We start from the raw sequence: 133,760 nt of genomic DNA, 5'->3' as shown, positions 1-133,760 counted from the left end.
ATATGTTATGTATGGTATATGTAGAATACGGTATACTCATGTTGCCACACACTGGTATTAGTTTATTTCCTTTACTGAGAGGTGTCTCACCCCTAAATTTCATAAACTTTTCAAGAGCCCCAGATAGGAGAGCAGGAAAAGCCCCGCTGACATAGTGTGTGTAAAAACCCCTAAAACAGAGATATAAAAAAAAATTAGTGGATTGATTTCCAAAAAATTAAAAAATAATAAAATAAATAAATAAATAAATAAATAATTATTTATTTATTTATTTATTTAATTAACTAATTAATTAATTGGATTTAAAAGAAAAAAAATTAATTAATTAAAATTTATTTTTATTTTTATTAATAAAATATATTATTATTATTATTATTATTATTATTATTATTATTATTATTATTATATTTACCCTCCTGAAGCTTGTTGAAGCTTCAAGAGATTCAAGTTAAGTATATATATATATTATTATTATTATTCTTCTTCATCTTCTTCTTCTTTCTTTTCTTTCTATGTAACTCTCTGAACACTCTCTCTCTCTCCTCACGTTCTCTCTCCCTCTCTCCTCGATTTCATGACGGATTTTCGCCCGATCGAAAATCCGAAGATACCACTGGTCTCCATTCGCTGCTGCCGTCATTTCTACCGAAGCAGATCGGTGATAGGAGCGGCATAAGCATATTCCCTGGGGTAAGCCATTTTCCCCTTTTTTCTTTAATTTATTGCAAAATATAAGTCCAAATGACGAACGGACACCACCACGAGAATCTAGGGATGATTCTCTACCAGTCTAGTGGGACGAAATTTTCGTGGGGGTGTCGGGCCAAAACCCCAAATTTGGGGTGCGGCGATTATTAAAGGGCTTATTTTTAATTAATTAGCATTAATTTAGAAATGCTAGAATATTAAGCATTTGGGATTGAAGTAGGATTTTTGGAATTTAGGGCCCGGGTGAGAGCCGCGGGTGTAATTTTGGGACCCACAGGCAAAATTTGGAAAATTAAGTGGGGATGTTAAATAATAGTTTAAATATTAATTTGAGGTATATGGAGCCTAAGGAATGCTAGATGAGCATTATTTTGGAGAAATAGATTAATTAATCAGGGAAAAATGTAAATTGCAGGAATTAAATTTCGGGCGCCAAGGGCGTGAAATTTTGGGTCCTAAGGAATTTCTCAATAGCCAGGTAAGGGAATAAACTAAAGCAGTAATTTTCCATACAAAGTATTATTGATTATGAGTAAATTTATTTTTAGAAAAGCATATGTTATATTGTGTATTACGAATGAAATGTATGATTGGGAAAATACTGCTATGATGATTAAAATGTATATGTATGTATGAGATGTAAGGAATTCACGATTTTAGATTATGAAATATGACTTTTAACAGCATATGTGTGGCATGAATATTATTTTATGTGAAATGTATTATAATGTGAAAGATTTTACGAACCAAGCATGATTTCAGGTATTATGAAAATATGAGTTATGTTGTGATGGTTTTGACGATTATGTAATAAATGATGTATTTTTAGTATATATATACCTGAAACAATTTTGGCGCGAGGCCATATATTTATGTTATCGGCACGAGGCCGTATTTATGTTATTGGCGCGAGGCCATGTATTTATGTTATTGGCACGAAGCCGTATTGTATGATTTTGGCGCGAGGCCATATGTATGATTTCGGCGCGAGGCCGTATCTATGTTTTCGGCACGAGGCCGTAATGATGTTACGTATGATCATGTATTATATGTTTTCACAACCAGGATGTTAGTTTAGTTCAGACCAGGAGCTCGGTACCGTAGCTATGGGTTCATTTTGGCACGAGACCTTATTAGTGCTACCGTCCCACGAGGGGATGGGAGATGGATAGTCGATGTGGCTTTCAGTAGAGTGTGGACGTCCACCTGGCAGTCCGGACCAGGGTGTGGCGGGCTCATCGTACTTACAGACATATTTGATTCGGCAGTGGTGTGCCAGCCATTGTCGGGTCCCGCCTTCGGGCTGCACAACCCGTCATGGGGGGTAATACATGACACCAGCTAGCTATTCATCCTGTGTTTGTTTTCAGTACTACAGTTATAACAAATGATTTTATGTATGATATGAATTATTAACAGATGTGAAAATATATGTTTACCTAGTACGATATGATGATATTTATGGAATTATGAAAGGTACTATATACGTATAAATGCATTAAATATTCATGTTGCCACACAGCTGTATTTAGTTTATTTTCCCTTACTGAGAAGTGTCTCACCCCCAAACTTAATTAATTTTTCAGGAGCTCCTGAGAGACTGGCGGGTCAGGGCTGCCGTTGAGCTAGTGAGATTACCCTTTGAGAAGGGTAAGATTTTGTAATAGCGTTAGAGTTATTTAGTGTTTGACCCTAGAGATATTTTGATGTATGTGAGGATGTATAGAATGCTCTGGTATTATGTTTTATGATTGGATGTTTGAGATTTTATGTTTACTGCTGCTAGGTTTTCCGCTGTATTTGACAGGTGTCCCCGCTACCCACGGGTTCGAGTTGACCATTTTATTTATTAGATGATATTTTATGTTAAGAAATTAAGGGACGTTACAATGTGGATTATCAGCCCTTTTTGGAAGGGTAAGTTTTTGGTTTGGACAGTTAGGTTTTTGTGGGAAAATTCCCTAGATTCCATTTTTGGGATGTATATACGGAGAGATAGTGATTGTAGTACTCTGGTATGTTGTAATGCATGTTATGATGAGATGTATATGATTATGTGCTTTCTGCTGCTTAAGCTTTTGCTATATATATATATATATATATATATATATATATATATATATTCTGATATATCCCTAATACCACGGGTTCAGGTGGATTGTGACCTGCTGAGCTGGAATGCAAGGTATATGATATTGATTTTATGATGATATTATTATAAATAAATAAAAAAAGTGGGAAAATGAGCGGGTCGTGACATATGCTATTACTAGTGTGTGGCAATTAACTTAAGAATACTTTTTAAATAGCAACTGAACTGTAATGCAATAAATAATCTGTAAAGCACATCTTTCTTTTCACAATTTAAAATATACCTGTATCATCTGTGTTTTCTACCTTTCATACTGCTAATATCATACTATACTCATCATATACTATAAAGATGTATACATATACATAACTGTGTTTTATTCCTGGAATTCTGTATGTCATGATTTGACCCCTCATGACAGGGTTGTGCGGCCCGTAGATGGGATTTAATCTGGTCGGTCCTCCAAATAAGTCAATATACTCTACACTACCTCAGCCCGGCCAAACTACATCCACTCCTAGGCTCGGGACTGGCTGCTACCTCATCAAACCGGCCCCCTCTACCCAGTGAACTGGGGAGCTGCATACTCTCCGAGCACGGTCGATGGTACCCACATACTATCTGAGATATGTGGTTGCACTCTATCTGTATATAACAATGGTACCGTATTCTGTATTCTCTATCTGTATATGTCTGTATTCTTTTCTCAGGGATCTAATACTATATATATACATATATACTCTTTTACTGTTTTCACCATATTTCCAAAATTACCATAACGCTATCTTTCTGTACTGTAAATACTATAATCTCTGTATACTGTATCTGTAGCATCTTGATGTTATCTCTGTACATTTGTTTGTATACTCTATCTATATACTCTGTCTGTATACTTTGTATTTTATGGTAATAGGAAAGATGGCATACTATAAACATTATATATACTGTTATGTATAAAGCTATAATATATACTAATCTGAGTAAAGTTGTAATATACTAATTTGGATAAATATTTGTGATATACTAATCTGTATAAAATTATAACATACTGATCTGAGTAAAACTGTAATATACTAATTTGGATAAATATTTGTAATATACTGTCTATATCTGTGTATTTTGTATAGTATGATATACTGTAGAAACGGTATATGTTCTTCAACAAATAATTATCTACTCAAGCCACACAAGCATTTAAAACACATATTCTGTAAAACTGGGTAATAAGCTGGTATATACACGTATAAAAATCTCTGATAACATTATAAATCTCCTAGCATGACATATTTCCCTTACCTTAATTTTGAAAAGCCCCTACTAAATTATGGCCCTATACCCGCAGAGTTCTCCACTCAACATCCTGAAAATCAAATCCTCTAGAACAAAATATCAGTATTTTTTCATGTATTGTATTTCTTATAACTGAGGGAAAGGAAAATACAAAATAAAATGTCTTACCCTGAGATTGGGATGAAATCCAAACCAATTCCACCAACGATCAGCTCCAGCAGACTTGTAGAGAACTTCGTTAGGAGCGTCGTGGTGGCTTCAGATCGTCGATCCGGCGTAAAACGGGTCTGGAATCGAAGAAAGAAAGGGAGAGAGTCATAGGAGAGAGAGAGAGAAGGGTTCTGCGTTGATTTTTCATCAAAAATCCGAGTTTTCACTATTTATAGAGCCGGATTCGTCGACGAGACATGTCACCTCGTCGACTAGTTCTTCAATAATTTCGTCAACGAACTTCCTCTCTCATCGACGAATTTCATTTTATCCCAAAAACCCTTCTCGGTATTTTCTCGTCGACAAAGCTCGCCCTCATCGATGAAGTCCTGTTGTACCCTCGTCGACGAATACATCGTCAACGAATCCCCTGTATTCGTCGACGAGACCCTGATAAATTATTGGGGTATTTTCTCAAAGTACAATGTCGTCGACGAAGTCGACTGCCTTTTTCTGTTACTATTTCCATTTCTCTCCCTCTTTATTATTTAAATATCATTATTTTTCAGGTCTTTACAGTAAGTGTGGGCAGGATACTTGAAAAGGAAGGTGTACTCCCAAGAGGGGGTGAATTGGGATTTTAAAATTTTCTTTATAACCTCTTTTATTAAATCTTTCTCAATTCTTTTTAATTTCAGCAATCACACATGTATAGTTGATTTGAATTTCAATCACAAGTTCAACTAAGAATTAATTCAGTTATAAGTCTTTATGAATGAGAATAGTAAATTGAATATTGTGTAGATTTTCCAAGACTTATTCCAACACTTTAAATCAACACCCAATAAACCAATTCAATCAACCAAGATTAGCTTTACAATATGAAACGATGTATCAATTTCAGCAATACTTCCAAGATTCAACTTTTGAATATGATAACCCACTCAACAAGATAAGCTAGATTTCAATATGAAAAGAAATAAAGAATTCAACCAAGCTTCCAAATCTCAAAATTTAAATAAACCGTTTTCAATATTAATGAGTCTTGAGTGTTAATCAATCAACGTACTCCCTTACGGTTTCCAGAATTCCCAAAAGCAAATTAATTTTCAGAAATTTGATATCTAATCCGTGCAAATGATATATGTGCAAAAAATTAAATAGAGTAGGGAAGAGAGTGACACCGAGAGTTTACAAGATTTAGCTATCCCCGCCTACGTCCTCGCCTTAGGCAACACACCTAAGGATTCCACTATACCACTCCTTTACGGGCGGAGCAAACCTTTACAATGCTCCTTCAATAGGATAGAGCCCTCCTCTCCAAGTGATATCCCATGCTCGGTACAATGATTCAACAATCCTAAATCGTTAACAAAAACAACAAGAGAATTTAGTGTACAAAGACACTCTCAACAAGAGCTTGATTAGTAACACTTTAAAGAACAGCTATATATACTTCAAATCAAAATATCAAATATAGAGAATTTAAAGCTTTAGATATATATCAACATAATCTTCTTCCTTTGATTGAAAGAATCAGAATTTGTGCACAAAGATTGGTGAAAAAATCTAAGCAAGACTCGGTAGAATAATGTTTTTGGGGCATTACAAAACCTATAACGACCCTAAGAATAATGATATTTAAATAGTAGAGAGGGAGGGAAATGGAAATAGAAACAGAAGGAGGCAGCAGGCTTTGTCGACGAACGTGAATTGGACATAATAACCCAAAAGTTTTACATAAGGCCTCGTCAACGAACGCAGGGAGTTCGTCAACAAGCTCATAAATAGGCCTCGTCAACGAGAAGATCCCAAAAAGGGTTTTTAGGCAGTCTGAATTTCGTCGATGAGAAGGTAGGGTTCGTCAACGAAATTAATTAAGAACTCATCGACGAGATGACATGTCTCGTTGACGAATCTGACCCTATAAATAATTGAAACCCGGATTTTTGGCGAAATTTCAACGCAAACTCTCTCTCTCTCTCTCTCTCTCTCTAAAATGCCTCTCCCTCCTTCTCTGTTCGATCCTGGTCTCATTTATCGTCGGATTAAAGATCTGAGTCCACCACGACGCTACTGGCGAAGTTCTCTGCAAGTCTGCTGGAGCTAATTGTGGGAGAAGTTGGTTTGCAATTCATCTCAAATCCAAGGTAAGGCAATTTATTTAGATCATGCCTTCCTTGTAGTTATAAGAAATGTTGTGGGTAAGAAAATACTGATGTTTTGTTCTGGGGGATGTTATTTTCAGGGTGTTAAGTGGAGAACCCTGCGGGTGTAGGGCTAGAGTTCAGTGACAGGCCTTTCAAATTTAAAATAAGGGAAATATGCTATGCTAGGAGATTTATTTACGTTATAAGAAATTTTATATATATATATATATGCATGTATACCAGATGTTATACGGAATATGAATTTTTAAAGTATGTGTGGTTTGAGTACATGATATTGATATGGAATTTTATGCAGTTTTTCAGTCTTTCAAGTTATACAGATATAGTTAGATATTTGCAGAATTTCTACCGATAGAATATGTGTACATATACAGTTTTATTTAGATGATTATACAAACAGATGTATATAATAGTATACAGATATTTATTCAAAACAATATATATAGTGTGTATAGAAAGCTATGTTTTCCTAAATGCCATAACACTCAAAGTATACAGATAGATTATACAAATAGAAGATATAGATAGATTATACAGTTATAGCATCAAGATGCTACAGATATTACAGTATTTACAGTACATAAATATAATGTTATGGTTATTTTGGAAACATAATGAAAATAGTATAAAGAGTATAGTATGTGTATATATATAGTATCAAATCCTTGTGGAAAGGTTACAGACAAATATAGTACAGATACAGAATATATAGCACGGTACCGATGCTAATACAGATAGAGTGCAACCACATATCTCAGATAGTGTGTGGGTATCGTCAACTATGCTCAGAGAGTATGCAACTCCCCAGTTCACTGGATTGAGGGGGCAAGTTTGACGAGGTAGCAGCTAGTCCTGAGCTTAGGAGTGTATATAGTTTGGTCAGACTAGAGTAGTGTAGAGTATAGTGACTTACCTGGAGGGCCGACCAAGTTAAGTCCCGCCTACGGGCCACACAACCTTGTCATGAGGGATTAAATCATGACATACAAAATCCCAGGGAAAGAACACGGTTATGTATGTGTATATAGTTTTATAGCATTTGTTAAATATAATATGATATTAGCAGTATGAAAGATAGAAAGTTTAGATGATACAAATGTTTTAAATTACTGTAAATGAGTTTTACTGATTTTCCAGATCTTATGATTTTAAATATGGTTATTATAGTTTTACGACTCGGTCGCCACACACTAGTAATAACATATTTCCACTTACTGAGCGTTGACTCTGGGCGAGCAGATTAGGCTCGCAGATAGAGAGTCTTCTTGATTACCTTAGTTGTAGGGTGAGTTTGTGACAGAGTTTTTATATTTTTGGGATAGTTCACACTGTAGAGAGAGAGAGAGAGAGAGATGTATTATGTAGCTATGATTTGAAAATATTGAATTTTGATATTGTATATATATGTATATGTGGTTAAATGATTTATGTTTCCGCTGCTTAAGGGTGCCCATCACATACAGATATGGGAGTAAATTTTTATTATAAAAAAAAATGATATAAATTTTAAGGACGTTACAAAACCTCTCCCGAACATCCTTGAATTCTTTAATGGAATGTGGTCCCCCTCCTTGAAATCGAACTCTCCTTCTTTTATTCTCTCTTCTCACAAGAATGTTCTCTCCTTATCCTCTCCTTTCCTTGTCCTAAACTCTATCCCAAAGGGTACTTTTACAGACCTTTAAAGAATAAAGGGAAATGCAGTTTCAAATTTGAATTCCAAAATTCAAATTTGAAAATAACCACCAATAAATGTCACCTCTCAATTGCCAATGTCAAAGTCTGAAACTTAACATTGAAAGCACACATGGTTGGCCTGAGATTTCTAGCCAATTGCATGAAGACATGACAAAAAATCCAATTTAGGCATAAGGTGGTTGATTGCCTTAAGGGGCCAGTTGACCACCTCAAGGTTCTGCCAACAACTATTTTCGAAGAAGGACGGTCAACTGCCCCTAACTTATTTCTCCTATTTTTTTTTTCATTTACTTCTCACTTTTCATATATCCAAAAGACCTTATTTTTATGAGGTAAAAAAACCATTGACAAAAAATAACCAAATTAAATAAAAGCATGATAAATAATAAATAAGAAAAATTAAGAAAATAGATTTAAAATATTTTAAAAAAAATTATGGATGCATATTTTTTATTTAATTTTTTTTTTGCAATTCAGAAACATTCTTATTTATTTTTTAAACTTAAAACATATTTATTGAATTAAATAAATAATAAAAAGTAGGGTTGAATCAGTCGACCTAAATTGATCAACCGATCTAATGAATCAGTTTTAGTAACTGCATGTGGGTGCGACACGTGCAAAGGGAGCACTGAAATTATTATTCTCGTCATCTTGTCCAACAACTCACCAAAGAAGCGTAGGAACCCAAAAATGCATTTTTCTTTGTTTTGGCCTCCTCCAATAGAAAAATTTGACATTGCCACAGCTGTTCGATCCCTTATGCTTCGGTAGTCCTACCAAGAAAAAGCTACTAAACCTAAAAAATCACGGTTGTCATCAATATGGTCGGTCATCGTCGGCGATAATTGCAACAACACAGTTCTGGGTCTTTTAGGACCTGTTCGATCTATTTCGTCATTCATTTTGAACCTTTAGGTGTAACGACTTGCTATTTAACTGGGTTTCTTTTTTTTTTACTATAACATTTATAATACTCTGATACCAAACTGGATTAAACCCAACCATCAACCTAAGCAGCGTGAAGCAGAAATCAAATAAACATATCCATATATAACTATATACAATACCAGAGTGCTAACATGTTTCCTAAAATATACATATATGACTATTCCCCAAATATCCTCAACTGGTGAAAGCTATACAAAAATACTTCCAAAAATATACCCACTCTCTACTAATAGGGCAGTGCTGTGGCCTCTCTATCTGCGAGCCTGGTCTGCTCGCCTACCTGCATCACCTAAAAAATGTTAAAGTAACGGGATGAGCCAACGCTCAGTAAGACGAAATATGCTATTGCTAGTGTGTGGCAAATGAGTTACAATACTGTGAAAATTTGTTGCTATATAATCATGTATAGTTGGATCTGTGAATACAGTACAAGTAATAGAAACCACCACCATTTCCATGTTGCTTAACATATAAGTATTTTAGGTTACTATTCAAAATACTTCTAATGTACATAAGTATATTCTCTATCTCTGTAAATCCGTATATACATAATAATAACTAAAAACTTCCTTGTGGATAACTGTGTGTCATGATTTAACCCCTCATGATAGGGTTGTGCGGCCCATAGGTGTGATCTACCCTGGCTGGCCAACTAGGATAAATCATTATACTCCCTCAGTCAGATCGGCCACTCCTCAACCCATATCTGATAGGGAGCGTATCCACGTCTGGGCACGATCGACCTACTACCACGTATTATCTAAATAGGTGGTTGCACTCTGAACTGAATATCTGTAGCTACAGTACTGTGCTCTGTAACTGTATAGTCCAATAGGGTCTGGTACTATATAATACATCTCTATATACAACTATCTGATTTACCATGATTCTGAAATAATTGTATTAACCATGACACTAAAATACACTGTAATTGTGTCAACTGTATTTCTGAACTGAATTGTAATTTGTAAGTCATGCTACCGAGACTGTATAATCATGGTACTGAAAACTATATAATCATGGTATTCTGTAATTACTATAAAACATATCCACTAGCTGTATATTTTGTAAAACATACCCTAAAAATACTATAAAACATGCTTCTATACTATATTTATATTTTCAAGCCACACAGTAATTTAATACATAATTTTTATAATTAATAACCTGTATAAAGTCCCGCTATGAATAATATTCTGGTAAAAATATACATTTCATTCTGGAAATCATTTTAAAACTCCCTAGCATAGCATATTTCCTTTACCTTGATTATTAAAAAGTCCTTAGCGTATACCGGTCCTACCCCTACAGGGCTTCCTACTTGACACCCTGAAAACAACATTTGCCAGAACAGAATATCATTATTTCTTTGCCTACATCATTTCCTACTACTCTCAGGAGACTAAAAATTGACTAAAAGGTCTTATCCTGAATTTGGGATAAATTCCAACTTCGTCCCACCGACGATCCGCTCCAGTACACTTGGAGAGAACTTCCCCAAGAGCGTCATGGTTGCCTCAGATCATCGATCCAGCAAGCGACAAGGCCGAAATCGAAGAGAGATGGAGGAAGAACCATCCAAGAGAGAGAGAGGAGAGATTTTCGTCGATTTTCTGTGATTAAAATCAGTTTAGGGCTATTTATACTGCGGGATTCCTTGACGAGCCATGTCACCTCGTCGACGAGTCCTGTAGAAAGTTCGTTGATGAACCTCCATCCTCATCGATGAATTTCAGACTTCCCAAAATCCTCTCTCGGTATCTTCTCGTTGATGAGGTCCTGAAGAACCCTCGTTGACGAATCCCTTGTGTTCGTCGACGAGGCCTAGGAAATTTTCTTGGAATTATCATCTCCAAAATGCAATGTCATCGACGGACGTGAAGCGTTCGTCAACGAAGTCGGCTGCCTCCTTCTGTTACTGTTTCTATTTTCCTTCCTCTTTATTATTTAAATATCATTATTCTTCGGGTCACTACATTATGCCTCATGTTTCCTATTTTAAACCTTTTTAACACTACATGCACCTAAAAAATCATTTTTTAGAACTTTCTCTTCTCCTTTATCTCTTTGACCGACCACCTCTCTCGTCCCTCTTTCTCTCTTTAAATCATCCAAAATTCTATTTTTCTACCTAACCACAACCTTATAGCAAAGAAACACTAAGTTCATGCCATAAAAAAAATCCTTTTTTCAAATAACAAATGCAGATCCCTAGTTTTTGAAGTACGCTACTCTTATGTGTATCAACAACAAATCTAGCCATTATACTATTATCAAGCATACAATACATATGATTTCAATGGAAAACAAGGATAGTAGACATAACTTGTTTCTTTGGCAGTTTTATTCTTTGAGAAAATGGGTTGTTTGAATGTGAGACCTTTGCTTTTGTCAGAGTAGCCTCCTTTTTGTATTTCTCTCACTCTCTTTTTTTTTTCTCCCACTAGCTTGAGCATGTCCCCCTTCTTTTTTTGTGCCACCCTTCCTTTGTGCTCTTAAGGCCTTTAAATAAAGCAAGGGTTAGGGTTTTTTGACCTTCTTTCCTTTATCCCCAAAAAAATACATCTAAAGTAATAAAAGGCTTCCTTGTATGTCCGATAGGGGTGTTTGGCCTTCTTTCTACCCTATTTTGCCAGGTTAACCCCCTATTTTCAATTAAATGGATCCCAAAACATGAAATTGTGACTCTATAATTCTTTGAATGCAAGATTTGAACACTAAAATGCAGGGAGAGAAAGCCAGACTTTTATTAGCAGCTTTTGAACTCAATTTGACCCCTTTATTGCTCCTATAATTCCCAATTAGCCTAGATATTGGTTAAATTGACCTCGGACAAAATTGGGCGTCAACATCTAATTTTGACAAGTATAATGATATGATTTGTCCAAAAATTCACCTTTAGATTTATGCAAGGAAAGTGACGCCATATGCAAAGAATCAAAAGTTACTTATGAATGTGTTCCATGAAAATTTGACTGGACTAACATTAAAGTGGTATGCTTTATTGGATAAACACAAAGTAAAAAAATGGAGAGATTTGACTATCTTATTCCTAAAGAAGTATTAATTCAATGCTAACATTGTCATAGATCATACGAGATAGCAAAACATAGAAAGGGAAGGTTCAAAAACCTTCAAGGATTGTGCACAAAGGAGGAGGAAGGTTGTTGCTTAAGTGAATCCACTTTTACTTGATACGAAGATGGTAAGAACTTTTGTGGGCACATTGAAAGGGATGAACTATGACAAATTAATCTCATAAAGCTTCTTTGCAACAATGGTAGCAATTGAAGAAAGAATCAAAAGTGGGCCAAAGTCAAGGAAACTTACTGATTACACTACTTAAAAGATAACAAGTCACTGCAAATAAGACTTTTATTAAGAAAGAATAACAAGAGGGAAAAACCAGCATGGTATCTCAAGGCAAGGCATAGATTCAAACAACCTAAGTTGTTTGCACCTATACTACTCAGTCCATCATTAGTTAGCAAGCTAACACTCCAAATTCATCAAACCTTATACCTAGCCAAACTAATTCCAATCCCAGGCCCAAAAGAGAATTCACAACATTGTCGATGCCTTTTATTGATCTATGCCATTAATTGGTATCTAAGGGAAATATTGCCCCTATATCTCTAAAATTATAGCAGAATATGAGATTTCATAATTGCAATGTCTCATGCAAACATTATATGAATGCTCCTAGTGATGCCATTAATGCTTGCTTAGCTTTCAAACATCAAGTTCAAGATTTGACTGGTGCAAATATTCTAAAATTTCAACCAGTTGGAGATGTCACAGATCCAAACATCAAAACCAACTCATTGATAGATTACGGAAACACTTCAATTAATACTTTTGAAGTTTGTGAAGTTCAGAACATAAATCACCCCATATCATCCATCATTATCACTTATATACTCGTATACATCTGATACCCTATACCATCACCAACCAATGTTGGATCCATAACCATTAAACCACCTGCACCATTACCATATTCTTCTAATCAAGTTTTTCCTTGGAAGTATAAAGCAAAAGTAATGAATTCAAATGATGAGGCTAATGTAGCCTATTTTTATAGAGTTGGAGGAATGACAAGGAGTGGAAATGCTATACTTGAGAAGATTTGGAAAGAAGAAGAAGAAGACGTAAAGATAAAGTTGGTGAAGAAAAAGAGAAAGAACTTAACAAATAAAATAGTAAGAGGTCAGTGATAAGGAGGTGGTAAATTCTTACAACAACTTAACATTAGTGATTACAACATAGTGGAGCAATTAAATAAGACTCTAGCCAAAATATCCATACTTAAATTTGCTTACAACTTTAGACGGCCACATAAATGCATTGTTGAAAGTTTTGAATGAGGATCATATACGACAAAATGTGTCAATTGAACAATTTGAAGACTTAATTAACTCCATATTGACAATCAACAATATAGCATACACTAATAATGAAATTCCAGCTAAAGGAAAAAGTTTATGTGAGCCCTCTGCATATCATAGTGAAACATGGTCAGATGATTATACTGAAGGTATTAGTTGACAATGGATCAAAACTAAACGTGTTTCTATATTCAACACTTTTAAAATTAGGAATTATCGAGTCAAAAATGAGGAAAAATAGTCATATTGTTAGAAAGTTTGATGGAACTACTAGAAAAATAGTGGGGGAGATTAATATTAACATTGAAATTGGTCCCTATAACTTTAAAGTAGCATTTCAAGTGTTAGAAATTGCATCCTCATTCAAAATGATATTGGAGAGGCCATGGATCTATACAACCAAAGTGATTCTTTCATCCTTGCATCATAAATTGAAATTTGTTTCTATAGACCACCTAATTACTGCGCATAGGGAAGAAAGCACTGGAACAGTTAAATTTGGAATGGTGCTTTATATTGGATTTGAAGCAAATTGTCCTCTTAATACAACAAAAATAATGTCTCCTATGTTTGGAGGGGAGAATGTGTTGGCACCTAAGCCTAAGTTTATAGAAGTTAGTATGATGACTGTAACGCAAATGCTAAAGTAAGAATATGAATTTGAGAAAGGATTGGAGAAACATTTACAAGACATAGCAAAACCAATCATGTTGAAAAGTCACAAAAATACTTTTAGATTGGGCTTCTAACCAACTAAAAAAGACAAAACAAAAGCGTTCATTCAATGTAAAGAAAGAAGACTACCCAAAATTGAAGGAAGGAATCCAAACAAGTCTAGACTAGTTATTCCTCATATTCACTACACATTTTCAAAGTCATCATGTGTGTTGTGTCATGCATCGGAGATGATTCCTATGGAAGATATCGAGCTAGCAAACTTGTTTCAAGACCAGATATCCATTAACATGGTTGACTAGGGGAAGCATCAACTGTATGTTTTTTAATTTGCACCCACTTGATAATTAGACTACCAAGATCTTGCCCATGTATGTATAATTTAACAAGAAAATCTATCTCTAGTTTGACCCTAGGCTAAAGATAGATAATTCATTACCATACATATCTGTTCTTTTATTTGTTACTTTTTTGCCTCATCTCTTTAGAGTTAGTTCATTTTATCCTTCCAAAATACCTATCTTAATCCTTTAGAGCATTATTGATTACAATGAAAAGCCTTTGCTAAGGCTTTGCCAAATCTTAGTAGAGGAGATTAGGAGTTAAATCATTAGAGGAGCTTTTGAGAGTGTTGGAACATGAGGAGAAGCAAATTAAACAACATGTAGTTGGTATGAAAGTTGTGAATTTGGGAACAGAAGATGCTCCATAAGAAGTAAAGATTGGTACCCTGATCAAAGGAGAAGTCAAAAAGCAGTTGGATATGGGTTTCTTAGAAGTTTGCAACTATCCTGAATGAGTAGTTAACATTGTTCTAGTTCCCAAGAATGACGGTGAAGTAAGAATGTGTGTTGATTATCAGGATCTGAAAATGCTTTAATTTTTCTTACCTTTTCAAAAACTAAAATCAAGTGGCAACTCCGTTTTCTAAATAGAAAAGTTAAGCAAGGGAATGAATGGTTTGATTTTTCTTTACTTGATTTTTATTTAATCATCAACATGTTGGTAACCAAAATGGGCCACTCGAACCCAATTTGAAAAGCACCAATCAAAACTACCGATAACTTATAGTTTGCAAGCAAGAAATCATGAACACCTAGAATTAAAATAGCTTCATCATGTCAACACCATTCAAAATAGCAAACCAACACCAGCACTATGCTCAAAACAGAGCATGAGTGCTTCATATTTGTAAACCACCACAAACACATAACATCCTACCAAAGATGCCACATCAGTAAATCATGATGCAAAAGGGTCCCTAAATGAGACTCAAACCAACTAAAAAAATAATATTTGAAAACTAATTAAGGAAAGACAAGGAAAACACAAAAACAAAAAAGGTGTGTCCAAAGAAATAACTCTTTTATATCATATTTATAGTAGATTAATGCTCTGACACAATGTTGTAAAGCTAGAAATATAGTAGAATGGAAAGAAAAAAAAAAGTAGAAAAGAAGAGAAGAAAAGAAGAATAAAGCAAAAAAATAAAAGGCGATAGTTTTCTTAGAGCCTAATGTATAGCTTCAGTTCTGCCCTCTTATATAATGTCTTCACAAAAATATCCCAACTCACACAACCTAATTTCTTAAATAACAGACTCTTTTTTAACAAATTGCCTGGTCATTATAAGTTTGTTAAAAAATTATCATGTTCCCAATATGGGTGTTATTCACTAGTTGTTTCTCTTCACTAAAATTTGGTAGCATGTGTAAGTGAGTGTTAAGGCTTGGTATGTATTGTTGGCCCAAAAAACCTAACAACCTAAGCTTATAGGTGAAGTGGTAAGCCAACATAACATACATGTAAACTCTATTAAAAGGTCATCCACGCAAAAGCCTTGACCCTCAAAGGTTTTCTTAGCCTTCCAAAAATGATTAGCAAGAAGAAAAGAATGAGAATAGGTCAGGTAAGAATAAAAGCATTTACATGAGGAAAAACCAAAGCATCCAAACATAAACTGTGACACCCTCGTAGTTGGAATATCAATAGGAATCCAACAAACTAAGAATGAAAGATAGCTCCTTAATATTCCTATCATTATGATTTTGACAAAAATGAAAATCCCAATAAAAAAAACTTCGAAGAGATGGAAAAGCAACAAGTAAAAGTCTCCAAATCAAAGACCCTCCCAGAAACAAACCTAAATGCTCCCATTTCATAACTAGTACGAGGTTAGAAAATGGTAGATACCTAAAAAATAAATTTCTATGGCCTTTCATGACAAAACCTAGCTCTAAATTAACATCTCAACCATAGTTTTGAAAATCAAATTGGGGCGACCACTCTGACCCAGTCGGACAAGTACTAGTCAACTCACTGGCCCAAGTGAGGGCCATAAATCGAAAATTTGGTGAACCAGTGTCAACCTGGTTAGACTCGGTCCAACTTAGGCAGACCCAACAAGTTAATTGGGTTAACCCTATTTTCATTAAAATAAATAAATAATTATGTTGTAGTTAGAAACCGCATGAGATTCAACCTAGGAGGTTTCTTTTGTGAAAGCCTCCTTGTTGGGCTTTTTGTGAAGCCTAGTTGTGTTAAAATTGGATGATGACTCGACCTTTATTGAATGAGAGATTTCTATCCTAAGGCTTAGTCCATGAGCGTTGCGGCTTAGGCTGTATGGCACAAGGCGTACTTGTGGGGGTCCGAGGGCAATGTCCCCAGGAAAATTTTTGGGGCCCATTTGGAACGGAATCCTATGCGCAACATATAAAAGGATTGCTTTTGGGTGATTAGGGTTTTGTGAAAAAACTTCGCGAGAGAGCGAGAGGGAGAGTATTGTACCACTGCACTCTCTGTAATATTTCTCCCTGATAATAGTGAAATCCCTGCAACTCCGTGGACGTAGGCAAAATTGCTGAACCACGTAAATACTGTCTTGTGCGTGTGATTCATTTTTCTTTGGTGTACATTCTTTCTCTATTTTATTTCTCACAGGTTTCGGAATTTGTTTTAATTCCCAACACTCCTACCACAACAACCAAACCAGATTTGTTTACAAAGAATCACAATGTGTGTGTGTGTGTGTGTGTTAAAAAGGATCATTGTGTGTGTGTGTGTTAAAAAGGATCATTGTGCCTTCAAATGCCTCCAAATCCCAATTCTAATTTTCTCATATTTTTGAAAAAAATTAATTTCTAACTAACATCTCATTGATTAAAAGTTTAGAATTCTCAATCTAATTGGTTGGTGTATTTTTAAAATGTGTTTAAAAAACAATTAAAAAATCAACTTATCCTCTCCTATATATTCAACATTTATTATACAACTTTTACAACCTCTTTAATTGAAAAACACTCTTATTACTTTTTCCAACTTAGTAACACCAATTTTGCATAACTTATGGCCTTTTCACCTTTTAAAACCCTCACCACCTTTCCTAGTTATTCCCCAATCTCTATACTCTCAATTCCATCACCTTCTGCTTTCTATTCCCAATTTTTATTTTTTATTTTTTTTTTCAATCTTGGATTTGTGTGTTTGTTTAGTATCACATCAATGTAGTGTGTATAAGTAATTTTCTTTTTTATATTCTCAAATGAACTAATTAATGGCTCGTAGTTGCACAAGAAATTTTTGAAAGCCTTACAAGGATCCTTTGCAACATGGATGGTATAAGTCTATTCACAACTAATTAATGGCTCGTAATGTTTTTTTTATGTTGGAACAATAGATTCCCTCATTATGTTTAGTTGAGATGCAACCATTGTAATTGGTTTTTGTTTGTGAAATTATTGTAATTGCTTTCACAAAAGTAATTTTTGTAAAATTTGATCTCTGCGTTAGGATACTTTTAAAATTGTTATTTTTCTATTGAGATTTTGGCGCATAACCATAAAAGTACACTTGTTGGTAAGAAGAAAAAGAAAGTAAAATTGCAATGTATAATTCATAGCATGAAAAAAAAAACTATAATAAATTGAACAACTTATAAAAAATTCTCGCCCTAACACATTATTTATATCGTATTTATTGTAAGTTCATCTAAAGAGCAATTAGTTCATTTTTAGGTTATTCTTACATTATTTTTTAGTAAGATATATTTGTTGGACTAAATGTTGTAAGAGAAATCTATTTGTCGCATTTCGTATAAAACTTATTTATTTCATTTTCTATTTGTGAACTCAAGTTCATTAGTTTCTTATCTATTGTTTAATTTTTCTTTCTAGAAGCTACTTTTGACTTGGCAATGTATTACTTTTGTTAAATTAATAATTAGTATTGCTACATATTTTAAGATGCCATTGTAATTATAAACAAATTTTAATTATATATATATATATATATATATATATATATATATATAACTTTCACATATTAAAGATGTATCATTGCAAGCATTGTGAGTAATAGTAGTAACTTATTTTTATTTTATTTTATTTTTTGATTTCATTGTTATTTCATCAATATATTTAGTAGTTAAATAAATTTAATTCAATTATTATTAGATTTAAGACAAATAAAATTATAAATTCATAAGGTATTTTTGAAATAAATCCATTCTATTTATGGCCCATGGTGGTTTCAAGATAAAAGTTATGAATAGACTTATACTCCCACTAGTTAATAGAATAAAAAATATAAAAGAGATAGTAAAAATCAATTTGTATTAGCAGTTACAAAAATTTTTAATTCAATTTTGATTAATAGTTATAGAAAATTTCAATTTGATTATTAATGGTTATTGCATTAGTTAAATTATAAAACTATGTTGTAATTTGAAAATATTAATAATTTTATTTATGAATTAATTTAAAAATATTTATCAATTTATTAAATTAAAATTTATTTGAAGGTTTCAAATTTTAAAATCATATTTTCAATCTACATACCTAATTTGCAAACTCATCTTGTGGTTAATTAAGTTTTTAAATTTGTATGGATTTAAATTTAATTATGATTTGATTATAGAAAATTTTAATAATTTTCTATGAAAAATAAATTAGAAATTTACCATACAATTTCAAGAATTAAATTATAAATTCATGAGACTGTTTTGAAATAAATTCATTTAATTTAAGAGGCCCAAGGCTGTTTCAAGATAATAATAATGAAAAAAACTTGTACTTCTACTAATTAATTGAATAAAAAATATAATAAGGAAGGTAGAGATCAATTTATGTTGCCAATTACAAAAATTTAAAATTCAATTATGAATAGAAGTTATAGAAAATCCTAATTTTATTATCATTAATTGTTACAAATATTAAATTACAAATTATGTTGCAGTTTCAAAATATTAAAATTTTTATTTATGGGTTAGTTTCAAATTACTAATCATCTTATTAATTACAATTTATTGGAAAAATTCAATTCAAAAATCACAATTTGAATAAATATTTTAGTGGATGAAGCTAATTAGCTTTTATGATTAATTAAGTCTTAAAATTTGCATGTATTTTAATCCAATTATGATCCAAATGTAGAAAAATTTAATTGATTTATTATTAGTTGCTAAAAAACTAAATTATAAATTTATCATGCAATTTTAAAATATTAAAAACCTTATTTATGGGTTAGTTTCGAATAATAATTAACTTATTCAAAAATAAATTTTATTGCGGAATTTCAAATTTTTAAAAATAATTTGAAAAAAAAAAACAGCTCAATACATAAAGTCCATTTAGATAAAAAAAAAAAATTGATTATGGAAAGGAGTGAGTATAAGAAAGAAACATATTTTTCATAATATTTTTCTTATATAAATATTATTAATGCTAGGATCTAATTATAATTATTAAATTAAAAATTTTATTGGACAATTTTGAAAATTTAAAATAATTTGAAAAAATGATCAAGGATTTTGATTGGCGAAAGGAATGAAAAATAAGAAGGAAACCTATTTTCTATTATATTTTCTCTCTATACCAAATATTATTAAAAATAAAAATTATTCTAGCATAACTAAAAGTTAAGGAAAAACAAATGCTGGTGATGCTTAAAATCAATTTTGTTCATTTAGAAACCTATTTTTCATTATATTTTCTCCCACGCTAAATATTATTAAAAATAAAATTTGTTCTAATTTGATTAAAAACTAAGGGGAAAAAATCGAATGTTATTGATGCTTAAAATAAAAAATTTGTTTTTAAATTTGGTATATATTTTATTGGACAATTTTGAAAATTTAAAATAATTTGAAAAAATGATCAAGGATTTTGATTGGCGAAAGGAATGAAAAATAAGAAGGAAAACTATTTTCCATTATATTTTCTCTCTATACCAAATATTATTAAAAATAAAAATTATTCTAGCACAATTAAAAGTTAAGGAAAAAAAAATGCTGGTGATGCTTAAAATCAATTTTGTTCATTTAGAAACCTATTTTTCATTATATTTTCTCCCACGCTAAATGTTATTAAAAATAAAAATTTGTTCTAATTTGATTAAAAACTAAGGGGAAAAAATCGAATGTTATTGATGCTTAAAATAAAAAATTTGTTTTTTAATTTGGTATATATTTTATTGGACAATTTTGAAAATTTAAAATAATTTGAAAAAATGATCAAGGATTTTGATTGGCGAAAGGAATGAAAAATAAGAAGGAAACCTATTTTCCATCATATTTTCTCTCTATACCAAATATTATTAAAAATAAAAAATTATTCTAGCATAATTAAAAGTTAAGGAAAAACAAATGCTGGTGACGCTTAAAATCAATTTTGTTCATTTAGAAACCTATTTTTCATTATATTTTCTCCCACGCTAAATATTATTAAAAATAAAAATTTGTTCTAATTTGATTAAAAACTAAGGGGAAAAAAATCGAATGTTATTGATGCTTAAAATAAAAAAAAATTGTTTTTTAATTTGGTATAAATTTTATTCTTTCTCACTCACTTTAATTTCATAACTAAATACGGAAAAATAGATTATTCATATTATCCTCTTATTTCTCTAATGCTTTCAAATTCTAAATGGGACCTTAAAATTTTTAACAAGGTTGGATTTAAGGTAAATGTTTGAAATATATATAAAATATTGCAAAACTTGAAGGCCTATATCTAATCACATGGTTAAATTTAATAATATTATATATAAAATTAAATTTTTATATTTTTTATGAATTTATAATTTAATGATTTTATATCATGCTTGTTTTTGAAACATAATATGTAGAGACCTGAGAAAAGAAAAAAAACAACAACAACAACAGAAGAAAACCGGTGGTAGTTTTCTGGAGTAAGGAGAAAACCGGCGACGGTTATGTGAAATTATCGTGGGTCAGTAATGGGTTAAATGGTAAAATAGGGCCTGTTAAAGAGAAAATCGGTGATGGATTTTTGGATGCCAGAGAAAACAGGTGACGATTTTCTCTGCAGAGGCGATATAAAGAAAAGTCATGCGAGAGTTTTGTAAATAAAATCAATTTCCCTCTTATTCTCTCACGAAACCTTACAGTTTTCCTCTTTACTTTCTTTGATTCTCGCTCAATTAAGGTGTTTTCATGATTCGGAACCACCACGAGGTTTGTGGGATCATTCTCTGCAAGTTCACCATAGCAGATCGTTGATTTGGGGTTTTGGGGCATTATCCCAAAATCAGGTTAAGTGAGATATTTTAAAGTTTTATTGTTACATTAATGTATATGGAACCTAATAAGTGTTAAATGAATGTTTTTTTTTAGATTTGAGTTGATAAATTAGGGTTTTTGAATCAGGGTTTGGTGAGCGCCGCATGTAATGACCCAAAGAGTAATAGTATTAAATAATAATTAAAAGGGTGGAAAATGGAAACAAGAAGAGAAGGAGATAGTAGGCGAGGTGACATGTCTCGTCGACGAGGAAATATCAAGAGAGGTTTTGGGTAGACTAAATTTCATTGACGAATAGTGGGTTTCGTTGACGAAATTATTAAAGGACTTGTCGACGAGATGACGTGGCTCGTTGACGAATCCAGCCCTATAAATAGTGAAAAACTCGGATTTTTGATGAAATTCAGTGCAGGAACTCCCTCTCTCTCCTCCCTTTAGCTCCCTCTCCCTTTTTCTTCGATTTCGGGTCGGATTTATGCCGATTCGACGATCTGAAGTCACTACGACGCTCCTGGAGAAGTTCTCTCCATATCTGTTGGAGCGGATCGTCAGTAAAGCGGAGTTGAAATTTGTCCCTAAGTTGAGGTAAGACTTTTTATGCCGAATTTGGTCTTACCATAGTTGTAGGAAATGATATTTACGAAAAAATACTGATGTTTAATTTTGGGGGTTGTCGTTTTTAGGGCATTGATCAGGAAACCCTACGAGTGTTAGACCAAGATTTTTAGGGGCTTTCTCAGTAGCCAGGTAAGGGAATAAACTAAAGTAGTTATTTTTCACGCAAATTACTATTATTTATGAGCAAATTGATTTTCTGAAAAATATGTATGATATTTGAATATTATGGAATAAATGCATATTTGGGAAAATACTTCTGTTGTACGGGAATTATAATTTTAGAATGAAATGTATGATTTACCCAGCTTTGTGTGGCATGAATGTTATTTTTCATAAAAAGTATTATGATATGGAAGATTTTACGAGTAAAGCATGTTTTCAGGTATTATGAAAAGATACAGTATGTTATGATGAATTTGACAAATACATGATGATTGATTTATTTTCAGAGTGTATATATATGAAATGATTTCAGTGCGAGGCCGTACATACCTGAAATGATTCCAGCGCGAGGCCATGTATATATGAAATGTTCGGCATGAGGCCGTATTTATGAAATGATTTTGGTGCGAGGCGTATTTATGAAATGATGAAAAATATTATAACATCATGTATTATACGTTATCAGAACCCGGATGTTAGTTTAGTTCAGTTCAAGAGCACGGTACCGTAACTATATAGATCAGATATCTATGTTCAGACTTGTGCTAACCACCCCACGAGGGGGTGGGAGATGGATAGTCGATGTAGTTTTCAGTGTAGTGTGTTAGATGTCCACCTGACAGTCCGAACCAAGGTGTGGTGGGCTCATCCTACTTACATACATTTTTGACTTGGCAGTGGTCGGCTAGCCATTGTCGGGTCCCGCCTTCGGGCTGCACAACCCGTCATGGGGGGTAATACATGACATCAGCTAATTATTCATCTTGGGTATGTTTTTAGTATTATTAGATATAACAGACGATTTATGAATGATATGAGTTACTAGAAAAATATGAAAGTATATGATGATTCAGTATGTTATGACGAATGTTTACATATATATGAAATGTATTGTATATGTATAACTGCATTATATATTCATGTTGCCACACAGTTGCATTTAGTTTATTTTCCCTTACAGAGATATGTCTCACCCCCGAACTTAATTAATTTTTCAGGAGACCCTAAAAGACCGGCGGGTCGTGGCCGCCGTTGAGTAAGTTGAGCTTCCCTACTAGAAGAATAAGTTTTGATCTAAGATCAAGATATTTTTGTTGTAAGATCCTAAGGTCTATTTTGATGTTTTGGAGATTGTATTCATGTAAAGACCCGAAAGATTAAAATAATTAGGAGAAAAAAAAATAAAATTAATTAATTAATTAAAATTATTAATTAACTAATTAGTTAAACATTATTAAATTGATGTATTAAATAAATAAATAAAATAATAATAATAATAATTGAAATAAGAGATATATATAAATATATATATATATATAAGTTATGTTAAATTTAAAGTTTAAAATTTATATATATATATATATATATATGTGTGTGTGTGTGTGTGTGTGTGTGTGAGTGTTTGAACATATCATGAAGCAAAAGCTTCAAAAGAAGAAAGATTTTTTTTTTCTCCTGAGAGGAGCGCCACCTGAGAGTTTTTCCTGCGCCCTCCACTTGCTATTCGTCTTCGTCTCTCATTCTCTCAATTTCTCAGTGAGTTTGCGGCGGATTGGAAAACGAAAAGTGTCGTTGGATTTCTGGTTCCACTGTCGACATTTCTACTGGAGCAGATTTTTCATGAGAACCGCTTAGGCACTGCTCCTGGGGGAAGATAATTTTTCCTTATTTTCTCAATTTTACTTTAAATCTACTGTTAAATCGACGAACGGGTACCACCACGTGGTCTAGTCGTCGTAGTCGTCATTTTGACATAGGTAATTTTTCAATTGAGATTTTCTAGGCCCTACTCCAAAGCGAGAGTGAGATTTGAGAAATTTGACAAATTAGTTAAATTTGCGGGTATAATTGTAAATTGAAAATTATGACCCTAGAAAATATTTAAATAGTATTTTATTTAAGAATAATTTAAATAAAATTAGGGTTTTGATTCAGGGCTCGGGTGAGCGCCGCGGGTGTAATTTTGTGCCCCGCAGGCATAATTTAGAAAATTAAGTGGGAGTGTTAAATATTAGTTTAAATGTTAATTTGAGGTGTGTGGAGTCTAGGGATGGTTAGATGGGTAGTATGTTAGGGAAATGAATTAATTAATTTGGAAAAAATTGGTAATTTAGTTATATTTAAGGGTATATTTATTTATTTAGGAATTATGCCCCTAGGGAATATTTAAATAATATTTTATTCAGGAATAATTTATTGGAATTAGGAATTTAATTTGAGGGTTCAAGTAAGCGCCAGAGGCATCTTTTCGGGGTCCCTGTTGGCGTAGTTCAAGAAACAAGGTAAGGGAAAAATTTATATATTAAATCAAGTTTTTCATGAATTAAAAATGAACATATATTATTTATGTATATATGTTTTTTTTATGTGGGTTTAAAATTCCAGCCATGAAATTTATGTTTTCTGAGCCTAGGATTGTTTATATAGTTATGTATGTATGAAAGTAAACGAACGAAAGTGAAAGGAATTTTCTAAAGAATTATGTAAGAAATGAAGTGTATTTTGAGCATGTATATGTTAAATGTGGGTTGGCTTATTTTATGAGAAATATGTATGAATTTTACTACTAAATTGTGTGGCATGAAAATCTATGCAAATTATATGTTAAATGTATGAGATGCAGGCTAAGTTAGTAAAGTAATAAGAATAAAATATGATATGGACAATGTTGCCTGTGTATGTTAAATGCAACCATGTATAGGTATGAGAGCTGAAAGCCGGGTTAGCAGATGTAACTCATTTCTATGTGGACTAACTGATAACAGTTAAAAGGAGGTATGTTAGATTCTAGCGCATTTCTATGTGGACTAACAAATGACGGCTAAAGAGCGGCTGTTGTATAAAGGAATGAAATGAAAATGTTATGAAATGAAATGACAAGGAATGACAATGCAATGAAATGAAATGTGAAATGTGAATGATACAAATGGGAAATAGTCACTTAAAGTGAAACACAAGGAAATGTTAAGTTATGAACATGAAAGAATGTGATTGATTGAATAATGATGGAAAGAATGATGTATTATGATATTAGAAGTATTTATGTTTGTAAAACATGTTGCGATTGGGCGAGGCATACTCTTCGCCTGAGGGCTTGCTGAGTAAGGCGAGTGCACTAGTAGTTTCAGATGTGGTAGTAGTTGCATAACGCACTAGGGCAGAGGGAACCTACTTGTATGGGCGGGTAGAATTCCCTATCCTTAGGGCCTTTGCCGGTAAACTATTGTTGAACTGTGTGAGTACGAGATTAATCTACCACTTGAGAGCTTACATAGTAAAGTGAGTGCTTTGATATGTTTTAATTATGACCTTAGGGTTACCTAAGTATCAGAGTAAAGGGGTGCTACTTGTTTGGGCGGGTAATCACCCCTATCATTAGGTAATCTCGTGGGTTAAATATTTGCATGTGATTATTTAGGTTCTCAAAACGATTTCAATGTTATATGATGATTTGCAAATGAAATAAAAATGATATCTATCTATCTCATGTTGGCCGCACGTTGTTTTAATATGTATGTTTCTTCCCTTACTGAGATGTGATACTCGATGTCGGGCTTAGAGAGCTCGAGGGTTGTTAGCCATCTGAGGATTGTATAAAGAGAAAGGGTATATTTTTATATACTTTAGGAGAATGTAAATATTTATGTTTTAAGTTTTTATGTTTTAAGTCTGTTGAGAACAGAATGGTTGTGAAAATACTGAAATGCTTTTGGAGATGTATGTATATATGGAAATGCAGGTGTTGGATGGATACTTTGGATTATAGATAGAAATTAGTAAACTCTGGTATTATATTATATTATGAAGATTTTGTTTATGTTTTCCGCTGCATATGATATGGATTATGGATTATCAAGGATTTTAGCAGGTATAACGGGCCGGACCCGGGTTTAAGGGTTCGGGGCGTTACAATTCAAATACTATATTTTGGGAATGTAGTAGACTCTGGTATTATGTAATTAATGATTTGATGGATGTAATTTATTTTTACTGCTGCTTAAGTTTCCGTTGTTTATGTAAGGCTATCCCCACTACCCACTGGTTCGGGTTGATGTTATTATTATTTATGTTTATTATGTGATAAGTTAAGCAGGACGTCACTCCTCATGTCTCGTTTTGGGGTTCCTGCTGGCATACTTCAAGAAACCAGGTAAGGGGAATATATTAAACCAAGATTTTTGAGGAAATAACCGGTGAAAAACGAAAATTTTATGTGTATATGTATATAATTTTCACGTGAGTTCTAAAAAGCCGACCGTTTGAATTGTAAATTTTTTAGCCTAGGGTTGTGCTACTAGATATTATTTGCGAAAATGGAAAGTTAAAACGACATATTTTCTAGATAATTGTGTAAGAAATTAAATGTATATTGTCAATATATTAATGACGAATGTGGGTTTGCTTATTTTGCAGTAAACGTATGAAATATGTGGTTCAATTGTGTGGCATGAGTAAAATGAAGTTTTTGGGTTAAACTATGATATATGCATGAGATGTAGGAAATACTGGAAATGCATTGAGAATTAAAATGTGATATGATATATTTTTCATGTGTTTGATAATGTTAGATTATAATGTATGGTTTGAGAACTCTAGTGGACCAGAATGGACACAGTACTATTGCGGTTATTTATAGAAGCGATAGTGCACCCACTCGTCTTAGAGAGAGTGCGGAGACAGGATGGTCGATTGTGCTGGGAAGGATAGTGTTCCCTTGGAGTCTAGACTAGTATGGGAACAACCAATCAGACCTACAGACTGTAGAATGCGGTTGATTTAACTTTGGAGGGCCGACTAGGGTTAAGTCCAGCCTTCGGACCGCATAACTAGTCATGGGGCGGAAGCATGACAATGATTTTTCACCAGTATAAAGAGTTCTAAACACATAATTGTAAGTTTAACCAATGTTAATATGAGAACAATAGATATGGAAATGGCATATATGGGAACAACGGATAAGAAGAGTAGACGGAAATTATAAGAAAATGGAATATATGCAGACATGAATACAGAAATGAGAAATGTAGAATATGAATGTGAATGTAATGAATAACACAGAGATAACAACATAAAGAATATTGTAGTAAGTATTATCAGTATTAAATATAGTAGTATTATATGTATTTGGGGCGAGGTATACTCTTCGTCCGAAGGCTTGCTGAGAAAGGCGAGTGTCCTAATAGGTATCATATGTAGCCGTGGGCTGCATAACGTATTAGGGCAGAGGGAAACTACTTGTATGGGTGGATAATTTTCCCTATTCTCAAAAACTTCTGCCAGTAAACTTTTGTGTGAATGTGTGAGTACAAGATAAACTAAGCACCTGAGGACTTACTGAGTAAGATAAGTGCCTTGATATGCTTCAGTTGTGATAGTAGGTTGCTTAAGTTATTATAGCAGAGAGATGCTACTTGTATGAGTGGGTAATCACCACAATCCTTGGGAACTCTCGTTGGTAAAATATCTTGCATGTGTTTGAGTAGGAACAAAGAATGATTTCATAATTATGGTTTCATTTGAAAATAATGAATATATCTATATTGTACACAAACCTCATGTTGGTCACAAACTGATTTAATGTATTCCGACGTTCTGTGCTGTTCGAATCCTATCACTGATGAGTCTGACTTTATCCTAAGTCTGCTGTATCAACTCTGGCCCCAATATCTGTCTCTCCCTAATCTCATCCCAGTATAACAGAGATCAGAACCTCCTGCCATACAATGCCTAATATAGTGTCATCCCAATGCTGGCCTGGTAGCTGTTGTTATACGCAAACTCAACTAGTGTCAAATATTGTATCCAATGACCTCTAAAGTCCAGCACGTATGCTCGTAGCATATCATCCAGAATATGTATTGTCATTTCCGTCTGCCCATCCGTATGGGAATGAAAAGTAGTGCTGAACGACAACTGAGAACCCATGGCTGCTTGCAGACTCTTCCAAAAACGAGATGTGAACCATGGGTCTCTGTCTGAAACTATGGACACTGGAACGCCATGGAGCCTAATTATCTCCTGGATATATAATTCAGCCAATCTGTCCATGGAGTAGCTAACTCTGATCGGCAAAAAGTGGGCAGTCTTTGTCAATCGATCCACCACTACCCAAATAGCGTCATGTCCATGTAACGCCGGTGGTAATCCTGTGACGAAATCCATCGTTATATGCTCCCACTTCCACTTAGGAATGTAGAGTGGCTGCAATGATCCCTCCGGTCTCCGATGCTTTGCCTTCACTTGTTGGTACGTAAAACACTGATCCACATACTGAGCTATTTCCCTTTTCATGTTGCTCCATCAGAAGGACTCTCGAAGAACCCTGTACATTTTAGTGCTACTTGGATGTACAGTATATAGGGATCGATGTGCTTCCTCCAAAACAACCTTCTTGATCTTAGGGTCGGCAGGAACCATAACCTGGTACGGAACCTCAAGGTTCCATCATCTGATATGCTAAACTCTATTTCCTGACCATCATGTACCTTCCCCATAAGCTCAGCTAGTTCTGCATCATTCCTCTTAGCTACTTTAATTCTCTTTTGTAGAGTTGGCTGTAAAACCAAGTTAGCAATAAACGCCTGGTAATCGCCCTCTACCAGTTCTACATCGGGCCTCTCTAGATCCATTTAGATCGGATGCTGAATCTCCACTGCAGACACAGATGAATCCATTGATATCTGGCTCAAAGCATCAGCGACCACATTAGCCTTTCCTGGGTGGTAGCTAATAATGCTGTCGTAATCCTTTATTAGCTTCGGCCATCTACGCTGCCTCATGTTTAATTCCTTCTGTGTGAAAAAATATTTTAAAATCTTATGGTCAGTAAATATTTCACACCTGCCCCCATATAGATAGTACCTCCAAATCTTCAGTGCGTAAACAACTGCCGCCAATTCTAGATCGTAGGTAGGGTAGTTCTTCTCATTTTCTTTCAACCATTATGAGGCATAGGCTATCACTCTCCCTCGCTACATCAACATGCATTCGAATCCTTTATGGGACGCATCACTGTAAATTACAAACCCCTCTTCTCTTGAAGGAATCGTCAACACAGGCATAGTGACGAGTTGCTGCTTCAATTCTTGGAAGCACTGTTCACATTCATTATATCACTCAAACTTCACTCCCTTCCAGGTCAATCTGGTCAATGGGTCAGACAGTCTAAAGAAGCCCTCAACAAACCTACGGTAGTACCCAGCCAATCCTAGGAAACTCCTAATCTCATGCACATTCTTTGGTCGTACCCAGTCTAATACTGCCTCAATCTTACTCGGATCAACAGAAATACCACCTCTGGATATAATGTGTCCAAGGAAGGTAACCTGTTCCAGCCAGAACTCGCACTTCTTGAGCTTCGCGTACAACTTCTTTTCTCTCAGTACCTAAAGCACTAACCTCAAATGTTCCTCATGCTCCACTAGGCTCTTCGAATACACCAGTATATCATTAATAAACACCACCACAAACTGGTCCAAGTACTAGTGAAAGACCATGTTCATCAAATCCATAAACACTGTAGGAGCATTCGTCAAACTAAACGGCATAACCAGAAATTCATAGTGTTCATACCATGTTTAAATGCCATCTTCGGAACATATTCCGCCCTAACTTTCACCTGATGGTACCCGAAGCGTAAGTCTATGTTCGAAAAGATCAGTGTCCCCTGTAACTGATCAAACAAATCATCGATACGCGGGAGCAGGTATTTATTCTTGATATTTACTTTGTTTATTTCCCTATGGTCAATGCACAACCTCATCGACCCATCCTTCTTCCTCACAAATAAAACCGGTGCTCCCTAGGGCAACACACTGGGTCGAATAAACCGCTTATCTAACAGTTCCTGCAACTATTCTTTCAATTCTTTCAGCACTGCCGGTGCCATTCTATACGGTGCCTTCGAAATCGGCACTATCCTTGGAACCAAATTAATAACGAACTCTACCTCATGATCAGAAGGTAGTCTCGGCAAATCCTCGGGGAATACATTAGAAAAATCCCTCACCACTGGGATATCCTTCACCCTCAGCTCCCCTTCTAATATTGCCTTCACACAGGCTAAATATCCCTGACAGCCTTCTAATAGCAATCTACGTGCCTGAATGGCAGATAGTAACTGAGGTGGTGTGCGCACATGTGATCCCACGAATTTGTACTCCTGTCCCTATGGAGGTCTGAACACTACCTCTCTCTGATGGCAATCAATGCTGGCATAGTGGGCAGTTAACCAGTCCATTCCCAAGATTACCTCAAACCCATGTATGTCTAAAACTACCAGATTAGCTGACAAAGACCTCCCCTGAATATCCACTGGACAGTCCCTGAGTACCTTTCTACATATCCCTACAGTTCCAGTCAGCGTAGCAATAGACAAACTCATATCTAACTATTGAGGTTCAAATCCACACAACTTAACATATTCCTGTGAGATAAAAGAATGAGTCGCCCCTGAATCAAACAAGACAGTAGCTTTAAATGACAGTATTGAAACAGTACCTGTCACCACATCTCCTGCCGCCTCAGTATCCCTTGGCGTCAGTGCATAAACTCGCGTCAGAGCAGTACTCCTCTACTGTCCACCTCGAGATGCCTGATAGCCTCCTCTATATGATCGAGGAGTAGCCGCTACCGCTGGAGGTGCCTGACAGTTTCTCGCGATATGCCCAGGCTGGTGGCACTGATAGTAGACAACCTCCCTCGCTCAGCACTCTCCTAGGTGCCTCCTCAAACATTTGAGACAAGTAAGGGGCATCTGTTTGCCCTATACTGCTCGATCTCCTCCTCCCTGTCATCATCCCCCTTTATTATCATATCTCCTCCACGGCCCTTGACTGGACCCTGTCTGAAAATCAGAAGGCGCGGGCCTCTTCCTCTGGCTCTGTGCTGCTGCGTCTCTCTATAGGCCGCTCTCAATCACTACAGCCCTGTCCACTATATCTGAGAAGGTTTGAGCTCGGAAACCTACCACCTGCTCATATAGGTTCTGCCTTAGGCCCTCCTCAAACTTCCTTACCTTCCTCTCCTCATCTGGCACCAGATACAAGGCGAATCGGGACAGCTCAATGAATCTCGTTGTATACTGCTGCACCGTCAAAGGCCCCTGTGTTAGATATAAAAACTCTGATGCCTTTGCACTCCTGACCATAGCGAGAAAGAACCACTCGAAGAAAATCTCCCTAAAGCACCTCCATGTCATCGCTATAGGGTCCGACCTCTGCTCCTCTAGTAATCTCACTAACCTCCACCAGCACTTTGCTTCCCCAGTCAATTTAAATGTGGCAAATAACACCCTTTGCTCGTCTGTACATGAGAGAACTGGCAGTATGTCCTCTATGTCCTGAACCCAATTCTTTGCTACCAGTGGGTCCAATCCTCCAGCAAAAGACGAGGGTCGCATACGCGTGAATTGTTCGATCGTGCATCTTCGTTCCCCCGAGCTCCTGGCCATCTCAGCCATCACCTGCTGGGTGATGCTATGCAATACTGCTTCAGGGTCTCCACGACCTATACTGGAAGGTCCTACTCCATCACCTCCCGCACTCGTGTTATTATTCCCCGGATCCATCCTGCAAAGGGAGCAACTAATCTTAGCGTACTGTAATGACCCGAATAAAATGGTAGTTAAATAATAAAAGAAAAGGGATATGGAAACCGAAAACAGAAGGAGGCTGTTGATTTCGTTGACAAACGCTTCGCGTTCGTCAGTGACATTGAACTTTGGAAGGACTAAAGGAAAGGGGGTCAGCAGGGCTTCATCGACGAATACAGGGGATTCGTCAACGAAGGCTTTAAAGATTTCGTCGACGAACACAGGGCTTCGTCGACGAGAAAATACCGAGAGGGGTTCTGAGGCAGCCTGAATTTCATTGACGAATACAGGGTCTTGTCGACGAAATTTGTGAAGTACTCGTCGACGAAGAGCAGGCTCGTTGACGAAATCCTTTGTTTTATATATATGAAAATCCGAATTTTTTTATCTTATGAAAGAAGCCATCACTCTCTTCTCTCTCTCCCCTTTGGCTCTCTCTCTCTCTCTCTCATCATTTTTGGGCTAGATATACGTCGGATCGATAATCCGAAGTCACCACGACGCTTCTGGCGGAGTTCTCTCCAAATATGCTGGAGCGGATCGTGGGAGAAAGCTAGTTGGAAATCATCCCAGAGTTGAGGTAAGGCTTTTTAAGCCATATTTGGTCTTGCGCTAGTTATAAGAAATGTTATGCGCATGAAAATACTAAAGTTTAATACTTGGGGTTTTCAGTTCCAGAGTATTGGTCGGCGAACCCCTCAGGTGTTAAACTTGAATGCTTTTGGGTGAAAACTTTCTACTCAATATTTGGGTTTTTGGCAGTTGAGGAAAATATTGTATGCTTCGAAATACTGAACTTTAACTCTGAGATTTTTCATTTTCAAGGTGTTGAGTTAGGAACCCTATGGGTGTTGGGCAGTGTTATTAGGGGCTTTCCAAGAATCAGGTAAGGGGATAAACTAAGCTAGTACTGTTTTGGAAAATGCTTATATATATATAGTTATCATTTGATTTATGGAAAATGTATATGTTTATATATATACGTTTTATATTTTCAAAATACTGTGAAAATGATCGTATGTAGAATATGTGGAAAATCTACTGTGTGGCTTGAGTAAAAATGTTGTGAAATGCTGTTTTCTGAGAATGTGGATGACATGGATTTTTATGATGGAAAATTGGTGTACGGGCCGAGATGTTTTTATATATATATATATGTGGATATGTTTGCCGGCGTACATGCCGTGTTATATGGTTTGCCAGCGTACGGGCTGTGCTATGTGGTTTGCCAGCGTACAGGCTGTGCTAAAATGTGTAATACCAGCGTACGGGTCAATGATTTTCATTGTACATGTATATATGTGAAATGATATGATTGATATGAAAATAAATGATATGAGATATTTATATATCACGATTTTAGTACATGTATATGATATCAAAACCTGGTTGGCTTGGTTTAGACTAGCACTTGCACGGTACCGTAGCTATGTGTCCATGGTCTTCGTGATCATGATATTTGTGTTAATGTCGTTGTACGGAGTGGTGTGAGATTGGATGGTCGATGTGGTTATTTTCAAGAAGTGTGCTGTTATCGCCCCTGGTGTACGGACCAGTCTGGGTAGACCCATTGGACCTACAGACTAGACTATTGACTTGGCAGTGGTCGACCAACCATTGTCAGGTTCCACCTTCGGGCCACACAACCCAATCATGTGGGGGTAATACATGACAACAGTCAGTTAACCTACTAGGATTGTTTTATGTTATTATTATTATTACGATATGAGATGAGATATGTTATGAAAATGCAGTATGTTCTGCCATGTTGAGTTATATATCTATGTTTTCCCAGATTTGATGAAACAGTACTAAATGTGTTATATATGATATATATTGAACACGAATTACTCATGTTGCCACATACTAGTATTAGTTTATTTCCCTTACTGAGAGGTGTCTCACCCCTACATCTTATTAACTTTTCAGGAGTCCCGGATAGGAGAGCGGAAAAAGCCCCGCAGAATTAGTGTTGTTCATCTGCCCTCTGTGAAGGGTAAGTTTTGATAGGGACAGTTAGATTTTTGTGGGAATTGTCCATAGATTTATTTTTGGGATGTATATACTGAGAGATAGTGTTTGTAGTACTCTGGTATATGTTATGCATATTATGATGAGATGTATATGATTTTATACTTTCTGTTGCGTAGGCTTCTGCTGTAAGTTCTGTTATATCCCTGGTACCCACGAGTCCAGGTGGATGGTGACCTGCTGAGTTGGAGTGTATGATGTTGATTTTTTTTTATTATAAAAAAAATATATGTGAAAATGGCCAGGTTGTTACAACATACAATTACTATCACACAACCAATACATTGCTAAAATTCATAAATTACTCTTCTATGCCATTTATCTTCATATCCTTAATCCCCATTTAGGATTCAGCCCTACCACTCAGAAACAAGACCTAGCAATAGTATCCATGGTTTTCCTGAAATCGTCACCCCGAGAAAAACACAGAAACAACCTTGGTACTCTTGTCTCTAGGTTGTAAGATAAAACCTTAAATTCTCATCTTATTCTCTAACAATCACTAACTCATATTTCAATCTACCCATCTCCTATTTCCCTCAAAATCAACTCCTATACTATGGTATTGTGTTCCACTGTTTACTAAAGTTTACAAAACCTAGCAACCTAGGCTCTGATACCAAACTGTGACGCCTCGATTTTTATAAAATTTTTTTATATAAACAATAATAAATAAATATTCACTCGTCATCAACAACATTCACAAATCGGCCACATCAACAACCTTACGACCATTCATACGACCCGACTCGCATTGGGTACCAAGTAAAAAGTCATTTTATTTATATAACCTAATAGCGGAAGATAGTATATACTTAACAACCAGAATACAATACCCAGAGTATCAACATACATACATATATATATACACACATTACCATCACATACCCAAAAACAACTCAACCCTAGGGGAATTACACCTCCCTAGTCCAATAACTCACCCTGTGTGTCAGCGTCCTAGCTCCTTATGTTCTCGGAGCTCTATCACCTGGCCTATCCCTGTTCCTTGAAAAATTTAGATAATTTAGGTGAGACACATTTCAATAAGAAGGAATAAATTATTTACAGTGTGTGTCCATATGAGTTCATTTATAACACACTTTACTTTTCAAATCATCATTTCATCTAAGAAAAAATACACTAATAAACAAATTCTCATAATCATATAGATATATAACACAAACTTTTATAAGCTCAAAAATCATTCCTCAAATTCAATCATTTCCAACACATATTTACTTGCGAAGTTCCTGGGAATAAGGAAGATTACCCGCCCATACAGGTAGCTTCCCTCTGTCCTAAGACGTTATGTAGCCAGGTATGGTCACTTCTGATACCTACCGGGGCACTCACCTTACTTAGTAAGCCCTCACGCGAAGAGTTTCACTATGCTTTAATTATTTATATTATTAACTCACATGGATCCATTTCTCAATTTTATCATTCTCTATTTCTCAATCTCCATTATTTCTTTCATTTCTCATTTTAGCCCATTTTATCATTCTTTCACTTTCCGTTTCCATTTTACTATCCGGCTCATGAGTATTCTTGGTATCTAGTACCAAAATCGCGTCTGTAACTTATGGCTAGCCTGAGGGTCTTTCTTTCCATGTCATGCGTCCCCCCATGGTCAAGGTTGTGCGGCCCGAAGGTTGGATCTAACTGCGGTTGGCTGACCCGGTTAGATCAAAATATCATATCACATATCTCGCATCTGTAGTACGATTGGCCGGCCTATAGCCCTGATCCAGACTTAGGGGGCACAACAACTCTACTAAACAGCTCAGCTGACTATCACGCCACACGCTCCAAGAGTCCGTGTGGTTGCACTACACCACTAGCAATGGTACCGTGCTCAATATCACCACCTATCATTAGGGTTTCCATAACCATCCATCAGGGTAATCATTACCACATACTCACAATCATTATGCGATATTGACATTTCATCAATCACATTTCAATTCCATATTGTAGTATTCATATTTCCCATTTTCACATTTTAGTATATATGTTTCAGAATTCACGTTCTCATTTTCACCTTTCAATATTTTCATATCAATATACATCATTAATCTCATATCAGTATAACTCAATTCATCTCAATATAAATATTCTCATCATTTTTGGTGCACATTTCATTATCTCATAATAGTATATATCTTGTTTCACGTATTTCAACATTTCTCAAAATACCCATATCAATAATTCACAAAATCTCATTTTTCATGCAAATCATTTCTACTCACATATAAATACCATATTTCTTTATTTCCCACTAATCACATCAATAATTATCATTTAAATATTTTCTTAGAAAGTACTCATCCTTATATTTCACATTTTTAAATATACGTCATATGCCACACTATTTTCATCTAATATTCATAATATATTAATTTTACACTCCAAAATATTACAATTTAATATTACTCAAATGCCACACAATTTATCTGATATTTATATCATAATAATTTCCAGACAAAATACCATATGCTCATTTTCACATATCAATTCAAATAGTAACTCTTAAAATACTGTTATAATTTATTCCCCTTACATGACATAGTGAAAGTTTCATTAAAACCCAGATCCCACACCCTTGGCGCCCGAAACTTAATTCCTGTAATTCGCATTTTTCCTAAATTAATTAACTCATTTCCCTAAAATAATACCTATATAATCTTCCCTAGGCTCCATATACCCCAAATTAACAATTAAACCAACATTTAACACCCTCACTTGATTTTTTGAACTATGCTTGTGGGATCCCAAAATTACACCTGCGGTGCTCACCTGGGCCCTAAATTTCAAAAATCTTACTTCAACTTCAGATGCTCAATATTTTAACATTTCTAAATCAACACTAATTAAATAACAATTAGCCCCTTAATAACCTCCCTTATCCCTTTGAGGTTATGCCTACGACGACCCCACAAGAATTTCGCCCTGCTAGACTTGTTAGAAAATTATCCCTAAATTCTCGTGGTGGTGTTCGATCGTCAATTAAGCTTAAAATTTACAAGAAATTGAGGTAAAAGGGGAGATCTAGCTTATCCCAGGAGATACGCCTACGCCGCTACTACCATCAATCCGTTCCGGTAGAATTGACGGTGACGAAAAAAGGAGTCCAACGGTATCTTCCAATTTCCGATAAGGCGAGTATCCATCGAGAAAATGAGGAAAGAGGGAGAGAGAATGAGGAGAGAGACGAGAACTGGGGGGGCTCTCTGCACAGGATACTGCAATCCAATCCTCCCGAAGTAGAAGCTTCAGGAGGTTACATGTATATATATATAAAATATAAAATAATAATAATAATATTTAATTAATATTAATAATGATATATTTTATTAATAAAAGTAAAAAAAAAATTTAATTATTATTTTTTTATAAATTTAAATTAATTAATGAATTAACTAATTTTTTTATTTTTTTTTTGGAATCACCTCACTAATCTTATATAGTCATTTTTGGGGTTATTACACGACCGAACCCAAGTCTTGACTTTTCCCAGCATCATCGGGCGCCCAAAGTTCTAGTTTATTTTGAGCTCAGGCGACCGAATATTGAAGTTCGGTAGACCGAACTTTTGATCAGGCGACCGAACCTCGAGTAGGTTGGAAAATAGCCTAGTTCAGCCACTCGAACTTGTCCACGGGCACCCGAACTTTAAAAATGCCTTTTTTTATCTATGCTTGTTCGTGCGACCAAACCTAAGGTCCGGGCGACTAAAACTCTCGGGTTGCCCAGATTTAACTGCAGTAGTTAGGGTCAAAATTTAATTAAACTTTTTTAATAATACCCTCTATGTCCCAATGGTCATATTTTTTATAAACTCTATAAATACCCATTTCATTTGTTTAATTAGTAACTTTGATTAACTCCCAAATCCTCTCAAATTATTTTGTTAATCAAAGTTTCCCCAAACCGTTTTAAATGCAAAATCTCTTTCATTAGGGCAATTCTTTTACACTTTCCAACTCTCTTCATTATTCTTTAAAAACCATCTTTACAAGAGAGTATATTTTCAATCGGGCATTCATTTTGATTTGCACATATAGTTTTAAATGCTTATATTTTGTCTTGTGTGTGCAAAGCTTTTGAAAGTATAACCCTAGACTCACCTATTTCTCATTACAAATATTTTCATAGAAACATTTGATTTAGGGTTTAAATCTCTAAGGTCCTCATCATACATATCACATTTAAAGATTACAAAAATTATTTTGAAAGCACCTTAACTCCCTGAGCATTATTTCATATCTTTAGAGAGTGCATATTTTATGAGCTTTATTGTGTACATCTCTTCTTGTCTTAAGAAGCATGTTTATATGTACAAAAATGTTTTTCATGTATCGGTTGGGTTCATCCCATTAATTGAACTAGGGAGTCTTAGCACCGTAAGTGAGACCGGTTCGGTTCAGCCCGAAAATTGAACTGGGGAGTCTCAGCCCCGTAAGTGAGATCGGTTTGGTTCACCCAAAAATTGAACTAGGGTTTTCCTCACCCCATAAGGAGAGGATGTAAACGACTTCTACTTCACCCGTTTAAGTGAGTAGGAATAGTGTAATCCTTGGGGGAGTATGCCCAAGGTGGGGATGTAGGCTAGTTTGGTCGAGCCTCGATAACAAATATCGCGTCGCTCTCTCCTTATCTCATTTAATTTATACACTTTAAATTCAACATGTGTATGTCTGTTTATTCATAGTTCTAATTACTTGCATGCACACTTTTATTTAAATGAGATTTGCTGCACGTGTATATCTACATTTATTGTTTTATTAATTTACATACACATGTGAAAATGGGATATGATATGTGGTGAATCGGCCAAACGTTTAGATTAGTTGAAAAATATTTTAAAACCCAATTCACCCCCCTCTTGGGAATACACCAATTCCAACACAATGGTTCCCAAGTTTGAGCTGTATGACCTAAAAACATGTAAAAAATGGGGTTCTAGGTGTCCAAAATGTGAAATATGCATATTTTTATCACAAACCAACTACCATCACCATACTTGTAAGTAAAATGATCCATGGGAACCAAACCTATGTCAAACGTGCCAATGGTGATCATTTTTGTACCATATGACCTACAAAACAAGTCAAAAATGGGGTTTAAGGTGCCCAAAATATGGAACATACATGTTTTGCCACAGATTGACTACAGCGACCGTGCTTGTATGTAAAATGTCCTGTGGGAACTAGTCCTGCATAAAACGAGCCGACGGTTTCCAAGTTTGAACCATAGGACCTAAACACAACCCCCAAATGGGGATCAAGGTGCCCAAACACAACCCCCAAATGGGGATCAAGGTGCCCAAACGTGAAATATGCTTGTTCTTGTCACAAACCGACTACCACCGCCATAGTCGTAAGTAAAATTGCCTGACAGAACTAAACTTGTGTGAAACGAGCCAATGGTTCCCATGTTTGTATTGTATGAGCTACACAAGAAGTTAATGTTTGGGTTCAAGGTGCGCAAAACATAAAATATGCTTATTCTTGTCATAAACCAGCTATCGCCAACATACTCGTAAAAAAATGATATGTGGGACCTACAAACCAAGTAAAAAATTGGGTTCTAACTGTTGAAAACTTGAAATATATATGTTTTTGTCACAAATCAACACTCACCACCATATGAGCTACAGAACAAGTCATGCAAACTAAACATGCATGGAACGAGCCAAAAAATCCCACGTCTGTAGGTTTAGATGACTATTGTTCGTATTATGAAGTTTGGGCGAATTTTTCAACAAATCCCCGGTTGAAAATTATGCGCGTTTAGAAGTGAATTTAGTAAACTTAGTTGATTTTAAGCACTTAGGTGTCCAAGTCGGGCAAACGAGGTCCAAACTGAGTGGGTTTAGTCCTGACACGTTCGTGACATTGAGTTAGACGTGCTGGAGCTGACGGTACCCAAAAACTCCTCCTTAGTTGAAAATTATGCGTTTAAAAGCTAATCTAAGAAACTTAGTTTATTTAAGCACTCAAGAGTCCAAGTCGGGCATACGAGATGCAAACTGAGTGGGGTCAGTTTCGACACGTCTGTGACATTGAGCTGGACGTGCCCGAGGTGACGGTGCCCAAAAACTCCACCCCGATTGAAAATTATGTTCTTATAAGCGAACTTAGTAAACTTAATTGATTTTAAGCGCTCAAGTGTCCAAGTTTGGGAATATGAGGTTCAAACCGAGTGAGGTCAATTCTGACTGATCAAACTTAACTATTTAAAATTATATCATTTTTTTGTTTAATTATGTTCGATCATTCTTGCTATCAAATCATTTGTACTTATAGTATGTATGTATTCAAAAATTATATACTAATTTTTTGTATAATTATTACTCTGTAGGGTCTATGGTCTGTCACAAGAAAATGAGGACGATGACGAGCACTAAATAACGATGCAACATTTTTTTTTTTTGTATTTTTTGTAATTTGAACAGATCATGTATAATATGATGTTTTTGAACAATTTGTTATGTATATATTTTCGTTTTTTGAATAATTTATGAATTTTTCATTAATTATGATTCAATATTATGTGTGCAGAATTTTAATTATAGGTTTTTACAGGGATTAGTGAGTAATTTAAAAAAAATTAAATTATTTTAAACTTTTAGTAACGATTATCCTTCACTAAAAAATGCGATTGTGACCGTCACTAATAGTGACTTTTTTAGTGATGGTTTTGAAAGTTTAGGCTTTAACTAGACCTTCTCTACACATCTTCGCCTATGATTTCACGGGAGAAAATTCTGTTGAAACTATTATTTATTGTGATGTCCTTATTGTTAATAACTCAACCATCATAGGACTTATTTTCGATAATTTATGTGAATATTCTTTATCATATTTCTCTCCATTTTTTGTTTTATTAAACTAAACAAGGGAAGGGAAAATAATTTCTCTCTCTCTTCTCATCTCTCTTCACGCGGAACGCACGTGTGATACCCGGCCGCCTTTCAACTTTCAAGTCTCAGCCTGTGGGCTGGTATCATCTAGATCCGAGAATCTTTCAATTCTGTGCAACCGAAAAGCTCTCAGGAACAACAAGCAGAGATCCCACAGTGCATACAGAAAAGGGAGAACGAAAGCCCCATCCCAATCCCAATTCCCAACCCTTCTCTCTATCATTCAGGCTTTTCTGTCCCTCAACAATTTGTAATATAATACCTGGGTCCCCACTCTACAATGGAGTTCATGCAGTCTCACAAAGTGGAGATGCTGGGCATAGCCGTGGCTCTTGTCGCCGTCGGTGCAACCACTGCTTTCTACCTATATCTCACCAAGAAACCCAAAGGTCTGAACTCTTCACCTCCTCGTTTCAATGTCCTCTTTGTTATATGTGCATAATTTGATGCTTGATCCGACTCTTCTGATAATGTTTTCCGTTTTAATTTTTTATTTTGGGTTTGATGATTGATTTCGAGGGGGGCTGCATTTTTATGAGCTTTTACTGTTTCTTTTTCCCTTTTTTCTCAGTTGTTGGGGGACAATGGGTTCTCTTTAATTCTCTCTAAAGATTTGTGTAGGGGTGGATGCTGGATTGATCTTCTTAAATTATTTTAATACAATTGAGGATTGATGAAATGTAGTTTTCAGCTTGGCTTGAATTTGTTAATGTCAAGGAAGCATATTTCAATCAATTTCAGAATTTTCTAATTTATTTTTGAAAAGAATATATATTTTAACTAATTACTTTCTCTTGCTTTCTGATAGTGGAAGGATTACTTGAATATTAAATGTGATACGGCTGTCTTAGGTACTAAAAGGATCTATATTACATAGGATATTTCTTTCAAATTGAATAACACTGTTGACAACGTTTTTACATGGGGGATAATGGTTTATGTTGAAGAAAAGTACCTTTTTGAGTTGGGTACAGTGATTTAGAAGGAAAGAATTGTGGCTCTAGAGCTATAAAGGGTGGAAATTAGAGCCCACTGTTTCTTTTATAAAATTGAGCTTTGATGGCAGCTAAGTTGCTGCCCCAGTGACAATTTGTTTTTGGAGCTTGAATTTCACATGTTTTAGTAATTAGGGTTAAGACTTAATGTTGGAGAAGGGTTGAAATTATGAATATTAGTGATTTGTAATCCTTTCAAAATGGCGCCAGCATTAGGGGCAGGCATGGTTCGGTTAACCGAATTGTGACCCCCAAACCGTTAGCCGTCAAAAAATGCAAACTGAAACCGAACCGTTAGATCAAATAAGAATTTTAAACTCAGATAAACTAATATTTTTTTTCTTCCACTTTGATTTTATGTAAATTAAAATTTTCAAAAATTAAAATTCAAGCATAAACTCAAAATGTACGAATTTGTAAACTTCAAATTAACATCCAACCCATGAGCTGAACGTACACAAAACCCACAATTCAATTTCTAAATTGTAAAAAAAAAAAACCATAAAATATTCATGATGAATTCAAATAATTTGAGCATCAAAAGTTGAAAATGATAACAAATCCAAGTTCTCCACAAATGTTCTTGAGCACTTAGTCTCTAAGATAAGTGAAAAGTAATCCAAATAACCAATGCAAGTTGTACATTGTGTTTTTGAAAACAAAACATAATACATCCATCATGAATTCAAAATGAACAAATCCAACTTCTCCACAATCCACATATATTCTTATCTCTTTAGCACTTAATCTTCAAGAATCATGAGCTTTGGTTCCTTGGTCAAGCTTGGATAATAGAAAAAAAAAAAGTTCAAAGTACACATTATAAATTACATAATGTAATAAAAATGCATGAAAATTGAAAAGTTGAATGACATGAGAAAAGGAAGAAGACTCACCTAATTCTATTTCTTCAAGTTCATTCAAGCTTTCCTTCACAATAAGTTGGTCATGTGTAATCCACAACTAATCTTTTGCACAAATAATAGCCTCAACCATTCTTGAAGTAAGAGAGCTATGAAATGAATCAAGTACATGACCCCCGACACTAAATGCCGAGTTGGATGCTATGGTAGATATGGGCATAGCCAACAAATCCTAAGCCAATAAGGAAATATCAAGTGATTTATCATTAGAATTTTCACACTCTTTTCTGACTTGACTGGATTTCCTTCTTCCAGTATCAGTTGATAAAGTTTAAGTCGTTCTACCTAATTATAGACAATTTTCATGGAGAAATTAGATGCAGCTTTTTTCTATTTTGGGTTGGATGTGAAGTAGTGTTATGACTTCACTTCAGTCTCTAGCCTAGCCTTTGGCATCCTCCTTAAGGAAGGAGAAAAAGTAGGAGAAATAGAAGTTTTCTTGATGCCATATGCATTGCACCTTGGGTGCATAGGCAATCTCCTCTCGATGATAATTGGAATTATTTTTAGGCTCATGCTCTCCATGAAATTCAAAGAATACATACAAATGTATTGGTTGCTAAAATGCTCCTAGTTTTGAAGAGCAAGACTCCAAAATTAGAAACTTCATAAAATAGAAATTTTGACTTGTCAAACAGGACTAATATTACTAATGGCTAAAAAATTTGATAAATACTTGTTAGAAAATTTCTATTAGGTGGAGAAAATTGGATGATGTGCCGGTGGTGTGGAGGAAGTAGGTAGTCATAATGTTAAGAGGTGAAGCTATTTGTTGTTCCTATCAAAACTGGGAGGTGGGATTATTGTGGATATAATAACTCTTTTGTCATACTTATCTGGACATTATGAAATAATCCTCAATTTTTTGTATAAAAAATATACAACAGAACAAACACATACTGATTATTAAATCAAGAACCCATAAAAGTAACTGTGGTTCTTTCACATGAACATCGACTAGTTTTTGAGGAGTTTCCTTGTCATGTGCTACATGCTGCATTAATCATGTCTGTCAATGGTTTAGGTTTATATTCTTATATTGGATTTTATCAACTTAAGTTCTTACAGCTTTATAAATCCTAGCATCTTCATAAAAGACGATGGATTATTTTAATTTAAAATTCAAATTTGATAACTGCATTCAAGGATTGTTAAGAATGAGGATACGATTCCTCGAGTCTTGAACAAGTAACAGTGACAAGATTGCTTCTTATTGGTCAATTCAGTGGTTTATGGATGATCTATTAAAGCCTCTGTGACATTGTCAGTTTAAAGACTGTATGGCTGTATTAGTGTACAAAAATGATGGATGTGCGTGCAGTTCTCCCTTTTGTTAAGGTCATTTATTGATAATCCCCATTTTGCACTTGTGCAACCATTATATATACCTAAACTGTCATTTAAAGTTCTTAGTCATGTTTCAAATAATTTCCATTTGCTTTATTTTGTGCAATTGAAATTCCCTGCTGGTTCTTTTCCAATTTTTCTCTGAAAGGCACATTAACGTCATGTTTGTCTCATGGAATGGAATGAAATAAAAAATTGAATCAAGAAGATGAATAAATCAAGTGATAAATTCGATTCTTTTCCATTCCTATGTGGCAAATGTATAGGGAAGTACAATCCAGACAGAAGAAAGTGATGTGCATCCAATGTTGAGAAGGTGCAATTATTCAGTTAGTTGAACCTTCTCCTGTCTTTGAATTGAGAGTATTATACTACTGTATGGCGCTCTTGAAGTAGATGAGCCATGCCCTTTTTTTTTGGGTTATCTTGATAGGAAAAATACAATTTTATTAAGAGTGAAGGGAAGGCATACTAGTGAACAAGTAGTCCTTGAAAGGAAAAAGAAGTAAAAATACAAAAAAACCATGTTGCTTGTAAGAAACCTCCTTTTTGTGACTTTTTTTCCCTCCCACTTTTTCTAACACAAATGGGGAGATAGACATTTATTATCACACTATCCAATGGTGTTTGAGGTTTGGAATATTGTGTGCCCTTGATTAGTATAGCTTGGATCATGCCTTTTTCCGTGAGGAGCTGTTAGGTTGGAGAGTGTTTCCTATTCGAAAGTCTAGACCGAAGATTTTTTTTGATCTTCCTGTTGGGAATTACATGGATATAAAATGAGTCATAGAGTTTTTGATGGCTGTGAGGTGACTGCTGCAAGTTTGAAGACTTATATATTCACATACTATTCGAGAAGTATTATACTGAAAATAGGTGATTTAAAACTCATGTTTGAATGCAGATTGTTAATCGTTGTAGCCCGGGAGTATATACGTGTGCCCCGCAGTGGATATACAATGTAGAGTCAGAGGAGGGGGTGATTGACTCTTTTTGCATATTAAAAAATTCTCTTTACAGAACAATAGTCTTGGCAAGATGGCAAGCAATTATATCACAATATAAAAAATATAAATTATGCACAAGACAATAAAATAAAGAGTAGGGAGAGAAAATCAACACTGAGATTTTTATGTGGTTTGGCTCCAAGCCTACGTCTACGCCTTAGCACCAAGTCAAGGATTCTACAATCCACTATCAACGCTTATTCCCCAGCGGAGCAAGCTTACAACTTGGGTACACAATCCTACACTTGGGAACAAATCCCTACTTGCTCACAAAGAGCCTTTACCAAGCGGTTCACCAAGAACCCTCACAATGGTTTGCAAAGAACCTTACACGAAGTAGATGATTACAATGAGAATGCTCCTTGAATGAGCAAATATTAAATACAAAGCAAACCTCACACTTCTCTCTCAAGAATTGTATCAAACAAGATTGGAGAACAAGAGAGATGAGCACTTGTGAATATGAACTAAGGTGCAATGTGCTAGGTTTTGGAATCAATGATATTTTTCACTATAAGCTTGTATAAATCATCAAGACCATTGTTAAACAAGTCTAAGGGCTTGTATTTATAGGCAAAGTGGGCTACTAGCCGTTTTATGGCCGTTGGGCATTTAAAACAATAAAAAACTATGCAAACTAGCCGTTAATAGCCTTTGGAGCAGAAATCCCGACGCAAACCGTCGACGGTTTTCTTCAAACCGTCAAAGTCATCAACATGAAAGTTGTGAGATTTTTTCTTAGCTTTCCATAGACACCAAGATCACCTTTTTGGATTTTTCTTGCAAAAATTATGCCCCAAATACCAAAAGGTGTTCAGGAAATTTGATAGGTGCATAATTGAGATTTTAAACCCAACCAAAAGGCCTTTTAATCACTTAAAACATTTTTGGACAAAAGTATATAAAATATATAAAGTCTAATGAAGATTAAAACTTGTCCAAGTGATTTTTTCCTCAAATATAAGATATTTTGATTTATGAAAACACAATTTGAAAGATCATTTGATATCTTATATACTTAGAATGTCCTTTTACAAAAATATACTTAACTTTCTTAAAGCTTTAGGACATTAACCATGCTTTGACAAAACCGGGACCAAGTATAAAAATGTTCTTAAAACTAAGATGTTAAAAACATGTCCCCTTTGAAAACATATTTTGAGTTTAGGATTGTTTTTGACAAACTCTTTGAATTTAACTTTGAAAATCGTGAATGTGAGTTTGTGACTTTAATGCAATCCTATAAACTCAAGTGTCCTAATATGCATATGCAATTTTGCTCAACTCTTGGTCAGAAATCATGCAAGAAACAGAATGCAAGAGTTACAAAAAGTTCCTACCACACACACAACTCTTATTACAAATAATTCTACAATTAAGCTTCCTTTGGTTGTGCATGGGTTCTTCTGAGTTCGTGTTGATTTGATCTTTCCTTCTTGACGTCTACTGGGTCCGATCTTTGCCTTCGATCTAGTACTTCATGTATGAGTACCTGTACTAAACATGATCTGCAAAGATGGGAAAACACTAGGAACCACCTATAGGTTAATATCATCAAAACACAATAAACCATGATTGCGTAGCCATCAAGGCTAACATAGACTAACACTCTTATGTCTTAATAGGTTGCTTGGACCCTGAAAACTTCAAGGAATTCAAACTTGTTAAACGCACCCAGCTCAGCCATAATGTGGCCAAATTCAAATTTGCTTTGCCTACGCCAATGTCAGTATTGGGACTTCCTATTGGACAACATATGAGTTGCAGGTTTGTGTATTTGGATTTGTCTTCTTGTGTGGATGCTAGTTTTCGCATTTTGCTATCTGCATTACATGAGTAGGTTGCCTTTTCAGAGGGAAAGATAGTCTTGGTGAAGAAGTTACTAAACCATATACTCCAACCACTTTAGATTCAAATGTTGGATACTTTGAATTAGTTATTAAGGTCCATACGCTCTAAACTTTTTTCCTTATTCTATTATATGATTTAGTTCTTTAGATGGTTTTGAAGATTTGGTTCCATTTGAATTGCAGATGTACCCACAGGGAAGGATGTCACATCATTTTCGTGAGATGCGAGAAGGTGATTACTTGGCCGTGAAAGGACCCAAGGTAAATGCTTTTACTTTTGATATCATTCAATTTTATTGCTTTGCTGGTTTCTTTGGCTGTTGGGCTGCATGCAGGTCAGATTCCTAATTTGTTCTCCCTTAAATAAGTTCATAATGCAAAAATCTTGTTTGATGTTAAACTACACCTAACATGTTAGAAACTCGATTCAACTCATGCAAAATTTAAATAATTTACTGTATAATACATGTTAATATATGTTTAAACAACTCTACTGCACTTAGCTAAGAGAAATTGATCAGAGACTTTTTGGGTTTTTTTTTACCAAAATAGGGTTATGTGAAAAAAAATACAAATATGAGGTAAACATGAAACATATTGCAAAAGTAGGCTGTCCTCATATTGAAGATGCCAATGTGGATGGGTCCCACTAAAAAGTCAATGGAGCGCCGTCTGGAGTCTTTCTTGTGCAAATGTTCAAACCAATGACAAAATGCTGAGTCCCATCAACAGTTAAAGAAGCTGCTGGCGTTTGGGTAATTATTTGGCCGTAACACAATAAATGGGAGTGGATTGGGAAATTTACTTTGGCAGTGTTTTGCAATAGATGCTCTTCTCTGAGTCTGTAAAGGGAAATTCGTCCACATAAAACATTAATAATAATAATAATAATAACAACAACAACATGTGTGTATATATGTAGAGAGAGGGACACACACTCACATACGTAAACACACACTAGTAGAGCTCTGGTGCTATGCATGGATTAAGAAAAAATATATTTTAAATTAAAATATATTTATATAATATTGAGTATAAAGTTAAGTGTAATTTTTAAATTGAAGATTTAAAATTTGAAAATAGTTATAAAAAATATTTGTTTATGGTTTCTATTAGAAAATACTTAATTATAATTACTTTTATTTATTATGAAATAAATTGATTTTAATTAATGGTTACCAAGTCTATTAATTTAATTATTAATAGCGACTACAAAATATATTACTTTAAATATTATTAGCAGTTAAAAAAAATAAGTTAGTAAATTTTAAGGAAGTTTTAAATACTAATCAATTTATTTATGGGATGATTAATTATTATATTTATTATTTTATAAAGTAATTCAATTATTATTAGCAATTCTAAAATTATTAATTCAATTATTATTACTTGTTAGAAAAAATGAATTCCATTATTATTAGTGGTTACAAAAATTAAATTATAAATTTATAGTAAGTTTTCAAAATACTAGTCCTTTTATTTAATGATATTAATGATGATGATAATGATGATGATGATGATGCTGGCCATGCGTTGAGGCCAATTAATTCCCTCATTCCAGCTTCTTTCACTGTTGGTAATTCATGGAATATGGATAAACTATAGTTTCGTTTAGGCTAATCTTGCATACAAGAAACAGTTACTAACTAAACTGGCAAAGCTGTAACCTATGTTTAACATGAAATTGCAAATGAAACTGTTTAAGCATGAACTAACAATTCATTTGAGCTAGTACATACGAAATGTTAACCCACTCATAATGGCAGGCTAGCCTAACTAATCATTCAACTAATTTTAACAAACTAATTGCATATGTAACTGATAGAGCTGGTTGAGTTTAAATTAGACAAATTTGCCTGGCACAACTGCGCAGCTGGTTAGTTCTCTTGGCTAGAAACTAGTTGAAAAGATACATGAAATGGCAAGTGGACAATCACATCAGTAAGGCATGGACTGGATTTTGTACGTATGAATTAACAATTTTTTGATTACTTTTGATGAAAACATTGTATGTACACACATGCACATTGAAGACACTCATTGATGTAAGCTAAAATGAGACATGACATTGGATTGGTCTTTGGTAGTTGATGGGCCATGGTCTTGCTGTTGGGTTATTGATTTTAACCCTAAAGTATTTTGACCAAGTATTGGTGGGCCTAATTTTGTTGCTTGATGATTAAGTTTAGCTAGCACTTCCTGTTTTTATATTTAGCAATGTAAAAAGCAAAGACGCAAGGCAAGGTGGTTTGACGCTAAAGAGGCGAGGCATAAGCGGCCTTAAGATGTAAGCCTTTTGAGAATTTTAATTTTGAGTAAAATATCTAAATAAATTACACATATTTTTAAAGATAAAAAAAATTAATAAAATAATAAATAAAAAGTAAAAAAGTAACCAAATATAATTAATAAACCATTCCATGCAACCAAAAAACAAAAAAAACATTATTTTGAATTTATTAAGTCAATCATGTCAAGATGTTGCTATAACATTTTAAAGTTCAAGTTGTTTTCAAAATCTAACATGCAAATTTTAGGGGTCGTTTGGTATTACTGCGTAAACTATAAAAAAAAATTAAAAATTGAAAACTGGCAACCTGCTTAATTAATATTTCGAAAAGACTAAAACAAATGAAAAGCCTGATTGAACAAATGCTCTTCTCCATCAATCAAATAACAATTTTAAAAATATGTTCAAAATAATAAAAGTACAAATAAATACAAATTAAAATATTATAATAAAATAAAAACTATTATGATTATCTTAATTAGCATATAATAGATTTCCCTTTTACGATAATAATCTTCTTATACATGACAACTAAAAAATAGTAAAAATAAATTTTAAATGACTTTATATTTTCTAAATTTTAAAATTTTTATGGATATTTTTTAAAATTATATTTAAAATTTTTTTATGGTCATTTAATTTAATTTTAATTAAATATTATGAATAAAGTGAATGATTTAATCCAAAAAAGTTGATTATGAATATTATAGTATCTTGACAACAGGTTGCCAAAATAACTGAAAATTATAAAAATATGATTTTGAATTGTTTCAAAAAACAAATTAAAACTATCAACAGATCAGCAAACTCAAGTAAACGTGTTTTCATAATCATTTCCTCCATTGTATGTGTTAAAGGTAATTTATCTTAATAGTGTTATTATTAAGTATGTTAGAATGTTAATTAGTGGGAGTTACCAAGGGTATTATAGTCATTAGAATATATTTGATTTGTATTATAAATAGAGGTAGAGACCTATCTTCAAATTAGGTCATTCATTTAATCAAAATCTCAAAATAGTATCAGAGTGTGATCCAACCTAAACCCTATCACACTCAGCTGTTGCTGGAAAACACCCTCCCGTCACTGCCCTTCTCAGAATCACCTCAACCCTTCATTATGTCAAAGAACGGACCATATATCCAAAAACAGAACCCTCTGAAACCTAACCCTACAAAATCCCATCATCGGAAAGCTCCCCACACACTGCCACGCGCTGTCATGGGAGAGTGATTCTGGTCACCTTTTCTGATTTTTTCCTCCGGCATGTTCTGATTTCTTCCCTAGACCATATTTTTAAGCTTTTGGGCATGTTTTTTGCTCAAAGACTTGAACTTTTTCGACCATTCATTCATGGTAATCCATTAGTTGTTGTTCGGTGTTCGTGAAGGCTTTTTTTTTTTTTTTTTGTGAGTTTCTTGGAGCAGTGGCAGTGTTCATAAGTTAATTTGTGAGGCTGTGGCAATGCTTTATTAGTTTGTAAGTGGTTCACCTCATCCATGGTTGTTTCGGTGCTTCACATTGTTTTTGGTTTTCTAGATTAGTTTTGATTGTTTTTCGTGTTTGACATTGGTGTGGCTTTTGGTTTGTGGGTGTTGGGATGGAGTCTATGAATCCCAAGGATTCATGTTTCCTTCTTCGTTGCCACAGATAACGACTGAAAAGTTGGATGGAAAGAATTTTGTTCAAAGTCTAAGATTGTTTGAGTTTATTTAGCAGGATTAGGGAAATTTGACCACGTGCTCCAATCTGATCCTTTTGATGAGAAGAGAAAAGAAGTGTGGATTCAGAAAGATGCCTTGATTGTTTCCCTCTTATGGAATCTGATGGAGCCCCAGATTGCACGAATGTGCATGCATCTAGATACATGCAAGGAGATTTGGGATTATGCCAAGCTTCTATACTCTTGTAACATTACACATATGTTGGATTTATCCTCAGAGTACTTTTAGTTAAACAAGGAGATAGGAGCATTGCATATTATTTTGGAGGCATGAAACGTACTCATGAGGAGCTTAACGTCGTGCAATCTATAATCGCCGATGTTTGTGAGATGCAGACGCAAAGGTAGCAGATGATAGTTCTTTGGGTTTTAGCATGCTTGGGACCCGAATTTGAGGCAACTCGGTCCATTATACTTAGTAGTGCAGAGTTGCCATCATTTACCGATGTTTATTCTTGTGTCCTTCATGCTTCCTTTAGCACACATTCTCCTGCTCTTGTATCTGGCTCTAAGAGGATAGCCTTTGCCACACATGGTGATTCTAGTTCTCTACCAAACAACTGCAGAAGTTATCGAGGTGGTTTGAGTGGTTGTGGTAGTAGAGATGAATGAGGTAGAGGCACTCCTCACAAGTGGACTCATTGTGGACAAGGTAATCGTACTATTGAGTAGTGTTGGGATCTCCGCGATAGACCTTCACGTGTTGCCAATGCAACTACCACTGATTCCACACCTTTGGGGGCAGCCAATCCAGCCACCACCGACTTCACGCCTTTGGGGCAAAGTGCGGCGCAACATACAGTATCTATGTCAGAGGAAGAGTATTTCAATTTCCAGCAGTTTCAAGTGGCACAACAAGCTTATCTTTCCATTGCTTCTCTTTCCTAAATAGGTTATCCCACAACATGCCTATTATCCAATACTTCTTGTCCTAGTCCTTGGGTTATAGACTTCGACACTCTGCTGCCACTGATTATATCACAGGTATACCTAATTTCTTCTTTACTCTTAATTTACTCTGTATCACTCTTGCTGATGGATCCACCATTGTCGTCAAAGGAATTGAGATTGTAAATCTCACTTCTTTTATTTCTCTTCCTTCGGTTTTGTATATTCCTGAGTTTCCTTTTAGTCTTACGTCCGTTAGCAAGATTACTAAATCCATGAATTGTTCATAACATTATTCCCTAATTGTGGTTATTTAGGACTTGAAGACGAGGAAGATGTTTGGCGGAGGACATGAAGCTGGTGGACTTTTAACACTTTGAGCCACTGTTTCTTTTTACTGCCTGTACTGCTTTTGCCTCATCTCTTCAAATTCATTGTTGCCTTGGTCATCCTTCATTGGAAAAGCCGAAACATGTAGTTCCTGATTTGAGTACTATGTCTAGCCTTGATTGTGAGTTTTGTCAGTTGGGAAAACATCATCCTGTCCCTTTTGCTGTGCAAGTCAATTTCATGTTAGTAGAATTGTGTCCAAGTTGGGTTTTCGGTATTTGTAACCTTTGTGGATGATTATTCAAGGATGACTTGGCTATACTAAATAAAAGATTGTTCTGAGTTATTTTATATACTTTGTGCCTTTTGTTTTGAAATAAAGACTCAATTTGGTTTGCTAGTTCAAATACTTTGGAGTGATAATGGCAACAAGTATTTTAGTACTCAATTCAGTACTTATATGACTTAGTTTGGTATTGTTCATCAACCATCCTATGCCCACATTCCTCAACAAAATGGGGTTGTATAGAGGAAAAATAGACATATCCTTGAAATCACTCACACCTTACTTTATCAAATGCATGTTCCTAAAGTGTTTTGGAGTGATGCTGTACTTACTGCATGCTATCTTATAAATAGGATGCCATCCTCTTTTCTTAGTGGTAAAATTCCCTACTCCATTCTCTTTCCTAATTCACCTCTATTCTCTCTACCTCCTATTATATTTGGTGTGCCCTTTGTTCATCAACTAACTCTTAGGGTGGATAAGTTGGATCCTTGTGCCATAAAATGTGTTTTTCTAGGCTACTCATATACTCAAAAGGGATATCGTTGTTCTAGTCCTACGCTGCATTGCTTCTTTGTTTCTGTAGATGTTACCTTTGAATCTACACCTTACTACACTTAGTCGCACTAATCTCAGTGAGTCTCTTCCTCTTCCTAATCTTCCATATTCTAGTTTTCTATCCTTATCCAATCAACTACCTATGTCTCCATGTAGTTTTAGTCCTTCTCATTGTCTCAATCGTCCTAATTTGCGGATGTATTCACAATGGCAATTCCAAAGTCCCCCTCTAGTTTCTACTACCATGCCTATCGTCTGATGATCATATTCACCACAATGTTGATCCTCCCATTGCTGTTCGGAAAGGTAAATGCACACGTACACAACATCCCATTTCCAACTATGTTTGCTATGACTTCTTATCACCCTCCTATTAGTGTTTTGTTACTGCTTTATCATCTGCTGCCCTTCTTAAATCTGTTTCAAAATCCTTAGTGCACTCTGGATGGAGGAATGCCATGGTTGAAGAGATGAATGCTTTATAGGACAATGGTATTGGGGCTTGGTATCTCTTCCTCTTGAGAAGTCAATGGTTGGTTGTTGCTGGGTATACATTGTGGAAGTCAACCCTGATGGTTCTATGGCTCATTTTGTTGCTAAGGGGTATACTCAGGTGTATGGTTTGGATTATTTGGACACTATTTCTCTGATTTCCAAACTTACATTAGTACGTTTGTTTAGCTCCTTTCCAAACTTACATTATGTTAGCTTTGGTGCAATCCCAAGAAGGGGGGTGAATTGGTATTTAAAAATTTCCTTCTAGGTTAAACTAATCTAGTAGCAGTATTACACAACCTAGGGGCAGTCTAAGTATATATGAAATAGTAGATATGAAATATTTACCAATATTCAAAGCATACAACGCAATTTCAATATTTCTCAACTCAATGCAATTCTGTGTCTATTAGATACACAATATATTCAGCAAGGAAATTAAATCAAGCACACAACAGAATATAATGTAGGAAATGTAAAAGTGATACCGAATATGATATCGGGGTTTGGTCAATCCTGCCTACGTCCCCGCCTTGGCACACCCTCACAAGGATTACACTATAAGGATCACTTAAAAAAGTGGAGCGGAACCTAAATAATCAGGTTAATTAGCACAGGGCTGACCTCAACCTTTACAGATAATCCTTACCGAGTTGGATTACCGCTCCCTCAGGCCACGCTTGGAATACAGCAGTATTTTTATAATATGACAAGGTACAATGATTATGCTTCTTAATCAAGCAGATATGTACCAAAATACAGCACAAACAAATATGCACTCACAAATGATATGGATTTAATGCTCAGGTGAGATCCACTATGTATACTCTCTAAGATGTGTGAGTGTATGTATATGTGAGAGTTCAACCTTTGATTCAAGATAAGATATTCAACACACAAATGATCAAAGGAAGTTTAACACAATCCAAATCAAATATCTCAAGGATATTCTAAATGTAAAGCACAATAGATATTTTGGATTGAAGCTGACAAAAACAATATCAAAGATAATATGCAAACTTGTGTAAAATAATATTTTTGCAAGTCAAAATCCACAAGCTTGATGAATCTTGCAATCAAGATGCAAAGACTCACTAGTTATAAGGGTTTTCCCGCTCAAAGTTTATTGTTTAAATCGGGGGAAAACCCTAGCTAAGAACTCAATGAAAATAATCAATCAACAAACAAGGAGAGTTTTAGCAATGTAAAACACTCAATAACACTCTTGGGAACTTGATCTATCAAGGGAATAGAAAAATAAAGTGTATGGAACTAGTATGAGCTAAATTGGATTTGAAAATTTGACAGAGTTTTTCTTTAATCATCTTGTTAATCAATCCTTAATTTTGCAAATGAGAAGATATATATAGGCAAGGGCAAAATTATGACCGTTGGAAACTCAATGGGCATTATTAAAAAGATTTTAAATGAGTTTAATATTTTAACCCCTTTTATCTCGGTTAAAAAATAAAACCAACTCAAGAGTTTCGGGTGCCCGAGCCACGGTTCGGTCGCCCGAACAGACACAGTGGAAAAAGTTCATTTTGAAGTTTGGGTGCCCGAATCAAGGTTCGGTTTGCTGAACCGAGGCGATTTCCAAAAGGTCGCGATTCGGTCACTCGGTGTAAAGTTCGGTTACCCGAACTTGAACTTTCGGTCGTCCAAGGGTAAAATGAACGTGGGAGTTCGGATTGCCGAGTTGTTGGGAAAAGTCAGGATTGATGTTCGGTCGCTCGAGGGCGATACATTTATTTTTGGTTCGGTCGCCCGAAACCAAGTTAACCCGCTGACTTTTTAGCGGTTCGGGCGCCCGAGGTGTTTTGAACTCCTGGGGTTTGGGCGCCCGACCTCTCTCATTTTATGCCTATTATGTTCAATCCATTTCAATTTGATCCCCTGATTGAGCAAGTTATTATGGGGACTGTTTGTGCATATGTGTAGGAACCTAAGGTCTTTTCAAGTATGCCCAATAACTTGGTGTCGGTTGACCGAAGGGTGCCCTAAGGTCATTTGGTCCCTATGGTCAATCTACTGCATTTCTGAGCATTAAACCCTATCATGCATGCAGATGCATTATTAAAGACCATATAAATTATTACAGACCAATTAAAAAAGAATGCAAATACAATAGAGAATAGGTCTTCATTCTTTCAATTCTTCAGACGCCATAAATGAAGCTTGATCTTCATAGTCCGTATGGCTTGCTTGAGTTCCTACCAACAGTGCATGCTAAGGATAAACCTATTCAAGAAGCTCAGTGCACAGGTGAGAAACATAGGTTTTGTCATAATCAAAACGGGATCAGACTCATAGAGTCAACACATTAGTATGTCTATTCATCTGCTTGGCTACCACTTGTCACTTACCTTTGCATCAATTAGATCTGAAGATTGCCTTCTTGCATAGTGATCTTGAGGAGGAGGTCTATATGGAGCAACCACCTGGGTTCATTGTTCATAGGGAGTCATACTTAGTGTGTCGGCTCAAGAAGGCAATATATGGTTTAAAATAGTCTTCTAGAGCATGGTTTGGTCAATTCAGTGCTGTAATACTTGAGTTTGGTCTCCGACAGTGTGCAGTGAATCAGTCTATGTTTCATCGGGTAGGATCCTTCTTGTTGTGTATGTGGATGATAGTGTTATTATAGGTGATAATGATAAAGGTATTTAGGGTCTTAAACATTTTATACATACTAAGTTTCAAACTAAACTTACATTAGTACGTCTTCTCATCTCCTTGGCTACCACTTGTCGTTGGCTTTTGTGAAGAATGCCTTCTTGCATTGTGATCTTGAGGAGGAGGTCTATATGGAGCAACCACCTAGGTTTGTTGCTCATGGGGACTCATGCTTAGTGTGTCAGGTCAAAAAGGCACTATGTGGTTTAAAACAGTCTCCTAGAGCATGGTTTGGTTAATTCAATGCTATAGTACTTGAGTTTGGTCTTTGACGGTGTGTAGTGGATCACTCTATGTTTTATTGTTGTACTTCATTGGATAGGGTCATTCTTGTTGTGTATGTGGTTGATATTGTTATTACAGGTGATAATGATAAAGGTATTTTGAGTCTTAAACATTTGGTACATACTAAGTTTCAAACCAAATATTTGGGATTATTGGAATATTTATTGGGTATAGAAGTGTCTAGATCTTGTATGAGAACTATTTGTCACAGAGGAGGTATGTTCTTGATCTGTTAGATGAAACTAGACTGTTGGGATCCACATTGGTTGATACACCCATAAATCCTAACAGCAAGTTAGTGCTAGATATGGGTAATTTGTTGCCTAATCTTGGACAATATAGGAGACTTGTTGGAAAGTTGAATTATCTCACAATCACTTGGCTAGACATATCTTTTGCGACAAGTGTTGTGAATCAATTTTTGGATTCTCTGAGGACAAGTCACTAGGATGTAGTAATCCGCATCTTGAGATATCTCAACAGTGCACTTAGGAGAGGTCTTTTATATCGAGATTAGGGTCACACTTATATTTAGGGATATAAAGATGCAACTTAGGCCATGTCACCTTCCAATTGAAGATCCAAAATCGGGTACTATATCTTGGTTGGTGGTAATTTGGTTTCTTGGAAAAGTAAGAAACAAACTGTGGTTGCTAGATCAAGTGTTGAATCAGAGTATGTAGCTATGGTTCACACTACTTGTGAACTTGTTGGGTTGAAGAACATGTTGGAAGAATTGGGTTTCCACATTCTCAGTCTATGGACTTGATGTGTGATAATCAAACTGCCCTTCAAATTTGCCTCCAACCCGGTCTTTCGTAAGCGAACAAAACAAATTGAAGTTGATTGCCATTTTTTTTAGGAGAGATTTGTGCAGAAGCTCATTACTACCACTTATATGAAGTCTGATATGCAGCTTGCTGATTTATTTACCAAAGTGTTAGGGAGTGACAATGTACTGGGGAAAAGGGGGAGAGAGATACTGCTATAAGGGGGAGAGAGATACTGATATAATTGTATTCTTTAGGGATTTAGAATGAATATATGATTATCTGTGTTATTGTTTGTATGGTGATTCTCTTGTAGTTGAATAATACAAGTAGTTTTTTTCCTTGTGGTGTTTTGTTGCTTGGATTGTGATGTCTCTGATCGTTATAGTCTTATTCGGTGTATAAGAATATATTGCTCGCGTGAAATCCTATTGTTCTTTGTTTTCCTTGAGTATTGAGACTCACCTGGTGCTCGTGCTTGCAGGCTTGAACGTGTGAGGTTTGGCTAACTTGTCGAGGGAGAGCTCTCAATGAGTGCCACACGACCCTTACTTGAGTCCCATTTTTGGGAGTCCGTGATAGTTGGTATCAGAGCGCAGTGTGTGCGAGCACCATGAGTGGTAATATGAGAAACAAGTCAGGAAAAGTAGAGCGCATTGAGGCGCTTGAGACAAAACTTGTAACCCTGGAGACAACATGCGGTGAACTCCATGGGTTGGTGGCAATATTGATAAAGGAGAAAGGCGTGCCAACAGAGCTTGAGGCCGCTGAAGAGAACCCCAGAGAAAATTTCTATGGGGTATCAAAAGTTGTAGAGAGACTTGAAGAACTTGAAAAATTCATTCCACGTGTGAAATCCCTAGAGAAACGGCTAAGAGAGCTTGAGGCCTTCCAGAAGAGTATCGAGCAGTTGGAAGCCTTTGAGAGCAGGCTGGAACATATTGAGGGCATATTGCCATCTTTTTCGTCCCAACGCGGAGAGCCAATAGAGCTTGAGGCCTCCTTATGGGAGTTAATGGATAATTTTGATTTCCTTGAGAAGATGTTAAGGAGTCCATTACTGTTTTGAAGGAAGATTTGAAGGAGATGGGTAATGTCCAAAGTGTGGTGGTCCAAGTCCAGAGGGATCTACAAGAGAGTACTGTGAAAGTGAATGCAGTGGCACAGATAGCTCGAAGGCCAGTTGAAGATCCAAGTGAGGGTTTTTGATTGAAGGTATCGAAACCTAAAAGTTTTGGAGGTATGCGAGATGCAAAGGAGCTGGACAATTTCTTCTTTGATATGGAGCACTACTTCACGTGCTCACGAGTGGATCTAGAAGTGGACCGGGTAAATATGGCAACGGTATACCTGGTTGGGGATGCAAAATTGTGGTAGAGAACTAAATGGAATGATATTCAGCACAATAGATGTGTCATCAACACGTGGGAGGGGTTGAAACAGACGTTGAAGACCCAATTCTATCCAGAAAATGTGGAGTACATAGCAAAGTGCAAAGTAATGGAATTGCAACAGACCGGTTCAATAAGAAATTATGTACGGGAATACCAAGCCTTGATGTTGGACATTATAGACATGACCGAATCGGATTGACTGTTTCATTTTCTTTGGGGTTTGAAGACATGGCCAAGGAATGAACTACGTCAGCAAGGTGCTGGTGATCTCTCTTCTGCCCTCGCTGCTGCTGAACGGTTGGATGATTTTTCAGACAATTCTGGGAAGCGAAATTTCCCTATGTCCACCAATAATGATTCCCGGCTCAGTAAAGTGTATAAGTCCACAAAAGGGGGAAGGGATAGGGAGACAAATAGTTCTTGGAAAGATAAAAGAGCGCCCATGAATAGGGAGTGGAGGGGTGGACGAACGGGGGGTGGAGAGCGTCGAGTGCTGATTTCATGTTTTCTTTGCATGGGTCCGCATTGAGTGGCGGAGTGTTTTGAACGTAAGACTTTGAATGCTTTAAAGGCCCTTTGAGGGGAAACCAAAACCCCGACAGCAACCCCAGAAGAACAACAGAATATGGTGGGAGCATTGAGATTTTTGAGGGCATTAGAGCGCCAAGTAGTTCACAACAAGTCTCAGGAGAAGGGATTAATGTACGTTGATCTACTTTTGAATGGAAAGAAAATCAAGGCCATGATTGATACAGGGGCCACTCATAATTTTATTGCTGATTCTGAAGCTTAACAGTTAGAATTGCAAGTAAATAAGGATGTGGGCAAGTTAAAAGCAGTGAATTCTCAAGCGTTAACCACGGTGGGGGTGGCACCTAAAGTGGCATGCCAAATGGGGTCATGGTTTGGAACAGTTGATTTCACCGTGGCACCCCTTGACGACTTTGATGTGGTATTGGGGATGGATTTTCTTAAAGTGATACGCTCAATGCTGATCCCAGCTGCGGATTGTCTTGTGATAATGGGAAGTACACCTTGTGCGGTCCCCGCAGCCTACAACAATTTCGATGAGAGGAAGTTGCTTTCAGCCCTCCAATTCAAAAAGGGAGTAAAAAGGGGAGAATCTTCTTTCGTGGTTCTACTGATAGTCTCAGGAGATGTAGAGATAGGGAAATATCTAGTTGAGATTAAGGAAGTTTTTGAAGAGTTCAAGGAGGTGATCCCGGAATAACTACCTAGAGTTTTACCACCTCGACGACAGATTGACCACGAAATTGAGCTTTTGCCAGGAGTAAAGCCGCCAGCATGTGCCCCTTATCGAATGGCGCCGCCGGAGTTAGCTGAACTTAGAAGACAATTGAATGATCTAATTGCAGCAGGGTTCATCCATCCTTCAAAAGCACTTTTTGGGGCCCCAGTGTTATTCCAGAAGAAACAAGATGGTAGTTTGCGCTTGTGTGTAGATTATCGTGCTCTTAATAAGGTGACGGTTCGCAACAAATATCCCATTCCACTGATTGCTGATATTTTTGACCAGTAAAGAATGTTTAAATATTTCACTAAACTGGACTTGAGATCGGGATATCATCAAGTGCGCATTGTAGAGGGAGATGAACCGAAGACCACTTGTGTCACCTAATATGGAGCATTTGAATTCCTTGTCATGCCTTTTGGGCTAACAAATGCACCCGCTACCTTTTGTTCTCTAATGAATCAGGTTTTTCGGGACTACCTTGACCAGTTTGTGGTTGTTTACCTTGATGATATAATGGTTTTCAACGCATCCTTAGAAGAACATAAAGATCATTTTCGGAAGGTTTTTCAAAAACTCAAAGAAAATTAGTTATATGTAAAAGGGGAGAAGTGTGCTTTCGCTCAAAAGCGTATTAAATTCTTAGGGCATATTATTGAGGAGGGCCAGATACGGATGGATTCAGCTAAAGTAGAAACCATCAAGGAGTGGCGAGCACCTACATTCGTTAGAGAATTGCGATCCTTCTTGGGCCTAGCCAACTACTATCGAAAGTTTATAGAGGGGTACTCCAGAAGAGTTGTATTGTTAACAAATTTACTGAGGAAGGGGGTACCATGGGGGTGGTCAGAAGAGTGCCAATCAGCATTCGTTGAATTAAAGGAAAAGATTGTAGGAGATCTTGTGCTAATCCTTCCTGATGTGACAAAGCTGTTTGAAGTGCAAGTAGATGCCTCAGACTTTGCATTAGGGGGAGTTCTCTTGCAGGAAGGACATCTAGTTGCTTTTGAAAGTAGAAAATTATCGGGTGCCGAACGGAACTATACAGCACAGGAAAAGGAAATTCTCGTGGTGGTACATTGTCTTCGGGTGTGGAGGCACTATCTCTTGGGGTCCAAATTTGTGGTAAAAACCGATAATGTGACAGTTACTCACTTTTTGTCACAACCTGGACTACCGTCAAAACAAGCCCGTTGGCAGGAGAAGTTAGCTGAATTTAATTTTGATTTTGAATATAAAGTAGGGAAATCGAATGAAGTGGCCGATGCTTTAAGTAGAAAAACCGAATTGGCAGCATTGAAACTTATCAGTCATCTATCAACTAGTAGGGTGGCGTTACCTTTGAAGAATCTTATCAGGGAACATTTAAGTATAGACCAGCAGGCGCAGTCACTGAGCAAACTAATAGAAGAAGGGAAGACATAACAATTTTGGGTAGAAGATGGACTGATAATGACTAAAGGCAGGAGAGTCTACGTGCCCAAAGCTGGAAACTTGAGGAAAACCTTACTAAAAGAGTGCCATGATATGTTGTGGGCTGGTCATCCGGGATGGCGAAGAACCCAGGCATTGATTACACAGGGGTACTATTGGCTGAATATGCAAGATGATGTGATGAGTATACCAAAACTTGCTTGATCTGTCAACAAGACAAGGTAGAAAGAAAGAAGACCTCAGGTTTATTGGAGCCATTGCTAGTTCCTACCAGACCATGGGAGAGTGTCTCTTTGGACTTCATTTCCTCGTTGCCAAAAGTAGAGGAGTATGACACAATTTTGGTGGTGATTGACTGGTTCTCAAAGTATGTAACTTTCGTACCAATCTCGAAGCAATGTTCAGTAGAGAAGATAGCTCAGCTATTATTCAAGCAGGTGGTGAAATATTGTGGTGTTCCAAAAAGTCTAATCAGTGATAGGGATGTTAGATTCACGGGGGGATTTTGGGGTGAACTCTTTCGCTTGATGGGTTTAAATTTTAATTTGTCCACCAGCTATCGCCCACAGACAGATGGTCAAACCGAACGTTTTAATGGGATGCTGGAAGAATACTTGCGACATTTTGTTAACTCCAATCAGAAGAATTGGGTTACTTTACTGGACACGACACAATTCTATTTTAACTCTATGAAATTTTCTGCAACTAATAAAAGTCCTTTTGAGATTGTGACAGGTCAACAGTTGACTCTCCCGCACACTCTTGATGGTCCATATAAAGGAAATTGCCCGAAAGCATACCAATTTATGAAAAATTGATTGCAAAACATCGAAGGCACCCGAGCTCAGTTAGAAAAAGCATCGAAGCGCTTGAAGAAATGGGTTGACAAAGGGAGACGACCACAACAATTTGAAGCTGGAGATTTGGTTCTTGTAAAAGTGCTGCTGGAGACATTTCGCTTTCTTCGCGGCAAGGATAAAAGGCTATTACGCCGTTACGAAGGTCCAATCAGAGTGATCGAGAAGGTGGGACATGCATCTTATCGGCTTGAGCAACCCGAGTGGATGAAAAGCCACATACGTCCAGTCGATCCCGTGTTTCATGTAAGAAATTTAAAGCCATTCCACACAGATGAAACAGATCCGCACCGACAAAAGTTAAGGAGATCAACAATTTCCAGAAGGCAGCCTGTCAACAAAGAAGTCCAGGAGATCATTGCAGACAGAGTTGTCAATGCAGAAGGTTGTCAACAACAATAATTTTTGGTTTAGTGGCTGGGGCTGGGGGAAGAAGAGAATAGTTGGGTAAAGGTAGAAAACCTTCAGCATGCCATACAGAAGATTGAAGATTTTAGAAATTCGAAGACAATGACATCAACTTCGACATCAGAAGAGTGAGAAGGCCTTCTATAACACATCGACGAGGACGTCGATAAAATGAGTGGGGGAGGATGTTAGGGAGTGACAATGTACTGGGGAAAAGGGGGAGAGAGATACTGCTATAAGGGGGAGAGAGATACTGATATAATTGTATTCTCCAGGGATTTAGAATGAATATATGATTATCTGTGTTATCGTTTGTATGGTGATTCTCTTGTAGTTGAATAATACAAGTAGTTTTTTTCATTGTGGTGTTTTGTTGCCTTGGATTGTGATGTCTCTGATTGTTATAGTCTTATTCGGTGTATAAGAACATATTGTTCGTGTGAAATCCTATTGTTCCTTGTTTTCCTTGAGTATTGAGACTCACCTGGTGCTCGTGCTTGTAGGCTTGAATGTGTGAGATTTGGTTGACTTGTCGAGGGAAAGCTCTCAACGAGTGCCACACGGCCCTTACTTGAATCCCATTTTTGGGGGTTCGTGACACAGCTTTGAGGGGTGCTCGTGCGAAATTTATTTATAACATGTTAGGAGCATATAATATTTATGCTCCAGCTTGAGGGGGACTGGGGTTATTTTAGTCTTTTGGTATTATTGTTAAGTGTGTTAGTATGTTAATTAGTGAGTGTTAGTGAGGGTATTATGGTCATTAGAAGGTATTTGATTTGCATTATAAATATAGGGAGAGACTTATCTTCAAGTTAGGTCATTCATTTAATCAAAATCTCAACAGTGTGGAAATTAAAACAGAAATAGAAAATAAATATGATATCAGGCAGACGCTCAATTATTTTGAAAAGGTTGAGGTTCAAGGGTTTTAGAAATCAACTCATATTATGATATTCGTTTCATATAAATATGTAGTTAAAATTTTCTAGCCAAATCTAGCTTGAGATTCACAAACCTAAAATGCTCAAGCCTCAGCTAAAAGGCGAAAAAGGTGGGCTTTTTGTACAAATGTATAAGCCTCAATGCCGAATGCATTGGGAAGGTTGAGGTTTAAGAGTTTTGGAAATCAACTCATATTATGACATTCCTTTTGTATAAACATGTAGTTAAAATTTTCTAGGTAAATCTAACTTGAGATATACACCCAAAATGCCCAAGCCTCAGCTAGAAAGATGCAAAAGGCGTGGCTTTTGTACAAATGCAAACTCCTCAGCGTCTAAAGCCTTGGCCTTTTTTGGGATTTTGTATTTTAGATTGAGCCTCAAGGTGTTTTTATTGTGCCTTGTCTTGAGGCGAGCCTTGATTGTGCCTTTTAAAATGTTGATATTAAGGGTTCAAAACTTCAAAGCTTGACGTCAAGAGCGTGAGGGTGGGAAATGTCTAGGCCTAGTTTTTTGATTAGTCATTTCTGCTTGCATCTGAACTTAATTTCTTCTTATTTTAGAATTTTTTATTTTGTTTTTATGTCAGATAAGATTTTTCTTTATGGTAATGTGTTGGTTTTCATTCATGAATGTCAAATCAATGTCATGTTAAGTACTTCAAATTGTCATTTGTATTTGCCATTTTTTTTCTTACCCTTCACAATTACCTAATTATCTGATTATCATCACATTCATTTGCGAATCTATATTTAGTTTGCTTTATTTCATGCTAAACTTGAGTATGCTTTATAGTGTCCCCCCCCCCCAGTTCAAATACATTAAATAATTTAGTCTTTATATTAGCCTTTTGTTTTTATAATTAAGAATTTTTCATAATAATCTAATTCATCATTTCAAGGTAGCTTAGATTTTTCCCTTGCTTGTTTATTTAGTTGCCAATTCATTTTTTTTTTTGTAGATTAATTTCAGTTTGTTGCAAGATTGGCTTACAAGTCATTTCATGAACTCTTGGGTAGTTTGCATATTTAGCTGTTATTCTGTGTTTGCTTTGAATTAGTGGTATATTGGGCTAGATATTCCTCCAATGCATGACCTTCATTCCATATCAAATCGAATTCAAAAATCTATGCTTTCTTTAACATTGCAGTTGCACCATCCTCTTGGTTCCCTTTAGGCTGACCCCATTTCATGCTTCAGGATGGCAATTTAATTCCTGAGGCTCTATTTATTTGTTTGGAAATGTTTTTGGGCCAAAATGAGGGAGATTTTTTCTAGTAATTTAAAATTTTCCTTACCATATTTTTTTAGGAAAAAAATTTAATTATTGGAAAACTTTGTAGGGAGTGAAAGACTGAAGAAAATACCCATTGCAAGACAAATGTGAGCACAAAAATGAATTATTAGCAATAAAAATAGAATTGCCTATGTTTTCTCCCCAATATATCTTATAAAAAAGTAATCCAACCAAGTAATTTTAAAGGCTTTTAAGCCAAGCTGTGGACACAGATGTAGTCAAGGTCAGAAAATTGAAGTTATGAAAAATTTTAAGCTGAAAAAGAAAAGGGTTGGTTTTAGGTCTAGTGTTTTGAGTATGACTAAACCCAATTAAGAAATGGTTTTGAAGTTTTATTTTCAATAACTATGGCCTATCTCTTACGAAATAAGATTAAAAAGAATGTATTTTAAATGAGTATAAATGGACAATGGTAAATGCAAAAAAGTAATCAGGCTCGCTTTTGATTTTTTGAGTTTAAGAACCTAGTCTATAACCAATTAAGAAATAATTTGACATTTAATTGTTTATAGCTATTACTTTACAAACTTTTTGTTAATTTTTTGGGTGCATTTAAGCTTCTAGAACTAATTCAAAAAAATATAATGCATTTTGTGAAAACAGTAAAACTGTAATATTTGGATGATTAAATAAATTGATCGATAATATTTATTTTAATGACAATATTCTGTCCCTTCCCCCCCCCCCCCCCCCCCAGATTGGTAGTTTGGATTTTATGGTGATTTTAATCCTAGTGAATGTTGGTAGGCTTTGGCTGGCTTAATTTCGGCTGGCTGGAACTAAGGCTAAAGCTCATTACCTAGAATGAGATGATGAGCTTGAGCTAAAATGAATGAAATGGGGAGCTTGGAATGTCAGCTTAAATTTTGAGCAGAGTTTTAGTGCTGACCTTGCTTGGCTGCGCCCAACTTGACTAACAATCCCTGACAGAGGATTGTAAAAAATTTTGGTAATCCTTTGCTTCCTCAAAAGATGCTGCAAATGGTAATGAAAATAATGGTGCTAGAATCTTTTTTGCTTCGCAAACAATCTTTCAGAAATTGGATCCACTTTTCCCTTTTACTTGTGGTTCGCAGACCCAGCTGGCTTTTCATTTTATTTTATTTTTTTAGAGAACAAAAAATTTCATTAAAGCAACAAGAAGAACAATTGCAGAGAAGGAGGATAAGGCATCCTTCCAGTCTCTGTGGATAACGGTAAGGGAGAGACCCTCAAAAACCCTGAGAGAATGAGCCCAAAAAGAAGCCAAAAGAATAGCTTTCTACCACATCAAATTTGGAGTACTCTTATAGTCTTTAAAAATTCTAGCATTCCTTTCAAGTCAGAGGGTCCACAAGATAGCAAAAAAACTGCTCAATTCCAAAAACTTCTCCTTTTTCAATCCCTTCCAAAACCCCATGAACAGTCTGCAGTGCTACCCAAATCTCACCAAAGCAGGAGTCCAGGTTGTTCCGCAAAACCTCGCTATCCCAGAATGCAAAAATAAATGACAATTAGTCTTGTTCTCCTCATGGACACGTCATGCATACATCTGGTCTGACTGCCTTGTAAGGCCTCCTAATCTGAAGCAAGTCATTCGTGTTGATCCTGTTGAGAACCAATGTCCAAATGAAAGCTCAAATATTAAAAAGGACTTTAGCCTTCCACACAATTTTATCCAAATGGAATAACTGGGGGTTTAGAGATGTTGTAATATGAATGAAAAAAGACTTTGAAGAAAAAGACCCTGAAGAATCCCAATCCAAAGCCGAGCATCCTCCCTCCTGTTAGGATTTGAAGGAATTTAAAACACTCAACTGGCAAGTAAGTTTGTCTACCTTTGTCTCGTTGAGACTCCTGAAAAAATGGAAGCCCCATGACACAAAAATCCCCCTAATAGGAATAGAATTCTGAAGTTGGTTCATTATGGATAGAAGATAGTCTATACAATGGAGGCACTAAAATTCCCATGAAGTCTCACTCACTCAAATATCCTCCTAAAAATGAACCCTATCACCATACTGAAAATGAAACAAATGAGGGGAAAAACTAATGAGAAACCTGTGAAACAAATTTCTCAGTTGAGCAACAATGCTACTCCCCATGTATCCCACCCATTCCTTTTGAATACTATACTCGCTTTTGACCCCCGATTTTGGTCTCCTGACTACCTCCTAGCTGACAAGGTAATCCCTTTTGTCCCCCTCATAACTGGATCACAAGAAATCTCTCTTAAGCTTCTCCAAAAGCCCATCTATTTTCGTGGGAATTTTAAAAATGAACAAAAAACGGGGATATTAGGAAGGGGAGCACTAATGAGAGTAATCCTACCTCCCAAAGAGTGATGGCCTTCTTCCAGCCCTCTAATATTTTCCCTATCCTTTTGATCACTGGGTCTCAGAGAGCAGCTGACAAAGGGTTAACCACCACCCCCACTTTCCTGAGGAAGGCCAAGATAAGAGATGGGTCAGGCTAAAATATTGCACCCCTCTAGAGATTTAAAGCCCTCTGCAGGTTCCTCTCTCTTCTTTCTCATTACTCTATTTTCTTGTCAATTTATCACACCTACATGAAGTGGTCAGTTGGTGCATGGTGCATTCATGGTTAGATACCCATTTTTGTGTTCAAAATTTGCACAATACAACAGCTTATGTTTCAGTAAATATTGCTACCACACGTGACACCAGTTCAACCCTGTTTTATTTTGTTTAAATCTTTGGCTCCTTTGTCTTCTAGTTCCATTTTCTTGTGGTCTTTCTTTATTCCTAAGCATCTAAATAAATGATGTCAATATATATTTTTTTGATGAGAAAAGAAGATTTAATTTTTTTTTTTTGATAGCGAAGAAATTCATTAATTCCAGAATTTACAGGGTGGGAGAATAAGACACCTCCCAAAAAAATCTGGAGTGAACCAGAAAAAACTAAAACAACAAAAAACAGAAATCAAACCAACCAATTCTTCCAATCCCTATTCAAATCCTGAAAGCTAGCTTCTCTGAAAACTCCTAACCCACTACACCATAAAGAAGTCAAAAATTGATTCTTTTCCCTCACGTATGAATTCAACTTCTTCCCAGAAAAATCTGTGTATTACGTTCCAACCAAAGACCCCATGAAACTGCATACTTGTCATACTTCCATAGAGCTGGCCTATCCTTCCTTCTTCAAAGCCTGCAAAACAAGTGATTAACAAGTCTTCCACTGAATGGGGGCAGACCTGACTCTCTTCCAAAAAACTGAACAAGTTATTCCAAATCCTTGATGCAAAGTCACAGTGCAAAAAGGAGGTGAGAGGCTGTTTCGGAATTCCTATAATAGAGCATGCAAACATCTGAAGAGAGAGCCTTCTAAGGTGATGCTGGGGCAGCTTCAAGGTTCTGCAGCCATGGAGAAATTAGAAGAGAAGAAGGAAGGGGAAGGGTGGAGAGAGGAGATACAAGGGGGGGGGGGGGGGGTGGACACACGTTCAATTCGAATTCAAATTCATCAACAACTGCCTACATCATGGCTTTCGCACACTATTTATAGGAAAGCCGCTAAACACAGTGTAATACATGAAATTACACACATACTCCTAAAACTACATTGCATTACAAACATACCCCTAGAATACACAACTACTACAAACAAGTCCCCAACATATATAATCCTAATAAAAGCAAACTACACACACATACTTAAACAAATAACTAACTAAGCACATTTGGGTTTTGGACCCAATTAACCAATCGCCCTATTCTTTGACGTAGGCCTCCTAATTGGGTTGAAATGATCCATCCAAGTACCTGCTTCTCATTGTACATCAAAAGGTTTCCTAATCTGTAGCAAGTTATTGGTATTAATTTTGTTAAGCCCAACCAACCAAGTAAATGCTTTAATTTTGGGGGGAACTTTAACCTTCCAAATAAATGAATAAAAAGGAAAGAGATAATTTGAATAGATCAAAACTCAAAGAATGATTTACAAGAAAATACCCCCGAATAATCCAAACACCAAGAACAAACATTTCTTCACAAGGATAAATTGCAGTTGTTCAATACAGACAACAAGAAAGACAACTCCACCATCTCCCTATCATTTAAAAGTCTCTTCAAATGAAAATTCCAAGAGATTGGAAATCCACTCCTATTATCCACAAAGAAAGAAATAACTCTGTTTGGCTCAGAGCACAATCTAAAAAGATGAGGGAAAAAAGTGGAAAAAGAATTGTTCCCAAGCCATGGGTCTATCCAAAAACAAATCCGGGATCCTCCTCCCCTCTACAAATTTAGTGTGAGGAGTGAAAATAGAGTAAATCTAGGATTTAGACCTCCACGGACTCCCCAAAGAACATTTGAAGCTGGCATTGGTTTCCCAGCCATTCTCATCCAACTCAAACTTACTATGAATAACTCTATGCCATAGGGAATTATCTTCTAAGGGGAAGTGCCATAACTGTTAGCTTAAAGAGCAGTGTTTTTAGATACCAAATTACCAAGACCCAACCCCCCCTCCCCTCGCATTTTTCAGACTTACAAACCTCTGCCCAACTAATGGACCCTATGAGCCCCCAGACTAGACCAAAAAAAAAACCCCCCATAATTCTCTCAAGCTTGCTAGCAACTCCTGCTGGAATCCTAAAAACAGATAAATGATGCAAAGTGATGCTAGAGAGACAAGAATGGATAAGCATATGATTCTGCCCCAAAAAGAGAAAAGGGCACCCTTCCATTCGTTTAATCTCTTGGGAATCCTCTCCACTACTGGCTTCCAAAAATCTGTCCCTCTAGGATTCCACCCAAAGGAACACCTAAATAAGTGGGCCAATTCAAAAAGCCACACCCACGTCTTCTGCTTAATTTCTATTCCTCTCATCAGGTACATTCTGGGCTGCTAAACTACTTTTCCCCATATAAATCTTAAGCCTAGAAACTCTCAAAAATATTAAGAACACCCAAAATTCTTCTAAATGAAGATCGTCAAGAAAGAAAATGGTATCATCAGCAAATTGAAGATGTGAAACCACCACCCCTCATTCCCCACACCTAATCCTTTAACCAACCCTTTGTTGACTGCCCTATTCATCATCCTACTTAAAGCATAAGCTGCTACAAAGATGAACAAAAAGGGGGATAACGGGTCTTCTTGCCTAATGCCTCTTGAAGCTGTGAACCAAGATTTAGGTCACCATTAACAATAATTGAAAACCACGCATTAGACAAACAACATCTAATCCACCTATGCCAGTGCTCCCCAAAATCCTTATTACGAAGACCTTTTCCAGGAAACTCCAACTCACTATGTCATTGAGCACCGCACTCAACCTATTAGCTAAGACTTAAGTATAATCTTATAAACACTTGAAACAAGACTAATCAGTTTAAAGCCCTCCACCTAAAAGACCTAGAAGATTTCATTTATAGATAAAGAATTTACAGGAAGGAGAATGCGCCATCTCCTGAGAAAAACTGGGACAATCCAGAAATAAGCAAATAAAAACAGCAAAGAGAGGAGATCATCAAGTCAATGTGTTCCTCCAATCTTTGAAACTCTTGAAAGGTTTGCCCTTTGAAATATCCATAACCAAAACACTGCAGTGAGGCCAAGTTCTGAATTTTTTCATAAACCAGCATCCAATTTAATTTTTCCCAAAAAATATCTGAGCATTACACATCCATATTTCCCATAAAACCGCAAAAAAACCACACTTTCACAAAGCTGCCCTATCCTTCCTTCTACCAAAGCCTAAGGAAGAGATGGCTAACAAGTCTTCCAACGAATAACATACCCAGCTCTCTCCCATAATACCAAAAAGCATATTCCAAATCCTCCAAGCAAATTCACATTGAAAAAGGAGATGAGAAGCTGTCCTGGAGTTCTTGTAACAGAGTACACATGCATCCAAATGAAAGCCGTTATTTTTGGGGGAACCTTGGCCTTCTAAATAGTAGAATAGAGTGAGAAAGAAGAGTTGGAATGGATAAAAAATTCTAAAGAATATATTTGCAAGAATACATTCCTGACTGATCCAAAGACCAGTAACGAACATCCCTCGCCGAAGAAAGGTTACACCCATTCAATAAAGATAAGATAGATGACAATTCCACCATCTCCCTATTGTTAAGAAGTCTCTAAAAGTGGAGATTCCACCTTTGGTGAAGATGCGGGGTATCAAACCCAGTGTCAATTTATTATGACTTTGTTTTAGTGTCATACAGAACATAGAAGCGTCATTTTAACATAGTATGGTTGCCTATATATATATATATATATATATATATATATTAATTTCAGTCTATTTCATGGTTTTTAATTTGACTTGTGTATGATGTTCAAGGAAATTGGGAAAATATGGGTATGATATCTCAGTTCGCTTTTTCTAGTTGGAAAAATTGTTACCTTGTTCTTTACGTGATTTTTGGAGCCAAACTGGAAAGCAGTTATTGATCTATTGATGCTGAAAAGGAACTTACATTTTAGTAATTAATCTGTTCATGATGATGCTTTCAGGGGCGATTCAAATATCAACCTGGCCAGGTTAAAGCTTTTGGAATGGTTGCTGGAGGCACTGGCATTACACCAATGTACCAGGTATGTATTTTTGAAGTGTAAAGACCTGATTACATTCCATGTGGCTTGATTTGGAATTTTTATACATATTTTTAATGGTACATATCTTCTACATTATTTTTGACTGGCTCTTGCTCTATGATCATTAGGTTGCTAGAGCCATATTAGAAAACCCAAACGACAATACCAAGATAAATCTTGTTTATGCCAATGTCACATATGATGACATACTTTTAAAGGTCAGTTTCTATGTGTGTGTGTGTGTGTGTTTGTGTGTGCGCAGCATGTGCGTGTATGCGCAGCGTGTGCGTGCGTTGCATTTATTTTGTACGTTGATTATTGATGACTACAACTTTCTAACTGTTAGAAATATTGATCATATTATGCGTTTGGAGGGAAGAAAGGCCTGTTTAGAGAGCCAATTCACACGGTTCTTGTGTCAAATGTTGCAAACATAACAGAGAGAGAGAGAGAGAGAGAGAGCCAAATGTTGCAAACATAACTGAGTGAGAGGTACGACGAGAGAGAGAAAGAGAGGATGGAAGGTAGATGATGGGGTAGACATTGAAGAGAGAAGTGAGAGGGAAAGTGAACAACTGGAAGAAGAAATGTGTTGGTCTGTGTATGACGGCTGGGGTGGGGGGTTGAATTGGGTGTCATCGAACTTTATATAAAAATCAATTTTAAAACTAAACATGGAAGTAAATCAAAAAACAAACACAGCAAACAAGCTAGCACAAACAACAACCAAGGTTATGGTGGTTTGTATCGCATGTGACCTACATCCACTCCCTAAGAACTCCACTTGCATATTCCACTGTCGTAATATCTATGCATGTGCTCTTGACTTTCGGACACTTGGTCCAATACAATCAACTATTCAACCAATGGACAAACAGGGCACCCTATCCAATACTACAAAAAAAGGGCATCCCTTGGCTGCAAGCCTCCCTGCTTTGTGAGGGAAGTGAGAGGGTTGTCAGTCTATGCAGCCTTACCCCTGCTTTTTATGTAGAGACTAGAGAGGCTGTTTCCTTGCACTCAAATCCATGACCAATCAGTCGAAAAGGAGCAACCTTAGTGTTGATCCTAGGCTTGTCCTCACGCTATCCAATGCTATAAGTAAATAAAAATTATAGCAACTATCACAACTTAAATGGCTTATAGTGCATAATAGATGCGACATAAGAGAGCCATTAGGGGTGTAGAAATTCATCATGTTAATGTGTGGCTCAATTGTTCATGAGCATCAGCATGAGATGGCTTATGAGATGAGTGAGTAGCAGATGAGTTGACGTATCATCAATGTCTTTCAATACTTCAGATTCTGCTGTAAAGCCATCATGTTCGTGTATATTTGTAAAAGCTTGAAAGTCACTTTCAGAAATTGCTTTTTTACTCTCTCAAGATGATGAATATGTATGCATGATTAAATCTTTACAAACTTGAAGTAAACTTATGTGGATTGCTATTTTATTTTCCTTTTTGGAAGTATATGAGTCTTTCCTGTCAATGTGAATCCCTTGCCTTTCTTTTGATTTACACTCTTTTGTGTAAGCATAAATGAATTGTAAATGGATGGATGGCAAGTTATAGCTGTAAAGTCAAAAAAGGCTCCAACGTCTCTTTCTACGTTTAAGAATACTCTTTCCTTGAATGTACATCACACAACAAAACAAGTAAGGATTGAAATTTAAATGTTCAATATAGAAGATAAGACAACAAATAAGTCGATCTGACTTTAGAAAATATACGACGACTCTTCAATCCAAATTCAAATGTTGAAGACAAGGATAAAGCACTTTGCAAAATGGGTGAGATTGTGTCCTCATTTTTGAGAAAACACTAAATAGTCAATCAAAAAGATATAGACAACAAATATATAAAATTTATTTTAACAAATATGCAATAAAAAACTCTTCAGTTTAAATTCAGAATTAACGCTTGCTAAGGGGGAAAGCAGTGATGCAGTTATTCTGCACAGAACCCAAATTCTGTAAATGCATATAAAAATCTAAATTGTAATGCTGAAAAATCATGTATAAATATGTACCCATGTGTAGCAATGTCATATGAATCAATTGTTACAACTTACAAGAGTACTCAGTATCGAAGCAAAATAATAAAAGGTTTTTTCAATCTGTTAGGTCATGATTCAACTCATGAGTGTGTGTGAGTTTGGTCATGCACAATTTGGTCAAGCATGAGTTTGCTTGTGCTATTTAGAAATAGTTTTACTCAAATTGCAAACTTGTTTCAATTCACGTAGATCTTGTAACTTGTTAGAAACAAATAAACATGCAAGTCATCACAAGCATTTGGAATTGTCAAGTCATTAACTCAAAATAATAAAATCAACACAACACGTAATACATAAGTCCCATCAAAATCAATGCTGTAGATATGAGGGAAGAGGGACACACCCTAGCACAACATAAACTCCATTCCAATTCCAATTCCAATTCCCTCATTTCCATTTACAACACTAACCTTCTGTTTGGTTCGTGAATGACATTGAATTACAACCCTAACCACCTGTTTGGCTCGTAAACAGAACTGAAGTAGGGAAGAAATTAATGATAGGAATGGAATGGAATCACTTTGGAATCATGCTTCGTTAATAACATACAAAAACTAGAGGCATCACTATTTTGAACCCTGTCCAACATTTGGTATTTTCGAATAATGGCGATATTGGAACAAGGAATAAGTTATTTTTTACAAAATGCTGTTAATTCTGAATTATTTAAGTTTTGTGATCTTTCAAATATGACTTCAATAATCATTATTTTCAATTGATTTTTTTTTTTTTGCATTTTTATCATAATAATTTCTACATTTTTAATAAAAATAACAAATCATTTGTTTGGATTTTCTTGTTATCTTTCAGACGGACTAATAAAAGTAATAAATAACAATTAACAACAACAAAAATAACAAAAAAAAAAAAAATTATTATTGTTAATATGGTTGTATTCTTGTTATTAATTGATTGTGGTTGTTGTTATTGGGTTGCCAACAAGGGTAGCTTGGCACTCCTAAACAAGAAAAATAGGGATTTTTTTTCTTTTAAATTGGTAAAACTAAATAAAATGAAATTGCCAATTTTTTTTTTTTTAATAAATGAATAAAGAAAGCTCTCAAGTCTAATAGAGAGTGGATTTGGGAGTTGATTTGTGCGTAAAGAAGTTGATTGGCATTATAATTATTATTATTATAAATCAGTATATTATTATTATTATTATTATTATTATGGTAATCGTAGTATACATATTTACAATATTAATTATTATTATATTTTATTTATAAAGTATTATTTTCTAACACTATTTTTTTTTGGATAAAGACAGTTCTATTAAAGCAATAAACAAAGTGCAAAATAGAGGACTATACGTCTAGTAGTCGTCCCTGGAAACAAAGGATACAAAAAAAACTATAAGCTACTAAATGAACCATGAACAACAGTACAAGTATTAATTACAAAAGTGGTACCGTCCGATATCCTGTGTGTCAACAGAACAACAAACAGCAAAAGCCTTGCTGTCCACAATTCTTTCCTTATTTCAGCTCACAATTATTTCCTTATTTCTCCATTCATTATTCTGTACAGTTAGCATATATTTTTGACAGATTATAGTTTACATGTATAGGGCTTGAAAGATTATAGTTTACATGTATAGGGCTAGAATCATGCTGGAACTTATTTGCTTTCCATGTATAGCATTCTTGTAAAGTCTATATATAATATACAGAACTCAAGGCCAAACCATTTGGCCATTCACACAATACTTTGACATAGTATTAGAGCTAGCCGACTGCTAATTTTTTTTCCCCTCAATTTTTTTTTTTTTTGTCTTCTCGGTTTTGGAGGTGTCTCGTTTCTGTGGCTGTCTTGGGTCTATTCTCTTCTGGAATTTTTTGGTTCTCTGTTTTTCGGTATTTCTGTGACTGAGTGGCTGTCGAAACAATTTTTTGTTGCTGTACCGGTGCTTCTCTGTCCTTGTGATTCTTGGCGCAGCAGGTTTCTTGGTTCGCAATTTATTTTTAGTGTCGATCGGAACAGCTTTCTGTTGCTGTTTCTTGTGCTTCTATGTCCTTGTCATTCTTGGCACAACAGGTTTCTTGGTTCACGATTTATTTTTTAGTGCAGGCAGGTTGAGTACCTGCGTTAATTTATTTTTGGGCTTCTCGATTTTCTGGTAGTATTTTTCTTTCAGCACAATTTGTTTTTTTGGGCTTCTCGATTTTCTCCTTTATTTAGCATGACCTCCGCACCTGTGTGTGCCAAGTTTACGGGCAACAATTATTCTACGTGGGCTTTTCAATTTGAACTTTCCTTAAGGGAAAAGGTCTCTAGGGTCATATTGATGGCATGGGTTGTGCACCTAATCCTGATAAATCCAAAGATTTAGCGGCTTGTCCTTCATGGACTGTGCTTGATGCTCGGATTATGTCTTGGCTTCTTGGCTTGGTTGAGCCCCATATTGACCCCAACTTGCGGCCTAATCGCACCGCTCAATCCATGTGGACTTACTTAAAAACAGTAAATCATCAAGACAACGGTGCCCGCCGTTTTCAGTTAGAGCATGCGATTGCCATGTTTTAACATGACAATCGCTCCATCCAAGACTATTATTCGGCGTTTCTGATTCTTTGGAACAAATATTCTGATTTGGTTACCGCATATGTTCCTGTTGCCTCTCTTTCCATTATTCAATGTCTTCACGAGACTAGTCGTCGTGATCAGTTTCTTATGAAACTCTGTCCCGAGTATGAATTTGTTCGCTCTTCTTTGCTGAATCGCTCTCTTGTTCCTTCTCTTGATGTTTGTTTTGGTGAATTACTTCGTGAAGAACGACTTAGTACTCAAGTTACTCTGGCACAATCTCATGGTAGTTCAGGGTCCGTCCCTATGGCTTATGCTGCTCACCAACGAGGAAGCCTGCGCATTCTAGCACCTTTCAGTGTTTTTGTTGCAAATAATTTGGGCATATTACTGCTAATTGTTCCAAGGAATACTGCTCTTATTGCAAGAAGAAGGGTCACATTGTCAAAGACTGTCGTATCCGCCTGTAGAATCGTCAGGCTCAGGCATTTCAGACTTCTGTTATTGTACCCCCCACAGTGACTTTTGTGGCCTTTGGCTCTTCTTCAGGTGACTCCTTTGTTCCTCCTGCAGCGAATTACCGCACACTCGAAATGGTGCAACATATGCTAATTTCGGCATTATCAGCAATGGGGCTCCAAGGTAACAATTCTACTAAACTCTGGTATTTAGACTCGAGTGCCTCTAATCACATGACAAATAATCCCACTACTTTGTGTCATGTTCGGCCCTACGCTGGTCAATCTGCTATTCAGACTGCCAATGACAGTTCTTTGCCAATAGTTGCCGTTGGAGATGCCTCGTCTAAGTTCACTGATGTGTTTCTTGCTCCTCTGCTTTTCACGAATCTTATTTCTGTTGGTCAATTAGTTGATAACAATTGTGCTGTAATTTTTCTGGTGATGGTTGTGTTCTGTAGGACTAGGTAACAGGGGGAGCCGATTGCGAAGGGACCTAAAGTGGGGCGCTTCTTTCTACTACTTTTGCCTGTTCCAACACTTTCTCCAGTTTCTTCTATTAAGTTTTTTTCTTGTAATAATGTTTCAGATCTTAGTATGGTGTGACATCGTCGTTTAGGCCATCCCAATACTTAGATCTTATCCCATGTATTGAACTCTGGTTTACTTGGTAATAAAGAACGTTCTTCTCTATCTCTTGGGTGTGCTTCTTGCAAACTTGGTAAAAGCAAAACTCTTCCCTTCCCTTTGCATGCTAGTAGAGCTTCTCAGTGCTTTGATCTTATCCATAGTGATGTTTGGTGACCTTCCCCGGTTAGTTCACATGAAAAATTGAAATACTATGTGACTTTCATTGATTATTATAGCAGGTTTACTTGGGTCTACTTTCTTCCCTCTAAATCTAAGGTTTTTCGTACTTTCACTGAGTTTTTAGCGTATGTTGACAATCAATTTTGTGCTTCTATTAAGACATTACGCATAGATTCTGGTGGTGAATATTTGTCTACTGAGTTTCAGGCTTTTTTGGCTTCTAAAGGTATTAAATATCAGCGTTCATGTCCCGCTACTCCCCAACATAATGGAGTAGCCAAACGCAAAAATCGTCATCTCCTAGATGTGGTATGTACTCCTTGCTGGAATCTTCTGTTCCATCCATGTTTTGGGTTGAGGCTCTGAAAACTGTTACTTGATTAGTCGTTTACCTTCTCAAGTCCTGCCCATGGAGTCTCCCTATTTCCGCTTATATGCTAAGCAACCTATTTACGATAACCTCCGTACCTTTGGTTGTGTATGTTTTATTCATTTACCTTCTCATGAGCGACATAAATTATTTGCTCAATCTGTTCGATGTGCATTCTTGGGATTTAATGTGTGTTAAAAGGGATTTGTTTGCTATGATCCTACATTACATCGTACACGCATTTTGAGGAATGTTATTTTCTTTGAAAATCAACATTTCTTTCCTGTGTCCTCTGCGCCCTCCTCTTTTACTGTGATTCCCTCCCTCCTTTGAGGAGCAGTTCTCGGATCCTCATCAAGTCAATTCTTGTTTTAAACCAAGTATTGTGTATACACGATGCTTTCGCCCATAGTCTCTTTCAGTGGCTCATCCGATATCTGATCCTACCATGCTCCAGATTCAGTCAGTTGCAGCACCTCCAGAGCCTTTGGTACGTCGCTCTCCTTGAGTGTTTGTACCCCCGGATAGGAATGGGTTTCCCTCTTCCAGTTGTGGCAATTATGTTTTAGCTCTTACTGCTGCATTGTCCAATTTTGATATTCCCACATCCTACTCACACGCTGCTAAGCATGATTGTTGGCGACAAGCTATGCAGGAAGAAATTGCAGCTCTAGTGGCCAATCACACCTGGGACATTAAGCCTTGTCCTCCCACCATTGTTCCTCTGGGTTGCAAATGGGTTTACTCAGTCAAGGTCCGATCTGATGGAAGTTTGGATTGTTACAAAGCTCGCCTTGTTGCACTTGGGAATAATTAGGAATATGGTGTCAATTATGAAGAGACCTTTGCTCCTGTGGCTAAGATGACGATTTTGGCTATTGTTGCTTCCAGTGATTGGCCACTACATCAGATGGATGTCAAGAATGCTTTTCTTCACGGGGATCATAAAGAGTGTATTTATATGAAGCCACCCCTGGGCTTGTTTCCCTCTCCGACTTCACATGTGTGTAAGCTTCGTCGCTCTCTTTATGGTCTCAAACAAGCTCCGAGGGCCTGGTTTGATAAATTCCGCAGCACTTTATTACAATTTTCATTCAAACATAGCAAGTATGACACTTCATTGTTTCTTCGGAAATCAGACATGGGTATTGTTGTTCTTTGGTTTATGTTGATTGTCTTGTGGTCATTGGTTCTGATTCTGCTTTACTTGCTTAGCTCAAGACTCATCTCTCTAAGTCCTTTCATATGAAAGATCTTGGGTCTCTCACATATTTTCTTGGTCTTGAGGTGCATCGTAGTCCGTCTGGTATTTCACTTAATCAACATAAGTATGCTAGTGACTTGGTGGCTACAGCTGGCCTTCAGGAGGGTACTTCTGTTGATACTTCCATGGAATTAAATGTCAAGCTTTGCAAAGAAGAGGGTGACTAACTTGCTGATCCCAGTTTATATCGGAAGTTGGTGGGTAGCCTTGTCTTCTCACCATTACTAGACCAGACATTTCTTTTGTTGTACATCAAGTCAGCCAATTTCTTCAGACTCCTTGACATTTTCATTTGGCTGCTGTTCGTAGGATCGTATGTTATGTTCAGGGCACTTCTACCTGTGGTTTATTCTTCTTTGCAGGCAATTCTACTCACCTTGCTGCTTATAGCGATGCTGATTGGGCTGATTGTGCGGATACACGTCGCTCCATTATTGGTTGGTGTGTGTTCTTAGGTGATGCATTGATCTCTTGGAAGAGTAAGAAGCAAGATAGAGTTTCTAAGTCATTGATGGAATCTGAATACTGGGCGATGTCTCTTGCTTGTTTTGAAATTATTTGGCTTCAAGGTTTGCTTGTTGAGCTAGATTTTTCTAAGACCGATACTACACCTCTAAATGCCGATACTATGAGTGCTATCTAGATCAATCTTGTCTATCATGAGCGCACAAAGCATGTTGAAGTCGATTGTCACTCTTTCCGTGAAACATTTGAAGCTCGTCTCATCACTCTACCACATATTTCTTACTGAATTACAAATTGATGATATCTTCACCAAGGCTCTCACTTGTCATCGACATTGCTTCCTAAGTAGCAAATTGATGCTTGTTGATCAACCCGCATCAATTTGAGGGGGCTGTCAACGGAACAACAAATAGAAAAAGCCTTGCTGTCCACACTTCTTTCCTTATTTCAGCTCACAATTATTTCCTTATTTCTCCATTCATTATTTTGTACAGTTGGCATATATTTTTGACAGATTATAGTTTACATGTATATGGATGGAATCATGCTGGAACTTATTTGCTTTCCATGTATAGCATTTTTGTAAAGTCTATATATAATATACAAAACTCAAGGCCAAACCATTTGGCCATTCACACAATACTTTGACACTATGAGGTCGAACAATAGTAATCTCTAAAAAAATCTAGAGAGTGCATCCAAAAGGATGCAAGAAAAATTGCTCCATCTCAAAGTAATCGTGGACAGATTGAGCGACCTTTAAAAAATGCTTCCTCTCAGCCCATAGAGTCCAAAGGATGGCGAAGGCAACCACAAACAAAGAGCCATTTCGTTTCTATTCTTTCCAATACCTCAGAAGTTGACCAGTAACAAGTTTCCCACTTTTCTTGGGGCCGCCCGCTGTTCCCCTCCTCAAGCGAAAGGGGCATTCAAGAGCTCTGATGCTACTTTGTGATGCACAAAAATATGGGCACTTGTTTCGTAACTTGCATAACACGTGATGCACATGTTAGGATTGAGAGCTTTATGGGGCCTTCTCCTCTAAAGCAAATCCTGCGTGTTAATCCTTTCTATGATTAGGATTCAATCAAAGGCTTGAATCTTCCTAGGGACCTTAGCCCTCCAAAGAATGTGGTTCCGAGGAAAAAAGTTGAGGAAGGGAGGTTTTAAAAGGTGGGATAGAAAGGATTTAGAAGTGAATGTATGTGAAGGATCACCCTCCTACACTCTTTTGTCCTCATGTGCTCTTTGACCTCTCTTTCATTGAGCTTCCTAAAGAAATAGAAATCCCAAGGACCCCCTCAGAATAAATGAAGGAGTTGATAGGAGCATTATAAAGCAAAGAAATCTTTAATAAACAAGGAAATTTCAACTCCAACAAAGACTCCTCCACCCACATGTGCCAAGAGTGGACTTTTTTTGTTGTTGCTATTACTCACTTTAAATCGAATAAGAGGAAAGAAAAGCTACTTTGGACATGAATTTCATGGATACACTTGAGAGGTAATGCCACTGCCTCTTCTCTCCCACCTGTTCTGTTTAATCCCATAATTGCTCTTAATCACATTATGCCATGGGGAGTCAACTTCTAGAGTGAATCTTTAAAGAAGGGAGGTGTTTTTGGATAACACATTCTTGGTGCCCAAACCACCCTTAGAGTTAGGTCTGCTAACCACATCCCAGCTGACTAGGTGGTCTCTCCTTACCTCGTAACCTTAACCAAAGAGAGAATCCTAAAAAAGTAGATGTTATAAATAGGAATATTAGATAGTAAGGCATTAATTCAAATGGCTCTGGCCCCAAGAGAGAAATAAGCCCTCTTCCAACCCTCCAATCTCCTAGCCACCTTATCTACCATTGGATCCTAGAATATGTTAAAATTTGGGATACTCAAACAGTAGGCCGTCATTGTTATTGTTGTTATTATTATTATTGAGTTATTTTTTTTACTTCTATTATTATAGCTATTATTATTTCTAGCATTTTATTAGAATAACATCATCGTTGGTCATTTATCATGTTAATTATTATGTTATTATTATATTGCCAGTATCATCATCATCATCATAATCATCATAATTGTTATTCTCGATTTCAATTGTACGATTCGTATTGAATAGGAAGGAAATTGAGTGAAATCGTTAGGGGAATTGAGTAATAAGCTGAATCAAAGGAGAATCAACTGATTCAGGTAGTGAATCGATGAATCGAATCGAATTGCATGATTCGATCAATTCACTTCTCTTGGCAAACGTCCATATCCTACTGCTTTAAAGGCAAAAAAAAACTCAATTTTACCCTTATTTTTTTGCACGATTTAGTTAGTAGTGCCCTTTACGTAGCTTCTGTTCCAAAGGAGAGAAGAAATGAGACCTTTGGCCTTCCCTTCAGCACCCCTTTGTTCTCTCTTCAATCATTCCTTCATGCTCTGCTTCTGCCATTGAACTCTTAAGGACTGCCAGTCGTCTCCCTCTATTATTCTGTTCTGCTATAGAAGAAAGACCAGAGACCATCTCTTCTAGGCATTCTTATTCTCTGCTCTTTCTGCCATTGAAGAACAACTTGTGAGTCTCGTGACAGGGGAGAAGACTCAGCGTTGGCTGCAGAGAACCAGAACAGGGGCTAGCTGAGAAGAAAAACACTCGTCTGTACTGGTATATAACTTTACTTGGTTGCCATCATTTCATTATTTATTCATTTTTTATATTTTAATCAGTTTTGATTATACTTTTAATTTACTTTTTCTACTTATTTTAGTTGTTAAAGTTTTAAAGAAAGCCTATATACATTAAAAATGATATTTTTTCTTTTGAAACACAATACACTTATAATCTTTATTGCTTTTGATGACACATTCTCTTAAAATAGTCTTAAAAACCACAAAATTTAGTTTTTTATTAATATTTTCTTGATTCATTCTCTTATTTTTTTAAAGAATGCGTACACTTGTTAAATATATTGCATAAACTATTCAACAATTAATAGAATATTGTAACGGACTATTGAAATTTGTGATGTTTTATTATATTCAATTATTTATTATAGTATCATACCACTAGTATTATAGAATATATTGTTATAATAAATTAGTAATATAGTTATAGAAATATATATTTATTTTATACTTCTTTAGTTGTTTCTTACTCTTTTTGAATATGTTTTTTATTGTATTTATTTGTAGGTTGAAAATTGAAATTTGACTTGGAAAGTTTGTGCTTATTTGAGTGTTGGAGTGTGGGAAGATGACTTCTAATTCAAGTGCTAAGCCTAGATAAAAGAGTTCCAACACTGTGAAGATCCTACATGGGATCATTGTTCCCGAATCAACGATAATAGGATGCACTTGAAGTGCATTTATTGTGAGCTTGAAAGATGGGGTGGCATAATTAGAATGAAGCATCTTTTTCCAGGGGATCATGTTAATGTTGTTCCTTGTAACAAGTGTCCAGAAGAGGTGAGGGAAAAATTTGTGAAATCTTTTGGAAGGAGTAAGACAAAAGAATGTTGACAATGAATAAGAAATTTTTCAAGAAGAGTTTGGAAAACAGGAACTATAAGTTCAAATTATAGGAGGACAAAAAAGAGGCACCATGGATGCATTCGTAAGTAAGGGCAAAGGAGTTAAGGAAAAGGGTTTGAGCAACAAACCTTGAATGTGTTGGTGAAAAATTGGGAGCCAGTGGTTCAAAGCATTTGCTGGTTTTTATATGGACATGCTTTACCATTTAATTTCATGAAGAGTTCTTTATTTGCATCAATGATGAAGATGGTTGGGTACAACAAAGATTAAATGCTCATATTTTTGTTGAGTACAATATTCAACTAGAGCTAAGGCAAGGGAGGAGGCAACAAAGAGGTGAGACACATGATCCAATTTATTTATCAGACATGGAATTAGATGATGAATGGATTACCAAAAAGGAAGACCCTTGTTTACCAGAAGACATTTCATGGCTGAATGTCAATGAGTGCTTTGAAGATAATGGAGGAGTTGGAAATAGCAAGAATAGAAAGAGAAGTATGAGCTGTATGACTTTATATTTGTTGACTCTATAATTAATTAGTTTGTGAATGGAGGATGGAGCTGTAAAAATAATTGTCATGTTTTAATAATTTTATAATGTCATATGATAATGTAGGACCAAGGAACATGAGATTTGATTTTAGAGGAAAAGGCGAAATGTTGAAGAAGATGATATTGAGCTGATTAATGAAGAGGAAGGAGATGAAGAAGAAGAGTAACAAGAAGAGATGATTATGGTAGATGATGAAGATGATGATGATGGCGATGATGACGATGACCAAATTAGGGGAATGGGATGATGAATGATGATGCACCCCACTGCACTTGAGTGACATATTCTATTATAGATGGTTTAGAGTTTAGTTTATTTTGTTTTATGAATATGAGATGTTGGCTTCTAGATATCTTTTTTGTTTTTGAAGATGATGTCTCATAACACGTGTTAGACTTACAGTTTTGTGGCAATACATGCAGAGTTAAATAGATCGTTGTAGGATTCAGACCTACGAAACTTGCTTCAATGGCAAGCTTTGTTCTAGTTAACAACATGATTGATTCATATTTGTTGACATTTCAATGTATTTTGCTAATTTATTTTTTGTTGTACATAAGTGCATGTCATTTGGAATCAATTCTTCAAATTTTGTACCGAATCTTATAATTCTATTTGATTCTCGTTTCACTAAATTGGAATTCCAATTCATGATTTGAATCTCGATTTGACAGCTATTATTATTATTAGTATTAGTAGTAGTAGTAGTAGCAGCAGCAGCAGCAGTAGTAGTAGTAGTCGGTATTATGATTATTACAATTAAAATTTGTATATTTTATTTGTAATATCCATAATTTTTTTTTTCTTATCATGATATTACAATTAAAATTTGTATATTTTAATTGTAACAATCATAATTTCTTTTCTTTCTTATTATGATCATTACAATTAAAATTTGTATATTTTAATTGCAATAAGCGTATTTTCTTTTCTTTCTTATCTTTCTTGTATAAGGCAACACACAGAAAGCAGTGGTAACCATCCTTTGAATGGGTGCTAATAGGGGTGTTGGTTGGCAATTGAACTCTCAATTTCACTGTTTTTCTAGACCTGAGGGCTTTTATTTATTTATTTATTTATTTATTTTCTTTCTTTTATTTGCAGAAAAGAAAAAGAAGTAGTTGCGAGTCCCAGATCATTCTTATCATTATTATTATTTTGTTATTATATTTATTGTTGTTGTAATTATTATTTTTTTTGATCTGAAAATTATAATTATAAGACCAAAAAGACACGTACAGTATCACAGGGCATACCCAGGAGACGGAGAGCAGAACTCCCGAACAAGCAACTGCAAAGCAGTACAATCAAGAGCCAAACAAAGGCCAAGACTGCAAGCAGCAAACAGAACTCAAATACATCAAGAACCTGGGCATTCCCAGGGGCCAGAGCCATATCAACTACTACTCAATTACATCAAAACTTGGACATTCCCAGGGGCCAAAAGCCATAAACTACAACTCAAATACAAAGGAAAGGAAACTTCTCATAAACAATTCTATATAAGTGAGTCTGAACAACTTTGATTATAGCATCCTGATGGGTAACCGAGCCTTCAAATCTCCTTTTGTTTCTGAAATGCCAGATGCTATATACCGTGATGGCCAGGCAGGTCCTCTTAGATACAGGCCACACTCCTGTAACCTTGACCTCTTTTTGAAGCCATTTGAGGGTTGCTTTAATAGTGGACATGGATATTGTTATGCCTAGCCAGCCCCTCAAACTACTCCACACAGCAGCAGACACTCTGCATTGAAAGAATAGATGGTCAAGTGTCTCCATTTCTGAGTTACAGAGAACACAGATTTGGTTGAGTCCTTCCGCACTGATCCTGTCACAACTCTGCAGTTTACCCTTAGCAGCAAGCCACAAAACAAAAGTGTTTCGGTATGCATCCATTTTTCCACACCAGATTCTTCCAATGAACATTGCATCCCCTATTTCCCCTAAACTGACAAGCTTTTGAGCAAAGAAAATTCCCACCCACAGTCCACTATTTTTAAGAATTTAGTAGTAAGTAGTGTATTATGATTATTATAATTAAAATTTGTATATTTTAATTGTAATAATCAAAATTTCTTTTCTTTCTTATCTTTCTTGTATAAGGCAACACACGGAAAGCAGTGGTAACCGTTTTTTGAATGGGTGCTAATAGGGTTGTTGGTTGGCAAATGAACTCTCAAATCCACTCTGTTTTCCTAGACCTGAGGGCTTTTATTTATTTATTTTCTTTCTTTTATTTGCAAAAAAAAAAAAGGAAAAAGAAAAAAGTAGTGGTGGCGACTCCCAAATCATTCTTATCATTATTATTTATTGTTATTATTATTATTGTTGTAATTATTGTTGTTGTTATTATAGTTGTTCACAGTTGAGATACTGCCAACTCATGTATTTTTAAGAATTTAGCAAGGGTTATAATTGTATTTCAAAGATAAGTGTTAGGAATGAAATTGTAACTCCTACCTATGAGAGGAGGAATCACTGTTCCATTGGAGAATTGGCATTCCTAGACTTCCGGCTTAACACTCTGTGACAGTTTAACATAGATATCAAACTCTCCCTTGAATAACACTCTGTGACAATTTAAAACAAACTTGTGATAAATGCAGGCAGCAAAATTTGAGCCCAGGCCCTATAAGCTATCATGTTTAGTCACCACTTGAGCTATAAGCTTGAGTTGTTAAATCCCTAGGAATGGTTTTACTATATAACATGTCTCCTAGCAAGAAGAATTGGATCCAAGACCTCTGAGAAATGGCTATGACACCGTCTTAAGCAACCACTCAACTTAAAAGCTTAAGCTGCTGTGTTATTGGCTCACAATGGATATCAAGTCGTAAAATTTACGAAAGTTGAAGGACTATCTAGTTCTTTTTTGAGTACTGGTTACCTTCTTTTTATTTCTGCTAATTAATTTTAGACCATTTTGACTATATTTTTTTTTTTAGTTTCTTCTTTTATAGATTCCAAGTCCTGATTTTATATGCTTAAATATAACAATTTGTTCATGGTGAACTTGTGATTGCAATCTCCTTTTTTTATCTTTATTTTTATTTATTGTATATTACTTAATTTGTTTTGCATACTTTTTATATTTACAGAAAATATAAGTGTTTATGCATCTGCTATACAGTTACTAACTATAGAAAAATTTAATCATTTAGGAATTAATTGGAGAATTTCTAGCATGATTGGATCATTTTGCTTCTTTGGAGCTTGATTGTAGATATTTTCTTTTCTTTTTGATGTCTTGTTGGAGGATGCTTTATTCTCCATTCTTTTTTTGTTGTGCTTTTTCTTTCTCTTTCTAATTAAGTTCTTTGCTTATCTAGAAAAAAAAAAATGACGATGAGACATATGAAGGTGGTCAAAAATGGCCTCTAAAAAGAAGGCAAAAGAATGAGGAAGAGAACTTAAGAAAGAAAAGAAAATACACACAACAGAAGAGTTGGACACTGTTGCTAGTAATTTGGACTGCTGGTTGATGCAATAGGATTAACTATAGTTTAATGAATGTTGCAGGAAGAGTTGGACACTATTGCTAGTAATTTTCCACAACGCTTTGCTGTGTACTATGTTCTGAATCAGGTATTGTTCTTTCCATGTGCTGCAGCAATATTGTTTATATTTTAGCATTTTTTTAGCAATTAAGTTGCTTAATGTTCTTGCAAGCTTTTTCTAAAAGTAGAAAATTTTTCTTGCTTTCTTGTTAATTAAAAAGTATTTGTTGATACTGTTAATTGAATATGGGCTTCTATTGTTAACTTTTTTTCCTGATCCAGTTCTATCAAGCACCAACCAGAGCTCAATGCACTCCGCCGTCCTTCTGTCGATTCCCTCGAGCAGGTCTTCGAGCAGAAAAATAACTCTCTTGCTCTGACATGTCTTCTAGAATCTCTCCCTTGCTCTGACACTCTCATATTCATGATGGGCTTTCTCTCTTGCTCTTGTTTTCACTCTCGCTCTCCTTCTCTCTTGCTAAAGTACTCCTTCGTCCATGAATTAGTTTGAAGGAAGGTATGGAGGAGAATCTCCTCAAGTCAGTGCAGATCGAAAGCAAGACATCCAATTTGCATTTGGAAAAGTTTGGGGAAGGAAGGTTTTGTTCACTTGGAGGAGAATTTTTGAGCCGAAAATTGGTGGATCAGGATCACTCTTTCGGCTGCAAGGTGGACGTGTTATTTATCTCCCTTAATTTACAGCTTGGAGCATTTCTCTCGCCACAAAACATTTGGTGGATGGCTTTTTTGGGCTGTGATTAGATTGAATCGCGAAGGGGCTCTTGGAAGTGGGAGTGCAGTCAAACAAGAAGAGAAACTCTATATTCATTCCAGCCCCCGCGCGCGGGGGAGGGGGGGGGGGGTGGGGTGGGGGGTTGAAAAGATAGAATTGGTACAGCTTCATTGAAGCCTTGGAGCTGGTGGGAGGTAAGCAGAAGATCCCTATCCCAAGGGAGAATTTGAAAAGGAGCTTGCACAACCAAACAGTCATCGTAGTTGTAAGGATGCCTTTGTTGGAGAATTCCATGGAGCAGCTGTTGGTTTTAGGTAAATCACCTTATATAGTGGCCAAAGTTTGGAAGAGGTGGCTGTGGAGATAGGACAACACAGATGGGCATCACAAAATTGATTTTGGGCAAAGAGAGAAAATGGAGGAGAAAAATCATCATGGTACCTATTCTACGACTGGGGGAGATGGATATGCAAAATGAGAAGTTAAGTGGTGGACAGATGGATGGGGAAGGGATTTATTGAAGATAGATGAGTTTGCTAGTGGTGTTTATATGGAGGATGGGTGTAAGGAGGCTCTTGTGTAGGATTATGGTTTGACTGTTTGAAATGGGAATCAAGATGATGCAAGATTTAGTAACAAGGCAAGGATGGATGGGGTAAAGGAGTCTCAGGTTGTTCATAGGGCATCAGCATTAAAGGTTCATGCTCGTGGGAAGCAGAAGAGCAAGGAAATTTGGGATGACTCAATTGGGAAGAGTCTTAGGGAAGATGGAGGCTGTTTAATCTTCTCACGAAACATTGATGGTAATTTTTACATTGAAGGCTCAAATGGAATGAAAACAGTATTAAATATAAAAGTTATTAGGGAAACTTTGTTGGTGAAGAAGAAATGGGGAGACATATCAGATGAGGAGGGTGATATGGATAGTGATTTTGATTGTGATGAAAGGCTTTTTTAGACAAGGTTCGTGTACAATTTGGTTATGGTTTAGGTGATTATGATTTTATGGGAGCTCATTGTTCATCTCCAATGGATGATCTAGAGGGAGTTCTTGGATTGATGAATGATGAATTAGAAGTGGTTGAAGATAAGATCAAGAAGAATGAGATAAATACTATTTTTTTGTCTTATATTCAACATGTGCTGGATAAAAAGGTATGCGGCTAGTAGACTTGGAAGGAAAGGAAGTTCTCTTGGATGAAGGCAATCAAGACTAGGAAGGGGCAATGGGAATTGGAAATTTGCATTGTTCCATCAATTATGATGGAAATGTCTGAAAAGAGGTTTTCTTAAGCAGTGTTTTGTTTAAGCTTAGTAGGGTCTTGGGTGGAGGGTAATAGTGGTGGATTGTGGGCAATTTTGGTTTGGGGTGGTCTTGATTTTTGTTTTTATTATTTTATTTTATTTTCTTTGAGGATTCCTTATCCTCTATTGCTTGTATCTTCTCTCTCTTAATATATCTTTTTTATTATCTAAAAAAAATAGAAATTCTTTTTGTTGTCTTGGGTGGAGGGTAATACTGGTTTGTATCGTGGGCAGTTTTGATTTGGGGTGGTCTTAATTTTTTATTTATTTATTTGTTTTTATTTTCTTTGAGGAATCCTTATCCTCTACTACTTGTTTCTTCTCTCTCTTATTGTATTTGTTTTATTAATTTTTTTTTAAATAGTATTTCTTTTAGTTGTATTAATTCTACGATTTCTTTCATGAACTTAACGACCATGTGGGATTAGTGAGCTTAATACTCTTGTTCAGGTTATCAAGAATGTCTCTTCACTTCTCATAAGGTGGATGTCTATAGATTCTTAAGTCTAGTGGTTGCTGCTTGTGTTGGCCTTTTGTTCATGTTTTGATTTTATTTGACTCATCCCCTTCTTTGTATTGATTTGAGGGTTTAAAAATGTCTTCAAAGTCAAAACTTCAATGGGAACACCTATTGTAAGTTTTATATTCTTTAAATTTCAAAAAAGGAGGTATGTTATTGCTCAAAGCTCTTTTCCTCAGTGTATGTGTCTTCTGCAGGGAAGATGCTAAGATGGCTGTCTGCTTGTTTTCATATGCCTTTGTGCCTCTCTTCCTTAATGTATGTGTCTTTTTTAGGGAAGGTGCTAAGATGGCTGTCTACTTGTTTTCATATGCCTTTGTGCCATCTCTGTTTGGTTGATCTGGCACATTTTATTGAGTTCTCATTTTTCTTTGAAAAGAATTATTTGTTTAATTTTGCTTTTTTTTACTTGGAATGTTTTATCGATAACATTAATTTCAGCAACGCCAACTTGAGATTGAGTTGGGAGGAAACTACTTTGTTCTGATCTATCTTCATAAATTGGTTGGGCAATTTGATATTCTATTTTTATTCCTTTGAGTTTTTTCTGGAATATTAATTTTTGATGAAGATGGCTTAAATTCTTCAAATTCAGAGGTATTTTGCCTATACTGGACAAAAGATCTTTGCCTACAAAGAAGGCTTTCTTTGACTGTTTTGAAATTCTTCAATTGACTCATCACTTGTGACCATATTATATATGCTAAATCTGATTCCTAAATCTCCCGAGTTGTATGTAATGAATCCTTCAAAATTTCTATTTGATATAGTTTGAATTTGTGGTTTGCTTACTTTTGGTTTAGTCAGTTCTTTTGATAGATTGATTTCTCTCCATTTTAGAATTTTGGGGACTAATAAACTTGTGTGTCCTGTTGCCTCAAAACAAATTGTTTGGCTTGGAGGTACATCTGGAGGATTGAATAGAGGGGTTATTCCAGATGTTAGGACTCTATAGTGGATTTTGTAGATTATTTTGTATGTTGCAACACCATGTTTAAATTGGTAATTATGAGTTTGAATATATGAGATTAAGCATTTTTCCTCTAAATCATCAGCCTTTAGATTGATTGTAAAATCTGGATAACATTTAAAATAAACTGGTTCTTTTGTGAGGGAAGTTTCAACCATCCCTAAACTAGATTCTTTGTAGTCTGAGATCCTATCATCTCTTAGACAAATCAAGAGGGAATTGTTGAGACCTAATTTGGATTTTGGTTTAATTCCAATTTGTACACATCCTATATGAAGATTGTTATATCCTAATTTGCCATATCCTCTCAAGGATTTTTATGATAGAAGTTTGGTTGTATAAAATTTTCCTGTAAATTTAACAGCAATTTATTTTAATTTTTGTCCTATCATGGATTTAAATTCTAATATCTTGCCTTTTTTGTAAATTGTATTTTTATGTAGATCAAGTAATTTCCAATTTGAAAGTTCTTATCATCCCAACATGACTCTTGACTTATTATTGTTTTGCTAGTTTCACAGTCTAGATGGCGCTACTGGAACTCAAGACACTAGACATAAGTAATTTTTAATCTTGACTTTCACAAAATTTTTCAGCTGCAACGGCCTAGCACACTGGATTTATTGCCCTTCCTCTCCATAAAATGGGACTCACTACCCTAGCTTACTGTCTTTTAAGCATAGAATCTTCCACTCTGGAATTTGATTTGGTTTTCTTGGGTTGAGGCTGGAATTTGATTTGGTTTTCTTGGGTTGAGGCTTGCCTAAGAATGATTTTTGGTCAGAGGTGGGGTGGGTAACTTGGAGTGGTATAAATTTGGGTGCTAGTGGTGATGAACACCCGCAACTTGGGTCGATCAATCAAGAAGTGGGTGAATTGAATTTGAGTGGTATAACTTTGGACCAAAATGGTGATGCACACCCAGAAACTGAAGTTGGGGCTCCACCCTCGTCCGAGTCCCTTGCACCACAGACAACTAATACACCAAAACAATTGCTTGTTGAGGATGTTCCTGAACTAGTTAGAAAACGGCTACCACAGTGTCACACCAAAGGTATTCCTAAACCCACATATGAACCCGATCCTTCTAGTAAAGTTAAATATCCTTTGAGTCACTATGTGTCTAACCATCATTTGTCGGAATCGAATTAGTCATTTGTGAATCAATTATCTACTGTATCTATTCCTGACAGTGTGCAGGAAGCCTTAGCCGACCCAAGGTGGAAAGCTGCTATGAATGAGGAAATGAAATCCTTGCAGAAGAATAAAACTTGGGAAATTGTTGATTGTCCACCAGGAAAGAAACCAGTTGGATGCCGGTGGATTTTTACTGTGAAGTACAAAGCAGATGGTACAATTGAATGCTTTAAAGAAATATTGGTTGCAAAAGGATACACCCAAACCTATGGGATAGATTATACAGATACTTTTGCACCCGTAGCTAAAATCAACACAGTTCGAGTTTTGTTGTCTCTAGCTATGAACTTGGATCGACCATTACAACAATTTGATGTGAAGAATGCCTTTCTACATGGCGAGTTGTCCGAAGAAGTCTACATGGATCCCCTACTAGGAAGGATGATACCAGAAATACATAACTAGGTGTGCAGGTTAAAGAAATCATTGTATGGGTTGAAACAATTTCCAAGAGCACGGTTTGGAAGGTTCACAAAGGCTATGATAACCTTTGAGTACTATCAGAGCAATTCAGACCACACTTTATTCCTGAAGAAACGACAAGATAAAATCACTGCACTTATCATATATGTAGATGACGTGGTAGTCACAGAAAATGATCATGAAGAAAGGAAAACACTACAGAGTTACTTGTCCAGAGAATTTGAAATGAAAGACCTCGGTCTTTTGAAAATTTTCCTTGGAATTGAAGTGTCCCAATCTGTTAAAGGGATTCTCGAAGGAAATATACCTTAGATTTGTTACAAGAAATTGGTATGTCAGCATGTCAACCAGCTGATACACTAGTGGAAGAAGGTTTGAAATTATGTGTTGAGTCTAATCAGGTACCAGTTGATAAAGGGAGATACTAGAGACTTGTAGGAAGATTGATGTACTTAGCACACACAAGGCCTAACCTTGCCTATGCATTTGAGTATTGTCAGCCAATTTATGCATGATCCTGGAGAACAACATATGAATGCTATTATGCGTATTTTGAGATATCTAAAGCCGGCTCCTGGAAAGGGAATTTTGTTCTCTAATAATATAGATTTTCAAAGCATAGGAGCCGGAAAGGGAATTTTGTTCTCTAATAATATAGATTTTCAAAGCATAGAAGCATATGCTGATGCTGATTGGGCTGGAGCAGTAGATGACAGGCGATCTATTTTAGGATATTTTACCTTTGTAGGTGGTAATATAGTTACATGGAGCTGCAAAATACAAAATGTTGTTGCACGATCAAGTGGAGAAGCTGAATTTAGAGGTATGGCACTTGGAGTTTGTGAAGTGTTATGGCTAAAGCTTCTCTTGAGGGATTTGGGCTATTTGCCTCAGCAACCAGTTCAACTATATTGTGACAATAAAGCAGCATGCGATATTGCTCATAATCCGGTTCAACATGATCGCACAAAGCTTGTAGAGGTAGACAAGTTTTTCATTAAGGAGAAGTTGGATGAGCGAATTGTGGAGTTGCCTAACATTTGATTAGAGGATCATCTAGCCGATATCCTCACTAAAGCAGTTTCACATCGAGTGTTCTCAAAGTTTCTGAGCAAGTTGGGCATGCGTGACATCTATGCACCAACTTGAGGGGGAGTGTTGAAATATTGGGTTGATCTTGTAATTAACTTAATTTGGGATTCTTTCCTATTCTAGAGACAATGTAGCTGTCTAGTCATTATATGTATAGCTTGATTATAGGAGATCCATCTATATATTTGTACATATGAATTCATTGAAATATACTGAACAAAAATATTATTCTCACACTCTGTTTTTTCAAGTTATTAGTTGAGACCACACATCATAATTTGTCTCATTGAGTACAATCCATGTGTTGAAGGATGAACCTTCAGTTTGAATTATAGGAGTAGACTTGTTCCTAGATGTTTTAGGATCTAACTTGCTTATGGTGACGTGAGTAGGTTTTGGAATTTTTTCGGTGCAGCGTCAATGGAAACGATTGGGGAAAAAAAAAAAAAGGAGAGAGAGAGCCTTTGGTAATTGGGTCTGATGTTTGATGGGATTTGTTCTATTTTTTTTCTGGTTCTAGTCGAGATCTTGATGACCCAAGCAATGGCGAACCGACCCAACGTCGGTTTAGAGACGAATACACCACAGATGGTGCAGCTGCAGAGGGGTGTTGTGGATTGGGTTCCAGATCCCCGACTTTGAGCAGAGAAGGGCCGCGGGAGTGCGAGAAAGAAGAAGGAGCCGTTGGAGCGCGACGGCTGTTCGTGGCGGTTGCGGTTACAGAGAGAGAGTCGCATGTGGCTTTGTGATCGGCGATCAGTGATTAGCAATCGGTGATCAACGTTTCACGGTGGACCAGTGTATAACATTCTTCTAATTCAGGAACAAGTTACTTTCTCAAAATTTCACCATGGATTTGTTCAAATTTAGCATCTAATCCAGCAAGGGAAATATGCATCCTTTGTCACGCTGAATTGATTTTCGGTAAGATTCAACATCTTTCTCACTCTCCATAATCACCTTATCACGATGATCCAACTCACCAAAAATTTCGGTTACCTCTTCATAATACACAGAGAGTACTCGGTTGTTCTGTTTGGCAGAGAAAGTTTTTTGATTTAAGGCAAAAACTTGTAACTCATCTGCTTCATCATAAAAAGCTTTGGAAAGAGCTTTCCAAATATCACGTGCATTGGGTAAGCGAATGTATCGCTTCATAATTTTTCTGAGACATAGACATCAGCAGCCATTGCTTGACCTTTTGATTGTCTGTGTACAACTTTTCATATTGATCAACCTTCTCGGTAGGTAGTTGTGAGTTTCCACGAATAAAGGAGAGTTTCTCCTTCTCTGCAAGTGCATATCCATTAGTTGAGACCACACATCATAATTTGTCTCATTGAGTACAATCCTTGCATTGAAGGATGAACCTTCAGTTTGAACAATGGTAGGAGTAGATTTATTCCTAGATGTTTTAGAGTCTGACTTGCTCATGGTGACGTGAGCAGGTTTCGGAATTTTTTCGGTGTAGGGTCAATGGACACGATTAGGATAAAAAAGAAAAGAAAAGAAAAGAGAGAGCCTTTGGGAACTCACTCTGATGTTGGATTGGATTTGTTCTATTTTTTTTTTCCCTGGTTCTGGCTGGTTCTAGCTGAGATCTTAACGACCCAAGCAATGGCGAACTGACCCAATGTCGGTTCAGAGACGAATATGCCACAGATGGTTCAAAGATGAATATGCCACATATGGTGCAGGCACAGAGGGGTGTGGTGGATCGGGTTCCAGATTCCCTGGCTTCGACTAGAGAAGGGCCGCCGGAGCGTGAGGAAGAAGAAGGAGCCGCCGGAGTGTGACGGCTGTTTGTGGCGGTTGTGGTTACAGAGAGAGAGTTGTAGGTGGCTTTGTGATTGGCGATCAGCGATCAACGTTTCGCAGGAATTGGCGTGTTTGAGGCTGAAAATATTGAAGACTTGGAGAAGGAAACCTGATGCAGAGATTCAAAATCAGGGATCTTGGGTTTGTAGAGTTCAAACCTAATGGATTTTTTGGATTTTGCAGATCAAGTTGGGTTTGCAGATCAACTCTCCTTTATTCGTGGAAACTCACAACTACCTACCTAGAAGGATGATCAATTTGAAAAGTGGTACACAGACAATCAAAAGGTCAAGTGATGACTGCTAATGTCTATGTTTCTGAAAATTATGAAGCGATACATTCGCTTACCCACTGCGCGTGATATTTGGAAAGCTCTTTCCAAAGCTTTTTATGATGGAGCAGATGAGTTACAAGTTTTTGCCTTAAATAAAAAAGCTTTCTCTGCCAAACTAAACAATAGAGTACTCTCTGTGTATTACAGAGAGGTAATTGAGATTTTTGGTGTGTTGGATCATTGTGATAAAGTGATTATGGAGATTGAGAATGATGTCAAATCTTACCGAAAATCAGTTCAGCGACAAAGGGTGCATATTTTCCTTGCTGGATTAGATGCTGAATTTGAACAAATCTGTGGTGAAATTTTGCGAAAGGAACCTGTTCCTAAATTAGAAGAATGTTATACACTTGTTTGTCGTGAATTTGTTCGACGCACAATGATGAATGGAGACTTTGAAAAATCAGAAGCTTCACCCATGGTGGCTTGACACCGGCCTCCTCAAAACCGGTAGGACCAAATAAAGTCCAGCCATCACAAGACAAATAATGGAGCCGACAAATTCACTTATAAATGCACTCATTGTAATCAATCTTGTCATACCAAAAGTCGATGCTTTGAACTTCTGGGGTATCCAGAATGGTGGGATCACAGTCGTGATCCACGGAAGAGGAATCCCAAGAAGACCACTACTGCTGCGATTGTTGAAACAAACGTGGCGGTTGAGGTTGCTGAAAAGGCTTCAGCATTCGCAGCAGTTGCAAGTAATGGTGGTAAGGTTTTAAATATGTCTACACCTGTTTCTAATAGTGCATGGATAATTGATTCTAGTGCTATAGATCATATGATATTTGATTCTAGGTAGGTCTCAACCCTTAGACCGTCTTCACAAATGTCTGTTTCCACTGCCAATGGTACTTCGAACCCAGATATTGGGGAAGGATCCTTGCCCCTCACTGACATTTTGAATTTAGATTCTGTTTTAGTTGTTCCATCTTTGAACTATAATCTTTTGTCAGTTTCCCAAATAACCTTTGCCTTATTTTGTGTTGTAATTTTTTGGCCTGAATTTTGTGTGCTTAAGGACATTCAAACATGGCAGACGATTAGTTGTGGTGTTAGGCGAGGGAAGTTGTATTACCTAGACTTGGTGTCAAAGAGTTTAGACAAGTTGGGTCAAGCTCTGAAGGTGGATGGTTCTGAGGGGGGAAAGAAGAGATCTGACATCTGGTTATGGCATCGACGTCTTGGGCATACTTCTTTTGGTTATCTCAAGAAATTATTTCCTAATTATTTGCAAAATTTGATGTTGCTAGTTTCAAATGTGATGTTTGTGAACTTGCAAAGAGCCATCGTGCTTCATTTCTATTAACTTTGAATAAAAGTTCAGTTCCTTTTACGGTTATACATTTTGATGTTTCGGGTCCATCCAAAGTCACTACCTTGGGTGGATCATGTTGGTTTGTTATTTTGATTGACGATTGTACCAGGATGACCGGGGTGTGCTTGATGAAGTCCAAAGGGGAAGTGAACTTGTTATTTCAAAAATTTCATAAAATGGTTCATACTCAGTACAGTGCACATGTTAAGGTCCTCCATAGTGACAATGGAGGAAAATATCAGAGTTCTGAATTGCAGCAATATTTGGAAGCACACAGAATTATTCATCGAACTACTTGTTCCTATACATCCCAACAGAATGGGGTAGTTGAGCGAAAAAATGGTCACATATTGGAGGTTGTCCATGCTTTATTGATAGAAGCTCAAATGTCGTTATCTTATTGGGGTGAAACACTTACTTCTGCAATGTATTTGATCAATCGAGTACCCTCGAGCAATATTGATTTCCAGACACCATCCTAAGCTCTTTCTAAAGCGATTGTTGCTCCAACTGTTCCAAACTTAACTCCTCATGTCTTTGGTTGTGTAGCATTCATACATCTTCATATGCATCAGTGCACCAAGTTGACACCTCAAGCATTGAGATGTGTCTTTCTTAGGTACGCTACTCATCAAAAGGGGTACCGATGCTATCATCCTCCAACTCGAAGAATGTTTATTACTTTGGATGTTGTTTTTCATGAAGACTCCATGTATTTTTCCTCTGATCCTAAACTTCAGGAGGAGTACCAAGAGGAAGTTCAGACTCTAGACTATGATGTTCACATTTCTAAAGATGGGAAGCTCCCTAAACATGGTAACCATGATGTGGGTAACTTGGATACAAGTGGTATAAATTTGGATGCTAGTGTTGACGAACACTCACAACTTGGGCTGACCAATCAAGATGTGGGTGAATTGGATTTGAGTGGTATAACTTTGGACCAAAGTGGTGATGCACACGCAGAAACTAAAGTTGTGGCTTCACCCTCATATGAGTCCCTCGCACCATAAGCAACTAATACTCCAAACCAATTGCTTGCTGAGGATGTTCCTGAACTATTCAGAAAACAGCTACCACAACGTCACACTATAGGTATTCCTAAACCCACATATGAACCTGATCCTTCTAGTAAAGTTAAATATCCTATGAGTCACTATGTGTCTAACCATCGTTTATCAAAATCAAGTAAGTCATTTGTAAATCAATTATCTACTGTATCTGTTCCTAATAGTGTGTAGGAAGCCTTAGCTGACCCAAGGTGGAAAGCTACTATGAATGAGGCAATGAAATCCTCGTAGAAGAATAAAGCTTGGGAGCTTGTTGATTGTCCACCAGAAAAGAAACCAGTTGGATGCTGGTGGACATTGTGAAGTACAAAGAAGATGGTACAATTGAACGCTTTAAAGCAATATTGGTTGCAAACGGATACACCCAAACCTTTGGGATTGATTATACAGATTCTTTTGCACCCATAGCTAAAATCAACATAGTTCAAGTATTGTTGTCTCAAGCTGCGAGCTTGGATTGACCATTACAACACTTTGATGTGAAGAACGCCTTTCTACATGACGGGTTGTCCGAAGAAGTCTACATGGATCTCCCACTAGGAAGTATGATACCAGAAATACGTAGTCAGAAGGTGTGCAGGTTAAAGAAATCATTGTATGGGTTGAAACAATCTCCAAGAGCATGGTTTGGAAGGTTCACAAAGGCTATGATAACCTTTGGCTACCATTAGAACAATTCATACCACACTTTATTCCTGAAGATATGACAAGATAAAATCACTGCACTCGTTGTATATGTAGATGACACGGTAGTCATAGGAAATTATTCTAAAGGAAAACACTACAGAGTTACTTGTCCGGAGAATTCAAAATGAAAGACCTCGGTCTTTTGAAAATTTTCCTTGGAATTGAAGTGCCCCGATTTGATAAAGGGATCTTTCTCTCTCAAAGGAAATATACCTTTGATTTGTTACAAGAAACTAGTATGTCAGCATGTCAACCAGCTGATACACCAGTGGAAGAAGGTTTGAAATTATGTGTTGAGTCTAATCAGGTACCAATTGATAAAGGGAGATACCTGAGGCTTGTAGGAAGATTGATGTACTTAGCACAGACAAGGCCTGACCTTGCCTATGCATTGAGTATTGTCAGCCAATTTTATGCATGATCCTGGAGAACAACATATGAATAATGTTATGCATATTTTGAGATATCTAAAGTCGGCTCCTGGAAAGGGAATTTGTTCACTAAAAATATAGATTGCCAAAGTGTGGAAGCATATACTGATGCTGACTAGGGTGGAGTAGTAGATGACAGGCGATCTACTTTGGGATATTTCACCTTTGTAGGTGGCAATTGCGTTATATGGAGAAGCAAAAGACAAAATGTTGCATGATCAAGTGCAAAAGCTGAATTTAGAGGTATGATACTTGGAGTTTGTGAAATGTTATCGCTAAAGCTTCTCTCGAGGGATTTGGGCTATCCGCATAGGCAACCAATTCGAGTAAATTGTGACAATAAAGCAGCATGTGATATTGTTCATAATCCGGTTCAATGTGATCGTACAAAGCACATAGAGGTAGACAGTTTTTTCTTTAAGGAGAAGTTGGATGAGCAAATTGTGGAGTTGCCTAACATTCGATCAGAGGATCGGCTGGGCGATATCCCCGCAAAAGCAGTTTCAAATCGAGTGCTCTCAGTTTTTGATCAAGTTGGGCATGTGTAACATCTATGCACCAACTTGAGGGGAAGTGTTGAAATATTGGTTTGACCTTGTAATTAACTTAATTTGGGATTCTTTCCTATTTTAGAGATAATGTAGTTGTCAGTCATTATATATATAGCTTGATTATAGGAGATCCATCTATATATATGTACATACGAATTCATTGAAATATACATAACAAAAATATTATTCTCACACTCTGTTTAAGTGACAGTGCATGGATTGCGCGTGCCCAGCACCCTTACTTTTTTATTTTTGTTTTTTAAAACCAGTCAGTTGCTCAAAATTCTAAATGATTTTACTATGATTGGTTGGTAGATAATGTAGATTATTAATCCTTGTGAATGGTTTTTGGTCTCCCGGAAAGGTGCTCTCAGGCTGTGTTTGGCATTCTTGTTTCTATATGGTGAAATAATTTATCGATTGTGCATTAAACAAAATTCTGTCACTGACCCCCAACTTGCCTCAACATATTCTCAGCCACCTGTGGGATGGGATGGCGGAGTTGGTTTCGTATCAAAGGACATGATCCAAACCCACTGCCCAGGGCCAGCCCCTGATATTCAGGTCTCTCTCTTTCTCTCTCTCTCTCTCTCTCTCTCTCTCTCTCTCTCTCATTAATTTTAACCAGAAATGCATCCTACTATTATGCAGATATTAAGGTGTGGGCCGCCGCCCATGAACAAAGCCATGGCTGCCCACCTTGATGCTCTTGGCTACACTGCGCAGATGCAGTTCCAGTTCTGAGCCGCTAATGTCCAGCTTGTAATTCATTCTTGTGTTCCAAATACTGATTTTTGTAGCTCCCATCCACTGGAGAAAGTGAATAATTTGAAGAGCCTTCTGGTTTTTCCTCCTGCGGCTCAGGGAATTCTACATTCTTGTTGTAGCATGGAGAAGACCTTTGTCAGCAATTGAAAGCACTGTTGGTGTTCTGTGTCCTAGACTGTTTTTCCATTTAAACTAATTAGCTGGCGGGTTATTGGCTCAACAAGCAGTACCACAATTCATAACCAGATTTATTTTTGCCCACGCTCTATAACCAAATTTTGTGTAATTCGGGACTAGGGATTTTGTTTTGACCAAAAACTAATAAAATTTGTCAATCAAGTCCTTTTAAAGATTATTCAGGCGTAAAAGTGATCAATACATGCATCATGATGATTTTCATGGTGGTTGAGCTATTTGATTTGGACTTGCACATATTGTTGCTTGACAAGTTAATGTTAAAGCTTGATATATGATCCACAATCTAAATGTTTAAACTTTTAGGTAGAGTGATAATCTAGCATGATATCAGAGCTCTGGTTACTAGGAGGTCCTGGGTTCTAATTTTATCGACTGTCTTTGTTTTGTGATATTATTTGTCATTTGTTTATCTCTTCACGTGCTGTTGGGCTGCACGTGCGGGAGAGTGTTAAAACTTGACATACATTGTTGGCTCACAACCTAAAAACTTAAAAGGTAGAGTGGTAATCTAAGACAAGGTACTTTCAACATATAGTTTTTTTGATTTTGAATGTGGATTCTTCTTAACTCCAATCTTGTCGGAAGAAAGAGCATGAAGATAATGGGGGGCATATGATTTTATGCCTTGGGGGGACTCACAAGCAAATTGTGTCGATGCATATTAAATAAGCTACAAAGAGAATTCAAGTGAGTCCTATGAGTAACTTCATCTTGCTTCATAGCTTCAAGTTGATTTAGTCTACTTCCAATTCAGACTCATTAATTAAAATTATTTTTAAAATTACTTTAGATTAAGCACTTTTCAATTAACATTTCTTTTAGAGGAAGAACCAACAACTTTGATAATATGATTAAGGATCATTTGGAACTACTTCTAAAAAAGTACTTCTATGCAAAAGAATACTTATTTGAAAAAGTACTTACCTAAAAATAATCTAAAATTACTTATTATAAGCACTTTTTCTATTTAAGCATTTTTTTTAAGAAAAATATATTTTTGAAAAATACTTATTTTTCTTTTAAAAAATAGTTTGAAAAAGTATTTTTTTTTAATATGAATTCATATTTAGGTGTAAATCAAATACTATTTATTGACATAAGTACTTGATTTAAATACTTTTAATAATAAGTACTTGTTTTTTAAGGCATTTCAAACGAAAACCTAAATTCGAGAAATAAGGTCAATCAAAATAACTTGTATCGGATTCACTATTAATATTATTCGAAGGTGGTAGACAACATAATGAATGTAATATACATACACAAAATGTAAGTATTTTTTCTCTTTATCTCACTTGTCTTTCATTTTTTAAGATCTTTTTTCTTGAAAGCTTCTATGGAATTTATTTTTAGATTTTATCTATTTTTTCTACGCATGAGTTAAAGTTCTCTTTCAAATTAAATTTTTTTTTTTCAAAAATTAAAAAGCCAAACATAAATTAGTTCTGGTGTGGGGGATAATGCTTTCTTGCTTTGTGAGTGATTTTCAAAATATAAATATGCGAACGAGTGGAACCACAAGCTTGCTTGCCTCCTCAAGCAAACACAAAAAGTCATATAAAAACATAATAGCAATGGCTTTACTACCATGCCTCGTCTCCATGCTATTATGGAATCCCTTATGAAGTACTTAATCTGATGTGACAAGAAGAACTGAGTCCATCTATTTTATTTTTTATTTTTTATTTTCACATAAAAAAGTTAAAAAAGAAAAAAAAACCTATTTCCCTTGAGGCAAAAGACATTGATTTTGTGAGCCAGCGGGACCGTGGATGGTGAGAATTTAGTCTGTGAGCTAATGGGGACCGTGGATGATAAGAATTTACTCTGTGAGCTAACGGAGACCATGGATGGTGAGAATTCGGTTTGTGAGCCAACGGGGACCGTGAATGGTGAGAGTTTTCTGTGAGCCAGCAGAGATTGTAGATGATAATGAAGATGTGTCCCGGGGGTCGGGTTGGCCGAACGTCCAACTGAGGCACGGAAGTCGTGTCCGCATTCCGGACTTTACCTGATCAGCGAGACCTAGGGGGAAGACACTGATCTGTAGGTTTGGTACTGCACAGGGGGGTTCAAAGGGCTTGTTGGTGGTTGGAGTTCCTATGTAATAAAAAAAAAATGGTATTGATTTCGCCTAAGGTTTGACAAAAAAATACGAAACTCTCCTGATATTTCAAAAATTTTAGGAATCACTTCTGGAGTTTTAAGAACTCTAAGACCCTATCCGAAGATTTGCCAAAAAGACGCAAACATTTTCCTTATATTTTACACAAAAGACAAGTATTATTTGTGTCTTTTTGACAAATCTCAAGGAAAACCTTTTCTTTTTACCAAACCATTGGGAAGATGAGTGTCTTTTGCCCATTCCCTTATTATTGTCTATTTTTTTTTTAATTTTAATAAAAAATCATTAAAAATTTTAAAAGTAAAGAAATGAAAAAAATTAGATTTTGATTAAAAAAGGTATTGTTGTTTGAAAATAAAAAAAAATACAAAAGTTTTTTTATTTTAGAAATTTCTTTCTACTGTCATTTTATTTAGATCATGTAGAAATAAAAATTTTAGAAAATAAAAAAAATAAAAATCCAAGAAAAAGCCATAAAATTCTTAGAAATTGTTAGAGTTCCTTTTAATAGTTTAAAAAATTATAAAATCTAGAAAAATTCATAATCTCAAAAAAGTTAAGAAAAAAACTAAAAAGTATTTTGAGAAAAAAATAAAAAATTAAAGGAGAACCCTAGGGACTACATTTTTGACTCTCTGTTACTCGAAAATATATTCGATGACATACATCTAAAATGCATGCACGAAACTCTCCTAAAGTCTTTTGAGTTGAGTTGATCTCTGCATGCGTTATTCAACTACATGAAAAGATTTAGGAGACGCAATATAAAAGAAAGGTAATAAAAAGAATTTAATGACTATCAATTTGACTTGGTGATTGTTTGTTCGTAGAACATGTGTGTTATGATATTAATACCCTTCTCCTCACATAATCGTACTTTGACTGTTAGGTTTAAACAGGTTGGGCTTGGGCTGTTGGGTTTAGTCAAGCTGGGCTTGGGCTATTGGGACTTATGAAATTAGGATGTATTCCCAAGAGGAGGGGGGGGGGGGGTGAATTGGGTTATTAAAAATTTATTTGCGAAATTCTTTTTATTGTTACTATTCATTATTTAAACTTCAATGATTTACACAAACAATCTATTCATGTAGCGACCGTACTATACCAATCAGGAGTCCTAGATTTGAATATGAAGATAAATACAAAATCTGAATTTATAATACAAACTCAAGCTTTAATGAATTCAGTTAATCAATTTTTCAGCATATGATTTTTATTTAGAATCAAATTTATTTTCAAATACACTTTCAATGGCGGAAGTTGATTTATCTAAGAGTATATGCTCCAATAGTATGATTAAACACCAACCCTTTTACTTCAGCTGATTTAATCAAAGATTCAGAAATTTTAATCCAACATACAATCAGCAAACAATAAGTACCCTTGTTTCAACCAAAAATCAATTTTCAATCATTCAATAGATTCTCCAATATTCAACAATATCAATGTCTAGCAAATTCTCAAGTATTTAGCAAGTATTCAAAATTATAAAATCATCCACGCAGTTTATATCTTGCAAAAATTAAAAGAGTAAGGGAAGAAGAGCTGAACACCGTATATTTTATAAGGTTCAACTACAGCCTACGTCCTTGCCTTAAGCAACCCGCTGTGAGGATTTCCTTTCCAACTTCATTATTAGGGGAAGTAAAACCTCTTTTCGTTCAAGGTGGAGTTCACCTCTCTAACGAGAACAACCCTCTCATTAGGCAACAATTCAAAACACCCGAATCATGAAAAAAAAAAAAAAATGCTAACAAAGTAAAAATGCTTGTACAAAGAAATAATCCTTAATCTAGCAAATTAGTACACGTTAGAATAAAAAAAATACTTCAAATAAAACAATGTAGAAGTTGAAACTCGAAAGTATATCACTAGAAATCAGATTTAAGAGTGTGAGTTGTAAGATATCAAATAAGAATTTCGTGAGTATTCAACAAAAAACACAGTAGCCTCTTCAGATTAGTATAACGAGAGAGTTTTGAAAAAATATGTGTGTGCTGTTATCTCTTCTTCTTGCCCTAATGTGCGAGAATATGATGTATAAATAGTGCTTTAGGGTTTCAAAAAGTCTTCCTCAAATTTTCTCTCAATTTGGAAACCAATCATGTAAGTTTTGGAAACAAGATCAGCGTTGTTAATCATTTAAACATACGCATCAGTCGACTGGACTCAAAGGATCAGTCGCTTGTACTCTTTTAAAACTAGCGCATTCTGAAAGTTAGAATGAGGTCAGTCGACTGGTCCCAATAGGTCAATCACCTGTGCCTCTTCTTTTTGCATATCTTCAAAGTCAGTAGCACGTCAGTCGCCTAATGAAATCTCATTAGAAGCCTGACCTTTCAGCAACACTTGTTTTTCAATGTTTTGGTTCCAAACTTAAATTCATAACTTGGAAAACTTAATTTAGACTTTAAGAAAATATTTGCCATGTATAAAATAGGTGTCTAAGTCCATGATATATCTTAGGAGCTTCAATCATTCAATATTGAAATTTGAAGTACTTACATGATACTTTCGTACGATAACTCTATCTAAGTTCTTAAGTCTTCATGTTATGAAACTTTCAAGATTCTTCTGAGTTTTATGCACTGTTTCAATGAACTTCATGTCCTACATGACTTGAAGCTTTATATCTTTCATGATTCATAACTTTAAGTGTACATATCAATTAAGTTCTTCAAGTATGCTCACTTGATTTCACAAAAACACTTAAGTCCTGAAACGTAAACTTAAATAGACATGTTAAGTAACCTTGATTTGTTATAATCGAAACGAGATTAAGCCTTGTTAGGCCAATAACTTAGTCACGCCCAAGTAGACCTTAAGTCTCTCGGTTAAGTCTAGGTAGAGTTAGATTCAAATTGGGTCGTAGGTTTGAATGGGTTAAGGTTTAGAGCTACGAAATGGGTTGGGTCTTGGGTTAGTTGACCTGGGTCTAGGGTTGGTGGGTCAGACTCGGATCTATTGGATTTGGGTTAGGTTCATGGGTTTGTTGACTTAGACCTAGGTCAAGTTGATCTGGGTCCTTAGGTTGAGTTTGGGTTTTTGGATCTGGGCCTTTGACCTGGGTTAGGGTATTTTGACTAGAGTTTTTGGGTTTGCTTTCTTAGGATATAGGTCAAAACCTAGGTTTGTTTTGGACTTTGCTAGATTTTTGGGTGAGTTTCTTTTCAAAATTTAGCTTCGTTTTGGGGATCTTTGCAGGGTTTTTGGTGGGTTAAATTTGGGGGCTTTAATTCTAGGATTGGTTGGGATCTTGATTCCTAGTTAGGATCTTAATGGTTCTGGTTTAGGAACTTAAGAGGGATTCTAAAATTGGGATTTTGGGGCTTCTGTTTAGTTGTGAATTTTGGAGATTGGCTTTTGATTTTGGGGGGATTTCAACAATCTTGTTTTGGTGACCTTTCTAAAAATAATACTAAAATTTTATGAACAACCCCAATAATGCATAAACTTAAAACAGGGTTTAGCAGAGGGGTACTAACCTTTTAGCCTTTTGTAATAAGCACCTTCAAATCTTTCTTTAGCAATGTTCCCTTCAATCACTTTCTGAATTTTCCCTTCTTTAGCTTTTCCAATTTGAACTTTTCAGCTTTTCTTTCTATGAACTTCTCAACTCTCTCAACTTTTCAATTTTTAGCCCTCTCAATTTCCTCTAAATTTTACTAGTTTTTCCTTTCTTTTCAATTTCAGCCCTCTCTCCCACTTTCAATCTATCTTCTTGGTCTATTTATAGGCAAACTAATCCCTAGTAAATGGGTTAAGCTGCTGGCCATGGAAACCAACCACCTTGAGAATTGGTGCATGGGAAAGGGAAAGGCTGAGCATTCCTTGGTTTCTATGGAAACAACTATGTGAGGCTGCTAGGCTGGCTTTGAATTGGGCTTTAATGTTGTCTCTAGCCCAAAAATTAGCTAAATTTTCAAAATTGGATCCAAAGTTGGACTCCCAATTATCCAAAATTAAGCCGAAAGACCACCACTTTCAAAAACCGGCCCAAGGTGGGTCCACACGTACTAAATTTAATCACAAAATTGGCTCAAAATTGGGCCTAATTAATTTGCTCAGCATATGAACTAATATTGAAAATTTTCTCTTGTGGATGAAAAAGGCCTAATAGTGGGAGCCCAAGACATGACGACCAATTTTGATTTTTTTTTTTGTATTTTTTGGAAAAATGTACTTGTAATGCTCAAAATGTATGAATGTATAACATTTTGTACAAATTGCCTAATGAAAACTCAATTCCACACTGTAAGGTTGAGAGAGTAAAATTGAGATATCTGATCTAGATGAAAACCCTAGATGTCACCCAAAAATAATGATTAAGAATTAAAATAAAGAAAACCCCCCAAGTTTGGTTATATAATGACCCGATAAATGAGGTGTCTGCAAGGGCATAAACGAAAGCTTGTACATAGGAGTCATAGTTCCATTTTACAAGATAAAGCCTCATAGATGATCTAAAAATAGAAACTTACATAATAAGGGACAAATTAGGGCTTCTTCATCTTCATTCTTTATTGAGTGTTGAATTATATAGTTATTCATTATTTTTATTTGAATTTTCATGGCTATATTGTTTAGAATGGTTTTTTTTTTCTCTCAATAAAGCTAGGAACTTAGGTAGATTACTAAGTGAAATTGGGTCTTACGTTGCCCTTCCCACTTCATCTTAATTCTCTTATTGAGACAACCCGTCCGCGCTCAATCTTTAAACATTTATATTTATTTTAGTTTTTTAAAATAGTTCAAAATAACAACTAAACCATAAAAAATGATGGCCAAAACATGATATTAGATTTTTGGCATTTTTGGTATCTTAGTTTGTTTTCTAATTAAAGCTATGCATGATACCGAGAGTTTCAAGTTTGGAAACATAACATTTGAATTAAAGGATTATTTAAAAATGTGATTTGACTTCTATGGCTTGAAGTTTCCCTAAAAAGTTTTTAAATAGCCTTTAAGAAACACTTCTTTAATAGTTTTTATAGAGTGCTACTTGTAGACAACCGTCTTTCGTTGCTAGCTAGGTTTCCAAGAGTTCGATTGAAAATGGCTTTCGAGGAGCTAAACCCATGGGAACACTCCATTCATTCATCATTGTGTACAATACAAGAGGTTAGCTTTAATTTGTACCATCGTTTTCTCTTCTCTATGTCTTTTAGTTTAAATATTGAATTTTATCTGAAGATGCTTCATTTGTGTAGTTATTCATGGTTTTCAATGTTCATATTAACAATAATACTACTGGTTTCTTGTTGTATGAGTTTATGATTTACAATAGAGATTTGTGTTGAAAGAGTAGTATCTCCACTTAGCCCTAGCATTTATAAAACTTGCTTTTGTTTTGCATCCTTTATCGTCTTAAGGATTATTACCCCCTTCGTGCATATATAATCTGATCGATTTTTTCTGTTGTGCTAAAAGGATTAAAGCTCCCTTCTTTAAAACATCGTTTCCAAAAGACCAAATTTGCTGAAGAATATTTACCAATTTAGTGAGATTAAATATTTAGGAATTATATCCATATTTCTACTTAAGTTCTTAAAATTGTCCATCTAATTAACCACATCATTATCAAGGACATCTATTAATGACTTACATGCTAAACAAAATGGAGATTTACATAATAAGGTAATGGATTTGATCTTCTACCATAAAAATCTAGCAATGACAATCATCCATAACATCCATCTCTCTTTTGGACTTTAAACTCCATTTTTTTTTGAAAGAAACCAATAGATATCAAAACCTATTCATATGTCTCTTCAAATAAATTAAGTTTAAGTCTATTGATTTCTAATATAGTATCGAAGTCTTTCTTAATGTTTTCTAAAGTTGAAATCATGTGTGTTTTAGTCATTATAATTACATTCCTATAAAAGATAGTACTAAGCTTGCTTGGTCTACATTTTCAAACACAATAAGCTTGCAAGTACTTTTGAAGTCCACACAACTACTAGTTTAGCTACCACTATCACCACCACTAATATTGCAACTATTGTTGTTGTTGCTCTAGTGATTTTTCTACTATTTTTGTTGATGCTTGTAGAGATATTCTTACTACTGTTGTCGTTACAATTGTTGTTACTGTTGGTACCCATTACTATTATTGTGACTATTTCTATGACTATTATTAATATTATTCATATTTCTGTTGCCACTATCGCTATTACTGTAACTATTAATACTCTCACTACTATTATTGTTGTAATTTGCACTACTATTATTACCGCATTTTGTTATTATTACTACTAATGTTACTATTACTTATGTTCGTATTGGTACTACTATTGTCAATGCTTTCTCTAACTCCTGTTTCTCCTAGTCTAATTACTGCTTCGGCTACTGCTACTATTGTCGTTGCTATTGCTAGTACTACAACTATTACAACTTTTAGTTTTATTACTATTCTTGTTAATGATATTTGCTAACAAATGAAAAACAAAGTATTAATTGAATAATTTTTAGGAATCTATTTTAATATCAAGCATGCATTCTTATGATTTTTGTAGTGAAAAATGTGTATGACCTATGTAGAATGAAAATAAATTATTGGGAAAAAGGGCAAATGGCGAAGGGAGGGGATGGGGGTGGAGTGATATCCAAAGAGTAGGCTTGTAGGTCTCTTTAAAATAGATGGAGAACATCCACATCCCATTTACTCCCATATCTAACCATCTCTGGATCGTAACTCTCCAACTTAAGATCTTATAAAAATCAACAATTGCAACCATATTTCTCCAAAACGAGAATGAGGCTACAATCAAGTTATTCTAAAATAAAACAAAGTTCACATAAAAAAAATTATCAATTGTTTAATTAGTATTGTCATCAAAGGCAATTGCAATTGCCAACATTTGGATTTTAACTAGCATAACAATAACTAATTTTGTTTTTCTAGGGAAGATTAATAATAACAATTGCTTTAACAAGGAGGTAACAAGATACAAGTTGATATAAGGTGTTGGAATTGGTGTATTCCCTAGAGGAGGGGTGAATTGGGTATTTAAAAATTTCTGCTTAGGTTCGGTTCAAATCACAATCATTAAAAACACAACCTAGGGTTTTTCTACGCAATTCCAAAACTCAACACAATATAACTGAGCAGATATTAAAATAAGATATGACAGGTTCAGTATTTTCCAATCATTCACAATGTTTAACACATGCACAACATATAAAATAAATTAGATATAAGCATACATGTGTAGGAAATTAAAGTACGGGAATATAAAGAGTAGACACAGAAAATGATATTGAGGTTCAACCAATATTGCCTACGTCCCCACCTTAAGTTCACAAGTAAGAGGATTCCACTAAGGCTTGCTTAAGGGCGGAGCGGCACCAAATACAACACCTTACAGGATGGTACACCTAGTTCTCCTAATTGAGTTTGAACCAGTTTGGTGCTCATCTTAACCGGGCCTGAGAAAATTCGGTGCTCTCCTAACCAAGTTTGAGCAATTCGGGACTATTTACAAGGTTAGTCTCCCTCTTCCAACCACATATCGGGAATACAACAAGTAAAAACAATTTTGTACAACAAGATATGCTTCTAAGCAAGCAGATGTGTACAACACTACAACTCAAAAATACACTCACGTATGATATGAATATAAGCTCACTATGAGTAAGTAGAATTTTCAAAAAATAATCTTTGTATAAAAATATGTATAATGAATGCTCAAATATTTTAAACCCAAATAAAATTTCTCTCCAAAAATATTTTCCCAAATAAAGTGCTGGAGGATCTAGAGTTCAGCTTTCAAATGATTTTGCACAAACAAAAATGAGCGTTTAAAATCTATGTGCCAAAAGGTTTCAAACAAGAATGTATTTCTCCAAAAATATTTATCAAAGAAATATGTGGAGAAACCACTAAGTTTACTCTTAAAAATATTTTTCAAGGAAGAGAGAAAATGAGAGTACTTGTGCTTTGAATGAAGAAGTAAAACTCAAAAATATAACTCCTTAAACAATCCCCAAAAGCAAAGAACTTTCTAATGAAGAGTGTAAAGGAAAAAATCTAAGCTCTCTTGAAAATGATTTTGAATTGAATGAAAATAAGAGGGTACGTAAAATAAAGCTTTTGAAGATGAAAAATGATAAAAATGTTTGGGAGAATTATCGAGTTAATCATCTCACTTAATTATAAGTTATGAGGGGGTATATATAGACTCTGGCCAAAGTATGACCATTAGGGACATGCTAGTCATTTTTAAAATTATTTAATTAATTTTTAAACGTGTTTAAGCATTTAAAAATGGTTTGACCCAAGAGGTTCGGCCAACTGAGGCAAGAGGCCGGTCGGACAAGCATGGGTGATTTCTGAACCCTTTGTAGGTTCGGGCGCTCGGGCTTAGGGTCGGTTTGCCGAGAGGATAAGTTCGGTCGACCGAGGTATTTTTAAACTTCAGGTTCGGTCGGCCAGGGTTGATAGAGAAAGTTACTTTTGATATTCGGTTGACCAAGGAAGTTTAGTTCAATAAAAGTTCAGTCGCCCGAGCAAAGTCAAACTTTTGACTTATGACCAGTTTGGTCTACTGAGATGTTTATAACGCCATGGGTCGGTTGCCCGAGCCCTTTGAAAAATCAAGGTAACCCCAATTTTTGACCTAATAATTTTTATCCCTATTTATATAAGTATGACATTTTAGCTAAGGGATTTTTCATGAAGTGTTTGGAGAGACGTCAGTCATATATGGTCATTTAATATCCCTATGATCAGACTATGGTCATTTTGAGCTTACATTCACATCATGCATGCAATGCATTATTACAGACCATAATTAAAAAAAAAACAAGAATGCATTTACAATAAAATTAAATGTTTTCAATCTTCTTGCTCGTGTGTCTTTATGGAATGCGCCAGATACATATGATCTTGGAGTTTCTTCCGACTTCCAAGTCCCTTGATCTTATATGTGCTAAATTTCAAACCTATTCATATACTTAAACATACAAAAGATACTGATATTTTGTTAGCATCAAAACAGAGATCGGACTCAAAAAGTCAACATAAGGTACGTTGCTATCAAAAATAACTTTAATTGATAATAACCCAAGTACTATAGCTCTGATTAACCTAAAACATGACCTTTTAATATTGGGTACCAATCAAGCACCACATCATTGTCTTGGTTGCTATCATTCATCATTGACTACCATTCATTTGTCTTGATGGTGTAGCTATGCTCTTCAGTTTGAGAAAATTGTGTGTAGTTGTCTTGTCACGGTTGGCTACCATGATGTGGTAATGTTTGTTTTATTAATATGAGCAAATAATAAGTTTTATTTTGTAAAATTTCCATCATCTACAATTCAATATATGACTATGAATGATGGATAATGAATAAACACACCATTGACCTTGTGATGAAATTTAAGTGTAACAAGATTTGAACTCTAGAATCTATATCAATAAGGATGAGATAATATTAAGAATGACTTTGGTGAGTCTTAAAAAGGAAATCTTATTGTTTTGCACAAGGAACCATATGCTTGATAGTTGTTAGTCAACTAGTCACAATTGTAGACATTGCAATAATAAAATGTATCTACACTTCTTAAACAAATAAAAAAAGAAATTCCTAGAAATGAAACCATTATAAAGATATAGGGTAAGAAAATGTTGGATAATAAAATGTATTACCCTTCCTAGAAATAAAACTTTTGTAAAGATATAGAGTAGGAAAATGTTGGAGGGACACAAAGTAACCAGGAATAGTAAAAGATATTCTACCGTCATGCGTATTAAGTGAAAACCAAAGGCTTGCCAAGAAACAAAGCCTACATAATTTGTACACAAGAATAACAATAATAAATAAAACAATAAACCCACTAGAGATTCAAATAATTTTTATGTGAAAAATTTTATGGTGTTGAAGAAAAATCACAGGATCAAAGCCTATAGATCACCAATTAACAACAAATAATAATCAAAGGAAAAAATAAAATAAAAATACAAGGCTAAAAATTCACACAAATCAATTTTATTAGGTTTGTGTTAGTCAGAAAGAAACTTACTATAGTTAACTTTTCACATTTTCTAATAAGTTATATGACTACCATTTACTACCATAATATAAAAAAAATCTCATAGCCAAAATGTAAAATGTCAATTTTGTAGTCATTTATGACTATAAGGTAAAAATACTAACCTCCTATGAGATTTGACAAAAAGATAATGGTCTCCCTTGAAGTTTCAAAAGTTTTAGGAACCTCTGCTGAGATTTGTCAAAAAGATACAAGTCTTCCCTTATATTTTGTAAAAAAATAAGTTTTTTCAAGAGAGGTGTGTGTCTTCTTGGCAAACCTCAGAAAAGGTTTGAGTCATTTTTGAAGCCTCAGGAGAGATCTTTGTCTTATGGTGAAACCTTAGGGGAGCTGAGTGTCTTTTACCCAATAAATAAATAAAGAACTCATAATGATAAAATATATATTTATCTTGCATTTTGGGAGTATCAATTTAGAGTTTGGATTTGAATTTGTCTTAATTTTGAAGTGATTAAGCATGCTTAGAGTCTTAGCGTTAGATTAAATATACCCTTTTCTTGGTTTATCTTTTGTATGCTTCAAATATTGTTGGAGAAGTAGAGCACTTTAGAAGAGCTTAACAAATTTATCTAGTTTGATTCTTGGTGATCCTTGGTTTTATATTGTTAGCAATTCCTTTGAAAGTTCAATTTCTAGTTCTACTCGCAACCTTGCTAGTTTGAAAGATTTCAGATTTTTTTTTTTAATTTAATTTTATGTATGTCTTGAGAACCTTCCCTTTACTTGTCTGATCTGTACCTTGGACATGAAAGGGATGGTGGCTTTATTTCAAGAAATTTGGACAAGGGTCTAGCCTCTCACACTTGTGCTCATGTTTTTCTTAGGCTACTAGTGAATCATATCTTTGCTAGTGTGTCTAATGTCATGGTCCGTGTTCTTGCATCCTTGAAATATGCCAAAAAGACTACTTGGCCAGCTATGGAAAGGCAAGGTGATAATATCAAACAGGTCTTGGAAAGTACTAATATGGGCATTTAATCATAGAGATATCATATGACCTACTGTGAGTGTTGTTATGATGTTATCATAAATTTGGTAAGCTATCATTGTGACGTTCTTGTGTTTATGATTCTCAATGCACGAGTGGTTACTCATGTGTAAGTGAGAATGTGATAGAAGGTTAATGACCTTACAAGCAAACACCAAGTGAGCATCTAGCATCCCAGAATCCTCTTGGACACTAAGTGAGCACCGAATGGAGTGCTTAAGGGCTAGCTCTTGACATTCTCGAGGGGTGTCTTAGGCTTTTGTGAAGGATGGGGGGACTCATGGACGATGCATTGGAAAATAAGGTTGTGTGTCACTCTTAATTAAGATGTTGGGACATGTATCCATATTGGCATTTAGGTTTATCGTAAGGAAGATAAATATGTGGAATGAAGGGCTCAATTTTGGGAAGTCTGAATTCGAAATGGGATTGATTTCACTTAGAGAAACTTTGGGTTATGAATTTTATTATTGATGTTAAACACAGGGAACTAGCCATAACTCTGAACTTGGTTTGGAAGCCTTATTTACTAGAGAGGAAGCTTGGGAAGAAAGTAGTAGAGCCTTCATTTTGGCAATCCTTTGGGGAAAAGGGTTTCAAAAATAACTTCTTCATAGAAAAAGAGTAGGGAGTAACCCCATTGTGATTGGATCATGTACGCATCTCAGATTATAGGTTGTGGTAAAGGTTCTCACTGTTTACATAGTTTGGAAATTTCCTTGGGCAGGAATTAGGTGTCAAGATTTTCAGCCAACATTTGGAAAGAATTACTTCCAACAAATAATATGATTGATCTTATACTCAACTTTTGAGGGAGATTTAAGCTACTAAGTCACAAGGATGTAATATGGATTTTTATCATACATGGATTGGGGAAGTAAAAATGTGTTTGATAAGAGTACATATTGCCACAACTTGCTATATTAAGGATTGTTGATGATGAATAACTTGGATGAATGTTCTCGAATGTTGTAACTCCATTAAAGAATAGGAGATCAAGACATCTCTTTTAAGAAGTTGTATAGTGGTTAAAATTATGTTTGAAGATGATTTTTTGTTCAAGAATGTCTTATATGAGGGGCTTCTAATGAGTTGGGTCCAATGCCTACTTTGGACATGATAACTAGATTGTGTGTAGTGAAGAGCTTGGTTTGAAGAGCCATGTTGTTCTAGGGTCTTTACTTCTTGTTTCTTGAAGGTTTGATGCGTGTTTAGTTAAAAAGGATGTTGATGAGATGGAGTTAGGGAAGATGTAATGATTGCATACTCTTGCATCCATGACATCTATAGGAGGGCCACTTGGGCAGCTTTAAGGGCACAGTGATGATACATATGGGTCTTAGAAGGAATTAACATAAATATGGATTTGATTATCAAGATTTCATCCAATGCACTTTGAGTGTTGCTATGATAGTGTGGTGGATCTATATAGTTATCCTTGTAGCATTCTTGGGCAAGTGATGTATAATTCTTAGACCCATAAGTGGTGTATATGTTTAAAGGAGAATGTGATGGAAAAATTATTGAAGGAAACACTAGGTAAGTGTCCTATAACCCCTTTTGTCCTTTCAGACACTAATTAAGTGAGCACCCCAAATAGCACTTAGGGACAACACTTGGTGCCGGGGGGGTGGGGGGGGGGGGGGTGGGGTTGATTTCTTGTCATCTTTGAGTTGTGTCTCAGGTTTCTTTGTGGAATTAGAAGTCCTATGGACAGCCCAATGGAGAATAAGGTTGTGTGCCACTCTCAACTCAAATATTAAGATGTGCATCCTTGTTGGCCCCTAGGTTTACCTTTAGTGGTGCATCTAATATATGTTGCACTGTATATCTTGGGTTGTTTGAACCTGAACTTGTATGTCTATCTTGAGTAGTGAAGGATGTCCCTTCTCTTAGCCCTGGTTTGCAGGTGACTAATAGTAGGTATACTTACATGAGGATCATAATGTGAGATGAGTGTTACCATTAGTATTTGTGGTGTGAGATCAATACCATTATTGCTAGAGTTATGATTCCTCAATGATCATCATGATTTGGACAAGGATTTTCGTGTCAGGAGACTTGCAACATATAATTTAATCTATAGGCATCTTTATGTGTTTGGATCTATGCGACTAGATAAGACTTGGTGTAGTTCCATTGACACTGTATAAGTGTGAGTTCATCAAATATTGGGTAATTCAAGGCAAAGGTGATTCATTCAACCTTAAATTCTACCACACCAAAACATCTAGCACATTACTATTATAATATTGACCCTTATTATACGGGAAAGCATTACCTTATTTGTTAGTAGCTTAATAGTTATCCTTTTTATACTATGAGATATAAATATAATGATATGTTCACCAATTAAATAAGCAATTGACCATTTTATTAACATACCCTTGTGATGCATGAACATTTGTCTATAAAATAAAAATAATAAATAAAATAAAATAATTAATTATAAATATTATTTAATAGAAAAATACTCCTTTAGTTCCATTAAACTATCTCCCTCAAAATTAGTAAATAAGTAGGCATCAGGATGTAGTATCATTGACGATGTAATGAAAAATGCATAGGAATTTCATGGATGTAATCACATATGCACATTATTGAACTATGTAAATTGTTGCATATATTATTATTATTATTATTATTATTATTATTTTCAATTTTTATTTGAATTTGTTGTGTATGTGTATATATATATTTGACAATACAAATCACTTTGCTGTACTTCTAAAACCAGAACATTTTATTGTTTCCCAAAAATCAACTTTTTTAATTAATAAATGATAAAAATTAAATTTTTAGAGACAAAGAAAGATAGTGTTTGGAAACATGATTTTTGGTCTTAAATTTGAATTTTTTTTAAATAGAAGAAAAATTCAAACAATTCAAATCTAAAATTGTTTTAGTTTTGTTGTCCTAATTTGGTTGGTTGCTGGTATTGGTTTTTTTGGGAGGGTTTTTCTGTACTCTTTCTTTTATTTTATCTTGTAACCACGGTATTTCTTCTCCAAAAGTGAGGATATATTAATAAATAAATGGAGGTGCCGGCCTATTTTATTAAAAAAAATAAAAAATAAAAATTCAAATCTAAAATTCAAAATCTAGTCTTCTGAATGTAAGACAAGGAAGGGTACATATTGAATTTTATTTTTTATTTTTGTAGTCGTAAATGATTGTCATACGATTTATTAGCATGCCATATTAGAAATTTGAAGTATGAAACATTAATTAACTTCCTTCAAAATGAAATGATATAATGAAACCTTCAGTCTAACATCCTATGACTAAGAATTAATAGCTTGCCATTTAACACTTCAAAATGAAATGATATAATTAAACCTCGAGTCTAACATCCTATGACAAAGAATTAATAGCTTGCCATTTAACACTATATATAATAAAGCCAATGAGTTTGACTTTGCATGCACAAAGATGTGCGATGTTTATAGTCATGGGATTTTTTTTTTTTTAATAAAAAAGGACGGCACCTCCATTTATTTACTTTCACTTTTGGCGGAAGAATACTATGGTTACAAGATAAAGCAATAGGGAGAGTACATGAAAACCCTCTAAAAAAAACCAATACCAGCAACCAAACCAAATTAGGATAACAAAACTAAACATAACTAACAAAGAAGATAAAAACATAAATACAACCAAAATCAAATCAAAATACACCAAACGAAACTCTAGAGTTAAACTAACGACGAATGGAAACGAGACCCCACCTATCCATCCGAAAAATACCTTTTAGATAACGCGGTAGAAGTTCTTGTTTTTCGTAGATTACATTGTGTCTCATTTCTCCTTCTTTAGTAAGAAAATCAGCCGCACTATTACCTTCCCTATATTGATGCATCACCATGATATCACTCCTTCTAGTTCTACCATGAGCTCCTCCCAAAATTCCCAAAGATACGACAAAGTACATCTACCTTTTTGAAACCAATCAACTACAATTCGCGAGTCACTTTCAATAATCATATTAAAATAATGCAAACGTTTGCACAAACGAATTCCTTCCCTAATTTCTTTTAATTCCGCACTATTATACCTTGCCATGGCATGGTAGTCATGGGTTGAAACAGTAATAATGCTAAAAAAGAAAATAACAAAAGCAAAAACTCATTATGGAATTGTAATATGTATTTATCCACCATTTTGGAAGTGTGAATTTTAGGATTTGAATTTATATTGATCTAAATTTGACAGAACATAATATAAATTATATTGAGATCATATTCAGGAACATAAATTTTAAACCTTGTATTTAGATTTCAATAAATTTGGGCAAAACTACATATGATTTTGTTAAATTTTATTCAAATTTAGATAAAATCAAATGCAAAGTCTGAAAACTAAATGTAAGGTTTTCATTATAAAATCATATTGTGTAGAGACCCGAACCAGGAAAATAAGGAAATTAAATAAGAAAAGAAAAATAGGGATTTCAACAAGCTTTGCTGATGAACTCCATGTTCTCGTTGACGAAGGCCCTTTTGAGGTTCGTTCTTGAAATTCAAAGTTTCGTCGATGAAAAGATCCAGAACGTCTGGAAAATATCAAGCTTAGGGTTTGTCGATGAGGCTCTTTTTTCATCGATGCCTTAGGTGGTTCGTCGATGAGGGTGTCATTTTGTCGACGAATTTGACTAGATCAAGGGGTCTATAAATAGATTTTCAATTACTTCATGGTTAAGAAATCAAAATATCTCCCTCTCTCTCTCTAGAACCTGTGCCCCCACACTCTCTTTCTTTCTTGGATCCTTCGCTGTTCATTGCCTGTTTCAACGATCAGAATTTACCACGAGGATCAAAGAGCGAATATCTACAAGTCTAGTGGAGTGGATTCTTGATTTCGGGAAAAAGCTAGGGTTTGATTTTCGAGCGTATCAGGTATTTTTTAGGAAATAGGTAAGAGGATTATATTATGTCAGTTATGTTTATGAGTTCTGACGGAATGAAATGTTAAACAGGCTTTTAGATAAACAGTTACGACTTTTCTAGGGTTTACGGGCCTAGGGTTCGGTTAATCGACTTTATTTTTGAAACCAACCGTTTAAATTTAAGTATGATATCTTTAAAATATAGTATTGATCTTTATGAACGTTTTCACTAGTTGGAAAGTTGTTATTTCAAACCATAGACTATTTTAAAAACCAACCAAAGACAGTAAGGTTGATTATCTCCATTTTCCCTTTACTTAGCTATATATTTATATTTAGTAAAATAATAACCTAGAGATATTCATGCCCCAGTTTTAGCAGCAGTATTTATGTTTTCAAGCAGATGAGTTGTGTATGAGTTACCAGATAAAAATTGTGTGCATGAGTATAGTTTTAATTGACATTAAATGAGCAGGATTTGTGTAATATTGAAATGTAACAGCTATAAGCCAAGAGATGAGATGTGATGGCTATATGCCAAGAGACGAGAAGAGATGAGATGTGACAACTAAATACTGAGTTTATGATATGCCAATTTTTACCAAATTAGTATCAAGTAGATGTTTTCACAGAATTATGTACAAAGTATGTTATATTACAGTTTTATGAAATAAATGATGACTACAATTTTATATGATGTAAATTGCCATATATAATAGTAGAGCCCTGTTATGATGATCTCATGGTTAGAGCATGGTACCATAGTTATATGTATGTAGGGGTGCAACCACACGGCTCAAATAATGTGTGGATGGGAAAGGCGATTGGTGGCTTGGGTAAAGTACTTCCCGAAGGAGTGATTTCGAGGCCCCATCCGACGGAGTATTCCGGATGACTCAGCCTTCGGGCGGCCTTCAGGTATAGAGTGACTAGGCACCATCGTACTACTTTATGTTTGATTTGACATTAGTCGACCGACTATTTGTTAAGTCTAGCTTTCAGGCCACACAACCTGTTATGGGAGGAAGCATGTCGCACGTGTATGTGATGGCGTGACGACGCTAGTCTTATAGACCATGTTGTATCTTCTAGGCATATATGAGCATATTTACTATAGAAAGGGCTATAATGAGCTAGCAGTATGTATTTTCAGATTTACAGAGCAATACAGATTTTAAAATGTCAATTAAATGTATTTAAATGTTAGCAGTATATGTACACCCAAAATTTCATGCTAGCCACACACTGATAATAATATAATCCGTCTCACTGAGAGGTGTTTCATCCTAACATACAAATGTTGTTTCAGGTCCTCTGAGGGATCGAGCCTAACGTGTTACCAGACAGAGTTATAAAGTAGATAGTCCTAGACAGTTTCTATTTCTTTTGGAGATTGTAATATATAACATATTATGTTTTTAGTTATGTATGGATGGTATGGGAAATAGTTAGAAACTCTGGTAAGTATTAGATGATGTATGTATTTTCGCTGTGTATGTTTATATAAATCAGTATGGAACATCTATTTTTCCCTTGTTAGGATGTGTTGTATATGTATGATATCAGAGAGATGAATGCATGTGTATTTAGTGGCACTCCGGGCCCACCTAGAGGGTTGGGGCGCTACAACCTACATATTGAGTTTTGCTTAAATAAATAGAAATTCAAGTCCAAACCATTAAATTCTTGCTCTAAAAAACATAGGAAAAATATACATTACATTTCCATTGAATTTTGGCTTTTATTTATTATTATTTTTGTAGTCATAAATGGTATGAAGCATTAACTATGTTTCCTTAAAAAAATAAATGTTATCATTAATTTTCGAGTTTAACATCCAATGGTTGAGAATCGATAGGTCACTTACACACTATATAAGTAATGCAAGTTAGGTTTACCACACGCAGAGGTTGGCTGAAGATGAACTCTGCTCGATTAGTGAGTTATCAAAAAATTTGCGGAGAAGTAACAATATATACCTCCAATTTTCTGGTAACTCACTGACTCGATTGGAGTTCTCATTTTCAATTTGAAGATTAATATCTAAGGTTTTAGTATTCCTCGTTCTTTATTTTTTTTCTTATATTTTGTTTGTCTCGATTTTTTGATGAAACCTAATGTGATTTCAAATTTTATTTTGTTTGAATTAATTTACAGATATACAAATTTAGGGTCGTTTGTAAATGTTAGAAAAAAGATGAAAATGTTGACATGTTTGGTTGTGAAGGATATACCAACTCTTACACATTGTTAATATTTGATTTTTTCTTTTTTTAATTAGCTATTTAATAATATTTGATTTTACACATTGCTAGTGTTTTGAGTTTTTTTTTTTTAAATCATATTAGAATAAAATTTTTAATAATATTTGATATCGAGAGAAAATATAATAAAAAATTTATTTTTTTTCTTAAAATTTTTTTCCCCTTTCCTTTCTCCCATCAAAATTCTTGATCCGATAATACCCTTATGAGCCATTTGAAACTTTAAAAATTTTGGGTAAAAGAATATATGAAGCAATTTACATTTTTCATGGTTGCATATAAAGGAAAGTGAGAAAAGAAATAAAGCATATGCCAAATCAATGAATAAAAAATTAATTTTTTAGACATTATTAATATTTTATTTTTCTTAATACTTGTTCACATTAGAACATTTTTTCTTTTTATAATACTATTTGATATAAAGTGAAAATGCAATGCAAAAAAAAAAAAAACTTCTTCCTTATTTTTCCTTTCATTTCTTTTTTGCAAACAAAATTCTTAATCCAAACAAACCATTAGGCTTCGTTTAGAACTTAGAAACCCATGAAAAAGGAAAGGAAAATAGAAAAGAATACACTCGTTCATGTTTGATTATTAAGGAATGTGAGTAAGAAAATAAAAACTAACCAAAATTAATGAAAATAATTTTGATTTTGTGCATCAGTAACATTTATTTTAAATTTCTAATTATATTAGAATAAAATTTTAAATTTTAATAGTAATTAATAGAGAGAAAATATAATGAAAAATGAATATTCTTTGATCCAATGAACTTTTATCTATAAACTATTTAAATTCATAAATGATACAAACTTAACACATATAAAATCACCATTTTGAATTTTTGTTGAATTATTTTTCATTTAGTATAGAAAAACAAGTGAGGATTCTCTCACCTAAAAAAAATAAAAAAATAAAAAATGAGATAACTATTGCATGGTCTTTATATTCTGTCATAGTAAGATTTGCTATAGTTATAATTGAAGAAAATTAATCATTCATCGATATAAACCAAAGCAAAATTACAAAAAAAGAAAGCTCCAAGCAGTAAATTCCTAGAAACTTGAATTAAATAACTACAAAATTAGAAACAATTCTCTAAAAGAAAAATATTATCGCTATTTTTATCCTTTTACAAATTGTTTTAGAAATTTGGAGTGTTTTGCTAATTTTAATTATTTTTAATTTTTAGGATTTTATTTTTTAATGAATGAAACCATTAAAATAAAGAAATAAATTGAAAATGAAGAAACGTTCTAAAGAAAAATCAATTTTTTATTCTTTTTAAAATTTCTACTTTTTTTAAAAAAAAATTAATGATAAAAGAATATGTTTTTGCCATGTAATATGACGTTTCCAATCTTGTCGTGGTCCATATTGATTATGTTCATAGTTTAGTTCGTCTAATTAACCATAAAAAAGAGTTGTAGTTTTGAGGAAGGGGATGAGTTTCCGAGAAAGTTTAGAGGCATATTAAGACTTGATAGTCTTGACTTCCCTAGCATTAGATGTTAGGTTTTGTAGTTTGCTTGGCTGTTTGACTTAGGCAGGTTTAGTTTGGGTCTATTTGGTTAGGTTTGTTTTGTTTTGGTTTTGGTTCGTGGTTGTTTTTTGGAGGGTTTTTATATATATTTTTTGTGTTTATTTGTGATCTCCTAGAGAATTTGCTTGTAACCACGGTTTTTCTATGTCATAAGTGAGGATTATTAATACATTTGAGATGAGGCTGTTATGTGGGTGACTTTCGACTCTTTGTTTTTTTTTTTTTTTAAATGTTTTTCAAGAAAGCGATGTTAGCATGTTGTTTATCACATAGATAAAAAAGCACAATTTAAAAAAAGAGAAAAATGCTAAAAAATCCAATAAAAATAGAAGATAACAAAAGTCAATAAAGGTTTAAGTAAATAATAATATTCATATTATTATTATTATTATTATTATTATTATTATTATAAAAGTGTTAGTAGCTACTTAGGGTTTTGTGTTTCATCTTATTTGTTTATTTTAGAAAGTCAATAAAAAATATCTAAAAATTAAATAAAATTCAACAAAAATACCATAAAATCAAGAAAAATGCACAAAAATGGAAAAAAAAGCAAAAAAAAAAAAAAAACTAAAAAAGTGTTTTTAGAGGTCTTCCTTAGGGTTTAGAGTTCATATTTTATGCAAAATTAAGTCTATTTTTTTTTTCCTATCGATTGGTTGATGATGAAATCCTTAAGATTCATTTTTTTTTAAAACCTAATCATGCTTTTAGAATCCCATCATTGTCGAATTAATTTTCAGAGAAAGAAAAAATTTTCTTTCCAAACGTTATATTTTAAAGTTGAAGTCTTTTTAAAGAAGTTAAGTCATTTAATGACTTTCTTTTTTCTTTTTCAAATTCGAAATTAGGATTTGAGACCACTTCCCCCCTTCCTTTTTAAAATGTTTTCATCTAAAGTTAAATACTTTGATAATAAAGGTTGTGGGCCATTTGGATTTTTTTTCTTTTTAAGGACAAACATTCAACAAAATGATGATAATCATTCTTAGAAAGAATGTCATAAGATGTCTAATACCTTCCTTATGTATAATCAGACTTCCAAACTCATCTCCTATTCTATAAATGATTAGGGTTTTAATTTGATAACTTAGGGATTTCAGTCACCATCGTGCCACTTTAGACACTATGGTGTGGCACCAAACCCCGGTGAGGGGGGGTGAAAGCCGCCATCCCTCGCTCTGATCTTCTCCTTAGTGGGAGCAAAGGACCATCTTCCTTTGCACTGCAATTGTGCAATACTTGACAAGGCTAAAAATTAGGTTTAAATTTAGAGCAAACATCTTGTTGACTTTTGAGTCTGATCCCGTTTTGATAATGACAAATCACAAGTATCTTATATGTGCGTTTAGTATTTTAATATATTTATACTTCAACACGCACATATGGTAAAGGTATAATGGAAGCCACGAGGCAATCTGGCTTAGTACATGGAAAATTAAAGAGCAAAAGAGTGAAGACATTTTATTTCAATTGTATTGCTTTAGTTTTTTTTGTAAATGCATGCCTTACTTGATCTGATTTAAAGCTCAATATGAACCATATAATGACCTTGGGATATCAAACTTTTCATGGAAAAACCTTTCACTTAAAATGCTAAACTCATAAAAAAAGGTTTGAAATGTTTTTAAGCTCCAAAGAGGCTAAAATTCGATTTTTATTAAGGGCCAGTTGACCAAACTCTTAAGCCCATTCGACCGAACTGACCATATGGCTAGAACTCAATTTTTGTAAAGGCCCAGTCGACTGGACGTATAAGCCCAGTCGACCGGACTTCATGAAATGAAGATCCGGCCGACTAGATCAAAGGGCCAGTTGACCAAACCATGCGAAAAAGGAAAATTGCCCAGGGCCAATCGATTGGACCTCTCGGGTTGAGCTTATTTTAAGCCAAAAATGGTTGTAAAAATTTAAGTTTAATATTATAATATTAGTCCAACGGCCATAAAACGGTCACTTTTTGAAAAAGGCTATAAATACTTTACCCAAAGCTCATTGAACAACTTTTGATCATCTTGCACATACGCTTGAATATTTGGGGCATTATTTTCACTCATCCTTTCAAAAACAAAAAGCATTTTTCTCTCATCTAATCTTTCATTTGACAAAAACTTTTCTTGAGAGAAAAAACCTAGTTTCTCCACATGCTCATTTATTGCAAAACTTTGTTGGAGAAATAATTTATTGTATCTTAGATTTTTGAAGCATTTATTGCATACTTATTTTAAAAATCAAAGATCACCCACTCTCATATACTTTGATATATTTCCAAATATTTTTTTTGTGAGAGACCCCAAACTCTATTAAGCTTAAATCTTATCTTGAGAGAGTGCATGTAGTTTTTCATTATACAACTTAGCTTTTGAGAAGTATTTATTTGTACACAAAACTTTTATTCTCTTTGTATCCCTGCGGTTCGGGTAGTGAACCCTGTTGGGCGTGGGGCATTGCCTAGAGAGGTTGGTCTACCTAAAAAGACTGGTGTAACAGGGGGTTCCACCCGATTGAAGGAGTGTGTATAAGGTGGCTCCGCCCTTTTAAGGAGTGGAATAATGAAATCCTCAAGTGGGTTGATTTGAGGTAAGGACGTAGGAGGGGATGGCCGAACCTCATAAAAGTCTCATGAGTTGGAGTCCAAATCAAGATAGTTAGCATGTAGAGAGGTTATGTACATGTGTTGCAAGCAATCCGTGAGCTACTATTATAAAAAAAAGGATTTGCATGGACGGGTACACATTTCTCGTGGGCTGTGAGCTTGGTGGGTTAATGCATGCACGTGGAGAGGGCTTGGAAGCCCATGTGCAGCCGTGAAGACAAAGAGGCATACATGCATGAAGCCGCTTGCACGTGCAGGCCATGTGAAGACCGTGCATGGATGCAGGCCATGTGTGTTTGGGCTGGCTGGCGGCCGCTTGGCTACAAGCAAGGAAGGGTTTGCTGGGCCGAACAGGCTTGGCGCATGCGTGGCTCCTGGGCTTGAACAAAAGTGGGCCTTGCTATGGCTGTGCGTGAGTGGGCTGAGAAAGCTGTGTGTGTACCAGAGCTTGTTGCTGCCAGTGGAAGACCCGAGCAGCCCATCACGACTTATCTCTCTCTCTCATTCTCTCTCTTGTGCTTATTATTATTTACTTGTATTATGTTATTTTAATATCATTTGAAATTCCTTGTTGTCATCTAGTTGTATTATTTTAGTTTAATGTTATTTTAAAATATCTTGTTGAAATTTGCTGTCTATTAATTTACTTTAATTTCATCTTGATTATCTTGTTGGAGCCTCCTTTTCTATTAGTTCAAAGTTTAGTTAATTTTATTTAAAACTTTGTTTGAGTTTATTTAGTGTTAAATTTAGGTTGAGTTTATTTTTATTGTCAAGTCCAGATTTCTTTTTTTTTAATCTTGGTTTCATTGTTAAGTTGAGTTATTTTATTGTTTCACTCCATCTCTAGTTCTCTTGCTGCTTTAGTTAATTAGTTTGCTTAAACTTCCATGTCATTTTAGAATTTAATGGAACTTAATATTGTTGGGTTAATTTCGCTTTGTTTAAGCTTAGTTAATGTGGATTTAATCTGTTTAAGTACTTGATTAGTTTATTTTTACTTAAGATTTTATTTAGGTTGAATTCATTTTCATTTTTTTAGGTGTAGTTTATCCTTGTTAGGCCTTTGTTTAAGTTTAGTTCATTCGTTTGTTTTAATTTCGCAACAAATGCTCACAAATCCTAAGAAACCGAATCTGAACCATGTTCAGTAAAATAGTTTTCTTATTTTCTTTTTCCTATTTTGCACTAATTTAAAACCAATCTGCATTCCCTAAGGAGATGATCTTGCCTGTTTGGGCTAATTATTACACGACGTAACTCCTATACTTGAGATAACCTTTTGCGCTGTTTATTTTTAAAAGTGAGTGAGTTCTCTCCAAGGGAGTTTATGTACATATTGAAACTATAGAAGGAAAAAGTGTGACAACCTGAATAAAAATGGAAATTGAATAATTAAGAGGGAGAGAAATAGAAGGATGCCGTAGACTTTGTTGACGAACGCTATGCGTTCGTCAACGACATTGCATTTGGGGGATAAAATAATTTTAAAGAGATTGCCTAGATTCGTCGACGAATATAGGGGTTCATCGACGAGGGCAGTAGAAAATTCGTCGACGAATATAGGGATTCGTTGACGAGAAAATACCGAGGTAGGGTTTTTGCTGCTTTGAATTTCGTCGACGAATTTAATGAAGGACTTGTCGACGAGGTGATGTGTCTCGTCGACGAATCTGGCCGTATATATATATATATATATATATATATATATATATTAAAAATTCGATTTTTATCTTAATTCTTAAGCCATCTTTGCCCCTCTCTCTCTCTCTCTCTCTCTCTCTCTCTCTCTCTCTCTCTCTCTCTCTTACTCTCTCTCCGTTTTTGGGCCATTTTTACGTCGGATCGATGATCCGAAGTCACCACGACGCTCCTGGGGAGGTTCTCTCCAAATCTGTCAGAGTAGATCGTTAGTGAAAGCAAGTTGGAAATCATCCCAGAGTTGAGGTAAGACTTTTTAAATCAAATTTGGCCTTGTGATAGTTGTAGGAAATGATGTACGTATGAAAATACTGAAATTTAATACTGAAAATTTTCAGTTTTAGGGTATTGAGCAAGAAATCCTACCGGGGTTAGGTTAGGATATTCTAGGGGCTTTCTCAATAGCCAGGTAAGGGAATAAATTAAAACAGTTATTTTCCATGCAAGTTATTATTAATTATGAGCACATTTATTTTCAGAAAATCATATGTTATATTTGTTTATCACATATGAAATGTATGTCTGGAAAATACTGCTATTATGATTAAAACGTATATGTATGTATAAAAAGCTAGAAATGATGATTTTAGAATATGAGGTATGACTTTAAACGGTACATGTGTGGCATGAACATTATTTTATGTGAAGTGAATCATGATATGAATGATTTTATGAGCAAAACATATTTTCAGGTATCTTGAAAAGACGAGTTATGCTATATTGAGTTTGACGAATATATGATAAATGAGTTATTTTCAGAATGTAAATACCTGAAACGATTCTGGCGTGAGGTCACATGTATGATTTCGGCACGATGCCGTATTTATGTTATTGGTGCGAGGCCGTATTTACGATTTCGGCACAAGGCCGTATTTACTATGATTTCGGCATGAGGTCGTATGTATGATTTTGGCACGAGGCCGTATTTATAAAATGTTTGGCACGAGGCCGTATTTATGAAATTATATACTATATGTTATCAGAACCCGGATGTTAGTTTAGTTCAGTTCAGGAGCTCGGTACTGTAGCTATATGTGTAGATCAGATATCTACGTCAGATTAATGCTAATCATCCCACGAGGGATGAGAGATGGATAGTCAATGTGGCTTTCAGTAGAGTGTGGACGTCCACCTGGCAGTCCGGACCAGGGTGTGGCGGACCCATCGTACTTACAGACATATTTGATTCGACAGTGGTCAGCCAGCCATTGTTGGGTCCTGCCTTCGGGCTGCACAACCCGTCATGGGGGGTAATACATGACATCAGTTAGCTATTCATCCTAGGTATATTTTTAGTATTACAGTTATAACAGATGTTTATGTATGTTATTTTTTATTAATAAATATGAAAGCTTACAAGAACATAATACTTTATGATGAATGTTTACTGATACACGGAATGTACTGTATATGTATAATTGCATTAAATGTTCATGTTGCCACATAGCTGCATTTAGTTTATTTTCCCTTATTGAGAAGTGTCTCACCCCCAAACTTAATTAATTTTTTAGGAGCCCTTGAGAGACCGATGGGTCAAGGCCGCCGTTGAGTCAGTGAGATTACCCTGTGAGGAGGGTAAGATTTTGTAATAGGGTCAAAGTTATTTTGTGTTTGACTCTAGAGATATTTTAAAATGTATATGATGATGTATAGAAGTACAGTTTTATAATGTTATAGAAAGCTCTGGTATTATGCTTTATGAATGGATGTTTGGATTTTATGTTTACTGCTGCTTAAGTTTCCGCTGTGATTAACAGGTGTCCCCGTTACCCACGGGTTCGGGTTGACCATTTTATTCATTATATTACATTTTATGCTAAAGAAAATTAGGGTTGCTACAAAAAGTGTTCCTAAAGATGAAGATGATTTTACTGATGATGATATGAAATTAGTTCAAGTAAATGCTAGTGCCATGAATGCGTTGTACTATGCTTTAGATGCAAACAAATTTAATTGAATTATGGCATGTAAAACAGTTAAGGATATCTGGGATAAACTAAAGGTAACATATGAGGGTACTAAGGATGTGAAATATAGTCGTATATATATGCTTACTAGTGAATATGAGACTTTTAGAATAACTGCTAGTGAATCCATACAATCTATGTGCACGAGATTCACACACATTACAAATTCTTTAAATGCTCGTGGTAAGACTTATCCTACATATGAGATGATCAGGAAAATACTTAGAGGACTACCTCCAATCTAGGAGCCAAAAAGCTACAACCATCGCCGAGGGGAGAGATTTGAAAGCAATGGCACTGGATGAGCTCATTAGATCCCTTATCACGTACGGAATGACGATCAATGAGAGGATAAATGAGCTGAGAAAAAAAAAGAAAATTATAGCTCTCAAAGCCTCAGTGAGTAGCTCCAGTGAGGAAAGTGATCAGTACTCCGACGAGAACATGACCTTATGGACTAAGAATTTTAGAAAATTCTTCAAAAAGAGCAGGAGATCTGATAGAAAATATTGGGGCTTGAGATCAGAAAAATAAGATTTGAGCAAGAGAAAAATAGAAATCAGACCCTCCGATATGCTATAACTGCAATGAAGTCCTTTGCTAAAGGAGGACTCGAAAAAGAAGAAGAAGGCCACTTCTTGGGACAAACATAGTGCTAGCAGCTTAGACAGCAAATTTAGCGACAATGAAATCGCAAATTTGTGCCTAATGGCACATAGCGACCATAAGGTACAATCATCCTGTCTTTTATCTTCGTATTATTCTCGTGATGATATTGTAGATAACAACATGCCTACTTATGATGAATTGCAATAGGAATATCTCCATGTTATTAAAGTGCTTGAGAAAATAACTAAGAAAAACATTGATTTGAAAAATAAACTTAAGAATTGTCAAAGTTTTTAGAAAATCACATCCATCACACCAAAGGATGGAGGTTTCGTCACCTTTGGGGACAATGTCAAAGGAAAATCATTAGAGTTGGTAAGGTTGGTAAGGAACCATGTCTCGTTATTGATAATGTTTTGCTTGTGGATGGTTTAAGCATAACCTGTTAAACATCAGTCACTTATGTGATAAAGGGTATAGGGTTTCTTTTGAACATGATAAATGCATTGTTGAAAATAGATCTGAGTATAAAATGTTGTTTACTACTAATTGTAATGAAAATGTTTATACTATTAGTTTTGACAACATAGCCTCTCAAGATGTGAAATGCTTTTCTGCAATTAATGAGACTAGTTGGCTTTGACATAGAAGATTAGGACATGCTAGCATTGATTTATTGCCAAAACTGGTAAAAGGAGAATTATTTAAAGGTTTACCTAAGACACAATTTGTAAAAGATAAAATATGTGATGCATGTCAATTAGGTAAACAAACTAAGTCTAGCTTTAAGAAGAAAAAAGTTATATCCACTAGTAGGCCACTCCAAATGCTTCACCTTGACTTATTTGGCCTAAATCAAATCTAGAGTTTAGGAGGTAAATCCTATGCATTTGTCATTGTTGATGATTACTCTAAATTTTTTATTTTTAGCATCGAAGGATGAAGCATGTGAGAGAATTACCAAATTATATAGGAAAATTTAAAATGAAAAGGGGTATACAATCACACATATCTAGAGCGATAAAGGAAGAGAATTTAAAAATAAGGATATGGAAAAATTTTGTGATTCACATGGCATATCCCATAACTTTTCAGCTCCTAGGACTCCACAACAAAATGGTGCAGTTGAGAGAAAAAAATAGATCCTTATAGGAAATGGGTAGAACTATGCTAAATGAACACAACCTTCCCAAATATTTCTGGGCTGAAGCGGTGCTATGTCATGAATAGAGTATTAGTCAGGTCACTCTCAACAAAAATCCTTATGAATAGTGGAATGGTCATAGGCCAAATATTTCCTACTTTTATGTCTTTGGCTGTAAGTGTTTTGTTCTAAGAGATAAAAATAACTTAGAAAAGTTTGATGTAAAATATGATGAAGGAATCTTTCTAAGTTATGCCTTAGATAGTAATGCCTACAGGGTGTTTAACAAGAGAACTTCAACTGTTGTAGAATCCATCTATGTAGTATTTGATGAGTCCAATCCTTTCTCTAAAAAGACTAATGAGGATGATCTAGAGATAAGGAAGGGGTTATAAAAATTCTCCATTGAAAATAATGTAGATTAGAGTACTGAAATAAAGAAACATCTACTAAGGATAACCAGATTAGAGAGTGAAGTGAATGAGCTACCTAAGGAGTGGAAATTTGTGAAGAAACACCCAAAAGATCAAATTATTGGTGAACCCTCACGTGGAGTAGCCACCCGATCATCACTTAGAAAATGTGTAGCCACATGACATTCTTATCTCAGGAAGAGCCTAAGAATGTGAATGAGGTCATAGAGGATGAATCTTGGGTGATGTCTATGCAGGAAGAGTTAAACCAGTTTGAGAGAAATAAAGTCTAGACCTTGGTTCCCAAACCAGATGATCATACTATCATATGAACCAAATGGGTCTATAGGAATAAGAAAGATGAAAATGGAATTGTAATTAGAAACAAAGCTAGATTAGTAGCTCAAGGATATAACCAGGAGGAAGGAATAGACTTTGAACAAACATATGCTCCTGTGGCTAGAATGGAAGCCATTCGTATGATATTAGCCTATGCATGTTTTAGGGACTTCAATTTATATCAAATGGACATTAAAAGTGCATTCTTGAATGGCTACATAAATAAGGAGGTATATGTTGAGCAACCTCTAGGATTTGAAAACCACAAATGACCAAATCATGTATTTAAACTTTCAAAATCCTTATATGGACTATAGCGAGTTCCTAGACCTTGGTATGAAAGGTTAAGTGGCTTTCTCCTAGATAATAGGTTCACTAAAGGAAAGAATGACACAACTCTCTTCATAAAATCTAAGAATGAAAATATGCTCCTAGTGCAAATTTACGTAGATGATATCATATTGGGAGCAACTAATGGAGAAATGTGTAATGAGTTTTCCAAATGCATGCAAGATGAATTCGAAATGAGCATGATGGGTGAGCTTACTTTCTCTCTAGGACTTCAGATAAAACAAGATAAACGTGGAACATTTGTTTGCCAATAAAAATATGTAAAAGATCTGCTCAAGAAATTCAATATGGAAGATGGCAAAATTTTAGGAACACCTATGAGTACTTCCACAAAATTAAATAAAAATGAGTAAGGTATATCGGTAGATGTTAAGCTCTACCGAGGCATGATTGATAGCCTATTATACCTGACTGCTAGCATACTAGATGTTAGAATTGGTGTATTCCCAAGAGGGGGGTGAATTGGAATTTAAAACTTTTTCACCTAGGTTAATTTATCCAACAACAGTATATACACAACCTAGGGTCAGTCGATACAATTTCCAAATGCGCAGATAAGTATAATGTGGAAATTAAGTCATACACATCATTCACCCATAACATATATGTGCGGTAAGTATAAACTGCAGAAATATAAACAAGCACACGATATGTTATCGGGGTTTGGCCAACTGTGCCTACGTCCCCGCCTCTAGCTCGCAAGCCGGAGGATTCCACTATTAGCTCACTTAAGGGTGGAGCGGCACCGTTTACAATCAGATCAAATTAACACAGGGCTGACTTCAACCTTAACCAGGTCAATTAGCGGGGCTGATCTCAACCTACACACCTTAACAGGACGACGCACCTAGCTTTCCTAACCGGGTCTAAGCTAATCCGGGACTATTCTAAGGCTAGTCTCCCTCTTCAGGCCCATTCCTAGATATACAATATATGTGTATATAATCAAATGGTACAGTGATTGTCTTTCGTGTAAAGCAGATATGTACCCAAATGCGTGCAATAACATACACCACAATATGATTCAATATGTAAGCTCAATGTGGTCTAGATAGTTCAACTCTCGAAAGTATTTTCTATTAGTGTAATGCGTACGTGAGAGTGTCAAATAAGAAATCTTTGTATCATAAGATATTCAGCCAATAAGTTCACACAAAGATGTCAAGTCTCAAGGATTTCAATTAGCAGGTTGTCTTAAGCATACAAATATCAATGGAGTATTTGCTTGGTTTGCAATCAATGTGTAATCTTTGTTTTCAGCAAATAATATATGAGTGAGTGAATATTGCAACAAAGATCACTATCACACAAACAAATATCTGTTCAAAATATTTGTCAAGATAAAGCACACTAGATATTTGAAGGTGTTTTGAAAATATTTTTGCAAAAAAAATACTATACGATCTTCTCAGGATATTGCAATGAAGGTGCAAGTTTAGAAGATCTAACAAAGTCTTCTTAGGGTAGACTTATCAACAAAGTCTCCTAAGAATCCTTAGGTTTTGCTCTCAAATAAAATCGTGTCAAGCAAATAAAACAAGGAGAGCAAACCTTCCAAACACACACTCAATCCACTTACAAATGATGTACGCACTATTAAATGATAAGCATGAGTGAATGGGGCTAAAAAATGAGTAGTATAGGCTTTTGGATTTTCAAAGAATTTTCCCTTAATCAAAGTGGCTAATCTTTGCTAATTTTCTTAAATAATCTCATATATATAGGCATGGGAGAAAATATGACCGTTGGGGACCAATTGGGTATTATTAAGAAAGTTTAATGATGTTTAAAACATTTTAACCCTATTTAAAAATTATTTAACTGTGGTAAAAATCAGGGCAACCCGAGAGGTCCGGGACTCAAATGGTTCGGTCGACCAGGGAACTTTAGAATTGAGGGCACAGTCGACCAGGCCATTTTGAACTGGCTGGTTCGGTCAACTAGACAGCTGGGATTTCTCCCGAGGACCCTCCGGTCGACCAGGTAGTTGGAGAATAAAAGTGCTCGGTCGACCAGATGGTCAAAATGTTGACTAGGGAGGCTTTCGGTCGACCAGGAGTTTTTGAACTACCTGGTTCGGTCGACCAGGGCCTTGGTCAACTGTTGACCCAGGCCTGGTTTGGTTAACTTGGCCAAAATGAACTGGCTTGGATGGTCGACCGAAAGTGCACCATGTGTGCATTTCGGTCCCGCTTCGAAGCAAATAAGCCCTATTCTATATGTGTAAATATGTGTGTCCTAGGGTCACTTAGGGTCCAATTTGAAGACACCGAAAA

At 35.5% G+C, this 133,760-nt stretch overlaps 1 protein-coding gene and 1 long non-coding RNA gene across 4 annotated transcripts; both read left to right on the top strand.

Moving 5' to 3' along the window:
• Nucleotides 1-40,987: 40,987 nt before the first annotated feature.
• Nucleotides 40,988-100,654, top strand: LOC131160075 (NADH--cytochrome b5 reductase 1-like). Of its 2 annotated transcripts, XM_058115394.1 has the most exons (9): nt 40,988-41,380; nt 46,889-47,030; nt 47,117-47,207; nt 47,297-47,374; nt 71,471-71,551; nt 71,680-71,769; nt 87,102-87,167; nt 100,009-100,095; nt 100,183-100,654. In XM_058115394.1, the coding sequence occupies exons 1-9, from the start codon at nt 41,272-41,274 to the stop codon at nt 100,273-100,275; spliced, it is 837 nt and encodes a 278-aa protein (XP_057971377.1). In that variant the 5' UTR covers nt 40,988-41,271; the 3' UTR covers nt 100,276-100,654. The 2 variants fall into 2 exon arrangements, with proteins under 2 accessions (XP_057971377.1, XP_057971378.1); XM_058115395.1 differs by lacking the exon at nt 71,680-71,769 and having other exon boundaries at nt 41,077-41,380.
• A 6,750-nt stretch (nt 100,655-107,404) lies between these two features.
• LOC131159977 (uncharacterized) lies at nt 107,405-120,096 on the top strand. 2 transcript variants are annotated; one of them, XR_009137902.1, is made up of 3 exons: nt 107,405-107,743; nt 119,323-119,475; nt 119,867-120,096. It is a non-coding gene; the product is annotated as an uncharacterized LOC131159977 (long non-coding RNA). The 2 variants fall into 2 exon arrangements; XR_009137903.1 differs by lacking the exon at nt 119,323-119,475 and having other exon boundaries at nt 107,419-107,743.
• Nucleotides 120,097-133,760: the final 13,664 nt, after the last annotated feature.

The sequence above is a fragment of the Malania oleifera genome, chromosome 7 (assembly GCF_029873635.1).
Source record: "Malania oleifera isolate guangnan ecotype guangnan chromosome 7, ASM2987363v1, whole genome shotgun sequence".
In the NCBI taxonomy this organism is placed as follows: domain Eukaryota; kingdom Viridiplantae; phylum Streptophyta; class Magnoliopsida; order Santalales; family Ximeniaceae; genus Malania; species Malania oleifera.
Note: the sequence above shows the minus strand (reverse complement) of the source record. Positions and strands in the feature narration are given on the sequence as shown.

Coding starts and splice junctions, on each gene's coding strand:
- LOC131160075 (XM_058115394.1), top strand. CDS start 41,272: ATGGAGTTCATGCAGTCTCACAAAGTGGAGATGCTGGGCATAGCCGTG. Junction 47,031..47,116: donor GGACAACATATGAGTTGCAG/GTTTGTGTATTT, acceptor TTGCCTTTTCAG/AGGGAAAGATAGTCTTGGTG. Junction 87,168..100,008: donor TGTACTATGTTCTGAATCAG/GTATTGTTCTTT, acceptor ACATATTCTCAG/CCACCTGTGGGATGGGATGG.